Here is a 144,179-nt window from a genome sequence, read left to right as displayed (position 1 = left end):
GTTGGTCATAACAAAGAATGAGCTATGCTCCTACAACATGCAAATAAATATTGTTGTGCTTAGCAACACCTAAAAATAGCTATACTTCCTCATAGTTCAAAAATGCCTGAAAGCATGATGATGAACAACATGTTTTGATTTTACTTTGAGGCAAGACCAGCTAAATCATAAATGCTTAGAATAAACACAGATATTTATGTTTAGAATGCAGACAGAATATTTGTTTTGCAGTTTTGATTGAAAAGTGATTTTTAAGATGATCAAACCTGACATGTATTGCATATATTAAGGCTTTCTTTAAACATGCCACAGTTTGAATATCTTTCCTTTATGGAAGAAAAAAATAAATAAAAAAAAAATTAATAAAAAAAAGTTCTTCTTGTGAGGAATTTAAAATATGTTTCCAAAAAAAAAAAACATTTATATCAGATGACTATTCGCCTATTTGCATTACTGCATTGTAAGAAAAGGAAACTTCTCAATAAACGATGCAAATACAGTGGACACAAGTGTGTTTGGTCATGCAGGTGGACAGAATCCTTAAGCCAGTAACGTCTGCATAAAACGAGAGGTGGGCACCAGTGAGGGGTTGGTGTGCTGGTTCGTGTTACCAAAAATTGTCTAGCCTGTACCTCCTTATCGTCATATCGACGGACTACCTGAGGTGGAATGATGTAGTCAGCCACATCCCAAATCCGTTCGCCCAACTCTGTAGTGTTTGTTAGGGCAACGCCTTTCACTTTGGTCGTGACAGAGCTCAGTACGGTGTCAGTGTCCTGGTAGCCTTTCTTCAGAATACACACATATCTGTAATCGCATAAGAACGTTTTTTAAAATTAAATAATTTCATTTACACAAAGACTGACTTGTAAAACGTGCCCTTTATGGATTTATACGAACTTACCCAATGATATACGCTATCACTAAAGCTTGAGTGAACCGATTTAGCGTTCCTACTTTTCTACTCCTTATCACCAATATTTTTGACGTCGAGTAGTCAAAAAAGCACTGAGCCAGTGAAACGCAACAACTTTTATCGCTCATTATTGTCGCGTTTATGATCGCTCAATTTCGTTAAAGTTGTCCATACCGCCTTATTGTCTTTCCTGTTCACTCAGTCACAAGTTTAGTAGGTAATTAACTTTCCACGATGCTGCAGTGGCGTCCTAACCTTTATAAGCTTCCCGTTAAAGTGCCGTTTCACTTTCGTTAACAAACATTTTTTTCTTTTCTTTACAAGGTACATTATTAACAGAGAGCCACAGCCAAATTCCAGCTGCAGTTGAAAGGTCAGGAACAGTATTTAAGCCATAAACTGCATGTAAACTAAACTTACATACATTCTGAAACATTGGTAATGAATCCAACACCTTACCCTGGTAAAAGATATTGCAGAAAAAATACAAATCCAGTTTAAGTTTGTAGCTGTGTTTTGGAACATGATAACTGGTCCTTAGATGGCCAACCAGCTACCACGTAAAAAAAAACAAAAAAAAAAACAGCTAAAGGCCAGCTTGGACCCACTCATAACCAGTTTAGACCAGCTACCATGTTCCAAAAACCAGCTTAGACCAGCTCATGCCCAGTTTAGACCAGCTACTATGTTCCAAAAACCAGCTTGGACCCACTTATGACCAGCTACCATGTTCCAAAAACCAGTTTGGAGCAGTTCATGACCAATTTAGACCAGCTACCACGTTCCAAAAACCCAGCTACCAGATTAGGCTGGATTTTCCAGTAGTTTAGAGGCTACATTTCACTACTGAAATAATTAATTAGACTGGCTTTAGAGGTTTTTAGTAGTTTTATACTTGGCTGGTCTTAGCTGGTAGCTGGTTTTACAGGGGTTCTGGGCACTTAAATCTGGTCAGGCTAGCAAACCAGCTCAGCCAGGCATGGGTGACCAGTTTTAGCTGTTTTCTCAACAGTGTTATTTAACCCTCATCTTTTTCTTCAAGGAAAAAAAAAATCTATATCATGCCGAATAGGCAACAGGAAACACATATCTGATTACATTCCATAAACACAGGAGGAGGAAACATTCCTGAGTACAGCTGGAGGCATGATATTTTACAGTTTTCACTACATGTATGAGGTAAAGTACACATAAAAAGATGGATAATTATTGCATTGTCCATGAAAAATTAAATGAGATATGTGTCATGAAAAATTCAAATGAATGAATGTATTTTATTCTTACACAAAATGCTTACATGGAATGTAATGAATGAGAACATTATTAGATGTATTACAATTATAGGTTAAATATTTTTATATCTGCTGGTTTTAACAAACAACGTGTATTTCCAGCTTGTTGATTAGAGGAAATATTTCAAAATTTTGGGTTTAAATAACTCCATCTTGCCAGGTTCCATGGTTTCTACCATCTCCTGAGCAGAGAGGATGCTCTGGTGGGCCTCATCAAACAGCTCAGCCCCAATTGCTTCTCTGACCCTGTCCTTCCATGCCCTGAGCTTAGGTCTGTCCTCAAACACATCCAGACTAGCACCTACAGGCTAAAACAGATCATCGTCCAATCAGAATTCTTTTTCCTTAATCAGCAGGATATCATTATTTTGTCATGTCTACATATGCTGATGAATAACTTAAAGGGATAGTTCCCAAAGGTGAAAATTTTGTCATCATTTACTAACCCTTAAGTTGTTCCAAACCCATTTGACTTTCTTTCATGGAACCCAAAAGGAGATGCTAGGCAGAATGTTAGGGACTGACAGCCTTAATCATTTTCATTGCATCTTTTTTGCATCTGAATGGTGAATGAGGCTAACATTCTACCTAACATCCTCTTTTGTGTTCCATGGAAGAAAGAAAGTAATACAGATTTGGAACAACATGAGGGTGAGTAAATGACAACAGAATTTGTATTTTTAGGAATTAAGGAAATCCAGATATTCAAAATTACAGGAATTCAGTCAATAGTTTGAGCATACCTGCATGATTTCCACTATAGCAACCAGATCAGCCAATGAGATTTGATCACCACAAATGAATGGTTTGTCTTGAAGAAAGTTCTGCTCAACAAGATTCAGTGATGCATTAAGATCCTCTAGTGCAAGGTCCATCTTTTCTTTAGGAATCTCTATTCCCATAGCTGGAATCAGGAGCTACAGCAATAAAGCAATCTTGTAACATTTAAGTCAGTTTAAAAATACCATAAAAACACTAAAATATTACTTTTTTGTCCATGGTTGTTTTCATGGGGGGCTGTGTAGTCTAGCAGCTGAAGTGAAGTAACAATTCTAAATATTAGGTTTCAGTCACATTGTTTCCAAGCAATGGGAGTGAAGCAGCAAAAAACCAGAGTTGCTGAAATCAAAGTCCTGCTCAGTTCACCAGAGTGCCATAATAATAAATACTTAACCCTGAAACAGTCCTTGCTGTAGATTTAACCCCCCCAAATGCTATAGGTTTATTGCAAATAGCTTCTTTAATGTGACTCACTGTAAAGAATGAAAATGTAAACAGTGCGCTCAGTAATATTCGTGTATTGTGTTTTTGTTGCGCTTAAATGCAGTTTACCAATTACTTTATATATTCAAATTTAATTAAACCTACCTTTGACATTCTGATCATACTAAACTGTCTCCAAGTGTTTGCTGCTCTTCACTCACCCTGAACCAGAGCATCTTGGATCCATGTATACGCATGGCAGAGTGTTGCCATGACAGATATTCATTTACTTTGGCACGCTTCTTCAAGTCGACTGGGTACCAGTGGTCCGGAGTGTGGAACTTCTCTGCCAGGTACATCAGAATTGCAATACTACAGGATAATTATGCATTCATTTACTCAAAACAGTTTTACAATAGACAATTAAAGACAACTTTTAAATCCTTAAAGAATAGTTCACCCAAAAATGAAAATTCTCCCATCCTTTACTCACCCTCATTCCATCCCAGACTACTTTCTTGTAGGACTTTCTTTCTTCTGCAGAACACAAATGAAGATTTTTAGAAGAATATGTCAGCTTTGTAGGTCCATACAATGCAAGCAAATGGTGACCAAAACGTTGCAGCTCCAAAACAGATATAAAGGCAGCATAAAGGTAATCCATAAGACTCCAGTGGTTTAATCCATGTTTCTAAAGTGATCTAATTGATTTTGGGTGAGAACAAACCAAAATATAACTAATTTGTCACTGTACATCCTGCCATTGCAGTCTCTAGACACAATCAGGATTTCAAGCTTGATTACACTTCCTAGTGCTTGTTGCATGCACAGAGCGCTAGATGGTGCTAGGAAGTGTAATCGAGCTTGAAATCAAAATCATCAAGGAGACTGCTGATGTAAATTTTTATAGTGAAAAATTTGTTACATTGTTTTTTTTGTTTTGTTTTTTTACCCAAAATCGATTAGATCACTTTAGAAGACACAGATTAAACCATCGGAGTTTTATGGATTACCTTTAAGTGCTTTTTGGAACTTCAACATTTTGGTCACCATTCACTTGCATTATGTGGACCTACAGAGCTCAGATGAAAATCTTCATTTGTGTTCTGCAGAAATTTTGGGGTGAACTATCCCTTTAAGAAAGAATAGGTAAAATAGATTAAGCAGGATTCCATAGACCACAGACCTCTCAGCCAAGCAAAAGTCTCCATCTCTGATTGCTGGTACTTTTCTTAGCATGCTGACTTTACCAAACTCTTCAGTATATTGCTGACCTGACGGACAGAAATATGCAATATTTACATTTTGAACAAATAGGCCTACTATAGTAACAATATCAGAGCGACCTTTCAATGAACTTTTAAACACAATTAGACATAATGGAAGTTTTTGCTGGCACAATACCTGTCTGCCAGAGTATGACTCACCACCAACAATTTTTTGCAATACCTGTACTAACAAAGAGGTCCTAACTGTGGACTGTAACGCGATGACGTAGTGGATTTCATCTACTACGTCACGGACATACATTACGTAGCGTACTGAACATTTACTCCCAAAAACAATATCAAGATTGTGCTATATCAAGACTAATATTCTGAGTGTTTTACAGTTGGGTTTATGTCTCTAAGTCAAACGGTCATTGAGTTTAATGGAATTAGAATATTACAAACTATTACTATATTTATTTGAAAACATATAGAATGTAAATTCCACAAACAGAGCCTTGTGACATGAAAGGGATATTTTTAAGAACATTTCATATTTGTTGTAATGTCATAATATCAAATGGTTAAATTGTTTAATTGATTTATAGGGCTAATAAAATTTATATGAAAAAAAAATCTCCTTTTTTACAATTCAGCTTTGTGCTAGGCAAAGAAAACCTATTCATGCATTTCCAAGTTGGTTTGGCTTGAAAATGTTATTGGCACAGAGTTTAATGGGTATTGTCGCGAATGTCAAATACAAAACTAACTCTACCGCACTATGCATCCTGCAATGGTAGATTACAATACGGCACAAGTAGTTCGTGGAGATAAAATACAATCAATGCATATATTCAGCATTTCAAATAAACACCAAATTTTGAAGCTACCAGAGAGAAAATAACATTTGTTATATGGATTAATTTAAAAATTAAAGCTTATACATGTCTACCGGCAGTATACTACCAACTTTCAGTAGCCACTAGGCTAATTTAACCTGTCAAACAAAACTGCGTATAGGCCAGATGTCACGCTGACAACACTAAATAATAAAATATTGTTAAGAGAATATAATACGTAGCTGTGCGCATACACATTAAATACATCCACTACGTCATCGCGCTACAGTCCATAGTCTCGTACAAACGCCAACATTGCAAAACATAGATAGTACGACCAACATGACACTCGGAAAAACATGGTTTCATTTCATTATAAAGCAAAGAACATTACATGGCAAGACAACAAACATTTGAATGTTGCCAGATCAAAGTAAACTTGCATCCGCTAGCTAGTGCGACAAAAGGTCAGATTACACTTTCGCAATGTCCCATACCCTCAAACAACGCAATCTTCTTGTAGTCGAACTGTATGTTGTTTTTCTTGGCAAAGATGTAAACAGAGCGACAAGGCTGCGAAAGAAGATCCAAATACATTTCCAAAGACATTTTAAATATTTGACCTCTATACTGGAAAACAAATCGAGAAAACAGCAAAAGAAGTTAATCTAGCCTAGATTGATCCAGACTGCTGCAGAAATATCGCCTACTATTATACCACACCCCAATAAACTCTGATACCATATAGCCAATCCAAAACTGAGAAAAATGGGACAGTCGAGCTCATTGTATCTACTGACCACGAGTTTATTGAATTTCGCTCCAAAAGACCTGTTTAAAATGGTCCAATACTGGGAAGCTGCAAATAAACTCGAAACTAAAGTGAAACGAAAATTTAAATGTTTATTTATTTCAGATGATGTTTTTTCCCCTGAAACACACAAGAGGTCATGAAGTATATTGTGGTTATTAGATGGTTATTTTTTCTGAAATCCGTATTCAATTGTTTAAAAAATCTTTTTTATTATTATTGTTTTTTTATTAAAATTGTGTCTATTCAAATGAATTCATTAAAACTTTAATCAAATGAAAATAGAATTACTTTAGTTTAATTTTTTAATATAGCATTGCGTAATTTTACATATAAACAGTAGTGTATAAACACTACTGTCTACTGTCTATATGTAAAATTACACAATGCTATGTTAAAAGATATATATTTATATATATTTATATATATACAGCTAAAGTCATAAGTTTACATACACCTTAGCCAAATATATTTCAACTCTATTCCTCATATATAACTCATATTTTTTCACAATTCCTGACATTTAATCGCAGAAAACATTCCCTGTCAATTAGGATCACTACTTTATTTTAAGAATGTGAAATGTCAGAATAATAGTAGAGAGAATTATTTATTTCAGCTTTTATTTATTTTATAACATGCCCAGTGGGTCAGAAGTTTACATACACTTTGTTAGTATTTGGTAGCATTGCCTTTAAATTGTTTAACTTTGGTCAAATGTTTTGGGTAGCCTTCCACAAGCTTCTCACAACAAGTTGCTGGAATTTTGGCCCATTCCTCCAGACAGAACTGGTGTAACTGAGTCAGGTTTGTAGGCCTCCTTGCTCGCACATGCTCCTTCAGTTCTGCCCACAAATTTTCTATCGGATTGAGGTCAGGGCTTTGTGATGGCCACTCCAATACCTTGACTTTGTTGTCCTTAAGCCATTTTGCCACAACTTTGTAGGTATGTTTGGGGTCATTGTCCATTTGGAAGACCCTTGAGATTTTGCTTCAATATATCCACATAAATTTCCTTCCTCATGATGCCATCTATTTTGTGAAGTGCACCAGTCCCTCCTGCAGCAAAGCACCCCCACAACATGATGCTGTCTCCCCTATGCTTCACTGTTGGGATGGTGTTCTTCAGCTTGCAAGTCTCTCCCTTTTTCATCCAAACATAACGATGGTCATTATGGCCAAACAGTTCAATTTTTGTTTCATCAGACCAGAGGACATTTCTCCATGTGCACTGCAAACTGTAGTCTGGCTTTTTTATGGTGGTTTTGGAGCAGTGGCTTCTTCCTTGCGGAGCAGCCTTTCAGGTTATGTCGACATAGGACTCATTTTACAGTGGATATAGATATTGTCTACCTGTTTCCTCCAGCATCCTCGCAAGGTCCTTTACTGTTGTTCTGGAATTGATTTGCACTTTTCACACCAAAATTAACCAGTGCACTTGCTGCATTTTAATTTGTTTTGAATACTACTATTATGATGCTAGTGAAACTTTGTAATATGGCACTTTTCATACCACTGTCTCCTTAAAATGATTAGCTTATGTTTTCCTCTTTTGTAAGTTGCTTTGGATAAAAGTATCTGCCAAATGAATAAATGTAAAATACGTTCATCTCTAGGAGACAGAATGTGTCATCTTCTTGAGCAGTATGATGGCTGTGTGGTCCCATGGTGTTTATATTTGTGTACTATTGTTTGTACAGATGAACGTGGTACCTTCAGGCGTTTGGAAATTACTCTCAAGGATGAACCAGACTTGTGGAGGCCAACAGATGTATTTTTTTTTTTCTGAGGTCTTGGCTGATTTCTTTTGATTTTCTCATGATGTAAAGTAAAAAGGCACGGAGTTTGAAGGTAGGCCTTAAAATACATCCACAGGTACACCTCCAATTGACTCCAATTAGCCTATCAGAAGCTAATTGGCTAATTGCCTAAAGGCTTGACATAATTTTCTGGAATTTTCCAAGCTGCTTTTAGTGTATGTAAACTTCTGACCCACTGGAATTGTGATATAGTCTATTAAAAGTGAAACAATCTATCTGTAAACAGCTGTTGGAAAAATCAGATGTCCTAAACGACTTGCCAAAACTATAGTTTGCTAATATGAAATCTGTGGAGTGGTTAAAAAAATGAGTTTTAATGACTTCAAACTAAGTGTATGTAAAATTCTGACTTCAATCAGACCTATATATATATATATATATATATATATATATATACAGGTGCATCTCAATAAATTAGAATGTCATGGAAAAGTTCATTTATTTCAGTAATTCAACTCAAATTGTGAAACTCATGTATTATATAAATTCAATGCACACAGACTGAAGTAGTTTAAGTTTTTGGTTCTTTTTATTGTGATGATTTTGGCTCACATTTAACAAAAACCCACCAATTCACTATCTCAAAAAATTAGAATATCGTGACATGCCAATCAGCTAATCAACTCAAAACACCTGCAAAGATTTCCTGAGCCTTCAAAATGGTCTCTCAGTTTGGTTCACTAGGCTACACAGTCATGGGGAAGACTGCTGATCTGACAGTTGTCCAGAAGACAATCATTGACACCCTTCACAAGGAGGGTAAGCCACAAACATTCATTGCCAAAGAAGCTGGCTGTTCACAGAGTGCTGTATCCAAGCATGTTAACAGAAAGTTGAGTGGAAGGAAAAAGTGTTGAAGAAAAAGATGCACAACCAACTGAGAGAACTGCAGCCTTATGAGGATTGTCAAGCAAAATCGATCCAAGAATTTGGGTGAACTTCACAAGGAATGGACTGAGGCTGGGGTCAAGGCATCAAGAGCCACCACACACAGACGTGTCAAGGAATTTGGCTACAGTTGTCGTATTCCTCTTGTTAAGCCACTCCTGAACCACAGACAATGTCAGAGGCGTCTTACCTGGGCTAAGGAGAAGAAGAACTGGACTGTTGCCCAGTGGTCCAAAGTCCTCTTTTCAGATGAGAGCAAGTTTTGTATTTCATTTGGAAACCAAGGTCCTAGAGTCTGGAGGAAGGGTGGAGAAGCTCATAGCCCAAGTTGCTTGAAGTCCAGTGTTAAGTTTCCACAGTCTGTGATGATTTGGGGTGCAATGTCATCGCTGGTGTTGGTCCATTGTGTTTTTTGAAAACCAAAGTCACTGCACCCATTTACCAAGAAGTTTTGGAGCACTTCATGCTTCCTTCTGCTGACCAGCTTTTTAAAGATTCTGATTTCATTTTCTAGCAGAATTTGGCACCTGCCCACACTGCCAAAAGCACCAAAAGTTGGTTAAATGACCATGGTGTTGGTGTGCTTGACTGGCCAGCAAACTCACCAGACCTGAACCCCATAGAGAATCTATGGGGTATTGTCAAGAGGAAAATGAGAAACAAGAGACCAAAAAATGCAGATGAGCTGAAGGCCACTGTCAAAGAAACCTGGGCTTCCATACCACCTCAGCAGTGCCACAAACTGATCACCTCCATGCCACGCCGAATTGAGGCAGTAATTGAAGCAAAAGGAGCCCCTACCAAGTATTGAGTACATATACAGTAAATGAACATACTTTCCAGAAGGCCAACAATTCACTAAAAATGTTTTTTTTTATTGGTCTTATGATGTATTCTAATTTTTTGAGATAGTGAATTGGTGGGTTTTTGTTAAATGTGAGCCAAAATTATCACAATTAAAAGAACCAAAGACTTAAACTACTTCAGTCTGTGTGCACTGAATTTATTTAATACACGAGTTTCACAATTTGAGTTGAATTACTGAAATAAATGAACTTTTCCACGACATTCTAATTTATTGAGATGCACCTGTGTGTGTATATATTAGGCTACATGGCCCAGGGTGCATCTCAATCAGCTCCTTAGCTCCCTATGCAGGTTTGGGAGGGTTACTTTTGAAATGTATTCCACTACTGATTACAGAATACATGCTGTAAAATGTCATTTGTAAAGTATTCCTTTAGATTACTCAAGGTCAGTAAAATAATATAAATGCTGTGGATTGCTTCTTCAGCACTGGCAGATTTTTTCACTTGTTTTGACCATAAAAAAAATCTGCCATTACAGTAAGACAAAATCCACGTTAAAAAATATTCTCTGAAAAAAACCTAAATATCTTATGCAGCGTTTCTTTTAAAACAAGATAAAGCAAATGGACCTTGTTTTATGGAATTTTAGATATTTTTACAGAAAAATAAAACAATACTCATCAAGATTAAGATTTTTAAAAGTCTTACTGGATAACTTTTTTTTTTTTTTTTTATCTAACGTGGATTTTCTTGATAAAACAAATATGATCGTGCCTGGTAACAGGTGCAAAAAGATGTAAAATGACTAGAAATAGCATTTTAGTTTAGCATAAAGCTAAATGCTGACATGACAAATTTATTTCTATTTCTGCTGCTCCAAACTTCTCTGTATGCTCGTATGAATGTAACACATCATAAGAAAGTGTTTCACCGCTGTTCAAATGTTCTTTGGATTGCATCATTTATAAGGATAAATGTTTTCCAACTGAATACACTACATATTAAATTAATCAAATGACAATAAAATGCAAAATAATCTCTTCAGTAATTAAAATACTACTTTTAACAACTCTTTACAATTGTGCTCGTCTTTTAACGACTTGAGAGACTTTAGAAGACATGACAATGTTTCTGGGAAGGGAACGTAGTGAGCAACGATTCTCCCAAAATCTTTCTAGCAAGTCAGTCCACTGTCAGCCATCTTTGGAACACTCTCGGGAGGCTATTTCCGGTTATGCCAGTGCAGCTCCTATCTACTTGAATGGAGAAAGACCAAAATCTCAAAAATGGTTGGTCAAGGTTACAATCAAAGAACATATTTCAAATCAGCAATAAAATCTGACATTACTGGTATCATAAATTGTGATTCTTTACCTCATATTATACTAATAACACAATTTTCCCAGCTTGTATAGCTAATGCACATGCACGTTCTAGAGCTGATTGACAGGTCATGTCTGTATCTAAAAGGTGACTGGCTCTTTTAACTGTAAGGCAGACTTCCTTTCTACATCCATTGACCATTGGGCACTCAGAGCTCCTGGGTTGAGCATTCCAATTCCTCCCATTCATTTTAATAGAAGTGGCCCATCTCTACTAAATAATCTCTGATGCTCCCTGGTTTTTACGGTGCATTCTGGGATTTTCTAGGGAGCGAACGTTTCAGTGCACTGGAACGATTTTGCAATTGAGACACCCCTAAAAATGTCCGACTCCCTGATCAGCGCCCTGACTACTGAACAAGGGAGCTGATTGAGGCTTATTTAGTCTGTATGTGCTGCTCACTTTAGAGCGCTCTGCTCTCTATCAATCTACAAAACAATGAGCAGGTGAAGATCTTGATAAAGTGTTTTCAGATGCAAAGCGGACGGATCACATTCTTTTTGAAGCATGCAGCACCTGCAGATTATTTATGTTATATAATCACAGCCTTTTGTGGTTTAATAATCACACTAGGAAATATTGTGATTTTAATTTAATTAATTGTGCATTTAAACATTCATTCTTAATTCTGTGACATTCCACGTTTTGTAGCTAATGCCATTTTAATGACTGGATTCCGTGATTCCCATCCACGTTTTCCACATCGCGGAAATCATTCAGTCCTACATGTGGTAACTGTGGTATTAGTGAACTCCGACTGTTGTATTATTAAAAATGAATTCACATCCTGAGGGGTAAAGGCCTCATCACCACACTATCACTGCAAGTTTTGAATTAAATAAAAAAAATAAAATGATCTGTGGTCCAACTATTGCCATTGTCTTAAGTTAACAACTTGAATGTTTTTGTAGTTAAGACTACAGCAATGTTGGAACAAACAAATCTATTGCATTATATCAATACTTAAACTATTTCCTCAGAGCAAAGCAGAGATGGCAGCAGATGAGCAGAGAATGTACGTGACAGGGCTTCGTTCATGACAGTCAATTGCTGATGTTGTTTCACATTAACATTAAAAAACATTCTAGGAAAAATTATTATTTTCCAGAACATTTAGGTATTTTTAAAAATAATTTTTCCGTGACTGGAAAACGTTTCGGTTACCTATGTAACCTCGGTTCTCTGAGATGAAGGGAACGAGACATTGCATCAAGCTGACGCACATGGGAAATTCCTTTTACGACAACCTAGTTGAAACCCTTTTACAATAACACCAATTCTAAGATTGACCATGGTGTTTAAGCCCCGCCTTTTGGGTGTGAAACTCTCCGTTATATAAGTGGGCAGGAAAACACCATTTCTCAGAATTTTCTGACTGAGAGACAAAGAGTGCATCGCTCGCACCTCAAAAAACTCGGAGTCTGAAGGCCATCTTACGCAATGTCTAGTGTAATTTATCTCAGGGAACCGAGGTTACATACATAACCGAGACGTTCTTTTACACTTACAGTTCACTCGACATTGTGTCAAGCTGAAGCATATGGGGAACAGAGTCCCATCACGCCGCACTACACGACATAACCCTACCAGAGAGAGATACCAAAGCATAATACTCAAAAGAACATGACGCCGCAATCATGCAGGACCACGACTGACATGAGTATGCCGCAAGTGAATAACCCTCATGGTGAGCCAGGAGGGGAGCACTTAGAATGGATATATGAACTATAGTCATATAGTATGTATTAAGCCCTCCACGAACCCAGTTGGGAAGGAAGTTTTATTTACAATAAAAGTTTATGTTTATGAGAAATTACAATGGTCTGAACGCAGGTGGTTGTGTAAAATCACGGAGGAGCGCATATTTAAAAAGGGGGCATACGTTTATATTTGGCTAACAAAACAGCAAGCACTCGAGACAGAGAGGACTTGCGAAGAGAGAGAAGTTACGCCTAGGTTGTAAAACCTTGCGAATGTGTTTTGAGAAGACCTGCTGCAAAACATGTCGCGTAAGGACACACCGTTCATCCATGCCCATGAAGAGGCCATGCCTCTAGTTGAGTGCGCTTTAACACCAATTGGGCAATTCTCACCCTGCGACTTGTTAGCCAGGGCAATCGCATCAACGATCCAGTGGGAAAGTCTTTGCTTGGAGATGGACATTCCTTTTGTGCGTCCTCCAAAGCACACAAAGAGCTGGTCAGACATTCTGAACTGGCGGGTGTGCTCAACATATGTGTATAGATCTCGCACAGGGCATAACAAATGCAAGGACTGTTCCTCATCCAAATTAAATCGGGGAGGGAAAAAGGCCCAAAGGTGAACCACCTGAACTCTTAAAGGCATGGATAAAACCTTAGGCACATAGCCTTTTCTGGGTTTGATGGTGGCTTTTGAAAGACCTGGACCAAACTCCAGACATGAATTGTCGACTAACAGTGCTTGCAAATCACTGACCCATTTTACTGAGGCCAGAGCCAGCAGTAATGCGATCTTAAGAGAAAGCACACGCAATTCAACAGAGTCCAGAGGCTCGAAGAGGGCCCTGCGAGTGCTTTTAGGACCAAAGTTAGGTCCCAACTCTGGACTGTAGCCGAGCGAGTTGGATTTAGCCAAACTTTATGATTAAATCATATTTGCCTATAGAGGTGCCGGCTTCAGGTGCGTGATACACAGAGATAGTCGCTACATAATCTTTGAGCGTTGATGGAGTTTGAAATCATCCAATCGTTCTTGAAGAAATGTAAGAATTTCAGGTACGGGGCAGTTCACTGGATCTTTGCCACGTGAAAAGCAACAATTAGTGAACACATTCCATTTCACTGCGTAAAAGTGTCTCGCAGACGGCGCTCTAGCCTGTAAAATGGTATTTGTAACTGACTGAGTCAGTTCTAGCACATTTAGCATGCTCTGTTCAGGGGCATGCAGGTTCCACAGCTTGGGCTGGGGAAGCCAGATTGTGCCCTGTGCTTGAGAGAGGAGATCCCTCCTCAGCAGTATTTCCTATGGATGGCCGTCCAGAATTTCTATCATTTCTGGAAACCAGGGCTGATTGGGCCACTTCGGCATGACCAATAGAATCTTTCCTTGTCCTCTTGGACTTTGCATATGACAGAGTGAATGAAGCAAACCGGGGGAAATGCGTATTTGCGTTTCGCAGGCCATTTGTGCGCCACTGCGTCCATTCCTAGCGGAGCTTGGGACTTGGAGTACCAGAGAGGACAGTGGGCATTTTCCGTGGATGCAAATAGATTGATCTCCTCTTTACTGAATATTTCCCAAATCCTCAGGACAGTCTGAGGATGAATTCTCCATTCGTCCGGCATCGCTATTTGGCGTGACAACAGGTCCCAGATGGCCTGGGACATATGTTGCCCGCAGGGAGAGGAGATGGCACTCGCTCCACAGGAGGCGGCGATGCGTCAGTCTCTTCATTGGCAGGGAACGAATTCTGCTTTGGCGGTTGTAACAGACAAAGGACAAGCAAGGAGGAGGCGGGAACAGACAAAGTTTAATAAGAAACTCAACATAAAACAAACATAACCAAACACAGACACACATGCAACGTGGCCGTCTGCCTGGGGACAGAGGGGGCACTGCCAGCCGCCAAGAGCCGGAGGAACCACTGCTGTCTGCCAAAGAAGGGGAGGAGCGGTTCCATCCTCCAGGGGCTGGAGGACTCGCTGCCGTCCGCCGGGGGAGGAGTGAGCTGGCATCTCCCCTGGCGGATGGTAGCGGCGAGGACTCGGCGACAGCGCATCCCTCCTCCCTTACGGGTTTCGGCACCACTGTAACAGATAAAGGACTGGTGAGGAGGAGGCGGGAACCGGCTGAACAGTAAACAAAGTTTAATAAGAAACGGGACTATCTATTTGTTTTATCAATGGCAGATGAGGGGCGTATTCAGAAAGCTGTTTTGGAAACACTATTTTTGCAATTTCATTCGGTGGCACTAGTGTCGCAAAAATTACATACTTCAGCTTTAAGTCTAATTCACATCTATGACACTATGATATTCTTTATAAAAAATAAAGGAGTAATGCTTGTTTTATGGTTGTTTTTAATTTATTAGTAAAATTATTATTTTCAAATCATAACAAATGAGGGAAAATATGAAGCTTTTAATTAAAAATATTCTCAATACCTTAAGAACAAACTTTCAGCTTACACATGGACATCATTTCTGATCTTGAGCCCACCAAGCAACAAAGCAGGTCCAGCACGTTTAATCTCACATTGCAACCATACAACAACAATTCATTCTCAAAGATAGAACGTAGAGTCTTATAAGAAGCTCATCACCGTTCCTCTCTTCCCAACCTGCCATGGCTCCAGAGGGTAGAACCTGATAACAATACTAAAACAGAACAGAAAAGAGTTGGAGACAATCAGGATGTTAAATAGTGCAAACCCTACAGCACAACATAGATGTCCCAAAGTCTGAGAACACTAGTGAACATGCTTCTGTTTTACATATTTCAGAATTTTAGAATCTCCCTGGGGAACTATGATTTACATTTTTCTAATTAAATGCAACATTTTAATTACAAATTGTATTATCAGCATAACAATGAGTAAATTAAATTTGTTGAATTTAAAAAATATCTATGAATTTCAGAATTTCTTAGTATTTAGTATCTCCTCCTTTTGCTTTAGTGACAGAATTTAAGAAGCATGTAGTGCACTTTAGTGAAAGCAAGTGAATCTGACTTTTTGTTCAAAAGACTTAAAGGGATAGTTTGCCCAAAAATGAAAATGTTCTCATCATTTACTCACCCTCATGCCATCCCAGATGTGTATGACTTTCTTTCTTCTGCAGAACACGAACAAAGATTTTTAGAAGAATATCTCAGCTCTGTAGGTCTATATAAATGCAAGTGAATGGTGACCAAAATTCTGAAACTCCAAAGAGCACATAAAGACAACATTAAAGTAATCCATAAGACTCCAATGGTTTAATCCATATCTTCTGAAGCCATACCATAAAGAGACAAATGCGGTAATGTGAAATTGGCCTATGAACATTGACAACACACAGTGGGGAGAGAGGGAGGGTTGTGCCCGCACACTACAGCTCTGACAAACGCAGAATATTTAAATGCTGGACCAATGGGTAAATATTTGATGGTGATGGTAATTCATGGGGCATTGGTGTCCCTGCAAAGATTTTGAGTCCCTGCAACAATTGAGTTCCGTTCTAAAAAACCAAAGGCTACTCGAAGATAGGTAAATCTGTGACGGGTCCCCCCCATAGGGGCGGGGCCCCCTTGCACCGCGGGGGCTTCCCATACGCCACTGGTTCTCACCCAAAATCGATTAAATCACTACAGAACACATGGATATAACCACTGGAGTCTTATCTATTACCATTATGCTGCGTTTATGTGCTTTTTGGAGCTCCAAAATTTTGGTCACCATTTAATTGCATTGCATGAACCTACAGAGCTGAGAAATTCTTCTAAAAATCTTCGTTTGTGTTCTGCATAAGAAGGAAAGTCATATGCATCTGGGATGGCATGAGGGTGAGTAAATGATGAGAGAATTTTCATTTTTTGGGTGAACTATTCCTTTAAAAGTGTCACAAATTTGCATTACACTGCTTTGAGGAAAGACCTAGGAATAGTGCAGATTTGAAAAAAAAAAAAAAAATCTTCTTCATTTTACGTCAAAACATTAAATCTTTCTTTGATTTAATTTTTTTTTTTACCTCCTTTAACTTTTCTGTTAAACTCTCAGGTTTAAAATAACAACAACAAAATCACACATGTTCAATATGGTCTCAGGCATTAGGGCCACTTTTCACATTCACTTAGCTCCATTATATTACACTGCTCTTGCAACTTTCATATTACCGGTCATCGGTTAGCCCAAGCTCTCCTTCCAGGAACTGGAATATTTTGGCACTGTGTTCCTTATTCTTCTCAGCAGTATCAGTCACTCCGATGGCAGACACAGACAGCATCACACACGGGGAGCAGGACCCCGCGATTAGCATCGGCAGGTCGGCCTTTACCACCAGGTTCATCCTCTGGAGAAATTAACGAATGTTTACAATATGATAATGGATTACTATGCTACATGCTACACGTGTATTTGCGAACTGCATTGTCATATAATCAAGGTCAAGAGATTGACGTGGAGAGAAAAATGTATCCATATCTACAGAGGGCAAAATAGTATAAACCATAGCTTTTTAATTGCATTGTTAATGCTACAACACTCACGTCTTCTGGTTTTCCCAAAGCTGCAGCCGTTGTAGTACATAGTCTTTTCAGAAAGTTTTCTGAAAACTTGCTTGCAGGCAAATTTGTCTCCAAATCAATGAACGGCATTGTTTCAGTTTTAGCTGACAACTAATGTGAACCGCTACAACCCCTCTTCCTGATGATACACTACTCACTCTGATTGGTTGAAAGAAGGAGACGCCTATTCACTGTGCTCTGTGATTGGACTGTAGGCTTTATTTCTCCCACGCCTCCAAAGTTTAGCAATGGTTTGTCAGCGATAAACTGTAGATTCCAAAATTCATTGTAATGAAATCGCCATGTTATATAATAATTTCCATGCTGCATGCCTTATCCAATCTTCTGCTCTTTTCTGTTTGTGTAAAAATGAAGTATTTTTTCCCTCATTCTAACAAACACTAGATTGGATAAAAGCATCTGCCAAAATGCATAAATGTAGATTGTGTAATCAAGTGTGCTCATTTAGTTAGTAAAGCGTGTCATATCAATAAGGCTTGTTTTGTAACTCAAATTCTAAAGTTCATTAGATCAGTGTAAATAATAAACAAGATTGTGACAGAAACACTTTTCCAAATCAGCACAGTCCACACTATATATAAAAGATACAGAGCAGCATGAGAACTAATTATGGTATGTATGCAATGTGACATCTGTGGCCAAATAACAACCAAAGAAGAGTAGAGAGAAAAAATAAATAGCAACTCTTTAATTGTACAACCTCATTTACATGATCACATATTAAACAGAGTATATTTCACAACTATGAACACAAGTAATACTCATTAACTGCTGGTGATATTGAGATTCTGGATCAATAGTTTATTTGTCTACATTTAGAGTTTTCATTTGACGATCATTCCAGGTTCTTCTTTATACCAGAGATGACACACCTAAAAGGGCAACATATCAAAAAGTCATTCAAAGGCAAACAGTAGACAGTTATATGACAAATTACAATTAGTACAATAAGTATAAAGACTGAGTACTTCTTACAAAACTGTTTCAAACAATCTTAGGCTACATCCACATTAATCTGTATGAATTTGAAAATGCCGTTGTCGTTTTCGAAACACTCCGCCCAAACTGCCATTTTCAAACGTTTCCTAAAAGTTACTCCTCCAGACTGAAACGTTTTAAAAATCTTAAATCCCCTTACTGTACATGCTTAAATGTAAGCGTGGCCCTTCGTTATTTCCATGTATGGTCTGAAACACAATTATCGTCGTGTTCCGCCGCCGGACAGCAATTCCGAATAAACTTCCCGTTGTGTTAAGGTTGTACATTTATCTTTAACAACGCTGTGTGGATAGCAGGCACAACAACGCCGCTACAACATGGGCTGCCATCTTGATTGTTGATATTACTGCGTAACATGATAACAAATGCATCATTGTTTTTGAATATCTCTGTTTTGCCTGTCCACACTACAACGTGAAGACAGGAGCTGTTTCCCAAACAACACATAATACACTATGCACTTACAAAATGTACTATGCACTCAGCCATGCAGTGTATGAATTTTCAAAGTGTAGTATCGTTCCAAATGGAACACTTAACGTTTTTTACTACACGGAAGCGTTTGCCGTTTAACAGCTGATGGGAGAGAAGTTTCAAACCCAAGCATTGTGTTGCCGGTAGCTTTAGCGCATTAGCCAACCTCAGTTCAACACTTCTATCTCAATAAAATACATACTGTGTTCACACAGCATGGTATGATGGTAAAGCGTTTAACTCACTTTTGTAAGGTGCTGTCTTCACAGAAGTTTCGCTAGTTGTCCTATTCTCCATTTTTTTACAATTGTTTTGCCAATCACCATCACTGCCGGTAACTCCGCCCCTTCCGTTATGTACAGCAAGCCACGTGCGCTAAGTGCATAAAGTGTAAAACATTCCACACTCCGTTCTGATTGTTGAAAAAGAGCATCATACGGGTACTCGTAGTACACTTATTTTAGTTGCATTTTCAGTGTAAACATACTATTCGCACAACTAACACTTCAAAATGACGTAAAATAATGCAGAAGTGTGCGGTTTGGGACGCTCCTACGGTTTTTTAAATTTATCCACTTGGTTTTCACTGTACAAAAAGCCCAAACTGTAGCAAAATTAATGAGTTTTCAAACGAAAGCATATTAGAGTGGATGTGGCTTAAAACAAATGGAATATCTTTACACTGTTTGTGAAATGCACATCACAGGCCACATGTTATCAGAACTGTCCAACATGAGGACCTAGTCTTATGTCGGTGTACATGAGAGGTTTACCATGTGAGAGTTTGCACTGCTTAAGAGCTTCATTGAAACCTTCACACAAGCTGAGATCAGCTTGAGTCGTGGCACAGTCCAGGAACTGCCGCACCTCAAAGAGACACGGGCCTGGCTGAGATGCTGGGAGTCGTGAGGGCTCCTGAAATGCACAAATGCAACAGACAGAGACATAAATAGAAATTCAGAAAGACAAATACAAGATAAGAAATCTCAAGTCCCCTCTGTATGTTTCAGATAGATAAAACCATGTGGCAAAGACGAAACCTATGACAGGGCTCAACAATAAGGATGGCCTGGGGCCAGTCTGAGAGTGTCACTTGCCTAAAATGTTATCTATTTTGATTTAGTTTTGACTCATTTTTTTATCTATAACTATCTATTTTTGACTAAATAGCACTTATTGTTAAAAAAGGAATTGCAAGGCTCTGACAAGTCCTAAGCTCTTTTAGCACACCTGATATGTGGGTGCTGGTTTGGGTGCCTCTGAGCTGCTGCTGCCGCCACTGAAAGCACCTGTGATGGCACTGCCCATCACATGTCCTACGGCTGAGCCGACGGCCACTCCAGCAGCTGTGGTGGCCATCTGGGCCATGAGGCCTGGTTGCTTGGGCTGGGCTGCAGCAGGGGCCACTGCCATTGGAGGAGGTGGTGCTGGGGCTGGAGCATAAGATGGGGCAGGAGCACTGAGAAGAAACAAAGGTGAAATGTGTTAAATAGTGTGTGTGTGTGTGCGCAGAGCTTGCATCACGTGATGTCTATTAACTAGTTTAAACAAGGTCTTACATAATTAAATGCCAAATGTCCTCTAAACTACAAACCAATCTTATAAAGTGCAGCCCAAATGGAAATCCATATGCTTTGTGACTGAAACTGAATCAGTTAAGTCCCTCGCAGAGAAGTCTTTGAGCTGCTTCTGGCAACTTCATATGGAAAGAAGATAAATCTAAACCTGGCTTGCGTAATTAAATAACAGACATTACGCAGAAATAAATAAATAAATAAAACTACTCAACTTATTAGCATGCACAGTATTACGGTTTAGTTTGACCTTTTACCCTACTGCTCTGTATAAACTTAATTAAAGGAAAGGGCATGACTGGACTCACTCATTTTAAAGTACATTAATGAGAAATAGTCTAGGGATTTTCATTCACAGTCTAGAGTCTATTTTGCGTCGGTTATCAAAGATTGCATCTTTCACGGAGAATGTATGAATCCGGCGTTACAGGACATTACAAAACTATCAGCCAAACTGTGTCAGATACCTCGCTGGTGCCGGTGAAGTACGACTGCGACTTCCTCTTGCCATTGTCAAGGTAGATCCAAACTGTAATCAATGTTAATTTTGATAAATAACGTTGCAGACAAAGACGAAGGTGTTTAAATCCACTATGCTCACGCACAAAATACCAGAAGACAGCCGAGCAGACCCACGTGCGTATGACCTTGTGTGGTTAAAACCGTCACGGCGCATGCGCACGTCAGGCTTCTAGAAAAGTGTCACAATTAATTCTGTTTTTTTGACGTCAATGTATTATGTCATTCATTTACATCAGTGACCGAGACGGTTCATTTGACTTTTATAACAATTTCTAGAGGTTACCTTGTGCCTTCTTATGTTTTAATCTCACGAAAAATATCAAATGCCTCCTGTAATACGAAGAAAAATCTCGTTCTCATTCCTATAATGCAGTTAATTTAGGTGGAAATGTGCTTTATAATGAGGAAAATAATATCACAATTCAACAACAAATATAATGGTCCTAAAATAGGCTTCATGTTCTTTATGCAAAAGATAGGCTATTATTTTTTCTTTCTTTCTTTCTTTTTTATTTATTTGTATTACTATTATTATTATTATTATTATTATTATTATTGATTTTGGGATGAAATATGATCAAGACATTTCTTCGTGAGATCTCATTTAAATGGCATGTTTTATATATATATATATATAATTTTCCCTATATACAATTTTCGACGTTCAAAAATAATTTCACTCACATTTTCTGTTTAGTCTTCTAAAGTATCTACTCAGAGAACTTTGGAATTTTTTAAAACAAAAACTGAATCCAAAACAATATCATGACGTTCGTCAGTCTTATAACATGTAATGACAACATATTAGTCCTACCACAAGATGGCACTGAGATGTCGGTGTGTGGTGTGATTATTGGCGTCATCGCAGTAACATGCCAGCACAGAACAAGTGTCAAAATGGAGTAATTTCGGCTTGGCATAAAAGAGAGCAAGAAAAGCAGAGATAGAGGCTGTTTTAAACACAACTTAGTTACTTATGTTTACCTGTAGCATGTGCTCATTAGATTGCTCAAGCCAAGATTCCTGTAGGTTGAGACCGGGGTTGGAACCCTTTTCATACTTTGTTGAATATCTCTGGTGGATCAAACGTTAAGATACCCCAAGTAGGTGCAAATGAAAACTTAAGTTCTTATGTAAAATCATTCAAGACATTCAGTATCACCAAATATTTAATGACTTTTAGTCAAAGTTATATTGTGCATTTGTGCCAACCAACGCCTAGTTGTGGGGTCGGTTGGCACAGTGTTAAAACACTATAGTTTTAAGAGAGAGGCAACACACAGAAAAACAAACAACATTTTATTTTAAACCAGGACAACAGAACAACACATGTTTGTCTTCTATAAATAATACGAGTAATTATTATGTAATTAATAAGATATTATTAATATTATTATGATTAATATATACAAATTTACCGTTTTTAATTAATATTAATATTTTTTACTTATATAAATTTGTATAAATATATACATATTTACTTAAATAAACTTGTTTTATATAAAGATAAAACATTTTTAATAACAAATGAAAGGAATTATTGTCTCTGGCTTGAACTGTGTGTATGTGTAATAGACCTATTATTATTATTATTATCATACATTATTGTGTGTATTTAGAGCTATTAAGTTGGTAAATAGTGTGTATGAAGGTTAATTAATTATTATTATCTATTCTTTCTTTTATATACCCAGTGTGATAACTGACCCCAAAATCAATGTGCCAACCAACCCCACTCACATTCTTCTGATAAATGATGTTAGCCAGCTAGCATAGCTTATCACATGCTTACAAATCTTATATCAAAATAAAGCTGATACCCATTATTATTAACGAAAATTAATCTATTTCAAAAAAATTTCTTGGTATAATTTCTATAACATTTTTGCAGACTTTAGGATTCAAATGTCCTGACAAAATTTATCAGTGTAGGTAAAAAAAAAAAACTTTTAGATGTTACAATTTTGTGAAAATAATTTCAAAATAACCAGAAATTAACTCTGTGCCAACCAACCCCTGTAGCCAACCAACCCCGGTCTACCCTAAAATTTCAACAGAAATCTGGGGCAATTTAATTTCTTGTTGGGGTGAATATCAGGCACAAGAAATATAGTCTTCTTGGAAATGAAAGGGGTGTGAACTGATATAATGTTTAAATAAAGGATAAATTCAATATTTTATGTGTGATTATAATGACATGTGTGTATATATATATATAATTTATTTATTTATTTATTTATTTTTTCAATTTGGAATGACCAATTCCCAATGTGCTTTTAAGTCCTTGTGGTCACGTAGTGATTCGTCTCAGTCCGGGTGGCAGAGGACGAATCCCAGTTGCCTCTGCGTCTGAGATCGTCAACCCGCACATCTTATCATGTGGCTTGTTGAGCGCGTTGCCACGGAGAAATAGCGCGTGTGCAGGCTTCACGCCACCCACTGCGGCATCCACGCTCAACTCACCAGGCGCCCCACCGAGAACGAACCACATTATGCCGATCACAAGGAGGTTACCCCATGTGACTCTACCCTCCCTAGAAACCGGGCCAATTTGGTTGCTTAGTAGACCTGGTTGGAGTCACTCAGCACACCCTGAGATTCGAACTAGCGAACTCCAGAGGTGGTAGCCAGTGTCTTTGCTACTGAGCTACCCAGGCCCCCCTTATAATGAAATATTTTAAAAATATTCAATTTCCAAAAAACCATAAGCATCTCCAGGGGTATTTGTGGTGTCATCACTTCCAAATCAAAGTTTAGATCATGACTTGAATTACAACACCACCACATCACACTATCATTTTATATCACCTATATGTTTAGTCTTATCTTTATGTGTGAAAAAAGGGTCATGTGGTGAAATGGAAAAGTGTAGTATAGTATGTTGCAGACTAAAATACTTTGATGGGACATAAACATGTAGATAAAAACAGCACAATTAGAGTCTAAGATTGCATTGTGGTAACAGCTGCCCTGATAATTTCTGCTTAGTGTGTGGCATGGGGGAGCTCAAATGTACTTAAACTTGTGTGATTCACACCCCAGTTTCAGATGGCAGGCAGTGATTCAGCATGCATTATGCTTTGTAAATGGTTCTGCTTTATTTCATCAGTATAGGTGGTCTATTATGTGTCTATATTAGTGATGTTTTGCATGAGAGTGAACATAAAGAACCATCAGGGCTCTACAGGAATATAGTGCCCATATAGACTGTGATGATGCTGGGTGCATCTGATCTCCACAGGTGTCCATGGTGAATTCCAGAATGATTCACAAAACCTAAAAAGCTGTTAAAAACGAAAGAGTTCAGGACTTCAGAGTTTAGAAATCAGGGACATATAGGGATTATTTGGCTATAGCAATTTTGTTGTGCCACCAACACCTTGTTTATTATGTAATTTGCATTTCAATAAAATGTGGGGCAACTTCAAGGGATAGTTCACCCAAAAATGAAAATTCTCTCATCATTTACTCACCCTCATGCCATCCCAGATCAAGTGTATGGCTTTTTTAATTCTGCTGAACACAAACGAAGATTTTTAGAAAAATATCTCAGCCCTGTACAATGCAAGTGAATGGTGACCAGAACTCCAAAAGCTCCAAAAATAGAGATAAAGTCAGCATAAAAGTAATCCATAAGACTCCAGTGGTTCAATCAATGTCTTCTGAAGCAACCCAATAAGTTTTGGGTGAGAAAAGACCAAAATGTAACTCCTTTTTCACTTTACATCTTGTCATTGCAGTCTCTAGGCACAATCATGATTTCAAGCTCGATTACACTTCCTAGCGCTTGGTGCATGTGCACAGCACTAGACGGCGCAAAAGGAAATGTAACCGAACTTGAAATCATGATAGCTAAGGAGAATGCTGTCAAGATGTACAGTGAAAAAAAGAGTTATATTTTGGTCTGTTCTCAACCAAAACCAACTGGATCGCTTCAGAAGACATTGATTAAACCACTGGAGTCATATGGATTACTTTTATGATGCCTTTATCTCCTTTTTGGAGCTCTTGGAGTTCTGGTCTCCATTCACTTGCATTAGATGGACCTACAGAGCTGAGATATACTTCTACAAATCTTTGGTTGTGTTCTGTAGAAGAAAGAAAGTCATACACATCTGGGATAGCATAATGGTGAGTAAATGATGAGAGAAATTTTATTTTTGGGTGAACTAACCCTTTCAGTTTGGTTAAACTGTACAACATCAAGAACTATAATGTAACAAGAAGATACACTCTGATAGCAGCTTCATAACAGGCATTTTATACTTTGTTATACATAATTGTCAGGAAGTTTATTTGTACCCTGACATTCCGAGGAAGGCTCTTCTGCTGAAATGTGTTTCGGGTGCAATTGCTTATTTAAAAAAAAATTTTTTTTAAATGTCCATGTGTTCCAAGCCAAATGAAATAGAGGCTTTTTAACTTTGAAATCAGTAAAGGTGCTTTGGAGTCCAAAGACTTATTCAGTGGTCTTTGAAAAGCAGAACCTAAGGCTTATTATTATTATTATTATTATTATTATTTAAAGGGGCATTAAATTAATCAAAATTAAAAAATGGGTGTATTTGTAATATTATACATCAAATACTAACAAAAGAATACTAAAATATTCTACTTAACTGTGCCAGCATTTGCAGCTTGTAGCACAGTTCTCAACAACAAGCTTCACTAAAGCCAGCTTGTGTTTTATAACCTCCCCTCACTTAACTGTCGTGCTCTTTCTTGTGGTCACTGGCACATGGGATGGAGGGCTCAGGCTGAGGAGGGGTAGAGGGTATGATTCATTTCCAAGACTTTCTTTCAAGTTTCCACTGAGTGACGTTTAACAGACCCTCAGGGGTCTAGTTGAAGCTGCTTCCATGGTGGAGTGCATGAGGAGTCTGGCTTGCATTTTATCAGACTGAGGGGCTCCCTACACCCCACGAAAGAGGCTGACAACAGCATAAAAGAGGCTTAAGTGCTGCTATTGTTTTGAACCTCCTTGTCGCCAGTAATTAAAACCATAGCTTTAATGCTCTTAATCAACACAGCACAGATTTTCACAAATAAACACGTAATTAACAGCTTCATGGTGATATAAACCCTGGTGCAGGTGTGAAGATGCATACATCTCTAGGTACATGTGTTATAAGCATAAAGACTGCTAGATTTATGCTTGTTAACATGCACAACATGCCATGACATGCTGGCAAACAAAGTAAAGACATACTGTGCACCAATACACACACAAAACCCTATGCATACACTCGTATCCTTTTGTTGCTTTTTTCATTAGAGGCATCTGAATGCCATTCTTACCCTAAAGGTTCATGATCCTGGTGGGATGTGAGGCTTGCAGCATTGTAATTTCTTCACAGGGCTCCTTATTATTGAAAAGTCCCATTGGACAGAGGAAGAAAAGGTAAGCTTCAGGTAGTTTTGGCTGCATATTTTTCCACTGTAAAGTCTCTCTCCTCCTAAGCAGCGTCATTAGTGATACCCACCTGTTACAAGCCACTTTGCAATCTCTTTCTCTGATGAAATTTTAAAATGCTTTAAACATTTGGCACTGAAACAAAGAAGTTTATTCGCAAAACAGCAGACATTAGTTTTTTCTTAAATAAAATGCATCATTTAGCGGTGAAAATTAGTTCAAAGCTTTCATGGCACATTGAGTTACTAAGTCAGACTACTGTGAAGCTTGTCTGAGGTATAATTACTTATGCTCACACTCTCTAAGGGAAAGATTTCACGTGAGGAGATCTAATCTTAGTGCACGTAGACTTATCAAGCAGACAGCCTGTATACACTTTATCTCAAACATATACATAATTTCACCATGAAAAATAGACATCAGCTCTGTTTTTCTCAGGGCTTAAACAGAGCAAGCTATGTTACTGTAGCTTCACTGGTAGAGTGTGGAGCTTACGATGCCATGGTCATTGTTTCTATTTGAACACACTTGTTAATAACGGGGATTTTAAAAAAAGAAAGGAAAAAAAAGAACTTTCACTATTATCAGTTTTACTGAATCATCTCTTGTTCATTTTAATCACAAAAATCATGTAACCATGTGAACTTTAATTAACTAAGTTGTTTCATTGCTTTCAAGTTTTACTTAATCTATTTAACCTAATCTATTTGTGTTGTGACAACATTAATATTTCTGTTTGGTTAACTTACACTGGGCTGGGGATTTTAATTCCCAGTATGCTTTGCATGGCCCTCGATACGAAGAGTAAATGTTAAAATTAAGTTATATAATACGTCTTTGTGCAAGATGAATGTAAAGGGGAGACTTGCTAGTGGGTGATGTTTGTTGTGTTTGGATTTGGAAGAGTTTCTCTTATGTTGGAGTTTTGGGGGTAACCATTATAGGTGAATAGTAGAGCTTGAGTTTAGGTTGAGAACAGGTAGAATTTAAGAATGCTCTTTATTGGTTACCCATTGAGCAATTACTATGCTAATCAAAGCATAGTGTTTCCCTCTGGCATGCTAATATTTACTTTAGAATTAACTGAATTTTATTTAACGTGTATAATTCAATTAGGTTCCCTTTACTTTAAGTATTTAGATTGAGATTACACTGTAATTTTAATTTATGAAAAAATATTTTAAACATGTGGAACAACTGTCCAAGATCGAATCAAGTTCAGTCTAAGGGTTACATTTAACGTTACGTACCATCAAAATGTATGAGTTAGCTTACTCAGTATTCCAAGTTAAGAGCAATTAACATAAATGTGTAGAACAAAATCAAAATCTGGAAGGTCTGCTAACTTAAACATTGAGTTTATTAACATAATAAAAAAATGTATTTAAATATTTGCTTTAGTATCATCACAGCTCCTCTTCAAATACATGATCACGATGATATTGTTGAAAGAGAAGCAACTGGAAAGGATGGATTCAAATCATGAATATAGTGTGCTGGATGTTACATTAATCATTTAATGCACACAGTGGAGCCCTTGTCAGTGCTCTTTGAAGCTGTATTCTACAGTGAAAACTTGTATTTTCACTCCTGGCAAGACCCCAGAGCTGTATTTTACAATTCATACTGTACATTTTGACTCATTCAATTATGAATGAAAAAAGGACCAAAATTCATGAAAAGGCAAAAATTTGGTTCACCAGTTTATGACAAAAAAGACACATTTGTATTGTATTTACTTTTAAACATTAAAGGCTTGGCTAACTTTATGAGCAGTGGTGAATATCGGAAGTGCCCTTGATACGAACAACTTGAATGTATTGTCTTCCAACATATGGCTTTGGGGAAAGCTGAGCCTCTGTGTTGGACCAATGGCATGATCTATGTCATTAGACAATCACTCTCTTAAATGGATCAATGTGGCTTGTGTCAGCTATTATGTGATTCAGCCACAGCTTGATGCAATGATGAGAAACCCACAGATCTCCTCCCTATATGACCCCTTGCAGATGCTGACTTTGATTTTTGCAGGTGTGCTCTTTTTGTGTGCAAAGAGTGAAAAAAAGGAATACCCATTATTATGGCCAAAACATCATGTAATGGTGTAAAAAGAAAAAAAAGAAAAATAACTAATTTAAAAAGCATCTACAGAGTTTATTATGTTTGCTTACTTTGATACACCCCTGCTTTAAATGCCCTTTGAATGTTCAGTGGAAGAGAATTTACAGTGAGTAGGCTGTTAAATGTACAGCTCTAAGTAACAAAAGAGTATCACAGTTATGCTCACAGTAATGCCATTACAGCAAAGTGTGAGTCTGAGGTAAATATAATGGTACTCTTAAGGTGGAAATGCCTTTAGCCAGTAGATTTGGTTGGATCCTTTGTTGTAGTGTTTTTTTATGCTCACTTTTAGCTGACAATGTAAACAGAAGTGAAGTCACTATCTTTTCTTTTTATGATCTTTCCATCATTGCACACCTGGGTGCCTGACAGAAAATTTCCTATGTAGGTTTACAAGTGACCCTGTTATTTGAGATGCGTTAGCCTCATTGTGGTTCTCTCTATTAAAGTGAGGGGGAGATAGTTGATGGGTTTTAAAGGAAGTCTGCGAGTGTTTAAGCCGGACAGTCTTCCTTTGTTTTCCTGAAGACATAATTGATTATAAGTGTGTCCTTAGGGTAAAGCCACTACTTTGGCTGGCTGGTCTCATTGGCTTTCATGTGGCCGGTCCTTCTGGTACTGTCAAAGGGTTAAGTTTGAGTTTAGGTTGTGGAGAAGTGACCTGGTTGGAATGAGGGTAAAATTCACACTGATGTTTAAACTGGCATCAACACCCTAACAAACAGGAACTGAATGGTTTTGAACACTTTAACTAGAGACATGCTCAAATAAAAAGCAAGGAGTTAGGTTTAAGATCTGGACAAATTGAGACTGTGGAAACACACTTTCGGGATGGTGCTACTATGTTTTAGAAGGATTGGATAGTTCATAATTTATGTATTTGACATACTGCCTACTGCTGTATGCTTTTTAATGTCTTGAAAAAATGATAAATTCTTCACAACAATTCATAGACTGCTGAGAAAAAAATTATTGCTGAAAACATTATTTGAGAATAAATGTAACATCTCAGCTTATCTCTGGAAAGTACAACTCAACAGACACATGTAAATAAAAAAAAAAAAAAAAAAATATATATATATATATATATATATTTTAAGTTTGAAAGTGAAAACTGGGCTTTTAAGCAGTAATAATTGTCTCTACCATTATCAAAAGGGGCATGCAAGTCCTTCCAAGAGTAACTTTTACAAATCATCATCAGCCCACTCTTATAAAACTGTTCTGTATAGCAATATTTTTTTGTTTTGTTTTGATCCAAACGTGTGGAGCAAAATTAAACAAAGCCCTTTGTTACAGTTACAGAGACAGAGCACGGCCATTTGGCAGGAGTTCTAAAACGGGAAATAGATACAGATTCAGCATTTCCCCCACCTACAGAACTGTGATATAGTGAAAAAGGAAATGCCAAAAGATAGAAAGAGAAACAAAATCATGCTGCACTCATCCTTTTCAGTGGCCCTACTTATTGATATTAATCAGTTGATAGAAAACAAACAAGTCACAAGGGAAAGGAAGAATGCTGTTTACTGCAAAATGAGTCAGTCAAGTGCTGTTTAGACACTAAAGTTGCAATAAATCATAACAAAGCTGTAACAAATGTGTTAAAAACAACCATATTATTAGCTATTGTGAATGTGACTGATATAAAACATGATATTACTAAGTTGAGCATGAAATCAATGGCATACCATGAGTTGATGTACTGTAGATCTTGGACATAAGGAAATACAACTTCTTGATGACACCCTGGACTGATGCTGTTCAAAAGAGATTGTCAACAGCCCTTTAATTTACAGATGCTTTCCGAGCAGACAATTTCCTTAACAATGGACCGAACGCTAATGATACCGTTCATGCACTTTAACCAGAGGCATCTGAGAAATGTGTCTTCAGCTGCTTTCAGGTCAGGCGGATAAATCAAGCATGCCACTTTCAGAGTTGTGCCAAATCCAGAACACAGCCTTTGTCTCAACCTCAAAAGTTTTACCTATTGAAGAGTTTTTCCTAAGGCCTCCTGTTTGGATTTAGGTATGCATTTAACCCTCAGAGGCCTAGAGACACTATGATGTATGTGTCAAAATAGTATAAGTGATTTTTTAAATGGATGCCTTATTTTTCTTTTACATTCTTTTAGTTTGTTCCTCTGACCTATAGTTGAAACCCAGCAGACAGATATTATTGATACCATAATCCTCTGTAGGCATAGCCTACACTTTTCAAAGATATGACTGTTATAGTATCCAAAAGCATTTTTGTTTGGGGTTAATTTGACCCCAGCAAAAACACATTGTAGAAAAATAAAGCAAATATAAATACATTGACAGTTGGCAGGAGTTGTGTTCACCACTACACCCCAAACAGATTATCATGCATTATCAACATGATACTTAAATGTTTTCAATGTATGTTTTTTTTAAATATTAAAGCAGTCAATTTTTTTATAACTCTTATGGAACAGTCTAAGGGAAATAGTCAATTGCTATGGAAGCATATTAATAAACTTGCAAAAAAGAATATAATGTTTTAAATAAATATGAACTTATGATAAATAACACAGTGACACTGGATGAAAAACTAATTGCGACGCCTTTGAGCCATTAAAAAAAAAAAAAACAATTCAGTTAGGGACCTTGCCATCAATTCTGGTAAAAGAGAAAGACTGATTACACTTCCGGATTATACCTGCATGTCCTGTTTGAGATCTAGTTGAAGTCACTGAACAAGATGTTATGAAAAGTCTTGCATCACTTAATTACTCAAAGGCTCAAGATATATATGGGATTGATTCTAATTTAATTAAGAGGAATACTACATCACTTTGTGCTCCAATTACATGTATGATAAATAGATATATCAAAGACATCATTTTTCCTGATAGTCTGAAAACAGCTGTTATTTATCCTATTTATAAATTTGGCGATGCTTGTGAACTAATTACGGACCCATTAGTATAATTCCAATATTATCTAAAATATTGGAGAATTTAAGTACAGTTGGTTTTCGTGAAAAAAATTCCACAGAATAAGCTAACTGTTATTTTGTGGAAGAAATGAAAACCATGCTTGAAAAGGGTGGAGTGGTTGGCACTGTATTTATAGATTTAAATAAAGCATTTGATACAGTTAATCATGATCAACTGCTGTCTAAATTATCAACACATAATATATCCCCAAACACAATACAATGGATGTCCTCTTATTTAGATAATAGACAACATTGCACTAGATTCAATGGATATTTTTCTTCTTTTTTAGATTGTTCAATAGGAGTTCCACAAGGGTCCATTTTAGGCCCCTTACTGATTAGTATATATATATTAATGATTTACCATCAGTTGCTCCAGGGGTTAAAATGCAGATGCACGCAGATGATACAATCATCTACGTACATGCAAAGTAGAAACATCAAGATACAGTTTTACTCAGCAGTCATTGAGTCTGCCCTCTGCACTTCAATAGTCTGGTTTGGTTCAGCTACGAAATCAGATATCAGAAGACTACAAAGGACAGTTTGGATTATTAGTTGCCCCCCTGCCCTTCTGTACAACTGAAGTGTACAGTTCTGTAGAACTATACACTTCCAGAGTGAGGAAAAAGGCTGGAAAAATCAGTCTGGACCCCACTCACCCTGCCCACTACCTTTTTGAGCTGTTGCATTCTGGCCGACGCTTCAGAGCTCTGAACACCAGAACCGTCAGACACAGGAACAGTTTTTCCCCCAGGCCATCCATCTCATGAACAGTTAAATTGCCCCATTGAGCAATAATTAATGTGCAATTCACAGTTTAGTCTTTTTATATTTATCCAACACATCCTACCTCTTCTGCCATTACATTCCCTTGCACTGTGTATAAAAGATTTGTATTTGCACTACGTATGTGTGTGTGTGTGTATGCATATATATGTGTATTTGGGTGTGTGTGTATATATATATATATATATATATATATATATATATATATATATATATATATATATATATATATATATTGTCTTATTGTGTATTCTATATATACTTTATTTTCTATTACATTTTTATTTTATTCTATTTCTATTTATTTTTTAATTATATTTTATTATTATCTCTGTCTTGTTGCTGAATTTTATTGTTGTGCACTGGAAGCACCTGTCACCAAGACAAATTCCATGTATATGTAAGCATAGGCTACCTAGCAATAAAGATGATTCTGAATCTGATTCTGATCAAGCTGCATCTTTACTTAAAGTAGCAACTGGAAAAATAGTTGACTGGATGAATTATTCTTGTCTGACACGGAATGTCTCTAAAACAGTTTGCATGTATTTTCTATTAAGAAGAATTATATTACTCCACCTGAGATCATAGTGACAGGTCAGTGAGTGGAAATGGTACAACATTTTAAATATTTAGGTGTGATTCTTGATAGTAACTTAACTTTTAAAAAACATATTAAGAAAATCATAGAGATTGTAAAATATAATCTTAATCAATTAAAATTGATCAGGAATCAAATAAGCACTGATGCAGTTAAATGATACATGCATTCAATGGTTCTGTCGCATTTGTCTTATTGTGTTACAACTTGGTCTCAGGCTAGCTGTACCACTATGAAACCTCTGTATAGATTGGATAAACAGACACTTAATATTTTGGACAAGAAAATGAATTATCAGCACTGTAACATTATTAGAAAATATAATCTCCTGACTTTTGACAATTATTTGTTTATGTCTAATGTAATGTTGCTATATAAGATTTTACATGATTTTGCCCCACCACCTCTCAAACAATTTGTAACGCATCACACTACTGCTACAATGTTGACTCTGTCCTCTTCAAGAGGTGAATGTTATACTACATATAGATCAACAAAATTTGGTAGATCAAAATATTAGAAAGTTTAGTACTTTAAAAATGTTTAAATAAGGTGTTAAAAATTGGCTGAATGAAAAACAGTCATGTGATCACTAGATCAAGCTGGTATGATTTGTGTATATTTATGATTGTGGATTGCATTATGTTGTACATGTTGTCTGTATATGTGGTATTTTTTAGAATGTTAAACTTTGTGTAGGGTAATTATTGTTATTGTTATTGTTAATGATCAGTTGTGATTACATACGGCTTTCCAGAGCAGTACTGCAACTGCCGCTGAAGGACTGCCGTTACATTGTCCCTAAACAAATAAACAATCAAGGGTCAAACAGATCATGAGGGTTAAATACAACAGGTGCATTCAATTAGGGTGAATATAGATTAAGTGGGATACTTTGATAATTTGTCATTGCCATTGTTTTTAAAATATGATCCATATGGCTAAATCAATGTCATCCCATACTAGTTTAGGAAGAATAATGCTGATTTTTAGTAAAAGAAGATTATAAACATAATCATAGATTATTAAACTTGAAGGAATAGTTCACCCAAAAATGAAAATCCTCCCATCATTTACTCACCCTCATGCCATCCCAGAAGTGTGACTTTTTTTCTTTTGCAGAACAAAAACAAAGATTTGTAGAAGAATATTTCAGCTCTGTAGGTCCATACAATGCAAGTGAATGGTGACCAGAACTTTAAAGGTCCAAAAAGGCAGAATGAAAGTAATCCATAAAACTACAGTCGTAATCCATGTCTTCTGAAGTGATATTATAGGTGTAGGTGAGAAACAGATCAATATTTAAGTCCTTTTTTATATAATAGTGGACTATAAATCTCCACTTTCACTTTCTTCTGCTTTTGTTTTTCGCAATTCGCATTCTTTGTGCATATCGCCACATACTGGTAAAAAAGGACATTAATATTGATCTGTTTCTCACCCACACCTATCTATGGATTATTTATTATGCTGCTTTTGTATGTTTTTTGGAGCTTCAGAGTTTTGGCTACCATTCACTGAATGGACCAACAGAGCTAAAAACAATTATCTTTTAAAAATCTTTGTTTGTGTTCAACAGATGAAATAATATCAAACACATCTGGGATGGCATGAGGGTGAGTAAATTATGAGACAATTTTCATTTATGGGTGAACTATCCCTTTAAGTGTCCCACTTCACATTTCCAACACCTGCATATTCACTCTATGCCTGTATAACACAGAACACCCTAATAAATATAACAGGCTAGGCACGGACATTCAATAAAACAATGACTGTATGTGGTTGGCAAGATATCAATACATCGTAACAGTACTTCATTGCCACATTCAACTGTTTTAGAGGAAAAACAGATTCTCCAAACTTCCCCCTGCTAACCCATATCTATGAAAACAATCCCACCGTTACCCCTCTCGCGACGGAGGGCGACAGAGGAATGGAGGGCTGAATCACGTGATTGCCGGTGAATTTACCACTCCAGCCCCTGAAAGAAAAGTGTAATTTGAAGAAAAGAGAACAAAGAAATCAGAGAGTATAAAATCACCAGCGCTTGTAAGCTCTTCAGTCTAACAGACAGGCGCGCGCGCTCTCTCTGCCTTCCCTCGCGCTCGTGTAGTTTAAAGTGCCCCACGCGCAGGTGGTGCGTGCGGCTCAGGTTCAGAGTCAGACCTCAGGATGATGCGATGTGCTCAGCTCCTCGCAGCAGTTTTATTCTGCTTAGTGTGCATTCATTCTTTACCGGTGCCAGAAGGAAAGAACAGCCACATGGACAAAGCTGCTGCGGTGAGTGAATTAAAAAAAAATAACTATATCCAAAACATAATGGCATATAACCAAAGTTAAGCAACTAGCTACAACCTGAGATGCTGCAAGAACGACAGTTCGCATGTTTTAGATTTCTGTTGTAGAGCAGATGCATATGCAAAAGATATAAAATAAATGTAACGTTATATTCAAGCTTTATATTGCTAACTAGCAGTCTACTCAAATGTCGCCATAGAAGCATGTTTTTCTGTTTGTTAGAAAAATATAATAGAAAACAATTATCCATGAGCGTTAACAGCTGTGCTGAAAATCAAATTAGCTTGCAACTTGCATGTTTATTGTGACTAATTATTTGTCATTCACCTGCAGAAGTCGTCTGTATACTACAGCAAACACAACATGTGCATGTGTGGACAATAGCCAATAAATAACTCTAATTTGCAGAAATTTGTTTTAATATACATGCTATTGAACAATATAAGACAATGAAAGGACACTTATCATCATGGCAGCACTAAAATGCATGTAAATTATCTCTGTGACAGTACTGTGATTATAGCAATACTGTTGCTGAGTGCAGTTCTGCACATTTGCATTTAAACATGGAAACATGGAATGTTTTTTTTTTTTTTTTCTTCTCCAGGTAGCCTGTTTAAAAATGCAAGACAGGTCATAGAGATGTCAACCATGTTTTGTTTTTCCCTTTTCCTACTTTATGGGCAAAATTAATTTAGTGCTGTTTAATTTAGCAGTATCTTGGCTTTAAATCCAAATGTAGCCTACTACATGTTATTCTGTGTCATTCACCTCATTCATTTTTAGTTGGTTACAGAAATTCCAAAATACCGTGTGTGATGTAGTTTTATGGTTAAAAACTTCCTGCTTATCCTCAAAGAACTACAATCTGGATATAAGAAATTTGTTCTGCACAAAGAAAGAGTGCTTAGAGGAAGCTGACAAATAGTAGCACAGATGGCTGTTTTAACCCACTTGGCAAAGATCCAAAAGAAGATTTTTTTCCTGGGAAAATATAAGTGGAGGCTAAAAAACATGTAGTAAAAGAGCATAAAGGAGTAGTTATGACAGGAGCTGAACACTTCTATTCAGAAGCGCTGATTAACTACAGACACTCAGACACATACAGCATTGCCACAAAATCCCTAAAAAAAATGACAAGGAAATATTGCATGCCGTCAAAATATCTGAATATAAAGAGCATCTTAATTTTATTGTGTGTTTGTCTTGACCCACATTGCCTATCAAATAGGAATGGCATCTGCAATCAAACCAGCTCCAGACCTCGTTAAAGAAGAATTGGGCTTATGTTTGAATGTTGAGAGGCAGCTCTGATGGAGAGCATGTGCAGTCAATTTGTTCTTGAATGTTGACAAAGCTTGAGCAGGAGATTATGCAGGCAGGGGCAAGTAATCTGGCACCCTGAGCAGGATAACAAACTCTGTGTTTGCTGACAGAGGGAAAATGGAAGGATCCAGATAGCTACCACTGCTTTTGCTGACCCCCCTGAGAAAAGAAAGGCTGATGTCCTTCTTAAGGGCATTGTGCATGCATTACCAGCTCCACGAAGTTTGCCAAAATATTATGCAACTCCTAAAACACACTAAACATGATTTGTGTGTAATCCAGGATGTGTGTCCCACGAAGTCCAATTTGCGAAATTTGGAGTAAGGTTTCAGTAGACAGTCAGATTTGTAGATGTGGAAATGTGCAACATCGTCTTGAAAAAGTCCAAGCACAAACATAATCTGTTTATGCTGAAGTTTATGTTCTTCTGCATTTTTTCTAGTAGCTGGGTGTTCAGAGTAGCTTCCGTAATGACTCAGTAGCCATGTTTGAATTTAGGAGGTGAAAAGGACAACTAAGAGACCATTCAGACCGAACATGTCCTTGTGCTAAAAAGATAGATGCAACACAAGGAATATAACAGAATGCAGATGTATTTAGACACAAATGTCAAAGTTGAATGTCTTTTTAAATTGACATTGCATCTATAAAATAGAAGCTTAAAAAACAAAGAAACACAGCACTGTCAAAGATGTATGTCTAGTGCATGATAACATAGAAAAACTATTGAAAAACTGTACAGGCAAAACTGCCCCTAACTCATCTTAAAGGGATAGTTCACTCTAAAATGAAAATACTTTCATCATTTATTCACCCTCATGCCATCCCAGACGTGTATGACTTTCTATCTTCTGCAGAACACAAGCGAAGATTTTTAGAAGAATATTTCAGCTCTGTAGGTCAATACTTTGCAAAGTGTATGGTGACCAGATTTTTGAAGCTGCAAAAATCACATAAAGGCAGCACATAAGTCATCCATAAGACTCCAATGGTTTAATATATGTCTTCCGAAGCAATGCAATCACTTTGGGTGAGAAACAGATACATATTTCAATGCTTTTTTTTTTTAAATCTCCACTTTCACTTGGACATTTTCTCCATGTAAAAGTGGAGATTTATATTAAAAATAGATTTAAATATTGATTTTATTTCTCACCCACACCTACCATATCACTTCTGAAGACATGGATTTAACCACTGGAGTTGTGTGGATTACTTTTATACTGCGTTTATGTTATTTTTACTGCTTCAAATGTCTGGTTACCATTCACTTGCATTGTATGGACCTACAGAGCTGAATTATTCTACTAGAAATCTTTGTTTGTGTTTTGCAGAAGAAAGAAATTCATACACATCTGTGATGGCATGAAGGTGAGTCAATGATGTGAGAATTTTCATTTTTGGGTGAACTATCCTTTTAACCTTCTAGGATCTTCTAACCTATTCTAAAGCCCCTTGTCCATCAACACCAATAATTCAATATGGGTTGTCCTATTGACCCAGTCTCTAGACATATGAGAAACGTTTCCAAGCTGAACCTCTACCTAGGTTCTACAGGCATATAGACACAATGTAGAAGGTAGAGCATAAGGTCAGGGTCAGCTGCAATGCACCTCCTGTGGAGCAGTTAGGTTTAGATTTCTTGCTCACAGGCACAAATAAGAGCATGACTGACACCAGCAACCCTGGCGTACCTGATTCTTATTCAAATCACCAACTTTCCACTCACCTGACCTTTACACATTGATATAAAACCACTCCACAGCTGTTTCCTATCTCTACAAACATGGCGAGACAAAATTATTTTAAGACCTTTATTTCAAGTTTATGGCTGTTCCTGGCAATGAATCAAGAATTGCTGAATGTTGCAGTGTAACTTTCATAATGACATTGTGATCCCAGCTTAGCTGGGATATGCAAAAAAATTAATAAATAATAATTTCACTGTATATGTTCAAATTGTATAACTTGTGACAAAAAATAAAATAAAGGAAAGGATCACTCTGGAGGCAAAAGAGGTGACAAATCAACTGGAAACCATTAAAACATGTAGGCATAGCTGCAGGCCGGAGATCTCCAAATGGGGGTGTAATCTCCAAAAGAAGGCGGGATTACTCCAGAAGATGGCAGGGTAACTCCAAAAGTGGGTTATGCCAACTCCAAAAGGGGGCGTCACTTCCACACATGGTTAGGATTAGGGAAAGGGTTAGGTTAGGGGCTCCCTATATCTTTGCTGGCGATTTGGAGCTCCTGCCCCTTTTTGGAGCTCTGCCTACAGCTATATCCTTCTCCTTCGAGGGGGAGGCCTGGCTTGAATTAGGTAAGATTAGTGACCAATAGTGAGCAATATTGAAAGAACAGTAAGGGGCCATGCACAAATAAAATTTTCTTGCATCCTTTCCATTATTGTAAAAATGCATTAAATGGACATCTTTGATCGTTGTGATGCTGCGTCACACTGTTTCACCATCCATCGTGAGTGACAGCTTGTCACATTAAAAGCTTTTCAGCTTTTAAAACCACATGTTGTGACATATGTGTTTTGTTCCATTCCGTTATGCTCCATCTAGGTTTTTTAAGCAGCATTATCTCATGAAAATTATGTGAAAATTATGTGACTTTTTTGCATGTCCATTGAGTGGTGCTAAAAATGAGTAATATTTTCTCCCATTTAATACTATACAGTATTAAATCAATAAAACTTTCATCCCTATCCTAAACCTTACACCCACATTTACCTGATGTGTCTACTTGTGTGTTCTTCAGGACCCTTTCCTTTGCGTCGCAGGTGCACCTCTCTATCAGTTGAGCTGCTGCGCAGTTCGATTACACACAAATAACCTTGGAAATGTAGTTGGAAATGTTATACAAATGTTCATATTAGGGATGTTAATTGATTAAAATGTTTTATCGATTTAATTACATGGTGTGCCGATTAATTAATTGAATTAATTGCAATTAATCACATAAATAAATATTTGCAGAGAAAGCCCCTCAAATAAAAATAATGTAATATATAATGATGAAATAAATATAAATAGTTATATTTAAATAATTTCAAAAATAATATATATATATATATATATATATATATATATATATATATATATATATATATATATATATATATATATATATATATATATATATACATATATATATATATATATATATATATATATATTATAAAAAATAATAATTAAAATAATTAAAATGCGTGACATTATTGTGGCAGATGAGTAAAGCATTGATAAGAACAGTCCGAGACTTATTTTTAAGGGATTTTCTAAGGACGTCAGTGCACACCTTTGTCAGATGGACCTTTTTGGAGCGTCTCACTTTGGTTGTGTCGCGTCATAAACATACCGCTTTTAGGTCGCTGTGTCAAGTTACACAGTTTTAAACTTAGAAAACACGTCTTGAGATGCCTGCATTCGGATTTGCGCTCCATCAACTGTTTGAATGCAAGAACGTGTTCTCATCTAGTTCTGTCTGCTGTCGGTGAGTGTGGTTTGTTCTCTGTATAAGCCGCGCGTTACCTATACAGCTGAAGTTTCGCTAACTGCCCCCCTGGAAAAAACAGGTGGCACATCAAACTTGAATTGTTCCGATGGTAGGAATATTCCTTATTACGGTCTGGGGACATTATCAATTGCATAAATTTTTTTAATGCGTTATTTTTTATATACTGTTTATGAACTGATAATCTTCCCGTTTTGCTCGTGATTTGTGAGAAAGGGCATACAAGTCAGTGTTTTAGTACCCTAGTGTTCATTTCACCAGGAAACTGCGCAAAATATGCAATGAGCCACGTTAAAATCATTTTGCAAAATTTAGGTATAAAAATGTAATTCTATGAGACCAGGTTGTTTTTTAATGCAAGAACACGTCCTGTGTAAATGAATGTTAAGAGTGTTAAGAATCCTTGGCTTTTGGATGAACCCACTATACTCAGTCCTCTATTTGTATTTCTAAGGCAATAACCTGTTTGCTATTTCTGCATGAATTCATTTACAAAAAGTGTGTGTAGATTTACAGATTGAATGAATATATCTATCATCTTCCATCAATATAGTCCCTATCCCATTCCTACAAAACATTGTTCCCCTGTGGTGTAATCACTTCACTTGTGTATACAATCTCAAGACATACAGATCTCTGGAGGTTTTTGTGGGTAAATATTTACGCTAGCCTGATTTCCTCTTGCACGTTCATTCTTTATCTCAGGCGTGGCCTACTTTGTGCCAAAAGATGTTCATCTTTTATGCTCATTTTTCTCTGCTCGCTCTCTTGACAATGGCATAGAGAGGAAAAGAGAGAGACAATGATATGATAGGATGTTTGAATCAGAGCTGCACTAGAAAGCCAAGCCGGAAAGTTAGGATGATAGGATGTGCTGTTGAGTGTATTTTTAGGGCTTGCTAAATCAGTAGTAAAATAGTGAATTACACTTATGTAATCTAAAACCATTACAGTACATTTAAATACACAGTTTATTAGTACACGTGTCCCCTGGGACTCAAACCAAATACCTTGGTGTTGCCAGCACTATGCTTTACCAGTTTGAATGTGTTTTGCAAATGTAAACTGCTTCTCTGCCAATCCTGATGCCACACACACACACACACACACACATGTTGGTGCAGCTATCATTATGAAGACTTTCCATAGACATAATTATTTGTATATTGTACGAACTATAGATTCTATCCCCTAACCCTAACCCTACCCCTAAACCTAACCCTCACAAAAACGTTTTGCATTTTTACATTTTCAATAAAACATTTTAAGTGATTTGAATTATGGGGACACTAGAAATGTCCTCATAAACCACATTTTTAGCATAATACCCTTGTAATTACCAGTTTGTAACCTAAAAAAAAGTCCTCGTAAACCACTTAAACCTGCCCACACACACACACACACACACACACACACACACACACACACACACACATGTACATGTTGGTGCGGCTATCCTTATGAGGACTCTCCATAGACATAATGATTTTTATACTGTATGAACTATAGATTCTATCCCCTAAACCTAAACCTCACAGAAAGCTTTCTGCATTTTTACATGTTCAAAAAAACATTGTTTAATATGTTTTTTAAGAGATTTGAATTATGGGGACACTAGAAATGTCCTCATAAACCACATTTATAGCACAATACCCTTGTAATTACCAGATTATAACCTAAAAATACCCCCCCCCCCCCCCACACATATTTATGTTGTAGTTCAGAAATCTCTCCAGACCGTCTTCTTGCTCTGATATGTTAACTCTTTAAATCGGGATTTCCCCAAAGGCACCCCACTGAAACACCGGCTCAGGATCTCTGTGTTTGGTACAGCGTTACAGTGTACGTATCATGTTAGAATTCTGACCCACATGACCTATTGACCTACAGATGCGTGTGTTCTGAAAATAGTTTCAAGTTTATTCCTGTTTGTACTGGTACACATACGCAGTATATTACATTTAGCGGTCGATCTATATGGGTTTTTTAATGGCTGATTAACACATTTTGGATATCTGGTGGTATTATACTTGGATATCTTATATTTAGTGTGTACAATAGGTTCAATAAAATATAATGTCTTCTGAATTGTCTGGAACCACATGGCAGATCTTCCTGCAGGCACAAATGCCTGTTCTTTGGATGTGTCCATTTGTGAATACTACTTAAGGTAAAATAATTCCCAGTTGTGTTTGTTTCTCAGCTGATGAGAGGCATATATCTGTCAGGGAGCTATCATAAAAACATTAACAGAGATAAAAAATAAATAAATAAATAATAATTGCCCAACACTTCCACATGATTAAGTTTGGAAAGAGAGACCTTTGTTTGGTTTTTGTAACATGTAACACATTTAGCTGCAATGGTAATTCCGAAAAATTCCAGTGGGTCTCTGGACAGACATTCCCATCTTTACATTTTTGACTGCATGCAGGTGGATGCTGTAAAATATGCCCAGACTTGAGGAATGTCTGGTTGAAAAGAGGTTCTTTGATTTTGGCATTCGTTAAAATGAGACTGTGTGTGTTAGGTTGTATATAGTCTCGTGGAACTAGACTTTTTACCATCAGCATACAGTCTTGTAGAGATTGTTGCTTATTCTGTCTAAGAACTGCCCACTTCGACAGAAAGAGACTGTCTGACCAAAATGTGAAGCGACCAAGATGTTTTGTTTTTCCATGTCATTTTGAGTTAATTAAAAAAAAAGTTCAAATAATGGAAAATACTGAGAAAAAAAGTGTAAAATATTATATATTTTTTGACTCTTCCCCTGGGAAAATATAATATACTAAGCAAACATATTGGTTACAGTAAGACACTTACAATGGAAGTAAATGGGGCCAGTCCATAAATGTTAACATACACAGTGTTTTAAAAGTATAGCCACAAGATGTAAATATACATGTAAAAAATGATTTTAATGTGATCAAATCAGGGATTTACCAACGTTACAGCGATTACAGGATTTACAGCCATACGTCATCATGACAACAAAGTGGAATTATTGCATATAACTTTATACAGATAAGGTTAGTAAGCGATTTGATCACACTAAAGTCATGTCAACATGCATAATTTTGCATGCTTGTTGCTATAATTTTAATATATAAATATGTATATATATATATATATATATATATATATATATATATATATATATATATATATATATATATATATATTATACACTACCGGTCAAAGGTTTTGAAACACTTACTCATTCTTTATTATAATTTTCTTCACATTTTAGGATAATAGTAAAGTCATCAAAACTATGGAATAACATAAATGGAACTATGGGAATTATGTTGTGACTAAAAATCCAAAATAAATCAAAACTGTGTTATATTTTAGCATCTTCAAAGTAGTCACCCTTTGCCTAGAATTTGCAGACATGTACTCTTGACATTTTCTCAACCAACTTCTTGAAGTATCACCCTGGGATGCTTTTTAAACAGTATTGAAGGAGTTCCCATCTATGCTGGGCACTTATTGGCTGCTTTTCTTTATTATTTGGTCCAAGTCATCAATTTCAAAAACTTTTTTTAATAAAATTTTAGTTTTAAAATGAAATAAATTAATATGGTGGCACAATTATATTTGTGTCTTCAAAACTAATTTCAAACATTTAAGCCTTCAGATCAAAAGATTTTTAAGATCATGAGAAAAATTTCAGTCAAGTGTTTCAAAACGTTTGACCGGTAGTGTATACCGATCAGCCACAACATTAAAACCACCTGCCTAATATTGTGTCCCCCTCGTGCCGCCAAAACAGCGCAATCTGCATCTCAGAATAGCATTCTGCAATGATATTCTTCTCAACACATTTGTACTGAGAGGTTATTTGAGTTACCGTTACTGTTGTGTGTGAAAATCCCAGGAGATCAGCAGTTAACGAAATATTCAAACCAACCCGTCTGGCACCAACAATGGGCTGGTTTGAGTATTTCTTTAACTGCTGATCTCCTGGGATCAGTCTCTAGAATTTACTCAGAATGGAGTCAAAACAAAAAACATCCAGTGAGGGGCAGTTCTGTGGTTGGAAATGCCTTGTTGATGAGAGAGGTCAACAGAGAATGGCCAGACTGGTTCAAGCTGACAAAGTCTATGGTAACTAAGATAACCTCTGTTGCGAGCAGGGTGGGCTGCTCGCCACAAACGCTCTGTACAATTGTGGTGAGAAGAATATAATCTCAGAATGCTATTCTGAGATGCGGGTTTGCGCTACTTTGGCGGCACGAGGAGGACCTACACAATATTAGGCAGGTGGTTTTAATGTTGTGGCTGATCGGTATATACAGTGTATATATCAACAATAAGCCAAAAATGCTGTCGATTGAGCTTAATTTATATAGAACCGGAAGATTCCTTTAATACAAAGAGCAACTGCTCTCTAGAATCACCACAGTTATATGGAGCAGTATTATTAAGGTTAATGATAGATTGATTGTTGGGTTGTTTGTTGAGAAAATAATGATGCTTTGCTTGCATGCTGATTCTCTCTTTTGAGTCCCGGCTTTGGCTCCATGCTTAGCAATTTTGGGTGCTAATATGTACCTATCTGCTATTACATCAGCAAACCTGAACCATCTTGTTTGCACTTACCACCTCCACCTTTTATAAAATACCAGTAGCCTATTATGAAATGTGGGATAAAAATGGGTTGAATGGGTTCTTAGCAAGTTTTTTATGATTTTTAAAATATTTTTGTACTTGGAATTGTACATAGGTAATACAGAATGTATATATTTTAGGCAGATACATTTATATTATTTGAGAGCACAAACAAAAAATCAGTAAATGTATTTTTGTCTTCTGCATCTGAGTTTTGGTTTGAAATGAGAGTCTGTGTGTTTACCTTGGCCCAAGGGGTCTGTTTTGTTGATTTAGACTTTAACCTTTAACCCTTGACTCCTGTTGAACCTGAGACGCCCGGGTGTTTCTTTTTCACCTCCACTCGCTAAATAGACTTGAGGCCAGCTTGTCATTGCTGAGAGGTTACTACTCTACAATAAACAATCTTGACTGTTCTACAAAAACTTGCTCTCCTCAGGTTATTTGGGACAATGCTTAAATTACATGCTTTCAACATGTATGACCATGTATTGATGGCTCAGCCCATGGAAAGTCCATACTCACTCAGCAGATTTGAGAGAAACAAACTAAGAGTGGATAAAGTGCAGTGAATTCTTCACTCTTATATGTGAAATTTGTACAGTCCCTTATTGCCGGGGGTGTGGGGGTTGGGGGGGTCATGGTTTAGCAACGCTATCAAGTTCACCTGTCCGTAAATTTTTACCAAGGTACTATCTGTCTCGACCTGCCCACAAATATTTGGTTGTTTTTATTTGTTAGAATTTATATAGGAATTAGTTTGAAGGTCATGTGTTGCTGTTTTTCTGTCAGACTTGAACCTTGAAGGGATAGTCCACCCAAAAATTTTAATTCTGTCATCATTTACTTTGTTGATCTAAGCCTGTTTGACTTTCTCTCTTCTGTGGACTACAAAAGGAGATATTAGGCACCTTTCATTTTCATTATATCAAAAAAGATGCAACGAGAGTGAATGGTGACTGAGACCAACATACTGAAACTAACATCTCCTTTTGGATGAACTATCATTAAAAAAAAACAACAAAAAAAAAAACATGACGATTCAACACAAATCATACCAACTTATGTATTTTTTAGAGTTGTCGAAATTAACATTTCCAGGCTGTTGTTGTAAATAAGAATTCTGTTCTTAAGTGACTTGCCTGGTTAAATAAAAGTTAAATAAAAAATAGTTTAAAAAATGTGTTAATGCATGTGTTTAATTGAAAATGTTTAACGATTAATGCATTTACCAATTTTCACATTAGATTCTGACATTCAGCTCTGTGTGACTTCTAAACACTGCCTGGGGTCATTACACTGACACACACACCACAAACACACACACAACAGCAATTCTGTGTTAATGATCAAGTTATGGGGAAATTAACTGTAATTTGTTATACAAAACAAATTAAGATGGGACTTGTGATAAGCCGCATTCACACAATTCCCTGGAATGAAGCATCAGCATTTTCCCATTTTCCCACTCCGGACAACTTGGATGAAGGATCATTATGTGGACAGTGCCAGCGCTAAAAGCAAAACAAGACTTTTTACAGTATGTGGAGTTCAAAGCGGCAAATCATGTAAATGCAGCTTTATGATTGCTGTAGCAAGGTGGATAGCCACAAAAAAAAAAAAAAAAAAAAATGTGGAGGATGAGGGTTTAAGAGAGTCAGTGCCAATTCCAATGAACACGCAAACTATGGGGACTAGATATTTAAATTAGTCAATTTCCCACTTAAACTTTGGTAAACGTTTAATGTTACTTGAAATTGGTGCTATTTTTGTGCATTTCTGTCTTTATACTGTAGAAGGCTTTGTTTTGAAAGTGTTAAAAAACATTATTGTTACAAACTGTTTTCTTTTCCTTTCCTTTTTAAGAAGGAAATAAATGTATTTTGAAATGAAAAGAAGAACATATCATATTCTAGCACCTTCAAAATCAGCGATTACTTGCAATTCACTTTGAAAAACCATGCAATCAATCATGATTAAATATTTTAATCGACTAACAACACTAGTATTTTTTTATTTTTCATTTTTTTGGAAATAAGCTATTTTTTATTTTTAAAACATCCAAGGGGACAGAAAATTCACCTAATTGAAGAATCACCCACCCCTGCATTGCATTAATCTTCTTCTTCATGTGGTAGTTGGTCCTTCTTGCTCTCTATGTTAAAGAAACTCTTAAACAAGTGGGTGTGTTTTTTTTTTTGTTTTGTTTTTTCTCAGACTTCCTGCTTTATATTTCTAAATGATTTATGGTTGTCCAAATATAGCTTGTCCTCAAATTACAGCTTTTAAAAGACTCCCTATGGCTATGAGAGGCGGAAGGATTTTTAAAAGCATTTAAAAGAAAATCGTTCTCCCCATACCACCCTTGGCCTCATAACTAAATCCAAATTAGAGAGAAAGAAGGATAGAGAGAGAAAGAAAGAGAGAGATGGAGAGAAGACAGAGAAAGAAATCTCTAAACCAGCAGAGAATATCAACAAGGAAATACGGGGAAAATGGGGGTTGGGAAAGGAGAGAAATTGGGGCAATCTGGCTTTTCCCTCCAGGCAGTTCACCTCCCAGTCATTTAACAGAACCATTTGCTTAAAATTTGGTCGAGGAAATTGACTGTGAGAATGCTTTCTGAAATTATCAGTGACGTTAAACCAACTGTTATATAACTATTCCGTTGGGCTGCAATTTGACCACTCCTGATTTAGACTGTAGGGGGCTGTTCCATCTGCATAGTTTTTTAATGGTGTTGTAAACATTCACTAGATGGACATCTTTGACTGTTGCGATGAAAAGTAGAAAAGTAATAGCACACCTCTCCTAAACAGCCTCTCAATTTGTGGTATCCTTTGTGCTTGTAGCACAAATGGTGTGGGTCAAGTTATGCTCCGAAGTTAACTCTTAGGAATAGGGGTTTGTTCATATCCCTAACCGCAAGTATGAGAAATAGTATTAATGATTCTTGCCTTTGGACTTTGATCATTTTCATAGGCTTACACTGAATAAGGGCCCAAGCCATGTCTAGGGACCAGAATATCATAGAGACCTGGGGTTGGGCTCTTTTGGGCCAGTATGCAACCATCCTAGTAACCACACACCCATTTTAATGTGTTATCAGGTGTAACCTCAAATGTGCATTTGATTGACAGCTTATGTGTGTATTAACAGGACTGGTCTCAAAAGACACATCACCATGGCCTGAAGAAAAGGGGCAAACTTCATCAGGTTCAGGACACTCTGAGTGAAGTCTTTGGCAGTAAGAGAGTGCAGCCACACTTGGCTCATCCGAAGAATGGCACTGAATTCTGGAACAGACCTCGCTGTGGAGTACCAGACTACCCATCACAGAAGGGGGGGAGCGCCTTTCATTACTCAACCCTCAAAGGAGGCTTGCTTGGGGGTCGTCATCGGCAAAAACGCTTTGTTTTGTTTGGAGGACGCTGGGACAAGACAGATCTCACCTACAAGTAAGGCTTGCTGTATTTGTAGTGTTAAAAAGAAAATGACATTTCAAGCAATTTTACCAGTATCCACCGGTGTGACATGAATTATTCCATATTCCATCTAAAGCTATTTCAAAAAGTTTCGAAAATACGTAATTATACATTTAGTTTTAAGACTACGACTTTTAAAAATTCAGTCACAGTGCAGAACCTTTTAAAATAAAATAGTGAAGGCAAAAAAAAAAAAAAGAAAATAAATAGTGGCCAGTTACAGTACTTTTTGTAGAAAGGGATAGTTCACCCAGTGTGTGTGTGTATGTGTGTGTAAATTTTAACCTAAAATATTGATGTTGAATAAAAACAATAGTTTATATACATGTTATATGTCAAGCACCTCAAGTCATTTTCGCAGGGTTACTCTCTCAACACACTGAGATGACAAACAAATGTTAAAGATGAAAGCATAAATAATAGCTAGATGAAACAACTTTGATGTATTGCCTAGGTACCATTTTGAGCATCTCTCATACCCTAGCAACCACTCCCAACACACATTTGTCTCAATCTATACATTAAGGCTTTTTCTTATAAAAGGCTCAGTTTTTTAATTTCAACATTTGCAGTTCTTCCCCTTCTTTTAAGGCAGAATTAATTTTCCACCCTCTTAGGAAAGACCTGTTTTAAACAGTTAATGTTTCTTTCTTTGTCTTCTCACATTTCTTATAGTTGTTATCAGTTCTAAAGAAGACCGCAAACACTTTCCAGCTTTACACCCATTTGCTTTGGCTCCAGAATCCAGCTAGAAATATGTACTGTATCTGCTCCCCTCAGCCCCACTTTAATTTCAAACAGTAAATTTTCTTAAAACACACAATCATTTTCTTAAAAAGAAAAACACACACACACACACACACACACACACACACACACACAGACACAATCTAAACTGTAATAGTTTTGTCTTGTTTACCAGTAAATATACATGCTTAAAACAAGATAAATTCACTTGAGAAATATATTTGTGTAGTAATATGTTATAAGTAGTGTTGGGTGTAATTTTATTAAAAAGTAATTAGTTACTGTATTCTAATTACATTTAGGCATAAAAGTAGTGTAACACATTACATTTTAAATTCTTGTAATCAGATTACAGTTACTGACTTTTAATGAAAGTAACATTATTTGGGTTACAAATATTTCTAAAAAATATACTATTTATGTGTAATACAATTAATAAAATAAAAAATGTGAATTCATACGTTCATAGGTATGTCTGTTTGCATTTCTGTGACAGCTGGAGGGTGTGCGACAATGAACAAAGAGAAAATAGACATTATTTTGAATTTGTTAAGTGGGGAAAAAAAGTGTTTTAGAAAGAATTTTAAAAATAAAGTAATTAGTAATGTGATTACTTTATCAGTGAAGTAATAAGTAAAGTAATCTGATTATCATTTTTTAAAGTAGTTAGTAATTTGTAGTGGATTACTTTTTTTAAAGTAACTTACAACGATAAAACAGATGTGTTTCCTTTTTTAAAATTTTCTGTGAAAGTTAAAACAAACACAAATTGATTCATTTTTTAAAAGGTAGAATTGTACCCTTTTTCTCTTTTTTGTTTCCCAATCTCACTTTTCAAAACTAAAATTGAAGATAAGAAAAATGAAAACAAAAAACAAAAAACATAACTCTTAAAACTTTTAATTTACATAACTCGTCTTTTCTTCACTTACGTCTCCAGCAGGGGGAGTAATGATAAGAGACAAAATATTTTTTACGTGGGGTAAGAGTATGTGACTATTCAGATGATAAATAACAGGCTAATAGGACATGCACACAGCCTGCCAAGGTCCCAAATATGCATGCAGAAATGCTTGTCCATGAGTGGTCATCAGTACAAACACAACAGGAGCAGTACATGGATCATAACACGTTGAGTGAACACTCTGAGAAGTTCCTTATCACAATCTGTGTAATTTAGCAGACTATGCAATAAAGTATTTGTTAGTATTTCTTTTTGGGTATAATTTTGGAATCTTCTGTGTTTTTGGTAGACATACACAATATTTTTACACTATATTTTTTTAATTTTTTTTTATTGTGCTGCAGTAGACAGGATTATAACCAGGGGTTATTTTTATCAGACATTTTATCATTTTACTGCCGTGGGAACGTGCATTCCATAAGAAGTCTGGAAACAAGACCTATTTGCACTGGATTAAAAACATGGAGAAACTCTGGTAATAATTGCATTACCCCACGACCCTATATAAAACTATGATCCAGCATATAAGAACCTCAGAGGACCGGTATAACATAAAGTAGGTTAAAAGTGTCAATCCTCGTTAGCCTGTAGTTTTACGCAAACTTTCGAGGACATAGGGCCTAACTGTAAAATCAAAGTTGCAAAATTAGTATTGAGGTTTTTTTTTTTAAATATAACATTCTGATTGCATAATGCTTTTTTTTTTTCATTTTTTTTATTTATTTTTTTTAACGGTAAATAACTGCTAAATAAAAAGACACGTTGTTTTTTCGTTATCCTTTTTTTTTTAAACGGACATGGAATGAACGGAAGATTTATTAACCTAAAACAATTTTGTTAGATTTATGCTTAAAATTAGAAAAAAGGCCAATGGGGTCAGAAAAATCTACCTAATTTGATACATATTCTCTGAAAACAAGATTAAATGTTTTATGCACTTTTGCTTCTGAAGTAGCCTTCAGAAGCAACACAATAAATGTATTTTGTTTTAAGGATGTTTCGATTGCTGGTAATGGAAAACAAGGCAAAAATACTGATTATGATGCAGTGCGCTTCAAGTTGACTTGAATTTCAGTGGTTTTTAAGAACCCATTTTTGATTGATATGATGACCTCGCTGGTGTGGTTATCTGGTCACCACTTCATGTTTTGAAGGATTTCACTCCTACATCTTTGTCAGAGAAGGCCTCCACCAGACATAGTGCGTGAATCTACTCTGTAATCTCAAGTCAGTGGGGTCGTGACATGACTAGAAGTAGAAGTAACAATTCTGAGCACTCATGTGATTTATAGCAGTGGAGCCCAAATGGTTTTCCCTTCGCCACTCGGCAGGGGGTGAGATTAGGGCCCAGACAAAGATTTAAGTCTTTAGAAAAGCAGCCTGTCCTGTGCAATGACTGCACTGATTAAAACTGCCCCCGATTTATGGCCCTTCGCATAAAATATCACAGGCCATAAATCTCCAATGGTTCACCATCCAAATCAAGCCACATTGCTGTAGGGTAGACTGTCTTTTTGTCTGCATACTGTAAAGACAGAAGTGAAATAGATAAATAGTAGAACCTGGTTGTAAATTATGGGGGATTTGGCTTGAACCCCCTCCAAATGATGTTAAAACAAAGGGATGGGAGGGCGGAGGTCTTAAAAGTATATGTTCTTTATTACATATAAGAATACACATTTCAGCAGGGTTCAGCAGGGTAAATATGGTAACCATAGCAACATTTAAGGCTGCTCAATTCCTGCCATTAAGTTCAGTATCAGACGTGACACTGACAAAATATGACAAGTGTGCTAATATTTAGTATAACAGCAGTAGGACACTTCACTATTTGCATCACTCTGCTTGTATTTATCACTTTATTATACTTTTACATATAAATATATTAAAAAAAAAAAGTGTTTTGTTTACGAAGTATTATTTGACATTTTGCAAAATTAAAAAAGTCAACCCCCTTGATAGTTGTTATATAATTTGCACACTGTGTGCTGCGTCATCAGAATCTGATGTTGAGAAAGCAACACATGCACATATTTTATCCTCAAGTCAGCACCATTCTAATGCTCTGCCTCTATAAGCTGCCATGACTCACGTCTCTGAAGGTTGTTTATGGGTTATAGCACCTTGCTGTCCTCTGTAATTTCGCCCCTGGCTCAATGACGGACTGTACTTGTGGACAATGAACTCAAAGACACCAAACCCACCCTCCCACTCTTCAGCTGTCAATTCAGGTCTCTTTCTTTAATGAGTCTAACAAGCCTTTAGTAGGTCTACCCAGGGTATATCTGTGTCACTTACATGACTAATTTAGAGAAGTGGTTCTCAGCTGGTTTTGCTTCAGAACCCAGATTTCAAATTTGAACATTTTACATTACATTGAATTTCTCATACTCTCAGCAGTCAAAACCTCATCTCATAAAACACATTGTGGTGGGCACAAACCAAGTTATTCTCATTGCAATTGAACCTGAATTGAAAGGAATATTCTGGGTTCAATACAAGTTAAGCTCAATTAACAGCATTTGTGGCATAATATTGATTACCACAACAATTAAGTTTGACTTACCCCTACTTTTCTTAAAAAAAAAGCAAAAATCTGGGTCCCAGTGAGGCACTTGCAATGGAAGTGAATGGGGTCAATCTGTAAGTGTTAAAATACGAATTATTTCAAAAGTATAGCCACAAGACATAAACAATATGCGTGTTAACATGATTTTAGTGTGATAAAATCGCTTACTAACCTTTTCTGTGTAAATTTATTTCCAATTTTACAACCTTGTTGCCATGACGATATAATGTCAACAAAACCCTAAAACCCTAAAATGACTGTAAAAATGAAGATTTGAACAACTTTACAGCTCAAATAATACATGAATTTTAACAGAGGAATTAATATAAGTGCTTTTATGAAGTTATAAGCTTCAAATTTAAATCCTCAAAAAACTGGCTCCATTTGCACTTCCATTGTAAGTGTAAAATGTAACTTTTTTTTTGATTTTTGCTTTTTTTTAAAAGAAAAGGAGGGACGAGTTAAATTTTTGTCATAATCAACATTATGTCACAAATGCTGTCGATTGAGCTTAACTTGTGCTGAACCCGGAATATTCCTAGTATTGTCTTGCAGTAATTTTGAAGATGAGTTCCTGCCCTTCTTGTGTAGCTGATTGTAATGATTAGAAGTGTCTGTTACTAATTGCTGTTGTAGCTGATCAAATAAATGCAGTATTACCATATCCATTTAACACATAGTACTAAATTCAACGTCTTGATAATTGTGTGAAATACTTGTGCTGAATATTGTAGCTTACCAGTAATTGCATAATTGAACCAAAGGAATGTTAGCATAGCAGGCTAATCAGTTAGCATGCTTAGTGGCAACACAAACAGAAATGTTTTATTTGACCATTTGTTGCTTTGATTATATCATGTGATATGTCATATATACTGTATCTTACAAGACATTATGCATTTCATGATTAAGACAACATAAATCTTCAAGCGATATTGTAGGATTTATTATAAGGTAATAAATAGAATACCCAAAACTACTTTCAGCCAATTAAATTACCTCAGAGTCCAGAGGGGACTCAATCTTCAAGATAACGGAAAAAAATAGCAGCAAAATAATGTAGAGTTTGATTGGATGGCCTTTGATGTCTGATATTTTCTCATCCCTTTTAAAATTTGATCAGCCTAATTACTGTATTTTACCATCCTAACTATGCAGGAGTATATAGTTGCATTTTATTTGCATTTAACATTGTTTTTTTCCCCCTTCAGTCTGCAACCCTATCAGAACAAACCCACCAGTGGAGAACCACTGTTCTAAGTTCAAATCTTTTCTTTTATGGCAGTAGACAGTTGGAGTCAAGATTTACGAACTTAACCTTGGTCAAAGATGAGCAGATAGGGAGGAATTCTCTAATTGGATCCGCAAAATAGCAGAGAAAATGTTTAAAGCCACAGACTACCACACTGGGCTCTATCCCGCTGTCACAGCTCCTGTCTGGGCTTGCAGACTGCAAAGGGCCCCTGATCTGAGACAGTTTGAGGCTCCAATCTGTAGCCCTAGAGTGATCCCTATCCCACAGAGCTAATAATGACCATGGAGGTGTCCAAGCATGAAAACAGCACAGAGATACCAGTCATTATAGCTGCAGGTTTGGATCTCCACAATACTTCAGATGTGGTGGTTTAAGATATTTAATTATTTAAAGAAATGTACCAGAGGGAAGCTTTGTGGAACATGATACAGACTTGCGGTCCACTAGTTTAAATGTGCTCAGTGGGGATTCTGCTTGTGAAAATAAGCATACGTGCCTTCATCACTCACCAAGTTTTATAATACACCTCTTTCATCTGTGAGTAGTAAACCTTACAAACTGTAATCTTCTAATAAACAACATTGCTAAAACCTGGCATTATATCAAAAAATAATCAGTAGCTTTCCACAAGTAGCATCATAAAAAAAATAAATAAAAAGCCTTATGAGCACCAGATCACAATTTAACATTCTATAAGATTTTTTATTTTTTATTTTTTTTATCTATGTCCTCATAGGATAGAAAAATCTCAAACGAGATCTCTTTAATATATCCATTGTCTCTCTTATGATATTAAGGCCCGATATACTTCCGGAGAATTTAATCTACATACTTCGTTCAGGGGTAAAAAGAAGTTCTAAACAGCCGAGCAATGGTATACTGTTTGCGAACATTCAGACACATGCAACATAGTGGGAGGCGTTTAGAATTACATTTAAATATGAGGATGTTCAGTAAAACCTTAACTAATGTGACATTAAAATGTGTAATCAATGACTTTATGCCTCATTCTATGAGAAGAATTCACACTAGTTCAGTTAACGATGCTTTTTTAACCACTCGATGATGATTTAAAGTAATATATATGCAGTAGAAAATGTGCAATTTGTCTTGTTTACATTCTGAATTCATGATGCCAATACATTAACACATTATATGTGGCCATAATATGCGCCGACTACACTCTGTTATTGTAATTTATGATGACACTGATGTTACTGCAAAGATTGGTGTATAAAAGAGTGTTAATGGGAAAAATACAGACAAAAGAATCATGATAGGCAAATGTGTGAATGGATTTTACTGCAGAAGGCACATAAGTGAAGTAGTGAAGAGTGCATGGGCACTTAAGAGCATTTGAGTAGATTTGATTCCTTCTGTAGGCTAATTAAACAAAAACAAAAAAATTTGCATTACAGGAAAAGGTCTCTCCGCAAATGATCGTACAGATGTAGGTAAATTTGCACCAGGTCGCTCATAGCTCTACACGCCAGTGTGTTCATTTTGACTGATTTCGATTGACTGAACAACATAAACATAATTAGCTGTCGGCCTCAAGGTAGGTGGAGCTTCAGGTCACACCTACCAATGACGTGGACCAATGGCAGTAAGGTTTAACAGCTGATTAGAAGTTTTCCTAAAAGATCGCCAATGCGAGCTGTTACGAACCACTGAAACAAATGCAAATACACCTTCTTTTTGGTCAGATTTTGTTCGATTTAATATGATGTATATCTGGGATTTTATATGGAGAGCTAATGGAATCTCCTGCTTCTCAGATATTTCTCCATAAAAAAAGTAATAATCTTTTCTAAAGTTTCTGAAATGGTCTCAACAGTGCCACAAACTGTGATCAGATTTACCAAAATACCAAAGTCTACTATAATAAGTCAGAGAGTTCAATATGAATTCAAACATTTCCCATCAAATTCTTCCAAGATCAAATTTTCAAGATCAAATGAAATTAACATAAATCTTACAGCTCTTATACTCTTACTATATGGCATGTTTCTATTTGTATGTCTCCTAGTGTTTTAGAAGCAACATCTTATACAAATATGATTAAGTCTCCTGAGCTTTAAGAGCAAATCTGAGCAATAAAATACTCCTCTGGGTCTGTTTTTTTTTTTTTTTTGCTCTCAAGGTGTAAACAAAGGTGGAGTGATGGTACAGTAGACATGTGGTAGACTGGTAACAGAAACCGCAATGAACTGATTCCAGATTAAGGCAACCTAAGAAGTGGAGAGTTGTTGATGTCTCTAAAAAATTCACTTTATTACATATTGTATATTCTTCTGGATTAAAAGTGTCCGTTGACAAAGTAACAAAGAGTCTTGAAATTTGATATTAGTTCTGTAAGGCTTATGTACTTAAATTAACCCGCATAGGGGCGCCATCACTGTCACAATATCATGTATCAGATTTATTTTATGAATGTGGTCAGAGAGTGTAATAATAATGAGCACCATGTCTAATCCTTAACTGGGCAAACATTCAGACTGTGTTTGTTTTTTCACAACAGCCAGATTCAGTTCCAGATCCAGTCCCAAAGACATAGGTTCCTCAGTTCATAAGGGAACCACCATAGAAAGTAGTAAACACTTTCAAATAAAGGGGATTATTAGGGTATTGCACCAGAGAGCAAATGAAAGTCACATGGGTGGTCCTTAATGAGCGTTTATGAGTGCTTGTGCTTGTGTAACAGGATCATGCGCACCCCTTGGCAGATGAGTTTAGAGAAAGTCAGACATGTGATGCAAGAGGCGCTGCGGGTCTGGAGTGACGTCACCTCTCTCACCTTTACTGAGATCACCAGTGGCCGGGCGGATATCATAATCGACTTCAACTGGTAAAAAGACACTCTCTTTGTCACTCAGCAGGTGTCAGGAATCCATTATGACCTCACCATTTATAATCGTGTTCATGTTTTTAAAGGCACCATATAATTGTTTTTTTTCCTTCTAGATACCTTGCATAAAGTTTCATGACCATCGGCCATTTGCAATTGAAGTTATTAGATGCTGACATTTGATTGACTGCTGTTGGCCATTTTTGTTGATTTGTCGAATCGATATTTTTAGGATATGTTAGCACTTGAACCAAAGAAGATGCATGCCAAGTTCCAATTTCCTTGATAAAACAGTTGTAGAGATAAAATGGTGTTGTAGTTATAGCATCCCCACTGGGCAGAATTGGAAGAATTTGGTGTGCATCCTCAATATTTCTTCATGTCAAAGTTTACCAAATTTTATTAAGTTTTGAATTTGCGTTTAGAAGATATAGATTGATAAATGAATGTGGGCCATGCCTAAACTTTTTATTGGTGTATAACTAATAGAAGTTCTTTGTCTAATCAAAATTATTTTATCCAATTTTGTGCAAATTGGATAAACATTGTAGGTAGAATTAAAAAAATAGTTTTTTTTCAGAAAATTCCAAATAAAAATATTTAAAACAATAAACATGGAAATGAAATCTGAGGTCCACTTTAGTTTTACATGACCATTTTCCTCCATCTTTCTGACTTTTAGAAATAAACAAGCCATTTTTAACTGTAACCTTAAGACTTTTGTGTTCAAACATCCTTTGTTTTGATTGGCTAACCTCTTCGCATGTTGGGTCCAGTATAGTTTTCTCTGCTTCATTCTTCAACAACAGCCTCTTTGCAAAACCTGCATTATTACACAGGATCAGAAAGCAATCCTTGTTGAAATGTGTCGAACATACAAAGGTAGAACCTGAATGATTAGTTGTCTTTGTGGACTGGGGTGGGATTTTTGAGTGCTGAAAGTTAACAAATATTTTCATAGTACATTAATATATTCTATTTCTATTTCAAAAACTCAAGAACAATTAAACAAAATTATGGTATGACCACTTTCAAGTTTGCAAATTATATCCCAAGACAACATTGCAGCTGAAAAATAAACACCTACCACTTTTTTAGCTACTTTTCCCATTTAGTTTTTAATTTAGTTCTGGTCTTTAATCTTTAGTATATTATTGATGAAATATTGTTTCTGTGGCCTCTCATCTCACAGAACTTGTGACACTACATTAACTGCGTTCCCATCCAACTATTTTTTGCACATTTTGAAAATGCCATTAAGAAATCCTGAATGCTTGATATGCGAATAAACTCTCAAAATTCACATAAAATTGAATGCGCTAGGAGGAGGTGAATTTTCTAGAGTTTCGAATTTGTTAAAATGTGCATTAAAGTGATGGAAATGGCTTATTCGCATGAACGATGATGTCTCATGACCATTTGTAAAGCGCGATGGCAATGCGCTCGTCAAATGGTTTAGGTGTGCGAGAGCTTGACGTGACTGGCTCAACGAAAGGCCTGACCATGGCACACAATTCTTCAAATGTAGACCTGGTTAGTCGAAAGTGCTTCATCCACAGATCGTAGTTAAAGTGGGTCCTCACAATCCACCAGAACTTTTTTAGCGTGGGCGCTCTCAGGTATATGGAGTCTGTCAGCGAATGGGAATAGTCATTTGAGCCCTCATTATTTGAGCTATTGCACTAATTCTGTGATGTCTCCTGGCAGCATTTAATAGCAAAATGTACAATTGCTTTATTACAACTAATACAAGTCTCCCCAAAGCAAAGAGGTCGTTCAGCTGCTCCATGACAAAAAAGGCGGGTTCCCTCAAGATAATAAACATTTACAGTTCATGGAAACATCCAATGTTTCGCATTCTCTTTAGTTGAATTTTCAGAAATGTGCATTAAAATTGCGAAACATTTTGATGGAAACCCAGCTATTGTTAGCTGAGGGACATGTTCACAAAGAGGAAAAGTTTCCACTTCACTAGACAAACACAGATGCTTTTCATCTGTTCTACAAGCCGGAGATCAGAGTGGGTGTCGGTTTAGGATTATAGATCGAAAATATACACTGTACATCCATTCATGCATATACGTTGCTTTATACATTGCCATGGTAAGAGGATAGAGAGAATGAGAGAGAGAAGTGCCATTACTCAGCACACCTGTGGGGTTAAGTTCACAGGTTTCTGTTATGTTTAGCATGTGGACATGCAACACTGCTGCTCTAAATCCTGCAGTTAGAATGAAAAAAAAAAAAGAATTTAGCAAAGCATTTGTGTTCCAAAATGAACTTTTTGCAACACCTGGCAATTGAATTGAATTTACCAGCCATAAATATTTCCTACTGGCCATTAAACTGTATTTTGCATTATTTTATTAAAAATGTATTATATTAAATATATTAACAACCATCTACTTAAAGGGATAGTTCACCCAAACAATGAATAATTTACTCACCATCATGTAAGCCATACAACTTTCTTTTTTCCACTGAACACAAAATGAGATAGTAGGCAGTCACCACTCAGTCACCACTCACTTTCGTTGCATCTTTTGTCCATATTGTATGAATGGTGACTGAGGTTGTCATTCTACCTAATATCTTTTTTGTGTTCCATGAAAGAAAGAAAGTTGTTATAAGGGTTTGGAACAATACGAGGGTGAGTAAATGATGAAAGAATTTTCATTTTTGGGTCAACTACTCCTTTAAGTATGTGGTTTTTAAGCCTTTGATTCGCTCAGGGTCAGACTATCGTTCTTAAAATTAGATATAAACCTCGTAATGTTGCAGTTCCTAATTAAGTTAGCAGCCAACTGGTGAGTAACTTACTCTTTAATTTACTCTTCAAAGCCAACTTCTGCTTGCATTTGGTGCTTGCCGAGTGTTAATTTTGGACCTTAAAAGCATGACTTTTGTTACAGCAGATTATTACCACAAAGTGCCTTAGAGGTATGTTTTTATTTCCTCTGTTGAACATATGCACCCATTTGGCATGCAGTCAAGACTCTTAAAAGCCTTTATGATAAAAGTGTTTGTTATACTGTATGCAGCACATACACACCAAACCTATATAAATGTTACATCTCTTTTGAGAGGATATTCTGTTTTCTTCTGTAGAGACCTTGCTCAAGCCAGTGGCTCTTTCCCTACAGAGCTGTAGTTTATTATATATATATATATATATATATATATATATATAATTATTTTTTTAATTAGTGCCTAGATTCCTTCTATAAAAATTTGCCACTTATTAAAACACTAATGCATTTGTACAAAGTTATTGTGTTTCTCATATACACATGCTTGAAGCTCCATTAAGGGTTAGCGATTTTCTTCAAAGCAGAAGGAAATATCTATGTCCATCAAGCATAAAGTGAAATGTGGAGGTCAGACCATGCCATGAAGCCTGCCTGTTTCATTAGTCTCAGATTAAATCAGTGGGATAGCAGTGGACCAAGCATCCATCAAAGCTTTACCTTTCTTGTAAATGTTGTAAACTCTGTTTGTAGGTCAGTTTTTGTCAGAATAGTGACTTTTCTTACTTACAGATCTACTTAAGACTTACAGTACAGATATATCACCCAGCAAGGCTCTGTAGTCAATTTTCCCTCTCTATTTTTTTTACTATGGAAAATATGGGTTTTGGTTTATTCAATTCCATTCAGCCAGAGTGGAATTTACATTACCTTCCAAAAGCAAAAAATCTGAATTTGGATTCCTAGAATCAAGAAAGATGCTGAGATGTGACTGTTAAACTATAATACTAAAGAGCAGCATGTCTGCATATTAGTCATGGTACTGGCTCTAGCCAGGTCATATTCTCACCCTCATTTATAGTAATCATGCCACGTAATGAAGTGTGCACTTTATTGAAATTAGAATAAGGGAAACAGAATGTCCTTTGCCTAAGATACTGAGTTTGACTGTTCAGGTACTGGCATGGAGACAATCTTCCTTTTGATGGCCCAGGAGGAATTCTTGCCCATGCCTTCTTTCCACGAACGTATAAGGAGGGCGATATTCACTTTGACTATGATGAGTCTTGGACAGTGGGCAACAGTATGGGTGAGTGAGAGAGTTTAAGGGAACTGTAATAGCTGGGCACCGTCTTTTATTTAAGGGATAGTTCACCCAAACATGACATCTGTCATCATTTACTCGCCATCGTGATGTTCTAAACCCATATGAATTTCTTTCTTCCATGGAACACAGGGAAGATTTTAGGCAGAATGACAGCCTCAGTCGCTATTCACTTTTATTGTATGGAAAGAAAGAACATTCTGCCTAACGTATTCTTTGGTTTTCCACAGAAGAAAGAAAGTCATAGTGGTTTGCAACAACAATTAGGATGAGAAAATGATGACAGAGTATTCATTTTGGGATGAACTATCCCTTTACATATTCTGGACTACATACTGATAAAGGTTACAGTGTATGTAGCTCAGAATGAAAAAAAAAAGTTTACCCTTATTTTTTACATTTTCTGTAGGTACGGACCTCCTACAGGTAGCTGTTCATGAGTTTGGTCATGTTTTAGGATTGCAGCACTCCATGGAACCAGGCGCAGTGATGTCTCCTTTTTACACATTTTCTTACCCGCTCCAGCTGAGTGAGGATGACAAGCGGGGCATACAGTCCCTATATGGGTCAAAACACTCAGATGAGAAAAGGAAGAAGGAGAGGCCACCTAAATTCACAGAAACCAATGAGATTGAAAGCATAGTGGTGTGTGATATTACTGAAGCTTTCCGATTAGTACTTGTAAAAAGTACTGTAACATTTATTTCTGTGGAGTAAAAAAAAAAAAAATGTAAAAAAAAAAAAAAAAAATCTTGGGAATTGATATTTTGTTCCTCTCTCTCATTTTCGTGTTCCTAGCCTGATGCTTGCCAAACAGACTTCGATGCTGTATCTATGATCCGAGGGGAGCTGTTTTTTTTCAAGTCAGGTTACGTATGGCGGATCCGTAATGGTAAACTCCAGGCTGGATATCCTGCACTGGCAACCAGGCACTGGAGAGGAATACCAGACAACATTGATGCTGCTTTTGAGGACAGGTCTGGAAATATCTGGTTCTTTCAAGGTAAATTATCTCAAAATACACTGCTAGTCAAAGGTTAATTGGTAACACTTGGATTTTGTTAGGTTGTATTTGTTAACATTAGGGAACTAAATTAGTTCACAGAAACTAACAATTAACAATACCTTTTCAGCACTCATTAATGTTGGTTAATGTTAATTTAAACATTTTCTAATACATTTTAAAAAGTTGAAGTTGTTGATGTTAACACTAGTTAATGCATTATGAACTAACATGAACTACAATTGTATCTTTATAAATGAACATTAACCATAAATGCTGTAAAAATATTAGTTACGCATTTACTAATGTTAACTAATAGAACCTTATTTTAAAGTGTTACCAGTTTATTTGTTCCTTATGATCTTAAAAACCTTTAAGCTCAGATGGGCCCGGGCCCTCGAGAAAAAATAAAAATATTACTAACTACAATCTTGACCAACACAAAATATGTATTGTTTGAAAGCTTAGAAGCTCTACTTTACAATGCATGTAGGCATTATGACCAAAACTGAAAAGTGCTTTGAAATTTGCAGACAAATCAGAAGTTTTCCATTTTTATAAATTATATTTGAAAAAAATTGCACCGCACATACTATTGTAATCAGTAAAAACACCAAATTGATCAAATAGCCATGTGGCTGTAATGCTGGGTCATGGAGAGGAAGAGGAAGAGACACAGGAGTAGATACTTTCAATCTTTTAATTATAAACACTGGTGTGGAACAAAAATGCTGGAGTGGAACAAACGATAAAGCTAAACATCACAAAATAACAAAACAACGAAACACTTCATCAACACAACGTAATACTTCATCAACACAACGTAACACTTCAAGGACTGACAAATGAATGAACAAAACTAGAGGGTATTTAAACACAAGGAACTAAATGAGAGAATGGAATACAGGTGCGGATGACGAAGAACAGATGGAAGTGATGAGGGAATTGAAATATGGGAGATGTAGTCCAGGGGAAAACTTCAAAATAAGAGTCCTTGGAAAACATGAGGGAGACAGACTGTGACAGTGGCATATGTTTTTGGAAAGCTCTTAATGAGTGTAATACAACCAGCCTATTTTTTTTTTACCCACAGACAAATATATAGTGAGTAATAGCTAAGAATATGTCTTTTACATACATGTTACATGTAAACGGGAGTTGCTTATTTGCCGCGTTTTCGCTTATAACTTCACTAAAATTAAACAGAACATAAAATATCACATACCATTTGATTATCTTTCAAAGTCCACACACAATGTAATCGGATGCATTAGATAATCCACATGAAGCATGATGTGCACACAGCACATAATGTGCTATCTGGCTAAAAACACTTTAGCTTTCCTGGATCAGATGACTTTATCAGAAATGATGTAGTACGTTGTCCAGCGTCATGGAATGCTAAACCAATCGTATTAGGATTCAGATTGCAGCATCAAGAGGTGGAAGTCATCCAAATATGGGCAGAGAGGACCATTAACTGTAATTACATATTTCCACCACTAGATGGTGCCAAGTACATGACACAGACTAAATGATGGCTCAGATGACACAGAATGTAACTGAATGAGATCTCATTACTCATGCCTGCATGCTTTGGAGAGAGAGTATACCTTTAGTCATTGTTGTATTTGCATGTGTCATTAGTTCTTATACACAATTATTATGTTTTATTTGTTAGACGACATTTTTGGACACTAGGATAAATAATTTTTGTAATGCTATTACTTTTGATTGTTTTGTTGTATCAACACAAAATTAATATTCACGTACAGGTGACATGATTGGGAACAAAACAAAAGCAGTTATTCAGAGCTACCTTATTTACACCCTGAGATATATAATGTCAAATCAGAAAAATAAGGGAAAAAAAGTAAATTTTTGGCTCAAGTTTGTTTTGTTTTTTCAGCAGTTTCTTAGGCTGACAGTCTCAGAATTGATCATAGTCTATATCATTAAAAAAATGTGAAACATTTAATTTACAATGATATCAAACACTTGACCAACATTGTTTTAATTTTGGGTATGCCACTGAAACAGGAAATCTTTAAAAACACCTTCAGAGCTTAAATGCTTGAAACTAGTTTTTTTTTAGACAAATTTAAATTTCACCCACATATGAAATTTACAAAACTGCCATTTTAATTATACTGTATAATATATACACTGGCGGCCAAAAGTTTGGAAAGTAATTGTATGGAAAGAAATGGATACTTTTATTCACCAAAGTGGCATTCAACTGATCACAATGTATGGTCAGGCCATCAATTACATGAAAAATTACTATTACAATTTGAAAAAAATAAACTACTTCAAAGAGTTCTCATTAAAAAATCCTCCACGTGCAGCAATGACAACTTTACAGATCCTTGGCATTCTAGCTGTCAGTTTGTCCAGATACTCAGGTGACATTTCACCCCACTGTAGCACTTGCCATAGATGTGGCTGTCTTGTCACACACCTTACAGTCTAGCTGATCCCACAAAAGCTCAATGGGGTAAAGATTCATAACACTCTTTTCCAATTATCTGTTGTCCAATGTCTGTGTTTATTTGCCCACTCTAAACTTTCTTTTTGTTTTCTGTTTCAAAAGTGGCTTTTTCTTTGCAATTCTTCCCATAAGTCCTGCACCCCTGAGTCTTCTCTTTACTGTTGTACATGAAACTGGTGTTGAGTGGGTAGAATTAATTGAAGCTGTCACCTGAGGACATGGGAGGTGTCAATTTCTCAAACTAGAGACTCTGATGTACTTATCCTCTTGTTTAGTTGTACATCTGGCCTTCCACGTCTCTCTCTGTCCTTGTTAGAGCCAGTTGTCCTTTATCTTTGAAGACTGTAGTGTACACCTTTGTATGAAATCTTCAGTTTTTTTTTTGTGCCAGTTTCAAGCATTGTATAGCCATCATTCCTCAAAACAATGACTGACTGACGAATTTCTAGAGAAAGCTGTTTATTTTTTGCCATTTTTGACCTAATATTGACCGTAAGACATGCCAGTCTATTGCATACTGTGGCAACTCAAAAACAAACACAAATACATTGTTAAACTTCATTTAGCAAACCAAATAGTTTTCAGCTGTGTTTGATATAATGGCAAGTGATTTTTTAGTACCAACTGAGCAATTTAGCATTATTACTCAAGGATAAGGTGTTGGAGTGATGGCTGCTGGAAATGGGGCCTGTCTAGATTTGATCAAAAATTATTTTTTTCAAATAGCAGTGGTGCTGTTTTTCACATCAGTAATGTCCTGACTATACTTTCTGATAAGTTGAATGCCACTTTGGTGAATTAAAGTACCACTGTCCTTCCGAAACAGCAAAATCTGTACATTATTCCAAACTTTTGGCCGCCAGTGTGTGTGTGTGTGTGTGTATATATATATATATATATATATATATATATATATATATATATATATATATATATATATATTTGCATATATGTTTGGATGTTGAATCATGAGATATATGTTAGGTTTACAGGCAAGGCGTAATATATAGTATAATATATTAATATTATATATGAATATATATGCATTTCACTTTCCCATAACCAACAGCCAAGTATTTTATCATCAAATTATTGTGCCGTTGACAAATGGACATTGTTCCATATTTTATAATGAATATATTTCCTCCACCCATGATGAACAGACATTGGGCCTCATTTGTGAAACATGAGTAGAATGAATTTCTGTGTAAATTGTTTGTGAAACCATTTTTATATTCATTTTTACATTCAATTCAATGCAACAATTTACGTAAGAGTGGATGTATGATCAGTCTACACAAAATTTGTTCTGCTTGTCTTTCATGAATGAAGCCCATTTACTTTTGCGCTTTACACATGAGTGGTATCTGTTTACCAAACTGACAAGCTCAATCCAATGTTATGTCTTTCACAATTTATGATCTATTTCAAAACCAAGCGCATCTGGTCTGTATGCATGTTCTTAGTGTCTCTCATCCGCTAATCCCTCTGTAGGCCAGATTTACTGGGTGTTTGACGCAGAGCGGCAGATCACTGGCCCAGATTCAGTACAGCGGCTGGGTCTAACAGTGACTGACATCCAGGCGGCCCTCATGTGGGGAGAAGACAAGGCCCAGAAGATCTACTTCTTCAAGTCGGGAAGCTACTGGCGTTTCAACCTGTTGGATAACAGCTTAGACACAACACACGCTCGCAGCATGACGGACTGGAGAGGCATACCGAATGACATAGACGCTGCTTTCCAGGACCGTTACGGTATGACTGTCACTTAAAGCTAAAAGCTGAAACTGTCACTAAAAAAGAACCACTGTTTTTAAACAGATTCCAGAAAATTCCTCCTGTCTATCATTGGTTGTACGAACAGATACACTAAAAAAAAAATTGGAGTGGGGTTTACTTTTACTCCATACAGAAATTGCTAGTACATTTAACACCGTATTTTCAAGTAAAGGCTACAAACAATTCTTGGTGGCTTTAATTAGACATTCTCAAGTAAAGTTTACTTACAATACTTTGTTTCAAGTAAATTTTTTACAAACTCTTTGTACATTTTACTCAAGCAATGTAGCACTGAATTCATGTTTTTATAGGTGTACTAGCATGTCAGTGCTTTTTAAACGTATTTCGTCATGGAGAGTACTAATTTAATGTCTATAATTGGCATACCGTGATGTGACTGTTAAGATCATAAGGCCCAATATAACTATATTCCCCATATTAAAAACATACTGAAATAAATAAACAGATAAACATTGTATATAATCATAAGATTGAAGTGGGCCCTGACAACCTTATTATTGGTATACAACCTCCATTACTAAGAAATAAAATAAAGCCAGACACTTACAGAATAATTAGAATAACAGTCTTAAAACAAATCACAAAGACAAATCAGTCTCCCTACGAATGCAAGGATGGAGTGGAGAGAAATAATATCAAGGAGGAAAACAAGGATGTGGAAGGAAATATATGGAGGGATCAATAACATATTAGATTAAGATCCTAAAATTGGACCTATTTAGAACTGCTTAAAGAAGTATTAATGTAATATTAAATGATGATGATTCTTTCTGTATGATTTTTCTGGTTAATATGATTTTATTGTGTTTTGCCTTTATAGGGCAATTATACTGCCCTACAAAGGCAAAAAGCAAAATTGAGTTATGACTGATACAGGTCTCTTATGATCTGTCCGGTGACAGATGAGTTTGTCTCATATGCTGAAATTCAGAGAAACCACTGTGAGAAAATGCAGCAACTACAAAATCCACATTTTGGTATACACTTCGGATGACACTTTATACTTCCATTTGCCATCAACAAACATAAATTGTAAGTAGGCCTAATTCTTAACAGATTAGTAGCTATTTCATCAACAAACTTTCATAACTTTCATAACTACATTAATATATTTTCAGTTTTAACTGTATATTAAGCATTGTATAATGCAATAATACTTAATGGGTTATTCATGAAAGTTATACAATGTTAATATATTTTATGACATAAACCACCACAAAGAAGCAATTCTGCATTTGTATATGCTGTTTTTTTTTAATTGTTTTTCTATGAAAATATGTGCCAGACCAGTGGTTCCCAACCTTTTTACTCTGAAGCCCCCTCTACTTATATATAAGTCATATATAATATATCACCGCCATGGATGCACGCTCTCTCTCCTCACGCGATATGTGTTTGCTCGTGTGTGTGCGCGAGAGAGCACTATCATCGGTGACCGTGAGAAATGCAAAATGATTAATACAATGATTTTTGGAACATTAATTGCCACAGATTTTGCATAACCATGATAAACATGATACATTTCTAGCAGTTGACATTTCTACTGGTCTATTACACGTTGACGCAGAGCCAAGCAGCTGCTTGGTCTCTTTATAAAGCATCAACAAGGTATGCTGTTTTAAGAGGTTTTTACAGTCTTGCAGTGCGTGGTTATGATGTTATAGAATTTTCATAACAATTGAAGATCCAACAAAAAGAAACCCACAAGCACTTGTCCACGCGACAGCCAGCGCACATGCGTTAGAAGCAGAATACTGTAAATTTGGTACACGCCATCCTCACGTAGTTCTGCAAAGAGGCTGTTATTGGTAGTGACTTTCATGATTGTTTTTTATTACATTTTTATGTTTGAGATTGTTTGAGCTGTTTACTGTTATTGCGCATTTTATGGATTTGCACACTTTAATTTGACTCGCTATTTTTCTCAGAATCTTGCGTGTGAACACAAGATTAATCCGCTTAAACCATCTTCACATAGTATATCTCTCCCTCTGTCTCTGCGTGCGCATGAAAGAAAGAGAGGGTGGGAGAGGACAGCGCTTGCAGCCATATGATAGTGAAAAAAGGCGCTTTTAATGCAAAAATAACTAACACGCCTCTTTTAAAAGTATTTGGTATATGAGGAAAGATACTTTAGGCAGTTTTAATTCTGATGGTAGGCTGCAATAATAAGTTCATAACTTTGGCCGTTAGATCAGCTGTTACTCATGCCGTGTGCCCAAATAATTTTCCACATTCACAAGCAGTAATTTTCACTCGCAAATGAGAGTAATACGCTGGCACTGTAAAGCCCTGATTATTGTAAATAAATGACGAAATTGACTGTATCCTAACTGTAAATTAAATAGTATTTGTCATTATTTTCTTTACTAAAATACAAATATTTAGTAAAGTCTATTTTTGACTTCTTATTGTGGGGTCTACAGTATGTGGGCTTTTGTGGATGGGAGTGGGACAAAAATATATATTTTTTGCGGGAGCGGGTCTGAAAAATCCCGCACAGACCTCTACTTAATAAATCAGGTCTAGTATTTCATGAATACCTGCAGCGCGATTTTGGGGAGCTGATGTGGAGGGAGCCTGTTATACATTAACAGCAGCCACATGGTCACTGCTAGAGACACCACCAGGCTTCTTTATGGGCACTAAAAACACAGACGCGTGATGTCTCTGACACTCTGATTTGCAGCAGCCGCTTCTTGAGTGTCGTTGCAGTCGGCCACAAAAAACAGAAAAATATATTTCTGGTGCTGTTTTGTGATTGGTTTGGTGGTCCACAGCCCACCCTCAATGTTTGCAACACACAGCCCGCCCCCATATTGGTTTTTAACCAATGCACAAATCATAAATATATATAAACATTTTTTTAAACTGTGTTTCCCAAATATTTGATTGGGTGGGCAAGACTCACATTTACCCCTGCCCATGCCTACATCTGACTCTTGTAGTCTATTAGACAACATCACCTTGTTTTAATGTCGATAGAAACAAAATCCAGACTTGCATATTCGGACCTGAACACTTGGTGCACAAAACAAAATGACGGTAACAATCATCAGATAATTATTTTATTTTTTTATCATGAGCGGGTAATTTGGAGTAGAAAATGACCAAACATAAGCCGTGACCAAATATTTAAGTTACCAAACATTACATATATATATATATATATATATATATATATATATATATATATATATATATATATAACATTTTGTAAATCAACTTGCATTCAGTAAAACCATGCAAGCTCATTAATTATTCAAGCCCGGTACATGCTGGGAACACCAGCTTCGAAAATGTAAGTAAAATGTACTTATTTCATGTACTCAGATTAACAAATTAATGACAAGGTTTCTTACTTTAGGACTGATACATCATGATGCATTGTAAAGATAAGCAATCATAAAGAATATTTACTTATAATCTAGAACATTCATTTTTACATGTTTGAGATGAGTACTCTACAAATGAAGAATTGACTTAATTTCAAGTTCAAGCTTAAACTAAATTATTTAGTGTAGAAATGACACAATTGTTCTGCTATATTTACAGCACAAAATCATTTTTTTCAACCTAGCCCTGCCCCAAACTTACAGTCAATGTTGCTGTGTCGAGCTGGATGGGTCGCTCAAACCAACAGAAGAATGTGTTGGTAGACCCAAAGAGCCATATTGTTACACTTTTAAGTTAAATCAACATAAAAAATGGCTTACTTATAGCTGACTCTGCATAGTAAGCTATCCGTCAACATAAAAAAAAATTACATCAACTCACCTTGTCTCTTACATTCTTCAGACTGTTTTTAAAGGATATCATCTTGAATATAATTTCACATCATATCAACATAGAAAAGTTGTCAAATATTTAAAAAAGTAGTTAATTGTCTCTTTATTCCAAATATCTCAACAGGATTTGCACACTTCTTGAAAGGAAATCAGTACTGGAAGTTTGACCCAGTGGAAGTGCGGGTGCTCGAGGGATATCCGCGCTATATCGGCATGGATTTCTTCAGTTGCTCTGCATCCCTGTATCGATAAATTTTGTGCCCAGCTAGACATAATTCATCCCAAATTCATCACTGGGGTCTTTTTTCAAAACTAGTACCCTCCACACAGTTACAAATCTGATCAAGGTCGTACTAATCATTGAACTGCAGGATTTCTTTTTAGGTAGAGTGTCAGATATTGCAGTATTTTCATATTTAACCACTGGACAAAGCTGTTTTCTGTCATTTCAAGCAGGTACTGTGTAACTGCTTGATCTATAACTCAAGGTGCTATAGCATGTTTACTGTGCCACTTCTTTTTGAATGAAACCTGAAATTGTTGCTAAATATTCTCATCTGCAAAATAATGAAATCACAACAACTCTTTTCTCAGGAAAAGCAGGAATCTTTGGCCTTAAAATGCTTTTCTTACTTATTGTGTGATTAATTATTTATTATGAGTGTATTTTGTTGCCAGTGTTGATAGAATTTGGAAAATATAACGGCAATTCTTCTTGAGTAATACTGTAAATTGTGCCATCATATAAATTATAGTAGTTTTAAATCAATGCCCATATTTCAAATTTCACTGTCAACATTTCTTATATAAGAACATTGCTTGCATCAGCATTTTATTATGGAGGCACTTTTGGTACAAATATAGATGCTACAACATTATAGAAGATTAATACCTCAAATAATACAGTTTCGCTGCCAAATATTTCATAATTTGAGTCTTTCTAATGACTCACTGTGTTCACTTGGCTTTCCACTTTGGCCTGTTTTCCAGTAGCGTTTGCCCCCTCACAGTAGTGGTTATTTTTATGAAGATATTCTTAAATAGCACATATGTATATGTGCTAACATTTCATAAGTCTGTCTGTCATTAGTTCTCAGACCAGAGTAAATGTAACCATTTGTTTTATGGACTTTTATATTTTAGATGTACAATACTTGGCAACCAACAGTACAGTGACTTGGGACCTACCACAATAAAATTGCTCTCAGTCTGAACGCCCCTTTAGGCCTACCCTAATGGGATAGTTCACCAAAAATGAAAATTCTCTCATCATTTACTCGCCCTCATGCCATCCCAGATGATGATTTTTAGAAGAATATTTCAGCACTGTAGGTCCATACAATTCAAATGAATGGTGGCCAGAACTTTGAAGGTCCAAAAAGCATATAAAGGTAGTGTAAAAGTAATCCGCATGACTCCAGTTGTTAAATCGATATATTCACAAGCGATATGATAGGTGTGGGTGAGAAACAGATAAATATTTAAGTCCTTTTTTACTATTAATCTCCACTTTCACTTTCTTCTTCTCCTTCTTTTTTTTTTTTTTTTTTTTTGCAATTCGCATTCATTGTGCATATCGCCACCTACTGGGCAGGGAGGGGAATTTATAGAAAAAAAGGACTTCAATATTTATCTGTTTCTCACCCACACCTATCATGTTTCTTCTGAAGATATGGATTTAACCACTGGAGTCATATGGATTACTTTTACACTACCTTTATGTGACATTTAAGTCTGGAAGAAGACTTGTGAAGACCTGTTCTTAAATGGTGATAATGTATAGTATGTTCCATTGCAGGCCACTGATGCTGTTGTTTCAGTCTCTTTTCAGATCAAGTGTTAAATAATTACAAAAAACTTTCTGTATTGTGGAGCTATGAAATTCTCATAGTCTTTATATAGCACTGGCAATGATTGTTTTGAACAAAGGACATTGTACACCTTTCATCCTCTGTTATTATAATGCTCTGTATGTCATGTAATCAACTCTTTCTCTAATTGTTTTTAATGATCCATTTACTGTGTAAATACTTTGTAAAAAGAATTGTATTATACATATTTTCAGCTTTAATAAAAGCATTTCTTTGTTTGTGTTCTGTCTAATTATCTGTTGTCAGGGCTCCAGAAACAATTACTGTTTATAGGTTTTGTTCAGTATTCATAGGCTTTGTATAAAGCTTTTGTTCTTAAATTGCTTTCCCTTCACAGCTGGATTGTAATATTATCAGTTTAAGCTCTCATATGAGAGAAGTGAGCACTTTCTCCATGTGTCTGGTTATAATATGTTCTTCCAGGGGTCTCAGAGTGGAAATAGAACATTGCCCCCTCTGCTGAGTCGATTCCAGATACATATCGGCTCCCCACTCTATCACACAGGGCAAATTTGTAACACAATGACATTGTAACATAATGACATCATCGTTTCAGTTCTGTTTAATCTGTAGCATCTGTTGGCGCCATCCTTCACCAAGTTACTGCATTTTGAAGTATTTCACTTTAGTAACAACAGATGTCGAGTTGCTTTGGTAGAAACACAAAACCTGATCCTTGTTTTATCAAGAAGATTTGAAACAGAACACATTCACAATCATGCTTACTAAATGGGCTCACCAAAGCCACTTTGCTGACCAAATCTTATTAACTCTTTCATAGATGCTCTAAGTCAAAACATTAATAGCAATAGCATTTTTGTGTTCTGTGCAGTTCATTCAAGGGCTTCTGGTTCTATTTAGGTTTAGCTGACATGCATCCTGAATAAATCAAATGATTTGTAATGTTTTCAAGTTTTATAGAAACAGGATTAGGACATTTATTACAGGCCCTTAATTTTATTGTCCAAAGTGTATGTTAAAGGTATAGTTCACCAAAAATGAAAATTCTCATTATTTACTAACTTTCATGCCATCCCAGATGTGTACAACTTTCTTTCTTCTGCTGAACACAAAGATTTTTAGAAGAATATCTCAGCTCTGTAGGTTCATACAAAACAAATGATTGGTGGTCAGAACTTTGAAGGTCCAAAAAGCATATAAAGGCAGCATAAAAGTAACCCATTTGACTCCAGTGGTTAAATCCATGTCTTCAGAAGTGATATGATAGGTGTGTGTGAGAAAAAGATCAATATTTCAGTCCTTTTTTACTATAAATTCTCCTCTCTGACCAGTAGGTGCCAATATGCACAGAGAATGTGAATCGCCAAAAACAAAAGAAGAAAATGTGGGAGTGGAAGTGGAGATTTATAGTAAAATCCACTTAGAACAGCTTAGCAATGCCCTGGCAAAACCCAGAACACATTTTTAATTATTCAAAGTGTTCAGTATACCATGGCATTGTTTCCTTGTGATGATATTAGTAACTAAAGCTAGACATTGAACCAGACTACTTAAAAAAACCACTTAGTGTTCAGTCCATTGTAAACAGCTCTTTGATTAATGGTATTGTCCCGCCCTGTTTTAAACAAGCAGCGGTTCATCCTTTAATTATAAAAAATAAAAATAAAAATAAAAAAAGGTCTTGACCACAGTGCTGGAAAATTTTCATACAATCTCAAAATTACCAATTTAATCAAAAGTGTTACTGTTTATCTCAAATCACCCTTTTTTTTTTTTTTTTTTTTAAAAAATCAGAAAATGACATCTAGACATATTCCAGTCTGGATTTAGCGCTGGTTACAGCACAGAGGCAGAGACTGCCCTATTAAAAGTTACAAATGATTTATTAGTAGCCGTTGATTCTGGGATGGCTGTAGTGTTAATTATGTTGGACCTCAGTGCAGCATTCAACACTGTCGATCACTCGATTCTCTTGGACCACATGGAGTGTGATACTGGCATCCGAGGGACTGCACTGAAGTGGTTTGATTCATATCTTCATGATAGGTCATTTTCTGTGAACACTGGAAACTATTCATCCTCCTCTGTTACCCTGAAATATGGCCTCCCTCAAGGCTCTATCTTGGGCCCAATTCTGTTTTCATTATATACACGACCTAGATCTATCTGCCGCGGACATGCTATTTCTTATCATATTTAAGCAGATGACACACAGCTGTATCTACCTCTGAAAATTGGGAATGATCAGTCCCTTAAGTCCCTGATGGTCTGTCTGGAAGAGGTTAAAAGCTGGTTGTCTGATAATTTTCTCCAGCTAAATGAAAACAAGTCAGAGATTATTATATTTGGGCCTCCTAAATATACTGAGAGGATAGCCAGTATTCTTGCTCCCTTGGCGATCACTGTGAAAGATAAGGTGAGAAATCTCTGTGTCATAAATGATTCGGCACTTAGCTTTGAGAATCAGATAAATTCTGTTTTATAAAAACAGCTTTTACCAGCTCAGAATGATTTCTAGGCTAAAACCCTTTCTCAGTTTCAAAGATTTAGAGACAGTTGTTCATGCTTTTATTACCTTGAGACTAGACTATTGTAACTCTCTCTATCTCTTAAGCCACCACAAATCTTCTAGACTACTGAGATTTTCAAACCAGTGGTGATGTTTCCATCATTCTTAATCTCTTAACTGTTTCTAGATTCTTGATTGTGAAGCACTTTGGTCAACAAAGTTGTTTTTAAATGTGCTATATAAAAATTGATTGACTGATCGATTGATTGAAAATGCTGTTATGCACACACATGTACCTCTTCTAAGAGTATGTTGTAAAATGCATGTCTGGATATTGAACTTGGAGGACATTTGCCTTTAGGGTAAAGCATGTCTGCACTGGTCTAACCGCAAGCATGCATACACAGTTGACCCTGCCGACCTTGCAGTATTTCTCTCATTAAATTAAAAAGCATATTATTTGTATGTTCATATATGTCACATAAATCCCAGAGAACAGTACAATCGAAAAACATACGGCTTTTAAGAGGACATTTAAAATGAATGCACTAACAATTTTTTAAATAATAACCGGTCCTGAAAAAAAATGTCAACAAAGAGTCAAGTTTCCAGTTTTATTTATTATCCACTGAAAACATCCGCTATGGTAGATCATTTTCATAAGAGTGGAACGTTCAATTTGTTTTTCAAAGCGAGGACATTAGATACAAATGATGAAAGATCAGACACAAAGTAATTAAGGTCCTCTACAAAACTATTAGCATGTAAACCATATCTGTCAAATGTCATTTAAGTCCAGAGCCAAGATAAAAAGTACAAAAATGCCCTACAATGAGTTCTTTTCTACTAACAACACTGTGGTTGAAATGTTAACTGTGTTTTTTACGACCCGAAACCTTAGATACAATCGGCAACACTTTTGATTCCATAATGGATCACAGGTGTGTTCATAAGTTAGATTGCTTCCTTATTTTGCAATTTTGTCTTTTCTACACACACACACATAAAAAAAAAAAAAGAGGACTGCACTTTGACTAAGATAATCCCAACAAGGTGCAATGAACTTACAAGAAAATTGCTCTCATCATTTACTCACTACAGCAGAGTGGAAGATTTTCAGTGAATAACGATTTCGGTCTGTTCCTCACACAAAGTTATCATATGCTTTCAGAGGGCTTATTGGGCTTTTCCACTGCACGGTACAGCTCGACTCGACTCTGCTCGCTTTTTGGGGGTTTTCCACTGTGGATAGTACCTGGTACTTTTTTTTAGTACCACCTCGGTCGAGGCTCCAAGCGAGCCGAGCCGACACTAAATGTGACGTCAAAACCCTGCAGATCACTGATTGGTCTGAGAGAATCGTCACTACCAGCGTCACTGGATTTGCGACACGGGACATCAACCCGCTAGTTTTAAAGTTAGCAACAGCGATAGCAGTATCATTCGTTCATGCAACTTACGAATTGTATAAAGAAATGGCTGCGCGCAAAACCACGCCGTGGTCAATAAACGAGGTGCAGACGTTCCTCTCGTTAGCGACGCGAAACGAAAAAGTCCTTCAGGAAGTGTCTCAGCTGTTGGCCGCACACGGCTACCACCGGACATACCAACAGTGCAGGGAAAAGTTAAAAAAAAAACTTAAGTGACTACAGAACCATCAAGGACCACAACAGCCGGAGTGGTTCAAACAGAAGAAAGTGGAAGTGGTTTGACCAAATGGATGCCATCTCTGGCAATAGACCGGCGAGCAATGGGAGGGAGAGTGCCCTGGACTCGGCCATGGCGTTGTTGGAGTCCACGATGGAGGATGGTACGTTTTGTTACGTTAACTCTATATTCTGCTTGAAAGCTTCACTTTATTTAGTTGACCAGCTACTGGAAAGCTTGCTTCTAAAACAGCTAGGCCAATTTAACTGTTACACTTGTGTAAAATCACCATGCAACAACTGCTTTATGCAGCACAATGAGCTAGTAGCTAACAGCTAGCGGTCGTATTATTGTTTATGGTCAGTAATGTTTGTGTCGCGTTTAAGATGATGTCAGGGCAGTAGAGGCGGCACAACTATGATGATCAGCCTATAATCCCACCCACATTGAGGCGGCACTAAACTGCAGTGGAAAAGCAAGCTCAGAAAAGTAAAGCGAGCAGAGTCGAGTCGAATCGTAACGTGCAGTGGAAAAGTGCCATTAGAACATTGTGCACAAGTTGCATGGACATTTTATGGAAAAGAGCAGCATGAACATCCTGCCTGACATCTTTTGTGGTCTACGGAAAAAAAAATACAGGTTTGTAACGACAAGAGGGTGAGTAACAAACAATGGAATCTTTATTTTGGGGACAACTATCACTTTAAAAGATAACTTAAAGGGTTAGTTCACCCAAAAATTAAAATTCTCTCATGACTGACTCACCTTTAAGCCATCCCAGATGTGTTTGACTTTCTTTCTTCTGCAGAACTGAAGTGAAAATTTTTATAAGCACGTTTCAGCTCCTTTTGTCCATACAATGCAAGTGAACGGGTGCCATTAGACTGCTGGCTATTTGATGGTCCAACAGGCAAATTAAGGCAGTATAAAAGTAATCCATCCAGTTGATCAATTAATGTCTTCTGAAGCAAATTGATAGGTTTGTGTAAAAATGGCCCCTTTCCACCTGGTATTAAGATGCGTTGCCGGTAGAGGTTGACCGATAGTGGATTTTACCGATACTGATAACCAAGTTGGTTACCTGCCGATAACCGATTAATCAACCAATAGTTTTTAAAATTGACACTGATAACACAAAGTAAAATAGTGCTTAACTTTATTACAAAAATAAACAGTATTGACTGAACCATGAAAATGTATTGTACTTTTTTTTTTTATGAAATAAATATATAATTAATAACATATATGAACTAATATTCTTTTTCTAAACATTTTTTAATTGACGTTGTTTCCTTAGTCCACAAAAGGGTGCAAAAAATACATAAACCATTCAGTGCCATTATATTGCATAGAACATTCCTATCCTTGCTGTTAAAAAAAAGAGCATTTCATTTTCAACTAATGTGCATAAAATAAATACATAAAGTTTTAGTCAGTCCATATTCTCAAATGTTAAGTTAAAAGTAAAATGAGTAGGGAAAACACTTCAACAGACAGTTCACATGGTGTTACACTTGCACTGATTCCTACTACTCCAGACTCAAGCTTCATAATAACAGCGAAATACCACATTATTTTTTATTCAGTACAGCTGTAAGTAGAGTGCCAATATTCACAGATAGCAGTGGTATTCGGCTGAACTCAGTGGTGTAGCAGCACAGACTATGAGCCCAGGCCAGGGGCTGTTCAAACAGATGGAACACAACAGACTGGAACTGAACGGGAGGATCTCGAGACACACATTTCCAAGTTGAAATCATTTCCTGACAATGCGTTTAAAAAACTCATTGCATAATCTGAGAAATGCTTATAACAGAGCAAGACGCAATGGCCAAGCACCTCCACCAACTGTAAGGGGCTGTTCACACCAAACGCTTTTGCAACCATCCATTTGTTTTTCCTATGTAAATGCGTACTAGATAAATGTCTTTGTTTCCCTTTGTTTTTGTTTAGTCAGCGTCTCATGCAGGAGCGCTGTTTTTTAGGTGATGTGTCTAATTAAAAAGAACTTTAAAAGCATATTGAGACACCTTTCTATTAAACTGTATACAAGAATGTGATCGATCTGAAGTCATTGTATTTACAGTGAGGATAAAAGAAAAATGAATTGAAATCAGATGCGTTTCTGATTTGTTTATATATTTCTCTCAGCTGCATGAAGATATTAATTTGCTTTCTCACGTCACAAGCTTTAAATATGCAACTTAGCTTGCTAACGAATGCATAAACATGACCAGCTGGCTATAAACTACTGCAAATAGATGGTAATAGATGGTAACAATCATGACCTTTAAACACTTGGGTAGGACTTGCGTGTATTTTTGTCACATTGTTCTAACCGCTTGAGGTTAGCTTTAATGTTAGTGTCCTCTCAGCCTTGTCGGCAAACATACTGCTGTTCTCTACTAATGCAGCATCTACTCAACAAATTAATTACTTTATAATGATATGACAGAGTGTACTTTAGTGTACTGTATACATACCTTTTCCTTTAAATCCGCATCTGAAGTGTTCCGCTCCATGCAAAATGTAGTCTCACGTGTCAAAACAAACACCACAAGCATCAGTGAAGTGATAGTTTTTATTTTGCCTTGAGGCCACTCTCATACTGTATAATGACATCGGACCCTTCCCAGATGCTCCAGCACCGGATGTAATGGGGAAAAACTATCGGTGTGGATTTTTGCCAATAACTAATTGTTCCAGAAATCTGTTATCGGTGCAGATTAATCGGCAAAACCGATATATCGGTCGACCTCTAGTTTCGGGTATTCCGATCACATGTGGTCAACCCCTAAATACAGGTCTAAACTGGGTCTAAAATGGTTTGTGATCGGATCACAGAAACCACATACGGATGTGGTCAAAATCGCATGTGAGGTATAAATGCTAATCAGTCCTGTATGGATTCTGGCAGCAGTAAAACAAGAGTTTAAGAGTGGCTTCTAAAGGAAATAACCATCCGATTGGAAAATTATAAAAAAGCGGATACATACACAATAACGAGAGATTCACGGATCTTCTTCGGTGTGTTTGATATCAACACAGATGACAAGCATGAACACCTGAAGCTCCTTTAATACAGGTAATTGACAAAATAATGGATAATTCTGCTTGACATGTTGCATTTGTGCTTAGATTAAATTTCAACCACATCTGGGAGAAACAGTGTGCTGTTTTATTCACACTTTCTTTGTCTTTTCTGACTTTATTATCATGCAGTAGTAACACACTGACATAGTGATTGATGTATCTTGTAAAGAAACAGAGACCCTCCTCTCCAAATCTGAACACAAGTGGTCAGAGTTGTGACCAGTTGTAAACAGTGATGTATCTCACCGGACCACATGTGATCAGATCAGCTGAAACACATCTTAATACCAGGTGGAAATGGGGCCAATAAATTGATAATCAAAACTTTTTAATTTTAAAAAATTGTTTCCTGCCAGCAGTCGACGCATCAATGACGTAAGCGCAATGGCGTGTTCATGTGAGAAGACGGAAGAACGCTTTGTATACAAAAGAGGAACGAATGTCACGTGAGAGTTCAAACAAAGGTCATTTCAAACAGCAATACAGCGCTGGGCAGAAGCAACAAATTAAGGTTAAAAACTTTTTAATTATCGATTTGTTTCTTACACCAACCTATCGGTTTTCTTCAGAAGACATTAATTGATCAACTGGAGTCGTGTGGATTACTTTAATGCTGCCTAAATATGCCTTTTGGACCGTCAAATAGCCAGAAGTCTAATGGCTCCCATTCTCCTGCACAGTATGGACAAAAAGAGCTGAAATGTGCTTATAAAAATCTTCATTTCGGGTCTGCTGAAGAAGGAATGTCATACACATCTGGGATGGCTTAAAGGTGAGTCAATCATGAGAGAATTTTCATTTTAGGGTGAACTATTCCTTTAAAGGTCTGTGGCACTAAGTGTGACTGATAGACATCCAGTTGATGTAATCCTTTTCATTCTGGCTTCAAGTACTGGTGACTTGCGTATTATAATGATGACTTTCTTGTTATCCTGCAGACAGGGCTAAAACCAGTTTTGTCACAGGAGTTCCAGTGATTTTGCTTTAGTGGTTAAAGGGTTAGTGCACCCAAAAATTTTAACTCTCATCATTTACTCACCTCATGCCATCTAAGATGTGTATAACTTTCTTTCTTCTGCAGAACACAAACTAAGATTTTTAGAAGAATATCTCAGCTCTGTTGGTCCGTACAATGCAAGTGAATGGTAACCAGATCTTTGAAGCTCCAAAAAGCAGATAAAGTCATCATAAACATAATCCATCAGACTCTGGTAGTTTAATCAATGTCTTCTGAAGTGATCCAGTTGGTTTTGGGTGAGAACAGATCAAAGTGTAACTCCTTTTTCAATTTCTGGATCTTTTCACTGAAGAAAAAAAAAAGTATTCTAAAATAAGTGAAAACAATACGTTTTTCTAAGCTGTGGTAACTGAACTAATTGTAAGGATGTAGTTACACATTATCAGGTAAAATTGCAATCCTGGTCTCATTGACATCATAATGGCCATTTCCATGCATCTGTTCTGTAGATGATAAATATTACACATCCTATTCAGAGTTCAGTGAACACGAATAACATACTAAACGTCTAAATACACACTGCTTGTTAGTGCTTGCTTTAAGAGCTTTATAAATGTTTGGCATCCAGTTAAACATCCTTCCACAATGCCCCTCTATATTTGCATGTCCCCAAGTCTCATTTTAGCAAACAACAGAAAATGTGTGATTTACGTAAGATAAAGGAATCTTGATGGGCCTGGAACTACTCTGGAAATACAAATATTCTCTATAGTAAAACCAATTACATGTGCTGTGATAGACTGCCAAAGGATTATGTGAGTATATATGTAATCTATCACAGGCATCGGTTAATGAGGGCTTTCAGGGTTTTGACTGAACTGCTTCCAGTTTCAATAAACATTAAAGATACTTTGACTCACATTTCAAAAGGATGCTTTGGAAACTGAAGTGCATGGTTCTTTTCGCATGACGTATGTAGTTAGGAGGACAGAATTTAGGTGATGAGCTAATGCATAGAGAAAAATGATAAAAACTTGAAACAGTGCTCATCTTAAATTTTTTTAAATGTAATAAAATAAAATGACGTATGAAACTGACATTGAGGAACTTGAATACCTTTTTAAGTATGGAATATATGGTTTTCCAAAATTCTGAGACCAAATTGAAAACCTGGAATTCGAAGTTCTATTTTAAACCTGGAAATAAAATGTTAAGATTTTGAAAAAATTATACTAAAATTCAAGTGTTTTTTTTATTTTTATTCAACTTATTGTGCTTATTGTTATGCTGATAATATAATTTGTAATGGATTTTATTAAATTAAAAAAATGCAGAATAGAAGCCTTTTCACTAGTGCTTTTGCAAATCAAAGAAATGTTCATTTTTTTATTTTTTACTCAAGATAAAAAAAAAAAAACAGAAACATAGGCAAACAATTCTCTATTTCCTTTATTTTAAAAAAGCAAGTCAAGTTTATAGTTTGAATTAGCACCTTTAACGGAAAACACAATATTTATCAATCATTCTCAAAAATGTCCTTTTACAACCAGACTAAGTTATCAGTCTATACAGATGTCCCTGTATATTCAGACCAGGGAAACTGCAATGACAGGCATTCTGATTAGATCTGACTCATGATCAGTGAAGTCTGAGCTGCCCCTTTGGGCACTGTGAAGTCTGGCTGACACCAGATCAGAGTTGAAAGGCCTGGTGTCTCTAGAGAGTGTGTAATGCTGTTGTGGATTGAAGAGGTCAGAAGGCTGGAGGAATGTTACCTGGAGCGCTGTGTGTATCTATGCAAAGACCTCCAGCAACCCCAGGGCCTTTTTAGAGATTGTAAGCTTATTGAGTGGCAGCACCAATAATGACCTTTCTCTACCAGGCGGGGACGGTGTTTGCAAGTCGTCGCATACGTCTGTGAAAATGAGAAAGCTATATTAATAATGTCTAAACCAGACATACGCAACTTACATTCAAACAGCAAAAATATGCAAAAAGACAGTGGCAAGAATAAGCATGTGAACCCTTTGGAATTACCTGCATTTATGTATAAATTTGTCTTAAAATCTGGTTTGATCATCTAAGTTACAATAATGAAGAAATATAGCATAAGTGATTCATCCTTAAGAGGAAATAACATGAGAAATGCTGCAATGTAAAGGTTCCAAAATTCCACAGAAGTACTAGCTAGAACATCATAAAAATGTATATAATTATTAAATAAATGTATTTAATTTTATTTATAAAAAATATACATAATGCATAAAAACCCCTCACTAATTTTTAATTACAGAAATATTTACAGGAATTCCAGGACCAGGTGAACCCTGTATAATCATTAACTAGGCATGTCGCGGGCCACAAAATAAAAGGCTGGATAGGCAGGTCTGCTGAGAGCAACAAGAATGTTTTGAATCTGAAATATTGGCTACAGTCCCAATGTTTGTTGTTTAGTAGGTGAAATGGGACTATTCATTATGTTTCATAATTTTAGCATGTATCTTACCTTGTGTTTCTGTCTTGATCTCTGATCTTCTTCTCCATCTCTGCATCTGTCAGGGTCTCCAGTAGAGGGCACCACTGGTCAGCATCACCTGTGTTCCGAATGGCAATCTCCACGGTAGGTAAAGGGTTCTCACTGAAGGAAATAAGATCAGGACCAAATTGTCAGAAACGGACAGCAAAATCACTTCAAAATCATGGATGACCAATGATGCTTCACTGGTGACTCTTCTTAAGGCACAAAGGTGATGAATAACATATAGATATATCTTGAGGGACGTTTAAACTTTTGTTAATAAAATCCATTTATATTATCATGTAAAATAACCTCTGATTAATTAAAATCAGAAATCAATAAAGCCATGCTATGATAGCACATGCAAAGAGGGTAATCATTAAAAAAAGAAGTCAACTCAACAAAACTACAATTTGTCAGTTAAAATTATTTTGGTGTTACTAGATTATTTTGATGTATATTTGTACAGTTTTTACAATCAAAAGGAAACATGATAAGCTTTATATGCTTGTCATTTTAGGAGGAAAACTGCATTAGATATTATCAAAGGAAAATAATGTCCATATACAGGGACGAGCCCTGCAAAAGTAACAGATTTAAAAAATAAGAGATGAAAGTACTCAGCTTCCCAAGGTATGAAACGTGGGGTAAGAGGGAGAGAAGATCAAGAAATTTTGAAGTATATTGACCTGAAATCAGACCTATTGGAACAGACAGTGGGAGAAGCAAACAATTAGAAGGTTACAGCAAAGCAAAAAAGCAATGATGAAGTAATTTCACAAAGAAAACTAAATGAAAATTATCAGGGCCCAGTTGCAAGAAACCCCTTATGTTAAGAAAACCCGCAGTTATAATTGTATATTGTACTGTCACTAGGTGGGGTCTTTTGTAACCAGCAGCAGATGTTTATCCTCAGTGTAATAAAATGGACCACAAAGCAAAATATTCTGTAATTTTCACCTTTGATCTACAGGCAGTAAGAATGTAATGCTAACTGGTTAAGCCCCCTAAAGGGCGAAAGTAAGGTCGCAAGCCATGCAAGATCAGAGCGACAGAATAATGAAACATTATATAAGAATATCAACCGCATTAAGGGTGGTCTAAATTGAAAGGCATAAACGAGAGGGTTTGTGTGTATGTGACCACGTAATAAACAGGAATGAATATTCCATTTGATATGACCTTAAATTGAAGTAAATCATTCTTTTAAAATAAAATGGAATTCGGTCCTGACGTATCAAGAGACACAGGATATGGGTATGTGGTACAGGCAAACAATTCAAGTATAGGACAAACAAACTCAGAGATGAACATAAATATCACATGCAAGAACACCAACACATGACTGTGTAAGGCAGTGCCAAGTCATCAGGGCCCAGTGAGCATCACACACACACACACACACACACACACACACACACACGTTGGGGCGGCTATCCTTATGAGGACTCTCCATAGACATAATGATTTTTATACTGTACGAACTATAGCTTCTATCCCCTAACACTACCCCTAAACCTAACCCTCACAAAAAACATTCTGCATTTTAACATTTTCAAAAAAAACATCATTTAGTATGTTTTTTTAATTGATTTGAATTATGGGGACATTAGAAATGTCCTCATAAACTACATTTATAGCATAATACCCTTGTAATTACCAGTTTTTTTCCCTCGTAAACCACCCAAACACACACACACGCAAAAAATCAAAGAAAAACAGACTTGCATGTTCCAGAATGCCTAATTGCTGTAGTTTCATGCTGATTTGCAAACCTGCAAACCTGAAAAATAAGGGCTATGGAAATGTTCTCAAAGCAATGCAATAAAACAATGCAAAAACTTTTAATTTTGCACCAAAACAATTCTCACCAAGTGTGAAAAGCAAAAGACTGCATACTTAAATTGCATTGTTGATTGGCTGATTGTTGTAATAAATATGGTGTTAAAGGGATAGTTCACCCAAAAATGAAAATTCTCTCATCATTTACTCACCCTCTTGTCATCCCAGATGTGTATGACTTTCTTTCTTCTGCAGAACACAAATGAAGATTTTTAGAAGAATATCTCAGCTCTGTAGGTCCATACAATGCAAGTGAATGGGTGCCAAAATTGTGACGCTCCAAAAAGCACATGAAGGCAGCATAAAAGTAATCCATAAGACTCTAGTGGTTATATCTATATTTAGAAGTGATATGATAGGTGTGGGTAAGAAACAGATCAATATTTAAGTCCTTTTTGCTAGAAATTATTTTCCCTGCCCAATGGTGTATGCATGAAGAATGTGAAAGTGGAAGTTAAAGTGGAGGTTGACTGTGCAGGGAGGAGAATTTATAGTAAAAAAAAAAAAAGACTAAAATATTTATCTGTTTCTCACCTACATCTATCAAATCGCTTCTGAAGACATGGATTTAACCACTGGAGTCATATGGATTACTTTTATGTTGACCTATGTGATTTTTGGAGCTTTAAAATTTTGGCTCTCATTCACTTGCATTGTGTGGACCTACAGAGCTGAGATATTCTTCTAAAAATTTTCATTTGTGTTCTGCTGAAGAAAGAAAGTCATACACATCCAGGATGGCATGAAGGTGAGTAAATGATGAGAGAATTTTCATTTTTAGGTCAACTATTCCTTTAAGCCGCCTTTTCACTGCTTCTGACAAACGATAGACCGGAAGTCATTTATTTCCAACGGAGAGTTGCACAGGGGCTGTGTGGGCTTGCAACCATCTCAGGATAAGACATTTTCAGATCCGATTTGAACTTCGGTTGCGTTTAAATATTTAAACTTCAGCAACTAGACTGTATGCAAATGCCCAACTGGATGTGATGTATTCATTCAAAACTATTAGCACGAATTAAGAAATATTAATTGATTTTGACCTAAACTTTATTCTAAACGCCTGCTACTTCCGTATTTTGGACAATTATGAATGTACAAGTCAGTAATGATTGTGTTGCAAACAGATCACAAAAAGCTTTAGTAATTACAGTAAATGTGTGATTAAATGTGTACATGTGTAATTTATTTCTTCATATTATGTGCATCACATCTATGAATGTCTGCTTCCTATTTGCTAAATTATGGTTGTATATACACCTCTGGGATGGCATGAGGGTGAGTAAATGATGAGAGAATTAAAATTTTTCCTTTAACAGTTTATTTAAATGTTATTATTAAAATGGGGTCTAAATAAATAAATTAAAACTGTAATCAAATGAAAATAACATTTAATATAAAACATAATATTGTATTGTTTTTATCAAATGAAGAGCATTTATACAGAACCTTACAGCACAATCCAAAATACAGCATTGGACATATTTTTGTCAAATAAAGTGCTGCACAACAGAACATCACAGATGTGAGATATTGCTTAAATATAAGATAATAATTGTTGATTTATTATTATTAGTAGTAGCAGTAGTATCACAGTGAACATTACATAACTATATAGAGTAGTGATATATTTCTGTCAAACTTTTTTCATTTAAATTGAGCTTTTATTTTGGTGAAAGCTTTGGAGTGAAGCCCTTTGCATTTCTGTGCGTTTTTGACGGTAGCTCCTCAACTCCGGAAAAGCAGGTCGCTACGTGGCCCAGTGTAATTATTAAATCACAAAAGGCTGCTATTTCATTAAATAAATAGTCTTTAGCAGGCCTCCAGACTAACATTTGAGAGCAGTGGCACCGGTGCCACCAAGTTCTACAGTTGGGGGTACCAGCACCTCATTTGGTAGCACTGGTGGGGCTTTATATTACAAAAATAAGTCCATTCCCTCACTCCCCTAATGTAGCCTATTAAAAATGTAATAACAGTAATATGATAATAATTATTGTGAATATATTTCTGCCCAAAATACTATAGTTAATACAGTTAGTGTTACTATACTAAACACATGGTTAAATTCTTTAAGGGGCGCTGATGTGTGAAAAATCTTATTTATATCTGTGCTCCTGTTCATCTTGTCAATGCTGTTCAGAATGGCTGTTTAATGTGGTTTTACTCACCAAGGGTTTTAATAAAGGTTTGAACCAGAGAATTCTGTGCTGAATTCAAATGGTTTCCGCGACTCGCACCGTGCTTCTCGCTGCTTTTGCAGCGCTGTGCGTTTGAGAGCTCAAGACCGGATCCACGAGTAAACGCACATTTTCTGTGCTAGCGTTGTGGTTCTCACTGGTCCTCATGGCGCTGTAATGATTAACACGTCACGACCTGGTCTGTGCTCACGCTGCTCTGTCAGAGCCATTCGAAAATGGAGCCAACAAGGTTAGCATCAAAAAATATAACGCAGCGGTCCACTGACGAGGAGACGAGGACGTTTTTTTAAAAGGATGTCTATGGATGAGATGCATCCTCATGCTGAATAAACTGCTTTTGTGAAGAAACAGCTCATCACTTTTTACATTAAACAATCCTTTTGAGATGAACTATGTGTGGAGTTTACTACGATAAAATTGCTGTTTTATAAGAGACGTCAGAGTAGAGAATAATGCAACAGGTAGGACTCATTTACAGCATTAACACCAGCCTACAGAGATTCTTTTATTTACTGTCTCCAGCTCAAAAATTGCATCAATTAATTTAAATAAGTGTTTAGTATTAAAATGATACATTTTGTACAATACTGTATATTATCTAATAAAAACAAAAATACATTGATATATGTTTTTTGCCTTTGGCTTTTAGGATTCAACAATTAGACTTAAATTGCAATGATTAATATATTATATATGTAATTATATTAATGTAATGACTATTATGACTGCTTTGTGTGCCCAATAATGCTGACATAAAAATAATATATATATTTTTAAATAGATTAAGACTCTCGTGCCAAAATCTGCAGCAGCTAAAGCGTGCTCTTTTCCCTGCTTACTGAAACATATTCCACAAACATTACAATCCCAAAATACATGAACTAACATAGATATATCTCAAAATTTAACACAAGAAAAAGTGCAACAAAAACAGCAAAGAAAAACTCTTGTAAAACACTGAACGCGGTCAATTGATGTCAGCCGTTATATGATTGGCCAGAGAAAGACTCACGTGATCCAAGTTGACCGTTACGCTCTATTAAAATATATCCAATTTGACAGCAATTGCTATGTCACTTCTCTTTGCTCTGCTTGTTTGCTGTCTCTATAGATTTTTGATCATTTCTTGTGTCTCGAGACCAACGATATCAACAGCTCAATGTCCATTCGAATTCTGGCTCCAGACACTTGACATAAAAGTTTCTCTCTCATTTGTCAGTGTAAGTCAATTGAAGTTTTGCAGCGAGTGAAAAAAAAAAAAAAATCAATCAACCTACACTCTGAAAAAAAGTTGAATCATCACAAATATTCACACCTGATGTAAAGGGGTGTATAGCGATGCATTCATTTAAAAAGAAACTATTGTGTCTGTTCCTTCTAGTGTTGTGTTATTTGTCATTTTTGCTGCTGCCTGTTTTGATTTTCTCTTGACAGAATTGTGAAAAGGCTTTTTTAAGAGATATAATTAAATTCTAACTTATGTCACAGTGAGGTTTCTGGTGGTATGCAGATCTGTAAGTTTTAAAGAACAAATCATTTCTCAAAAATAGGCCACAGAAAGACAGAAAACCACAGAGGATCTTCCCTTACATCCATCTTATGGTTTATATATGCAATTTTGGAGATCATGTCAGCACATATAAATCATGGGTGCAGCCAATTTGAAAACAATAATTAAAAAATTGTCCTTAAAATTACTCTTGGGGAATGACCCAGTGGTGATCCAGTGGATTATCTGTCAATACTACAGTCTGCAATTTATGAACCTGAATAAACACAGCTTACACTGATGAATTTTGCAGATGAACTCAGTCTGTAAATAACTGTTGGGATTTACGTATGTGTGTGTCGCCCACCTGAAGGCGTACGTCCTCTGGTGCCAGCTGAGCTGTCCTCGGATGCTGTAGGCGATGGTAGTGACAAACTCTCCTCCGAGGCCCAGCTCAGAGCAGAGCTTCAAAGCAAACGTTTCTGGTGAGTTCTCCTTCTCTGACATGTCCCACTCGAACTGGTCCACCAGAGAGATGTTGCCTACGTGAATGTTTAGCTGAAAGCACAAAAATGGAATGGAAAGCAAAATCCAACGCAGGTCAGTAACAGTATTACCCATATTAGTTATGGTTAGCCACTTTTCAAAATAATGAGACAAACAAGCATTAATCAAGTTTTGGTCAATTAAGGACACAGGGAGTCAGCAAATTAGACAAAGTGCAGGACTTGACTGTTTGTCTGGCCTTAAAAACCAAGTGAAAATGCTTGACAAGTGTTGGTGTATTTTCTGTTGAATCAGAAAGTTGAGGCAGGACATATCGAAGAGCTCATCTTTTTTTTTTAAATGCCAATAGCCTTTATTTATGTCACAGCCACAAACAATAATGTGCTACGTGCCAGTCAGTGTCAGGTGGTATTAGGGGGAGGGACATTCTAGAGAGCATTTCAATTAACAAAAATGTGTAAAACCCCTCAGTGCATGAGCCATCAATATTTTTTTAATGTTCTGTTTTTTTTTTGTTTTTTATTAGAAGAGAAAGACATTTAAACAAGTATATCTGCTATAAGTTAATTTTCAAAACTTTTAGGAGTACATTAGCATACAGATGGCCTAAAAGCTAATAAACATGGACTAAAAGCCAAAAAATTCATTTTTATTTTGCAAAAATGCTACTTGTGTTGCAAGCCTAAAGTACAAGATTAAGGGGTCATGACATGAGGAATCAAAGGTTAGGATTTCCTTGATCTTGTGATATATAAGAGGTCATTGTACTATAAAAATATACTCTTAAGTTTCAAAAACTTAACTCAAAACTTCCTCCTCACTGCAAAAAGAGCATTTATTGAAACCAATCTGCCAAAATGACTCGTTCTCTACTTCCTCCACATTGTGATGTCACACTGTGGTAGACATTTGCATCTGACTGCCTCTACAACAACACATCAATGCCTTCTTTACCTTTAAATACATCCGTAGCCCACCCAGTAATGGTGAACAGTGAGATGGCAAGAGAGCAGGTCAGTCAAGAGCAGAGAGCCAAACATAACAATGGCCTTTCACTGTCATGTCTTAAAGAAGAAGAAGCACCAAAACCGAGCATTTCTGACAGAGGGTCAGAATGAGAGTGGAAAGTGATCATGTTTTACAAATATATATTTGTGAAACAAACTTTACTAATATTATAAGTGAACCTTAAGGAACATTTAAAAATAATAAAAAAGGCATTTCATGACCCCTTTAAGGACTATGATTTTTTATATTTTTAAAACCAACTTAAAATCTGTAGAAAATCTCTTATCACTTTTGGATTTCACTGTAACGCACACCTTGATGATGACCCTCTGATCTGTCTGCTCATCCAGAATACTGTCGGTGGGGTAGGACTCTATCTGCTGTCTAATTGCAGAGGCGATGGCAGGGACGAAGGTGAGAGGATTGAGATCTAGGTCATCACAAAGGATCTCAGCAAACATCTCTGGAGTCATAAGCTTCTCTGGAGAGGCAGAAAAAAGACAGAGTGACATGTTCTAATGTGCTTAGCATGGATTCTTTCAACATACAGCTTACAACATACATTTTTTAATTTATGCAACTTTTACTGATAGTGACAGTAGAGAGAGGCAGGACAGGAAATGAAAAGGAGAATCTCACAAAAATATGTACAGGTCACAACCAAAGTAGAAAATAAAATAATAATAAAAATTAGAGCTGGAAAATGTAACTCCTTAATTTCTGCGATTAATAGTTGACTGTTTAACGTGTAAATAAATAACGTAATTAATCCTTATGTTGTGTCTGGGTCAAAATGAATGGAGCAACTTTTTTTTGTTTGTTTTTTTTTAACTTAATTTCAATTGGATTAAAATTCCTTGACTATGTACACATATGGTTTTTGAAACCAATTTTTTTTGACCATTTTCTTGACATTTTATTGGTTTTGTGAAAAAATGACCCATATTTTGTTCAGATCAAGCAAGTGGTTATTAGTTTATTACATAATTATTATTATTATAATAATTTTTTCCGCAGGGAGTGCCCCTGACTGGCCCGGTTTAAGCTCAGTTCACTGAATCTTCTATCAAATATTTATTTTTATTCTGTTCAAAAAAGGAGTACAAAACCTCTCATAATTACTAAAAAAGAAATTGATAAAAAGATCGAATGCAATATCTTGCGGTAATATATGCAATATTAGAGATTTAGAAACAATCTTAGTGGACCGGTCAAACGAACACCACAAGTGTTGAAGCAGTATCCGTTTTTTTTTCCACTTCCTGAAACTTTACTAATGTTTTCCCCCCACTTCCTGTGGCTAAAATTGCCATATATATACACATTTCCAGGAGGCACACGCCCGATTCGACTGCACTTCCTAACACAGAAACTGATTGTGTGGAGCAGTGCACGTTTGTTCATTACGTGCGACGCATGTCTCGCGCATAATAAACATGAGTGGATTTCTTTATTTGTTTACTGATTATTTATTGAAACATTGCCCAGACATATTCTTGACAGGTTTTGTGAGATTGGCTTGCTAACCTCTAAGCAATGACCCTGACACTACTTACCCTTTTCAAATGAATTTATGTAAATTTCTAGAGTATTTTAGAAACACTTGAAGTAAAAAGGCAATTTTTAGATTCTTTTCCCTTACCATTCATGTTCCAGGTGAAGGCGTCTCTGAGTTTCTGCCCATCAATCTCCATATCTAGGCGGATGGGCACCAGGACCTCCGCTTGGGAAGCATTTTCATGGATGACTGCAGGGTCGTGGTCATCAAAACTATGCATTGAAGAAAAGCAGAATAATACATCATCCCACGCTATCATCATTGAGCACCGTTTGCACAGCATGTGCTGTTAAAATCAGAACTTTAATTCTAAAAAACAGCCCGCATGATTCACCCTTCATACCCCGCAAGAACTTATGTGCCCTTTTCTGACACAACAAACGCCTGCATGTTTAACAACATACATATGTGATTATGTGAGCGATTAAAAACACTTGTCTTGTAAGTAATGACAGAAGAATGAATCATTGGAAGTTGTTTTGGACACTCTGGAGCAGTGCTTGAAACCAACAGCTGGTTGGCAGCATTCTAGTCTGAACTCGGCCTCAATAAAAGCCAATCTTTGACATTTACCACAGCTTTGTGAAGGGATGTTGACAATATTGTAAGGACCAATACTTTAGGGTAAATATCCCAGAAGGACAGCCTCTTAGCATGAGAAGATATAGGGATGACTGAGAACCAAAAACCACATTTCTGTCTGGCTAATTTGTATTAAGTTTTTTTTTTTTTTAAACATTTGGAAATTGGAACTTTAGCACGTCCAAAGAAAAATGTGTCTTTTTGTAACATCATCAGAAAAGATTCTGTCAATGATAATCAAAATGACCCGAACGAACCTCAGAGCAAAAATAAGCCAGTGATCTGGACTGTTGATTCATCTGCTGACCTAAGACAACTCAGTCATGGGAACTATATAGTAGAAATGGGGTACGGTTCCTCTATTAACATCCTGTGGCTTGATGTTGCCCTGATAACAACATCTGTTATATTAAACCATTGCGCAAATGTTTACACTAAGTTTTACATTTCTTAACTGCATATACATTGAGTTCCATGCTGAAGTTCTAAATGACCTAAGAAATGTTTAAAGGTGGAGTGAACACTTTCTGTGCCACTAACATCACTGAACAAAATTGCAAATGTCACTGTTTTCAAATCATTTGCCATAACTTGCTGGTTTTATGGAATGAATGTTTAAAGTAGATCGCAGTTGCAGAAAATTGTGAACTTGGGGTCATATAATACAGGTGCATTACAGCCTAGGTTTTTTTTTGCTTTATGTGAGAAACCGGTTCTCAAGAAGGCTTTAAGTATCTTGAATTATTCCACCCTTGTATTTAACTGAGAATTTAAAGTTATTTATTCAGGTCGGCGATACAGAGCTTCAGAACTGTATGAGCTTCCAGATTTGTTTAGCAAATGCTGTGTATATCTGAGGCATGTGATGAGAAGTAAAATGAATAGCCTATGAATACTGTAATACAGTGTATTTTGCATTTTAAAAGCTGTGCTGGTATTATCTGTATTATATAAATGTTTCTTGTTTATTCTGTAGAAAGTGTTTGTCATCAGATGCTGCAACCAAAATTGCCCTTTCAAGGGACTACTTCTAATACTCTCACCATAATGGAAAAGTTCTCTTCTTATCACGACCCATTCGATTTCGGTTGATCGTGGTGGAGCAAGGCACTGCATCCAGATGATGGGAGCTGTTGGGCAGGGTGGGCACCCATTGACTGTTCTTCTTCGCCTTCTGCTCCCTAATTTTGAGATTTAAAAGGCATACGTCAACATAAACTCCACAAGCACCTTATCATTTAAGCTACATGATCAGCTAAAAACTCTTAAAAAAAATAAAAAATAATTATGCCCGACCCAAATTATTAGTAAACAGTTTTCTGAAATTTTTTAGGGCCAAACCAATGTGGTTTTAACCAATTTAACTTACACAATATTTATATACACACAATATTTACTCAAAATTCCATTTATTTTTTTTTTACTGACACAAGGAGAGTAACACTTAAACCTTAATCAGCCAAGCAGACACAGGCAATGATGACAATCTCAAAATGGTCAAATTACTGATTAATCAGTTTCGCCGATTTCAGTCCTTTACTAAACAGAGGTAGAGCGATATATCGGTTTTACCAATTAATCGGTGCCAATAGTTACTTTTGGGGAACAACTGGTTACCTGAAAAAAATCTATGCCGAAAGTTTTTTTTTTTATTATTATTTTCACGTGTTTCTCTGTGGCCGGCGCTGAAAGACTCTACAGTTAGAACATTTTGGTTCTACAGTATAAAAGCAGCCTTTAGATGGGGGATTTACTGAATCTAAATCTTTCATCACTGATGGTACTCATTTTCAATGCATTTAAGCAAGTGTATACAAAGAAAAATACGAGTATACAGAAATGTGCCCCGTCAGCACATATATTTTGTCTCCAACTTCATATCTTGTGAATAATAATTAACCATTTTCCTTATTTAACCTCATCTGATGAAATATATTATTTAATATATTTTTACAAATTAATTTAGTGAAAATATAGAATCTAAAAAGCCTAATTTGGTAAATACTTATACCTACATATACAGCACTGTGACAGAGCTAATGCCCCATTCACACTGAGGGCGGCATGTCACTAGACTTTGCGATCTGTGTCGTTGATGGGCGTTCCTACTGCTGCCGCCACTCTAACATTATTGGTGGACTGCACAACTGGCCATAGTAGCGTTTGAAATGATGTTTACAGATGATACTGCAGATAAAACTAAGATATCATTCTAATTTGACAAGGAATCAGTTCTTTTGCCTCTAAAAATGCACATTCTGCAGGGAGAGCGTTTTATATAACCTGCAGCAGTGCTTAATGCGTCATATCATTGAACAAGACAAACGTTATATCAATATATGAATCAAACTCACTCAGAATGCCGACACTGTTTTGCACGCATCATTTTATTAGGCCATAACTATGTATGCGGTTACAGACAATTGATATAGAACAGTGAAAATCGCTCACAGAAACTTTAACTTCTCCTCCGTCTTGCCTGCACTCTAGTCGACTCCAGTATCTCACATTCACCCTGCTTGGAGATGGATGACATAAGCTCATCTGTCTGCACTCTCAATGGTAGTCGCTCACGAATGTCGCTCATCATTTGCATAAAGTAGAAAGTTTCTCGTCTTGTCGCTCACTACGACAGCTCGTGTCGCCAGAAGTAGCTGTGCTCTCATTGATCACGTTGTCATGATACCAAAATTTCAGAAGTTGGTACTAGGGCTGCCCCCTGATAGTCGACCAAACATTAGTCGATGAGAAGAGTCTTGGTCGACCAATTTTTGATTGGCTGGTCGCAGAAAAAAAAAATACTCCGCACGAATTCGACGAAAACCGGTATTACCGCTGGTTTGATGTTAGGTAGTACTATGGGGTCATTTTCGTTAAGCAGGGTTAGGGTTAAGCATACACAATAAAGCAAGACACCTTGATTTCAAACTTTATTTTTTATTTATTTTAACTAAAAGTTCAAATGAAACTGGAAACAAAATGTGCATTTAAAATGTGTGTTGTTCAACTATTTGAAAGACGGCTTTACAACAATTGTCAACATCTCTGGCAAAGAACCTACTTCATCTGTGCACTCTCTACCTGTCGGGTATTTCGTTGTCTCGGAAAATACATCATGTGTGTCAATAAATTCGTTTTGTTCCCTCCTTCACGATTATATATATATATATATATATATTATATATATATATATATTGCAATATCCAATTACATCAGCAACTCCTGGGCTGAGGGATCAGTGAATATTCTTGCTTTAGTGATTTTGCATTGAAAATTAATTTATTTAAAAAATGAAAAACTTAAATCAAATACATTTCTAAATTCAAACTGCACTCCAAATGAAACGAAAAAGCAAATAAATAAATAATAAAGTGATAAAAGAATAATATATATATATATTATATATACACACACACATAAGTAACCACCTTTCCATTTACCATCAGGCAAGTATACGTCTAAACATGCAGGTGGAAAATTACTTACACAAATAAAGACATAAAAACAATTATAAATGTAAAAATAATAATTATAACGATGATAATAATCACGGTTCGGGGTGAACGTGTTTTTGTATTATTTTATGTTTTAATCAGATGTATAGGCTGCAGAGTTGGTCAAATGAACTGCTCTGTGGAAATAAAGCGAACTGAACTCAAAACACCTCCTGAGCTGAGATGTCTGAGGTCATTTGCAGCACTCATAGACGACACTGTTCTTGCAAAAGAAAATTCAGAAGACAGAAACAAAGAAAGAGTGAGAACCTTTTATATGTGCTGTGTTCCACGAGACTGCAGGCCTCCGTATCAGCGCGTCATACATGCGCATTGACGGCTTTTCTGTCATCTGTTCTTAAAAATATAATAGTGTATTTCTTCAAGCGCGTATCTGTGTGTCTACGGGCAAATTATTTGTAATATTAATTTGATAATAATAATAATAATAATTAAATACATTAATGGGAAAATGAGCCAAATATAATCTTGACAATCAGCTCAAAGGCATCAGCTATTGCTGATCACTCTGATCATCGTCGATCCCCGAGATCATCGTCTGTCGGCTCAACCCTAACTATGTACATTTCTCTCTATAAATTAACAAAATGTTCAGACAGTCTCCTTGCTGGTTTTCCCGACACATTCAGAATCATAACCGACTGCTTTTGCCGGTGTCGCTGCGGCTCGCTTCCTGCGTGCGCTTGTAAAATGTATATTTTAAAGGCTTATTATTATGGTTTAGTATTTCTCTGTAATGTAGAATAATGTTAGCAATGTTACTTATAACATTCTTTCTCAGCCCTGGAACTCAGACCATTTTCTGATGCCCCCCCAATATATATAAGTAATTAAATTAATATCATAAACGTACGACTAGTCGATTAACGGCTTAAATTAACTCCTACTAGTCGACTAGGAAAATCTTTGGTCGGGGGCAGATCCGTACCGATACCAGATCGGTACCGATACCAGTGAAATTTCACGATTCGCGATACCAATTTCAATACCACAGAAGAAATATGTAATATGCTATTGAAAACACACCTTTAGCCTATTAAAATGTAAAATTATAATGTAAATAATAAATTAAAACAATAGCATGTTTTCTTCAAGTGTTTCTCAATTAAGAAAACATTGTAAAGTTTTTCTGAATTCCATGTTTTAAAGTTTAATTCAATTTCATCATCAAAATTGCGTCTGATTAAATAAATCCAAACTTTAATCAAATGAAAACTGAACAATTACTTTTAACATACCATTGCATTTTTTTTCTCTCAAATGAAGTGCTTTAGTAAAGATTCTCACAAAATAATCTAAAACACAACATTGGTCTTATTTTTGTTTTTCCAGTTCTGTTTTTTTTTTAAGGTATTTCACACTTCTGGATAAGACGTTTTTTATATGACCCAATGTGATTACTGAAGCATGAAATGCTGCGATTTAATTATATAAATACAGGCTCTCCACACTTCACAGTGAATGTGCACTCTGTCATCTACTACAATAAACATAACTTAAAATGTGCTGTTTTGAGCATACAGTATGAGCAGCTTCACACATTTAACGATTTATGATGTGATTGATGCGTGCAGTACATTGCAGACTGTATATGTATTTAATTAAATCACATCAATTGCGGTTAAAAATAATAAATAAATCACACTAGGGGACATATCATAATTTTAATTTAATTAATGGTCCATTTCAGTGTAAACGAGTCAAAACACATGCTCAAAAGAGCATTTGTACGCAGCTTTCAGACAGCACACGGGGACCAAATTGAGCACTACCGGTGCCGTAAAAACACTGGTATCATTATATCCTTTTTATTTCAGAATCGACTTTGTACCGAAGTACCGATACTTTTGACATCACTATCATAGATTATCGCCGATTAATCGTTATCGGCTTTTCCTGCCACCTTAGGCATAATCCACTATCGGTCGACCTCTATTACTAAACTCTTTTAATTGCAGCGATGCTAGAAGTGTCTCTATGTCAATCAGATAAAACAGCTTGGTAAATAGGGAAAAATGGACAAATACATGTTGAAAAACTACTGTTTGTACTACTTTTATCAGTCTAAAGTGTGCCTTTTTATTATTTTAGGCAATCTTTGAAGTGTCCATATGTCAAATGTGACATGACATAATGTACATAAGGACCATTAGGTGGCTCCTTACCTGAGAAACGCCGGAGGCTCTGTGCTGATGGACACCGCCTTGTACTTCTCATCGTTCCCCTCGAAGATCTCCTCACACTCCGACGCCTTGAGCAGGGTCACACTGGTGGCTAAAGTTGCGTAACCATGATCTAACACAAAAAGAACACTGCACAAACTTCTGTCCAGAAGCTGGACGATAACACTATGTCTAATCTAGAAGTCAAACACATTCATCCATTCTGGAGTGGTTGCTACCTTACACTTAAAGCTGCTTTCTTAACCAAGGACTTTGGAGAGATCATTTAAAGGGAAAGAAATCACTTACCGTGAGATGATGCTACGATCTTCTTCCTCTCCTCCACGGATGCGAGGCGTCTCCATAGTGACGGGTACCGCTTATACAGAGAGCCTCTGAACATACGCAGGTAGTTGCCAACCTAAACAACAATCGTAAAGACTTACAGAAAATGCATGAATGCATTATGTAACAAAGTATCGTAGAAATTACTAGAGACTTGAAATCGTTTTTGGAGCTAAAGCTGTGGGCAAACTGATGTAACAATAACGTAAATTCCCAACTTGATTGGCCTGAGCATACAAACACACTTCAAATCTTACTTTTATAAATGGGATAGACTGGTGCTTGCAGCTTTACTATACAGAAGATCGATTTTGTCTATAAACTGTATTATTTATTCATTCATTCATTCATTCGTTCGTTCAGTGTTTATGCAGACATCAGCGTATTTAACAGGCAAGGATCAACAAAGAGAAGTCGAAGATGATGTTTAGGGTTCACGTGGCGGCTGCATTAAAGCCAGTTAGCTGTAAACATACGCGTTGTTCTTCGCGACAGAGAATACATACCTCGGAGCCTATCATATAAAAGTCCCCATCTTGCTCGAGTTGAAATTTTATTGGTTTTTGTCCAAATGTTTTACTCAACGCCATCTTTGCGAATACAATGAGCGGCACAGCGCATGCGCACTAAAGTAAGCGGAAAGGTGGGAAGAGCTCATGCACAGGGGCGTCAGACTGCAGGCTTGCAGAACAGTCCACGGCTGGAGGATGACTCGGTGATAGAAATGTCAAGTTACAGTTGCCATAAATGCGTTGTGTGGTGTTTTAACTAATCAGTTCTTCTACAAGAGTTATTTAGTAGGCAGTATATTTTATATTCATATTTTTTAATGCTATATATAGGTCTACTAATTATTTGACAGAGCAATGTATAAAATTGTATTAATAGGGCCAACTTGTGAGTATAAACATACTGTTGTTGTTAAGGTTTCCCGTAGGATTTCATACTAGAAATAAAAGGTTTGACTACTGTGTACTTAAAAGCCACCACAGAGCCGACTTCAATACAAGTTTCAATACAATTCCGGATTCAATACAAGTTAAGCTCAATGGACAGCATTTGTGGCATAATGTGGATTACCACAAAAATGTATTTAGACTCGTCCGTCCTTTTCTTTATAAAATTATAAGCTTCACATTCCTGCCTTTAAACCCTCCAAAAATTGGCCCCATTCACTTCCATTGTAAGTGCCTCACTGTAACCTAGATTTTTGCTTTTTTTTAAGAAAAGGAGGGACGAGTCAATTATTATTATTATTATTATTATTATTATTATTATTTGTAATCAATATTATGCCACAAATGCTTTCCACTGAGCTTAGCTTGTATTGAACATGGAATGTTCCTTTAAAAAACACAATAGTTTAAAACACAAGAAATGTTTGGCCTAGACACCAAATTGTAGTTCACGCAAGAGAGAAATTAACGGACAGAGAAGGAAGACTAAGAAGGAAGGTAATGAGTATTACTGCTATACATATTTTCTTTATTAAGAGGCACTTGATACAGCATTAGCCACCAGGGAAATTTTTTGTTTCATTAAAGGGCATCTTGCTTGAGATCTCGGTGTCACATAATATTAAACCGAATTATAGAAATTTACACTGCCCGGCCAAAGTAAAGTCACCGTTTGGATTTAAATAAGCAGATACTTAAGAGCCTATGATTGGATCATTATTGCAGTGATTCATATATTTCAGCTGGCAACAATTCTTTTAACCCTAACTGATGCAGTGTGTAGCTTCTCATTTCTTAAACAACCATGTCAGAAGACATATATCGTGGTCGTGGAAAAGATATTACTGTGTTTCAGAAGGGGCAAATTATTGGCCTGCATCAAGTAAAGAAAACAACTAAGGAGATTGCTTAAATCACTGGAATTGGGTTAAGAACTGTCCAGCCTGAAAGGATAGTGGTAAACCGTCCGCTTCACAGAAGAAATGTGGTCGGAATTTGTTTTTTGAATGATCATGATCGAAGATTATTAAAACGCATGGTGAAGTCACATCGTAAAAAATCGACAGTAGAACTCACGGCTATGTTTAATAGTGAAAGTAAGAGTATTTCGACAATGCGACAAGAATTTACAGGATTGGGACTAAACAGCTTTGTGGCCACAAGAAAGCCCCTTGTTAGTGAGGCTAATCAGATAAAATGACTTCAGTTTGCTACGGAGCATAAAGATTGGACTGTGGAGCAATGGAAAAAGGTCATGTGGTCTAATGAGTCCAGGGTAAGAAGGGAAGCGCATTAAGCGATGCACCCGTCATGCATAGTGCCCACTGCACAAGCCTCTGGAGGCAGTGTTATGATCTGGGTTGCTTCAGCTGGTCAGGTCTGCGCTCAGCAACGTTATGCGGCAATAAAATTAAGTCAGCTGACTACCTGAATGTACTGAATGACCAGGTTATCCAATCAATGGATTTTTTCTTCCCTGACGGCACGGGCATATTCCAGGATGACAATGCCAAAATTCATCAGGCTCAAATTGTGAAAGAGTGGTTCAGGGAGCATGAGGAATAATTTTCACACATGAATTGGCCACCACAGAGTCCTGATTTAACCCCACTGAAAGTCTTCGGTATGTGCTGGAGAAGACTTTACGGAGTGGTTCGACTCTCCCGTCATCAATACAAGATCTAGGCAACTCTGGACTCTTGTGATGTTGCATAAGGTTGCATGCCGTAATCAAAGCTAAAGACGGTCCAACGAAATATTAGAGAATGCGCCTTTTTTGTGCAATTATCTGACTATTCTGATTAGATTGGAAAGTTTGGTAGATAATGTGCTTTTGATAAAAGAGGACGAATATAAATGTTTTTAAACATACCTTTTTAAATAAATAATCACCTGCGACGTGCCCCTAGAAAGAAGAGATCAGCTAATTCTACATTCTTATGGTGCTATTTCCTAAATGGGTGGCAGTCAATATCAAAACTTGTACATCTGCAGCAATTTACATACACCTCATAAACAGAGTCTGACATACTCTGAGAAACCATTAGTACAGGTCACAGCCTGAACTCATTTCATTAACACAAACACAAATTTTCATTAAACATGCTACATTAAACTACACATCATCCATTTGCTTGGAACATTAATGATCGTCATTACCAGTAAGATTCACAATGAAAAACTCTCCCCAAAGCAGCTTAATAGCATCATTGGGTGGCCTTTGGGGGGGAAAGCAAATGTGCCACTGAGCTAATAGATACTGTCACATATGCTAAAAAGAGTTTTAAAAGAATTTACCTAAAATATGTCCCTATATTATATATAATTATATATAAGTATAATTATATAGGGATAATTAACTTTGAGTGCAATTAAGCAAGTTAAAAAGTGTGCACAACTAAGTGTTGTCTTAGTCAAGACAAGAATGTAAGAGTTTGAGTTCATACACTGAGTTTCAAGACTCAGAATAACCTTGACAATGATCTTGGTACAAATGGGACACCAAGCTGCTATAATTGAGAGTTTCAGCAATATGCAATGAATTAGGCCCCTAGTGTTTTGTGACCCCATTTCACAGTCAATCTGTAAAGTTAATTAATAAATGAAATAATTTTACAATAGTGCTCCTCCTCAATAGTTTGTCCTTAGAGATTCAAACATGGGGAAAGATAATAGAAAAGACCAAATTCAACCTCAAAGAAATAAGAAGCTTTAATCTCATATGCATTTCTTTACTCAGAATTGCAGGCAATTTGCACTTGCACTGGTCTGTAATCCTTATGATATGGGGGATAATCCCATAGATCTCAAGCATTTTTACAATTCATTACTTCCTGTTTGAATAGCACGTTCATCCGCAGTGGCTTAGTCACAGCTTATGAATAATACGTGTTTGCTTTTCTATATTTAGGTGGGTGAACAATAACCACCAAGGTGCAAATGTGATCCACAAACTTGACTAATAAGTTTCATTAGCATGTCTTATCTGTTGTATAGTACGCCATGCTGTCTGCTGTTTCTGATATCAACACAAGATGGCGATCTTGTATACATTTTGCTCAACCCTCAACTCAAGATGTCAAATTGTGAGACCAGCAATAAATAAAAAAGTTTCTTTATCTGGACTCTCGTTTATGTCAGCTCTCAGCCACTATTTAGATCGGTATGCAGTGTGCTTAGATAGTTTTTTATTTAGTGATCAGTTTGAATTATTTGCTTTGTGTGCACGATTCAGCTTGGAAATAAACAACAGGACCATAGCAAGGGATTCTTTGCAGTTTAGAATTTGTTGTGGGGACCCCTTGGACCTGTGGGCCCCTAGAATCATTACTACCTTTCACCCCACTAGCAAAGTCTTCAGGACCTGTGGAGAAAAAATGCTAAATAAGCAACTTGCAAAAGTTACATGTATCTCACATACAAGCATCCTATTGTCACTATTGTATGTCATTGTGTTCTTTGTGCCTGTATTTCTATGTATACCTATGTCCTGTATCTCCTAGTCTGAAAAATGTTATATGCTGTTATATTTTGTGAGGATGTGAGTGTGCATAAGTGCATTTTCATCTGAAAGAAAAATAACCTATTTTTTCAATAGGTCTGGCCATAATCCAGCACTCACACCAGCCATAAACTTTACAGCGCAAGCAGGACTTCCAATCCATTCAATATTGCGGGAATAAAAACCGGTCTTCTGGGAAATAATTATTATGATGGATTCCTGACATAATAATTTTGTGCACATATGGAAATACTTGGACTGGGCTTCATGAACACTGGCATGTTTGTTTCTGATCATACAGAGAGCTTTTATTCTTTATTAGAGAGAAGTATTAGAGTGCAGGGAAGCACTTTCATGTTAGAAATGATAGGGAGGACCAGGAACCTTCCTTTTCTAATCCAACAGGGAAGAACAGGGCTTTGTCAGGGCTATACAGTATCAGTATTAATAAGGTTTTCATACAAATGCTTGTTTTCTTGCAAAGTTTAAAATGTTCTACACACCTAGTTCAAAACTCTCTTATATTATAATGCATTTTGTGAATTCCATCCTTCAAACAAAAATTTTAATATCATCATATCATTAATAGCTGTTAAACAAGTGAACATAATACAACAACACTAGCGTACACTAAAGCAAGGGTCAACTATATATAATGTATAATGTAGGCAGATTTTAAATGAAAAGCTTAACTGTTTTCTCATGCCAAGGGAATGTTGTGACATTTTAATTAGGGCAGGTTGTCACATGTGTTTCATTTATTAAAAATGATAAATAAAAAAAACCTAATTTGATATATTTGTATGTTAACTTCTCCACATTGGCTGTTTCATGAATTGTGTTGTGTTTCATAATTTACAACCAGACTAGTTTGACTTTAAAGTGTTAGTTCACTTAAAAATGAAAATTCTCTCATCATTTACTCACTTTCATGCCATCACAGATGTGTATGACTTTCTTTCTTCTGCTGAACACAAACAAAGATTTTTGGAAGAATATCTCAGCTCTGTAGGTTCATACAATGCAAGTGAATGGTGACCAGAACTCTAAAAGCTCCAAAATGGAGATAATGGCAATGTAAAAGTAATCCATATGACTCCAGTGATTTAATCCATGTCTTATGAAGTGATCCAGTTGGTTTTGGTGAGAACAGACCAAAAACATAACTCCTTTTTCACTGTACATCTTGAGAGCTCTGTGCTTGGCGATCATGATTTCAAGCTCGATTACACATCCTATAGCGCCATCTAGGGCTCTGTGCATATGTCAAGCACTAGGAAGTGTAATCAAGCTTGCAATCATGACTGTGCCTAGAGACTGCAATGGCAAGATGTACAATGAAAAAGGAGTTATATTTTGGTCTGTTCTTACCCAAAACCAACTGGATCGCTTCAAAAGACATTAAATAAACCACACGGATTACTTTTATGCTGACTTTATCTCCTTTTTGAAGCTTCAAAGGCCTGATCACCATTCATTTTTATTGTATGGACCTACAGAGCTGAAATATTCTTCTAAAAATATTCATTTGTGTTCAACAGAAGGAAGAAAGTCATAGACATCTGGGATGGCATGAGGGTGAGTACATGAAACATCCCTTTAAGGTACATTTGTGAAATTTTATGAAACATAGAGCATTCATATACATTTGTGTTCCCTTATTAGACAGCATTCTGGTTATGAATGTCTCTGTCATCTTTCTTTGCCTCTCTCCATGTCTTTGTATTTATGCTCTGTGCCTCTGTGAATTTGGTTGGTGGAATTGCCTTCCCTGGATTTCATTGTTATACAATAATAATATAATCACTGCTTGCTGCTGTGACACTGTTCGAAAACACTTTAATCTTGTAACACATGCACTAATTACTGGTCAGTTCCATTCATCAATCCAGTTGTCGCTCACATGTTTGTTTTCACTAATTAAACACCCAGGATTCTATGTTCATGTAAAGTTCAATTATAGCAATGACAATGTTGTTGTTTTAGGTGCGCTGTAAAACAAATCCTGTTGTTTTTACAAAAAACAATAAAAAAATAAATAAAAAAACCGGCAGCTGTGGTTGCCAGAATAATTATGTAAAAAATAAAGTAAAAATGTAAACAACTTTAGAGAGAGAGAGAACAACCTGTACATTTTACAGTTTAAAACTGTTGTAATTTACATGACCAAGATGGCACTGTAAAAAAAATAAAATAAAAATCTGTGAAATTTACAGTAAATAAACATCATAAACTTAATATTAGCCTTCTGAAACTGTAAAAATCTGCTTTTTACTTTATAAGGTATTTGTTAATCACCGTAGTAACTACAGAAGAGCACATAATGACATGAAGTTCACCAATAGTGGCTCTTTCAAGAGCATTGACCAATCAACATGTGCAGACAGTGCTCAGTGTCACTTAAACAAACACTAAACACCATCAGGGTAACACATGTGATATTTAAATAATGCAGTAAACATTAACTAAACTACATCAAATATAAAACAGAACACCCCAATATACATAACTGATATAAAAAATATGAAGAAACATAACTATTCCCATAAAATATAATGAAATATGATGGGTCACGCAGGGAATTGTGGGAACGCCCGATTACTGTTTTTACTGTAATTTTAACAATAATTTACTGTAAAAAGTACATGTACTCTCTTGTTAAACATAATGTACATTTATTACCATTAATTATACAGGAATATCATACTTTTTCAATCTAAATTTTTTTTATTTTTACAACATTTTATTGTAAAAACTACTGTATTGTCTTTTAAAATATATAAAAAAATTTACTGTATATTTTACAGTTAATACTCATTAATCAATTAACGTTTTATTTCTGTAGCATTTTTACAAACTTTTACTGTTAAAATTACATACATTTTTTACAGTGTGTTTATTTGGATTATTAAAGCTAAAGAGCTGCATGCAATGTATTTGTTGCTGCCATCCACCCTGCCCCCTTTAAATCGGATTACAATTTAAGTGTATTTTTAGTCAAAGAAATGTAATAAACTTCCATGAAGACAGAAATCAATAAGACCTCTACCCCCTTCCCATGAGATCATCTGTGAATATGGTCCAAACCCTGATCTTGCTGATGTACTAAAGATGGCACTGGAAAACCGCCAGAGCTCTTTACTTCTCTTTCCTCAGTTTTGTCACTTTTCTGGCCTCCTATTTTGTTTACTGCTCTATTAAGCTCTTTAACATTTAAGACTGCTGTGCGCTGCTATCTGTTTTATGACTGATTCCCGGAAATCGAATTTCTACACTACAGGCCACATGCTTCTTTCCAGTGTAAGTAGATGTCCAAGAGCATTTAAAGCCTGCCACAAGAAGTGTTGAATACTTTTTTCTATCACAAATTAAAGGTCTCATATTTACTGGTAAATTAGTAAGGTAGATTTTTTGTTTTGGCTTTTATTATATTAGAAGGGAGCAAATTGATATAGAGGTAGAGAGCCACAAAAGAGGGGGGACAGGGCAAAGACATGACCCTGGCCAGATTCAAACCCATGTTCCCATGACCACAACAGCTCTGTGTTGAAGCAATGTTGTGCCATGGCCACTAGAAAACAGGTATTTTTATTGTAAATTAACACTGGAATGTCTGAGCCTGATTTGATTAAGGGAATCTGGATCCTGTTCCATAAGATGGTGATTATGTTTTTAATTACTGCTGCCAGTGATTGATGCATTGTTGTCATGAGTGCAGCTGAATATGCATAGCATGTGAATTTAAAGAGAGATGGAGAAAGAGAGAGAGAGAGAGAGAGAGAGAGAGAGAGAGAGAGAGAGTGAGCGAGAGAGAGATAATGAGAAGAATGATATAGGGAAGGGAGACTCTTTAATTAGTCATTTTGCATGGCTCACCTTCCAGTGTAAATGACTAACTCTTAAATGATAATAAGTAGGCTATTCCCTGCCCTAATGATGCCAATGTGGACCCTCACATAAATCCCAATGTACAGTGCATCCGGAAAGTATTCACAGCGCTTCACTTTTTCCACATTTTATTATGTTACAGCCTTATTCCAAAATGGATTAAATTCATTATTTTTCTCAAAATTCTACAAACAATACCCCATAATGACAATGTGAAAGAACTTTGTTTGAAATCTTTGCAAATTTATTAAAAATAAAAAACCACATGTACATAAGTATTCACAGCCTTTGCCATGACACTCAAAATTGAGCTCAGGTGCATCCTGTTTCCACTGATCATCCTTGAGATGTTTCTACAACTTGATTGGAGTCCACCTGTGGTAAATTCAGTTGATTGGACATGATTTGGAAAGGCACACACCTGTCTATGTAAGGTCCCACAGTTAACAGTGCATGTCAGAGCACAAACCAAGCCATGAAGTCCAAGGAATTGTCTGTAGACCTCCGAGACAGGATTGTATTGAGGCTCAGATCTGGGGAAGGGTACAGAAAAATTTCTGCAGCATTGAAGGTCCCAATGAGCACAGTGGCCTCCATCATCCGTAAATGGAAGAAGTTTGGAACCACCAGGACTCTTCCTAGAGCTGGCCGCCTGGCCAAACTGAGTGATCGGGGGAGAAGGGCCTTAGTCAGGGAGGTGACCAAGAACCCGATGGTCACTCTGACAGAGCTCCAGCGTTTCTCTGTGGAGAGAGGAGAACCTTCCAGAAGAACAACCATCTCTGCAGCACTCCACCAATCAGGCCTGTATGGTATAGAGTGGCCAGACGGAAGCCACTCCTCAGTAAAAGGCACATGACAGCCCGCCTGGAGTTTGCCAAAAGGCACCTAAAGGACTCTCAGACCATGAGAAACAAAATTCTCTGGTCTGATGAAACAAAGATTGAACTCTTTGGCCTGAATGGCAAGCGTCATGTCTGGAGGAAACCAGGCACCGCTCATCACCTGGCCAATACCATCCCTACAGTTAAGCATGGTGGTGGCAGCATCATGCTGTGGGGATGTTTTTCAGCGGCAGGAACTGGGAGACTAGTCAGGATCGAGGGAAAGATGAATGCAGAAATGTACAGAGACATCCTTGATGAAAACCTGCTCCAGAGTGCTCTGGACCTCAGACTGGGGTTCATCTTCCAACAGGACAACGACCCTAAGCACACAGCCAAGATAACAAAGGAGTGGCTACGGGACAACTCTGTGAATGTCCTTGAGTGGCCCAGCCAGAGCCCAGACTTGAACCCAATTGAACATCTCTGGAGAGATCTGAAAATGGCTGTGTACCGACGCTCCCCATCCAATCTGATGGAGCTTGAGAGGTCCTGCAAAGAGGAATGGGAGAAACTGCCCAAAAATATGTGTGCCAAGCTTGTAGCATCATACTCAAAAATACTGTGTGCGTGTGTGTGTGTGTGTGTGTGTGTGTGTGTGTGTGTGTGTGTGTGTTTTCATTTTTAATAAATTTGCAAAGATTTCAAGCAAACTTCTTTCACGTTGTCATTATGGGGTATTGTTTGTAGAATTGAGGAAAATTATGAATTTAATCCATTTTGGAATAAGGCTGTAACATAACAATATGTGGAAAAAGTGAAGCGCTGTGAATACTTTCCGGATGCACTGTATAAAGAGTAAAGATTTGTTAAACTCCTCTCGATGCAACACCAAGATCATGGGATTCCCAGAGAGCACACATACTGATAAAATATATTTGAAAAAATATAAATATAGCAAAAAGATTAAGTACTTTCTACATTGAATAAGTTAGTTTTAAGCGTGAACTTGAAAATATTGAGGAAATTCTACATTTGTACTCAATTCAAACATGTAAAAATTAAATATTATAATTGTTATCTTTACAATGTGTCATCATGTATCAGTCCTAAAGTAGAAAATCTTGTGATAAATTTCACTAGTACATTTTTTTTTTTTTTTAAATGTTGAAACTGCTTTTATAAGGTTACTGATATGACTACAGTCCTTATCTCACGTGAGAATTCATGATTTTATACATATGTTACAATTCATTCCTTTTGGAGTAAAACTTTTTTAATGAGGAAAAAACAAATTACTGAGTGCACCTTTAAGTAGATATTACTTCATTTTATACTATTACAATTTACTTAAAATAACAATTAAAATTAAGTAAATCTTACTAGTAATTTTTTTAGTGAACTTCGATATAATACATATGCATTAATGTAAATGGAAAACAGGGAAGTACAGAACCTGATACAGTTTGACAGGACAAATGCCCTTTTAAATTCATAACCTTAAATGCCTTTACAAGTAGAACAAATAATAAGCATGAAAGCATGTGTGCATTACAGTAAGTGTCTTCCATTCTATGCCTAAAACTATTTACCAATATGAAAGGCACCACAGAAGCAATAAACCAACTCAAGTAGGCTATATGCCATCGGCAACAGAAATTCAGTTAACACACTTACATAAACACACTCAACTATGCTAATGGTACCTTTTCACACGTCCGCATGCATGACATCAGAAGTCATCATAGTTGGTTAAACTTAAATGGCGGTGAATGGCGGACCACATGAAATAACATTTTTGCTTACCCGTTTGCTCCAACTACAAAAGAAAATCAACGATTATGCTTTCACAGCTTTGCAAAAGAAGATAAAATATAGAGCACTGGATAAAAGCAGCAAGAAGAAAGAAACAGGCCCTCAGCAACTGTGTTAGAAGCCTCACCGCAGCTGTGGTAACTGATTTTTAAAGACTTATTTCAGGGTATTATAGTACAAAGTACAATGTTATAAATGTACACTAAATATTTAAAAAAAATTGGAAATATAAAAAAAGTTTGCTATATTTACAGTATGTTGCTAAAGAAGGCGGAAACACGTCATAACATGTCTGTGAAAAGGGTCAATTATTATATTACAAACATTTTTGGAAATATATTCTTCATTGTTGTTGCATGTAAAATGATGCAAGACTATAATTAGCAAAAAACAGAATGTACAAAATATATAAGCACAATTGGTGGTCAGCCTCCAGATACTGTACATTACGTTGATTAAAACAAAACATTATTTTGACTTGTCCCTCATATATATATATATATATATATATATATATATATATATATATATATATATATATGCAGTAAGGTACTTACAATGGAAGTGAATTGGCTCAGTCCATAAACGTTAAAATACACACTGTTTCAAAAATATAGCTACATGTTAACTTGATTTTAGTGTGATAAATTCAGGGATTTACTGGCATTATGGCATTAACCTTATTACAGGGTTTGCATCGTTGTGACAACAAAGTTGTAATATTAGACAAAACTTTACACAGGTAAGGTTAGTAAGCAAATTTATCACACTAAAATCATGTTAACACATACACCTTTAAAGGGATAATTCACCCAAAAATGAAAATTCTCTCATCATTTCCTCACCCTCATGCCATACCAGAGGTGTATGACTTTCTTTATTCAGTTGAACACAAACACCATTTTTTAGAAGAATACAATGGTCCGTACAATGCAAATGAATAGGTACCAAAATTTTGACACTCCAAAAAGCAAATAAATGCAGCATTAAAGTAATCCATAAGACTCCAGTGGTTGAATCCATATATTCAGAAGTGATATGATAGGTGTGGGTGAGAAACAGATCAATATTTAAGTACATTTTTGCTAGAAATTCTTCTCTCTGCCCAGTAGGTGGCGATATGCACAAAGAATGCGAATTGCAAAAAAAAAGAAGGAAAAAAAAAAGAAGAACAATGTGAAAGGAAAAGTGAAGATTGTCTGAGCAAGGAGGAGAATTTATAGTAAAAATTGACTAAAATATTTATCTGTTTCTCACACACACCTACCAAATCGCTGCTGAACACATTGATTTACCTGGAGTCATATGGATTACTTTAATGCTGACCTATGTGATTTTTTGGCACCCATTCACTTGCATTGTATGGACCAAAAGAGCTGAGAAATTCTTCTCTTCATATGTGTCCTGCTGAAGAAAGAAAGTCACACACATCTGGGATGGCATACGTGTGAGTTATGAGAGAATTTTCATTTTTGCGTGAACTATTCCTTTAAGACAAGGAGTCATACTTTATTTGTGTATCATAAACATATGATACATCTTTATACTTTTAGTTGATTTTCATAAGCACACTCACCCAGTACGCTTGTGTATGTTTCAGCTGCCAAATCCACTTGCGCTGTTGTCATGTCCCTGACAATCTGCTCTTTCAACTGCATTACTGAGCACAATCCAGAGGATAAGAAAGGGATTTTCAACAAATGTTCCGCTAACTTGAATAGACAAGAGTGCGCTCTATGTCAAATCACACTTTAAAACACTTCAGTTCAGTAGCCGATCCTTGCATAGGCGATATAGGCAGGCGCCTAGGGTGACAACGCTCTCTGGGGTGGCACGAAAGGGTACGTGATCGTTCGCCCCTGCACAGAGCATGCAGGATTGCAATGGGAGAAAGGTGCCCCAAACTGTGCCACCCCGCCCCTGGCTCGCAATGGGTGAAAGGTGCCCCAAATCTTGCCACTCCGCCCCCACCCCGAGCTCGCAAGATCGCGATGGGATAGAGGTGCCCCGAATCATGCCACACCGCACAGAGCTCGCAAGATTGTGATGTTCCTGCCAGGCGACTAAATGGTTAGGATTATAGATTTTCATAATGCATTCTTACATTCTGAACAAACATAAGATAACATAATAAACAGTATAAGTACACTGTGACACAGGATCGACTCAGTGGTCTTGAGAAATTAAATATCAACCATGTGATTGCTGGGCAGATTTGACAAAGTCATTGATGATTTTGCATCAATGAAAACTAGGAGGGGAGGGTTAAATTTGAAATGAAAAATTATGTGTAATAGCACAAGCATCAATCTGTAAGTATTCTGCCATTTTCTTTATTTACTGACTCTATAATTTAATTGTGCAATTTAAGTTCTGTATATATAATGTACATGTAAGGAATAATTGATGAAGGACCATTGAATTGTTGAAAAATAATGCACATCCGAGGAGGTAATGCGGTCACGACGTGCAGCGGTGTGCATTATTTTACATGTACATTATATATGCAGAACATAAATTGCACAGTTAAAGGGATCGATAATCACTTTTTACTCTAAATCTCCACTTAAACTTTTAAATCTGAAAGTGAAACTAAACAGGCATCACATGTGACTTTAAAATGTGAAAGTGGAGATATAGAGTTAAAAAAAAACACGTATTTATCTGTTTCTCACCGACACCTATTATATCGCGTCTGAAGACATGGATTTAACCACTGGAGTTTTATGGATTATATTTATGCTGCCTTTATGTGATTTCTGTTGCTTCAAAATTCTAACCAATATTTACTTGCATTGTATGGATCTACAAAGCTGAGATATTCTTCTAAAAATGTTTTCATTTGTGTTCAGCAAAAGAAAGAATGTCATACACATCTGGGATGTCATGAGGGTGATTAAATGATGATAACATTTTCATTTTTGGGTGAACAAACCCTTTATATATTTTGTTAAAGCATAGTTCTGTAAAAAAAAGTTGTTAACATCATAAAATCCATAATTTTGTTGTGTTTATGGGGGGAGGGGGGCGCCACATTGGATCTCACCTAGGGCACCAAGTAGACCAGAACCACCACTGCCTCAATTCAATTTCAGATAGATGTCCCAGTGAGCGAAAACAGGGACATTACTTTTTTGCTATCCCGAGTCTAAATCATTACTCCTCCTCAAGGCGTGCAGCTAAGATTCAACACACTCAACAAAACAATTAGCTATGTGCAGTTGACATCCTAAAAGCCATTGGGCAAAATGTCTGCCCCATCATGTTTGCTCTCGTACTAAATGAAAAACTAGAGTGAAGATTACACACAGTTTTACTTAAGCCTAAACCAACACACTCTCACAGCAAAACCGTCAGGATTCGTATGACTTTTCAAAATTTGGCTAATACCTATGATATTGTGCGACTGCACTCGTTTGAACCCCTATGACTTTCACTACAGCCAGTGACATCGCTGGACATTGTTTCCATCTAATACGTGACAATTACTTGATTCTGTCACATGCAACAGCTTCCTATCATGTTTACACACTCTACTGACTGGTTAAGTTTAGATAAGGGGTTTGGGTAAGGGCATAATATTAATAAGCACGTCCTTAACACCTCGTACGCAGAACTCGCACTTACTTCCGCATTAGACATCCGGGAATTTGCACGTGATGAAGTCGTACGAGTTTATGCAAACAAAATCGTGCGACATCATACGAAATAGCCAACTCATTAATTATTTACGAATTTTTATGAGATTGGGTTGGCCTAAACCTGAGATGGCAAAGACAGGTTAAAAATTTGTTTATGTTTCTTACTTTACTGCAAGTAAAAATGTAGAATGCTGCACATGTTATGGTACTACTTTAAGACCCCATGAAATGAGTGCCGTTTACTTTCCTGTGTGACGTATTTCCTATTGAAACAGAAAGTTGGGACAGGACATATCAAAGGGCTTATCACCTTTTAAAAAAAAGCCATTAGCCTTAGTTTACTTTAGTGGTTTTCAGCCTTTTTGACTCTTATGCACCCCATGTAGGCCAAGATATTTTCTGTTGTACTTTTGCTGTAAAGCTGTTTGTTTGCTAACTTTAAGAAACTAGGAATGTAAATAGTTTAGAATAATTAATCACGATTAATTTTGTGATCTGATAAGTTGAATTAAAGGGGTCATAACATGCCTTTTTTATTATTTTAATATGTTCCTTGATGTTCACTTATAATATTGCTAAAGTTTTTTGCACAAAAAATGATAATTTCCAACACTCATTCTGACCCTCTGTCAGAAATGCTCGTTTTTGGTGCTGCTTCTCCTTTAAGACTTGACAGTAAACGCACACTGTTGACTGGCTCTCTGTTTTTGACTGATCTGCTCTCTCCTTGCCATCTCACTTCTCACCACTACGGGGCGGGCTAAGGAAGTGATATGGTAAAGTAGGCATTGATGTGTTGTTGTGGAGTCAGTCAGATGCAAATGTCTACCACAGTGTGACATCACAATGTGGAGGAAGTAGAGAGCGCGAGTCATTTTGGCAGCTTGGTATCCATAAATGCTCTTTTTGCAGTGAGGAGGAAGTTTTGAGTTCTGAAACTTACAATATGTTTTTATAGTACAATGACCATTTTAAGTGAGTTCATGGGGTCTGTAATGGCCCATCATCTTTTCATTTCATTGGAATCAGTTCTGTTCTCCTCCTAGGTTCTGAAATATTCAATTTTTACTGTTAATTAATACCCTAGTAGCCTTTCTGTGATTCACACCCTGGCGAGACAGAACTTCCTGAGGTTAAAACAACGACTTGCTCTGTTTACCCAACTTGATTGGCACCGTGGAAATGAAATGTTAATTAAGGCAGTTCTTATCAGCCTGTCGTGTCTAAAAGCATGAAGTCATGCCAGAGTTCACACCGACTCCACTGTGGACTTGGAAACCATTAGTGTGGTTACAATGGAAAAATCCTTCATTTCCCCAAAGCCTCACTGCCAAGTGGCATAAATTCTACAGCGCACTCAGTAATTATCGAAGGATACTAGAGGGCTCATGTGTGTTGTGGCGTAGGTGTATGGCTATTCATATGTCAACTGTGCTACAAAATTTTACCCCTTATTCAGAAGTGTTTTCTTGAATAAATAAACCATTTACTTGATTCTTTTCCAAATCTGCTTGATTTTCCAAGGCATCTTCAGACAGGGTCACCATGTACCTATATTCTTTTTTTTTTTCTATCTGTCTGTGTTCTGGGTGCTCCAGGCAAGACATGACCCCAGGGGAAAAACAAAAAACAAAAAACAAAAAACTTATTTTTTATTAACTTAATGGTTTTCACGTTAGATGTGCTAGTCTAGTGGTGTTTAGCATGCAGAGGTCCCAGGTTCAAATCCCACATTAATGAATTGCATTTATGCTTTGGTAGATGCTTTTATCTACCAGTACAGTGCATTCAAATTAATTATACTCACTGAGCACTTTATTAGGAACACTATGGTCCTAATAAAATGCCCGACATAGTCTTCTACTGTCATAACCCATCCACCTCAAGGTTCGACATCTTTTGGATTCTGAGATGCTATTCTGCTCAATACAATTGTACAGAGCAGTTATTTTAGTTATCGAAGCCTTTCTGTCAGCTCGAACCAGTCTGGCCATTCTCCGTTGACCACTCTCATCAACAAGGCGTTTCCATCCACAGAACTGCCACACACAGTTGTTTTTTTGTTTTTGTTTTTGGCACCATTCTGAGTAAACTCTAGAGACTGTTGTGCGTGAAAATCCCAGGAGATCAGCAGTTACAGAAATACTCAAACAAGCCCGTCTGGCACCAACATTTATGCCACGTATCGAAATTACTGAGATCAAATTTTTTCCCCATTCTGATAGTTAATGTGTACATTAACTGAAGCTCCTGACCAGTATCATGCACCTGCATGATTTTATGCATGCCACACAGCTGATTAGATAATCGCATGAATAAGTAGGTGTACAGATGTTCCTAATAAAGTGCTCAGTCATATTTTTATCAGTCCATGTGTTCCCTGGGATTTGGGTGTTGTAAATGCCATGCTCCAGCACAAACAAATCCCAACATAATATATATATATATATATATATATATATATATATATATATATATATATATATATATATATACAGGTGCATCTCAATAAATTAGAATGTTGTGGAAAAGTTCATTTATTTCAGTAATTCAACTCAAATTGTGAAACTCGTGTATTAAATAAATTCAATGCACACAGACTGAAGTAATTTAAGTCTTTGGTTCTTTTAATTGTGATGATTTTGGCTCACATTTAACAAAAACCCACCAATTCACTATCTCAAAAAATTAGAATACATCATAAGACCAATAAAAAAAACATTTTTAGTGAATTGTTGGCCTTCTGGAAAGTATGTTCATTTACTGTTTATGTACTCAATACTTGGTAGGGGCTCCTTTTGCTTTAATTACTGCCTCAATTCGGCATGGCATGGAGGTGATCAGTTTGTGGCACTGCTGAGGTGGTATGGAAGCCCATGTTTCTTTGACAGTGGCCTTCAGCTCATCTGCATTTTTTGGTCTCTTGTTTCTCATTTTCCTCTTGACAATACCCCATAGATTCTCTATGGGGTTCAGGTCTGGTGAGTTTGCTGGCCAGTCAAGCACACCAACACCATGGTCATTTAACCAACTTTTGGTGCTTTTGGCAGTGTGGGCAGGTGCCAAATCCTGCTGGAAAATGAAATCAGCATCTTTAAAAAGCTGGTCAGCAGAAGGAAGCATGAAGTGCTCCAAAATTTCTTGGTAAACGGGTGCAGTGACTTTGGTTTTCAAAAAACACAATGGACCAACACCAGCAGATGACATTGCACCCCAAATCATCACAGACTGTGGAAACTTAACACTGGACTTCAAGCAACTTGGGCTATGAGCTTCTCCACCCTTCCTCCAGACTCTAGGACCTTGGTTTCCAAATGAAATACAAAACTTGCTCTCATCTGAAAAGAGGACTTTGGACCACTGGGCAACAGGCCAGTTCTTCTTCTCCTTAGCCCAGGTAAGATGCCTCTGACGTTGTCTGTGGTTCAGGAGTGGCTTAACAAGAGGAATACGACAACTGTAGCCAAATTCCTTGACACGTCTGTGTGTGGTGGCTCTTGATGCCTTGACCCCAGCCTCAGTCCATTCCTTGTGAAGTTCACCCAAATTCTTGAATCGATTTTGCTTGACAATCCTCATAAGGCTGCGGTTCTCTCAGTTGGTTGTGCATCTTTTTCTTCCACACTTTTTCCTTCCACTCAACTTTCTGTTAACATGCTTGGATACAGCACTCTGTGAACAGCCAGCTTCTTTGGCAATGAATGTTTGTGGCTTACCCTCCTTGTGAAGGGTGTCAATGATTGTCTTCTGGACAACTGTCAGATCAGCAGTCTTCCCCATGATTGTGTAGCCTAGTGAACCAAACTGAGAGACCATTTTGAAGGCTCAGGAAACCTTTGCAGGTGTTTTGAGTTGATTAGCTGATTGGCATGTCACCATATTCTAATTTTTTGAGATAGTGAATTGGTGGGTTTTTGTTAAATATGAGCCAAAATCATCACAATTAAAAGAACCAAAGACTTAAACTACTTCAGTCTGTGTGCATTGAATTTATTTAATACACGAGTTTCACAATTTGAGTTGAATTACTGAAATAAATGAACTTTTCCATGACATTCTAATTTATTGAGATGCACCTGTATATATATATATATATATATATATATTTTTTTTAAATGTGATTGTATATTTTTTTAAAGCACAATTGCAACCGAACTTAACAGCCGGTGATCACCATGCACTCTGGAATAGGGCAGCTTAACATTTTATAATAACGCTTTAGAAAATAACTGTGCACCATACCTCTTCAGGATGGGTACAGTCTACTTTATGCAGTCTTACTTGTCCACCTGCACCACTCTGCTGTTACGCCAGAGTGCTAAGCTCCCCATTTCCAATGGAAATTTCATTTCTGAGTCATGGTGCAGATGTGACGCCTGCCCCAGTTTGAAAATGATTTGTGTATGTATGAAGAGGGACTCTTGCAGAAAATACCCCCATTTTCCCTTTACACCTGGGCTCTGGCAATTACGATGATCCTCTGAAGATTCAATAGGTAATTTATTGTTGTTAAAATGAGACTCTTGCTCTCAATGCTGGTTCATTTTGTAGCTTGGTGGAGGGCGCTTGCATATTCTGTATGAACTCTTTCTGGTAAGGTCAAGGTACTTTCAACAAAAGAGGCTAATGCTGATTGACTGGATAAAACAATTGCAATTGCATTAAATAAGGGTAGTGATTAGCTAATGAGCCTTCTGAGAGGTAAAGGAAGGCCATCATTTCTCCAAAGGGCTAATGGTAGACAGCACTAGATGATTTATATAGCACTTGGCTCATTAGGTGGGATTAAATTTAGACACAGCTGTGGTCAGGGAACCAATTTGCATCTTTTCTCACATAGAAAGGGGGCTTGGTTATTACTACATGTCCACACCTGCTCATTTAATTGACTTAAATGCCTCATGATATGGCTTGATAAGTGTAGTTTTCTGCCCTGTGTTGACATATTTCCTATTGAAACAGGAAGTTTGGGTGGGACATATCAAAGACTTTGTCTCTTTTGTTTAAATAGCCAATATGCTTTAGTTTTTTTCATAAACCTAGATTCGCAACTTGCTGTTCTGTTGCAGGGATGGAGCATCTCATTCTAGAGAGCATTTGATTGGACAAAAATCTGTGTAGTGCAACATGAGTCATCAATAATTTTGGTCTGTCTAAAGAAGAAAGAATGTATATTTTAAAGGGATAGTTCACCCAGAAATGAAAATTATCTCACCATTTACTCACCTTCATGCCCTCATGCTCACAGATCAATATTTAAGTCCTTCCTTTTTTAAAGAATATTGATCTGTTTCTCACTCACACCTATCATATCGCTTCTGAAGATACACTATATTGCCAAAAGTATTCGCTCATCTGCCTTTAGACGCATATGAACTTAAGTGACATCCCATTCTTAATCCATAGGGTTTAATGTGACGTCGGCCCACCCTTTGCAGCTATAACAGCTTCAACTCTTCTGGGAAGGCTTTCCACAAGGTTTAGGAATGTGTTTATGGGAATTTTTGACCATTCTTCCAGAAGCGCATTTGTGAGGTCAGACACTGATGTTGGACGAGAAGGCCTGGCTCGCAGTCTTCGCTCCAATTCATCCCAAAGGTGCTCTGTCGGGTTGAGGTCAGGACTCTGTGCAGGCCAGTCAAGTTCTTCCACACCAAACTCGCTCATCCATGTCTTTATGGACCTTGCTTTGTGCACTGGTGCACAGTCATGTTGGAACAGGAAGGGGCCATCCCCAAACTGTTCCCACAAAGTTGGGAGCATGGAATTGTCCAAACTCTCTTGGTATGCTGAAGCATTCAGAGTTCCTTTCACTGGAACTAAGGGGCAAAGCCCAGCTCCTGAAAAACAACCCCACACCATAATCAATCCCCCCTCCACCAAACTTCACAGTTGGCACAATGCAGTCAGACAAGTACCGTTCTCCTGGCAACCGCCAAACCCAGACTTGTCCATCAGATTGCCAGATGGAGAAGCGTGATTCGTCACTCCAGAGAACGCGTCTCCACTGCTCTAGAGTCCAGTGGCGGCGTGCTTTACACCACTGCATCCGACGCTTTGCATTGCACTTGGTGATGTATGGCTTGGATGCAGCTGCTCGGCCATGGAAACCCATTCCATGAAGCTCTCTACGCACTGTTCTTGAGCTAATCTGAAGGCCACATGAACTTTGGAGGTCTGTAGCGATTGACTCTGCAGAAAGTTGGCGACCTCTGCGCACTATGCGCCTCAGCATCCGCTGACCCCTCTCTGTCATTTTACGTGGCCTACCACTTCGTGGCTAAGTTGCTGTCATTCCCAATCGCTTCCACTTTGTTATAATACCATTGACAGTTGACTGTGGAATATTTAGTAGCGAGGAAATTTCACGACTGGACTTGTTGCACAGGTGGCATCCTATCACAGTACCATGCTGGAATTCACTGAGCTCCTGAGAGCGGCCCATTCTTTCACAAATGTTTGTAGAAGCAGTCTGCATGCCTAGGTGCTTCATTTTATACACCTGTGGCCATGAAAGTGATTGGAACACCTGAATTCAATTATTTGGATGGGTGAACGAATACTTTTGGCAATATAGTGTATATACATAATTTAACCACAAGAGTTTTAGGCTGCCTTTATATGCTTTTTGGACCTTCAAAGTTCTGGCCACCATTCACATGCACTGTATGGACCTACAGAGCTGATATTTTTTATAACAATTTTCATTTGTGTTTAAGTCAAGACATTTTTATTTGTATAGTGCCTTTCACAACACATTGTTTCAAAGCAGCTTTACAGAAAATCATGCATTAACAGAGAATGAAACCGTAGTATCTATAAAGTCTTATCATTGTGTAATTTTATTAAATACAATTATGAAGTATGCATAAAAATAAGTATTAAAATAAGTATTAAGTGCCAATGTTTAAACAAAGATTTTGTAAGAACTGTAAGATTAATGACTTATGTCTTTGAAGTTCATCCTGGATTAACTGCAGAAGTTCACACAGATGCATTGTCTTTTGTTAGTTGGATGATGAAGGCTTTTGTTGGCAATTTATTGATAGTCTATGTATTCCATTTTAAGAGTGTAGTCCATCATTACACCGAGGTGATGCAGGCTGAAATCAGTACTGTGCACTGTGATCAGTGAGGTGCTTCGCAGTTCAACCGGCCGGTAATTTTGGTGAGGTCTATCCTAAGTCCAAGGTTCAGGCAATAGCATATGAAGGATCCCATGTCTTATGGTTGGAGTTGGCATCAGTTCATCATCTGAGGTCCATCGTAATAGACTGAAGTGATGTCTGCCTGGCATCGGCTGCATTTTGTCATCATCACTCAGAGACATGTAGCAGTGGAGTCCAACACCAAGCAGAAATGGAGCTGGATCCAACCGGTTCTGGTGACCTCAGGATAGGAGTCCCGAGGTTGAGACATGTAAAACAAATAGAATAATATTAGCGTAGATGCCATTAAATGTTTTGCAGAGTTATAGATCATGATCAATGTTTCAGGTTCCGGCAGACCTAACTAAAGCAGCCTAATTGTGTGGTGAAGAATAAATTTAGTTGTGAATGAGTCTTTAGTCTAGACCTAAACTCAGTGAGTGTGTCTGTGTCCCGAACAGTGTTAGGGAGACTATTCCGTAGTTTAGGAGCCAAATACGAAAAGGATCTTCCTCCTTTTGTGGATTTTGATATTTTCTAGGATCTATTAACAGGCCAGAGTTTTGCAATCGTAATGAACATGATGGAATATAGCGTGGTAGAAGGTCACTTAAGGACTGTGGAGCTAGACCATTCAAAGCTTTGTATGTAGAATTTAAAAATTAATATGAAATTTAACAGGTAGCCAATGTAGCGATGATTAAATGGGGCTAATATGATCATATTTCTAGTCAGCACTCTGGCTGCTGCATTTTGAACCCATTGAACTTTAGTTATTGAACTTGCTGGACATCCTCCCAGTAATGCATTACAATAATCTAGTCTTAAGGTCATGAACGCATGAATTAGTTTTTTGGCATCAGCAACAGAGAGCATGTGTCGTAACTTTGCAATATTTCTTAGCTGGAAGAATGCTGTTCTACAAACACTGGAAATTTGATTGACCTAAGTTCTTCGCTGTTGAAGACGATGTAACTACATCCATCAAGAGTCAAATTATATATTAGCGGCTTATTTTTAGAGGTTTTTGGTCAAATAATTAGTACCTCTGTTTTGTTGGAATTGAGTAGAAGGAAATTTCTGGCCATCCAATCTTTGATTTCATTGATACATTCTGCTAATTTGGAGAATTGTGAAATTTTGAAGAAATATAAAGTTGGGTGTCATCGGCATAACAGTGGAAACTTATTCCGATTCCTGATAATATCTCCCAGGGGAAGCATATATAAGGAGAAAAGCAGAGGCCCTAAAATTGATCCCTGTGGCACTTCATACTTAACTTTTGTTTGATATGACAATTCCTCGTTTACAAAGACAAAGTGGTAGCGGTCTGCTAAATAGGACCTAAACCAAGCTAATGCAAGTCCACAAATGCCAACATAATTCTCTAGCCTATTCATGAGAATATTGTGATCTATTGTGTCGAAGGCAGCACTAAAATCTAAAAGCACTAGAAGAGAAGTGGAGCCGCGATCAGATGATAAGTCATTAGTAACTCTGATAAGTGAAGTCTCTGTACTGTGGTGTGGCCTAAATCCTGACTGAAATTGTTCATATAGACTATTTCTCTGTAGAATTAACATAATTGGGAGGACACAACCTTTTCTAGTATTTTCGACATAAACGGGAGATTTGAAATCAGTCTATACATAGCCAATTCTCCAGGATCAAGTTGTGGCTTCTTATTAAGCAGTTTGATAACTGCCATTTGAAAGTTTCTTGGGACATGTCCTAAGGATAGCCAGGGTTGGGGAGTAACGGAATACATGTAACGGGATTACGTATTTAAAATACAAAATATAAGTAACTGTATTCCACTACAGTTACAATTTAAATCATTGGTAATTAGAATACAGTTACATTCAAAAAGTATTTTGATTACTGAAGAAATTACTTTGCATTTTATTGTCATTTGTTTCATTTAATATTTAGTCCTTTCAGATGGAAAACATTTATACATATAAATGATGCGATCCAAAGTGCATTTGAACATCGGTGAAAAATTTTCTTATGATGTGTAACATTCATATGAGCAAACAGTGAAGTAAGTTTGAAGTAAGTTTGTAGCAGAAGAAATAGAAATAAACCTTTAAATTGTAAGCTTTATGCTAAGCTAAAATGCTATTTTTATCCATTTTACATGCACGGTCATATTTTTTTATCAAGAAAATTACCGTTGGATCATAATTTCTTTTTTTCTAGTAAGACTTTTGATATTAGGGCAAAAATCATATTCTTGATAATAATTATTTTATTGTTTTCCTGTAAAAATATCTAAAAAAATCCTTAAAACAAGATCAGTTTGATTTATCTTGCTTTAGAAACAGCACTGCATAAGATATTTATGATATTTTCAGAGAATGTATTTTTAACATGTGTATTTTTATAGTCAAAACAAGTGAAAAAATCTACCAGTGCTGAAGAAGTAATCCAAAGTATTTAGAATACGTTACTGACCTTGAGCAATCTAATGGAATACGTTACAAATTACATTTTACAGCATGTATTCTGTAATCTGTAGTGGAATACATTTAAAAAGTAACCCTCCCAACCCTTAAAATAGCTTCACTAATAATCTTCCAGATCTATCTCATACACTCAGTAATCCCCAAAGTCTAGAAGAACTTGATGAAATAACAAAAAATATAAATCCGCTCTTGTCTTCTCTAGCAGTCTTGATAGTGTCGGCCCCCTTCGATTAAAGAAAATTAAAGAAAAAAGCCCCGCACCATGGTACAATGATCATACTCATCCTCTCAAGATAGCAACTCGGAAAACAGAGCACAAGTGGAAGAGTACAAAAATAGAGATATTTCGCGGTGCATGGAAGGATAGTGACAGACAGGCACTAAAAGCTGCCAGGTCAGCATATTTTAGTATAAAAGCATAACTCATATAAAATAACCACAACAATCCTAGGTGTTTATTCAGTGCTGTGGCTAAATTGGTTAGGAATAAAGCCTCAACTGAACCAGATAATAGCAGCACAATAGTAATGACTTCATGAACTTCTTTACTGACAAAATTGAAATAATCAGAAATGAAATTGGAATTATGCAATCATCTGTCACAGTACGTCAGAAAACAGTGTCTCATAATTTGCACACGTGAAACTTCAATCTTTCGCTGTCATAGGTCATGAAGAGCTAACAAAACTTCAAACATCAAAAGCCACAACATGTATCCAATACCAACTAAGCTCTTAAAAGATGTATTCCCTGTAATCTCAGAACCTCTTCATAATATTATTAACTCCTTGCTATCCTTAGTGGTTGAAATAATTTTTCTACCTGAACGATAGCATGGTGTAGATTGAGTAACATTAGCAGATTGCAGCATACCAGAGATGAGGTAATGATCTGAGATGTCATTGTTCTACGGTAGAATTTCTATATTATCAACATCAACTCCGTATGACATAGTTAAATCTAGCGTATGATTATGGCAATGAGTTGGTCCTGTCACATTTTGTCTGACTCCAAGCGAGTTGAGAATATCGATAAATGCTAATCCCAATGTGTCATTTTCATTATCTATGTGAATGTTGAAGTCACCAACAATTAGAGCTCTATCTACAGTAACTACTAGATCAGATAGAAAATTTGCAAATTCACCAAGGAAATCAGAATAGGGCCTGGGTGATCTATATACCGTAGCAAGGGCAAAAGATGACAGAGATTTTTTATTTATATCTGACATTAAGCATTATTAGTTCAAAAGACTTAAACTTATATCCTGTTCTCTAAGTAACACCAAAAACGTCACTGTAAACGTCAGACGAGGCTCATTTTTATAACAATAACCTGGGGGAGTAGATTCATTTAAACTAATATATTCATCCGGTTTAAGCCAGGTTTCAGTCAAACAGAGCACATCCAAACTAATGGAGTTTGACCTTAATCAAATTCTTTTTTATAAATGATTTAGTGAGGGATTTGTGTTTTGTAGTTTGGGGAACAGACACAGTCTCTATATGATATCTATGTGATATAGTCTCTATGTGTTGTAGTTTATGTGACCTGTGTGACATCTCAAGGCAGCTAGCAGATGTTCGGATTAGCCAGTTTATAGCTGCAAGCCGATATAGCTGCAAGCCGAGCTCCAAAATGGGTGCAAGCTCCAAACCACCAGCAAAGATATGCAAAGCCTCTAACCTAAACCTTTTCCTAACCCTAACCTAATGTGGAAGTGTTGCCCCCTTTTGAAGTTGTCCCAACCCCCTTCTGTTGTAACTCCACCCCTTCTGGAGTTACCCCACCCTCTTTTACACCTTCTGCCATTGTTTGGAGATCTCCGGGCTGCAGCAGTACCTACTTGTTAAATGTGGACCACTGACTTCAGTGATTAAAATGGCCTTAAAGGCTAGTGATTTATGTCTTAGTTTCATTCATTTCAGCAAAGGACAAATGAACAGGAGAATTACAATTTAGAATATGTTTTCCTCTCACGGTTCTTTTGTACTATGCATTACATGACAATTGAATAGCTCTGAGGATGACATAAACAATCCACTCACTCCCACCGGGGCCTCCAAAGCTCTGGCTCAGGCATACAGTATATTGGAAGAGTTGTTTCTACATTTAAAGGGCAACACACTCTAACTTACTGTGAAATGTGACACTTTTCAGATGGCATGTGGAGTAGGCGGAGGATAGGAGATGAGATGCATTGGTAATGCATTGTAGAAAGGTTTTCGAAAGTCACACCCTGTGTAATAAGAAAAAAGTATAGGCTTGCTTTGTTCCATATTGTCACTTTGATCTAGAATGGCAGGCCCTTTTCAATGTGTCTTCAGGTGGTGGAAACTGATTGCAACTGACAAGACTATAAGGCATGTAATGTGAAACAAGAAAAGTGTGTGTGTGTTTGTACCAGAGCTTGTTATTATGATGATTAATTTGATGAAAAAACAACACTTGGTTTAACTCAGCCAGTCAAGTAGCAGAATGTGTCACTTTGGGAGACACTTATCAGAGATTACATTCAGGAACACAGTCACATCCTGAAGGATGAAAAACAATTTATTCAGTCCAAGACTGTTCATTTAGGTAGCCTTGGGTTTTTTTCAAGCTTATTAAGAATACAGATGCTTTAAGGGATCAACTAACACATACACCGATCAGCCACAACCAGGGGCGGACTGGCCATTGGGAGAACCGGGACATTTCTCGGTGGGCCGGCCGCGAAACGGGGCCGAATGGGCGGTGATAAGCTGAAATGGGCCACGACTGGCTGAAGAGGGCCACAAAATGGCGCTGTGATATGCCGAAGGGGGCCGCGATATGCAAAAAAGGACAGTGACCCCCCCTCCAACTCAACAACTTTTGGGCCAGCAAAAATCCCAGGACATCAGCAGTTCCAGAAATACTCAAACCATCCCCACTGGCACCAACAATCATCCAAGCACATATCTAATTATCTAATCATGTGGTAGCAGTAAAGCGCATAAAATCATCAGGAGCTTCAGTAAATGTTCTGTCAGTGTCTGTTCTAATGTTCAGTGATCTCAGTGATTTGGACCGTGGCATGATTGTTGTTTCCAGACAGGCTGGTTTGAGTATTTCTGTAACTGCTGATCTCCTGGGATTTTCACACACAACAATCTCTAGAATTTACTCCGAATGGTGTCAAAAACAAAAAAACATCCAGTGAGCAGCAGTTCTGTGGTTGGAAATGCCTTGTTGATGAGAGAGGTCAACAGAGAATGGCCAGACTGGTTAGAACTGACAAAGTCTATGGTAACTCAGAGAACCGCTCTGCACAACTGTGGTGAGAAGTATAGCATCTCAGAATGCTATTCTGAGATGCAGGTTGGTGCTGTTTTGGCAGCACTAGAGGGACATACACAATATTAGGCAGGTGGTATTAATGTTGTTGCTGATCGGTGTAGTCTAACAGTCAAGCTTGATGTGGATTAAACATTGCTTTATCATCTCCCTTAAACACATATGAACTCTGTGAGAAACCTGGACTGCAGCTTTTGTTACCTTCTCAAGCATCAAAATGGACCCTCTGGGGTCTCCTTTTAAATATCGTAAGAAAATTTAGCTGAAGCATCAGAAAATTATTTGTTGAATGTTTTACAAGTCTTTGGTACAATCCCAACCTAGTCTCTAAATATCACATTACTACACCTACATTTTTTAAAAATGATTTTCACGTGGCTCATTGTACATCCCGTGGCAGTTTCAAGGTGAAATAAATACTAGCGGAGCTACAACAATGACTTTTATTCACTTTCACAAAAATCCCAAGTAAAATGGCAGATTATAATTTCACAGTGGCGAATTCTCAAGGCCAGCAAAGCCTTCTCTGCTGGCCTAACATGCCAAATAAATAAATATTTTTCATCCTTTCATTCTCAATCACTATTTGTAATTGCTTTCCACTCTTAATTAATCTACAAACAAATAGAGAAAAACAAAAAGTTTATCCAGTCAGAATTTATTCTTTGATGCTTATAATAATAATAATAATAATAATTTTCTTTATTTATCACACATTATACATATACGGTGAAATTCTTCTTTTTCACATATCCCAGCTAGGCTGGGGTCAGAGTGCAGGGTCAGCCATGATACGGCGCCCCTGGAGCAGATAGGGTTAAGGGCCTTGCTCAAGGGCCCAACAGTGGCATCTTGGCGGTGCTGGGGCTTGAACCCCCGACCTTCTGATCAGTAACCCAGAGCCTTAACCGCTGAGCTACCACTGCCCTGTAGTTTGCTTACAAGCAAAGTGTGACAACTGTTTCACAAATCGCATGCCCGAAGCCGAAGCAGCGCGTGAATCTGAACTCCACCCCCTCAGACCTTCAGAATTTCTTCAGAATCCCTCAACAGTGCAAATGAATGGGCAACTAAAGTCAGATAGTCAGATTCATCAGCAAATCAGATTGATTTATTTGTTCTTGCTGGGTGGGATCTTTAGGATATGTAGCTGGCCTTCTAGCTGGCCTTGAGTGAGGCAATCACGCTTTAAGTGATGTACGTAATTTGAAAGAGAAGAGTGCGAGATCTTGCTAACAGTCAACTGTCATCACTGCCGTTATCGCCATTGAGAAAAGATCCTTATGGATTTAAAAACACGAGATGTTCTGCATGACCGTGTGATTGCTTAATTTATTAAACAGGAAAGGAGGACTGATTTTCATGTCAAGTAAATTGGTGCTTTTTGCATTGTTATAGCAACATCAGGAGTTTTCTAGTGTAAATTAGGCTGCTTAAGCAGTCAGTGTCGGATCAAGTTTTGAAAAGTAGTGCTGCATTCCATTCAACTCGGTAAGTCGGATTTTACAACTTCCTACTTGGAAAACTGCAATGGAATGCATCTTGAAGTCAGAATTACAACTTGCAGAAATTCTCAACTCTGATTTCGCTGAGATGCAGGTGCATGATGTCACACAAACATGTCCACACTCAGGGAGATATACAAAGTAAGTGATAAACATTCACTTTATTAAGTAATATTGATAAATGAGCATTACATGATATTAAAGCTTGTTTAACAAATATATTTTTATAATGTGAATATTTATTATAAGGTGAATAAAACATGGTAAATTATAATCTCTTTTGATAATCGGACACCTGAAGCACAAATGCTAGCGCTGCAGCATTGTTTATCAGTTGGGTTGCTAGGAGACTTCTCTAATGAGAGTCAAACCCCTGCTAAGCTAACGGGAGCATTGCAGTTCTGAATATCGGGGAATGGAATGCATTTAACTTGAATGGAACGCAGCATAACCGTGTACCCTGACGAAACTAAATTTATTGCAAGCAACATTTAAATCGTAAATATTATTAGATCGATTTTTCCAGGTATTATAGACCTCCTTGGTAGATTCATATGAAAAATTATGATTTTTGAATGTCTGTTCAGGAGAGGTTCATTTCACAAAACAGTCATGCTACAGTTAAAATTAGGCTTGCTTGAGCATTAAGTGTCGTTTCAAGTTCTGGCTTTCGTGCGTGGATGTGTTTTTCAAATGTCAATTGGTGTTACTAGTTAGGTGCGATATAATGTATGATGCCTAAAGGCATAGGGTGTCTTATTCATTGTGAAACTGTGTTTTCTTAATGGCATGAATCACACTGAAGGCCTAGACTTTAAATGCATGGCCTGCCACTGTAATTTCTTTGTAACACTTTTCGGCCTGATTTTATGACATCAAAAGACTTTTTACTATAGCCTATCACTTTTTACTATAGCGTTTTGACATTTTAACGTTTGCATTACATAACCAACTACAATTACAATCTTATTAGAGAGTGAACAAATTGTGCGATAGCTCAACTGAAAGAGTGTTGCGATGTAAAGGACGGGTGTAAGAGTCCTGGACGACACATGAGCCAAAAGTGTCATAGCAGCACCTCAAAATGAAATGGAGGCTTCAGCAATGCCTTTTTCATCTTATATTATTATGGCACTGTCGGTTAGGTAAAGGTTTAAGGTTTAGTATAGGAAGATTGGTTTAATTGCTTTAAAACGTGATAGAGAATTAACCTGTCCTTTTCTGCATATTGCTGCCCACTTCCGCATATCGCGGCGCCATTTTATGGCGCGTTCTGCATAACGTGGTGGCCCATGCGGCCCCATTTTGCGGCCAACCCACTGGGAAAAGTCCCGTTTCTCCCAATGGCCAGTCCGCCACTGACCCATGTTATATCATTTTGCAAAAATTTTGCCACAATCACTTAATATTCATGAGATAAGGCTGTACGAGCCATAGGAAAATGACTTTCTGACAATGCTGATTGGCTGATGGCACCACAAGAATTTGCACAGACCCAAACCCTCAGATAATACTGAGCTGTCATGTTAAAGACAGCAAAAATACAAGTCCATTTCACACTTTTAAAGGGGTCATGAAATGCTCTTTTTTTTATTGTTTTATTATCTTCCCTAGGTCCACTGAAATGTTATAAATTTAAAGTTACGTTTTTTTTTTTTTTTTTTTTGCATTAAAAAATGCATTATTTAGTAATACACTGGTGGCCAAAAGTTTAGAATAATGTACAGATTTTGCTGTTTCGACAGGAAATTGGTACTTTAATTCACCAAAGTGGCATTCAACTGATCACAAAGTATAGACAGGACATTACTGGTGTAAAAAACAGCACCATCACTATTTGAAAAAAAGTTATTTTTGATCAAATCTAGACAGGCCCCATTTCCAGCAGCCATCACTCCAAAACCTTATCCTTGAGTAATCATGCTAAATTGCTAATTTTGTACTAGAAAATCACTTGCCATTATATCAAACACAGTTGAAAACTATTTGGTTTGTTAAATGAAGCTTAACATTGTCTTTGTGTTTGTTTTTGAGCTGCAACAGTATGCAATAAACTGGCATGTTTTAAGGTCAATATTAGGTCAAAAATGGCAAAAAAGAAACAGCTTTCTCTAAAAACTCGTCAGTCTCATTGTTTTGAGGAATGAAGACTATACAATGCTTGAAACTGCAAAAGAAAATTAACATTTCATACAAAGGTGTACACTAAAGTCTTCAAAGACAACTGGCTCTAACATGGACATAAAGAGATGTGGAAGGCCAGATGTACAACTAAGACAAGAGGATAAGTATATCAGAATCTCTAGTTTGAGAAATAGACGCCTCACATGTCCTCAGCTGACAGCTTCATTGAATTCTACCCACTCAACACCAGTTTCATGTACAACAGTAAAGAGAAGACTCATGGGTGCAGGCCTTATGGGAAGAATTGCAAAGAAAAAGAAACTTTTGAAACAGAAAAACAAAAAGAAAAGGTTAGAGTGGGCAAAGAAACAGACATTGGACAACAGATAATTGGAAAAGAGTGTTATGGATCTTAACCCCATTGAGCTTTTGTGGGATCAGCTAGACTGTAAGGTGCGTGAAAAGTGCCTGACAAGACAGTCAAATCTATGGCAAGAGCTGCAGGAAGCATGGGGGGAAATGTCACCTGAATATCTGGACAAACTGACAGCTAGAATGCCAAGGTCTGCAAATCTGTCATTGCTGCACGTGGAAGATTTTTTCTCTCTGAAGTAGTTTTTTTTTCAAATTGTAATAGTATTTTTTCACGTTATTAATGTCCTGACTATACATTGTGATCAGTTGAATGCCACTTTGGTGAATAAAAGTAATAATTTCTTTTCATAAGAGCAAAATCTGTACATTATTCCAAACTTTTGGCCGCCAGTGTATATAATAATTTTCCACCCTGTCTCTGACCCTCTGTCTGAAACGCTTGGTTGTGGCCATAGCGCCTCCTTAAAACTTCAACGTAAACACCCACTGTTATGATTGGCTAATATCATGCAGCCCCTCAAACTCAGCCATATTTAAAAATTAATCTGAAGAGAATGAACAAGCTCCACAACATTTCAGGGGTTACACAATATATTAAACTGTTAATCTCAAGCACAACTGTTAACACACACACCCTGTCTACACCACACGCGAGTCACGTCACGTCAAAAGCAATAGAACCCATTATAATCAGTGATGCTGTCTACCATGGAAGCATCCATTGCGGTGCGTTGTGTTGCACAGGCAGTAAACAGATTTCCCGTTCCATTTTGCACTGCACGCGCTGGTGCTTCTTCAGAATCAGAATCAGAATGAGCTTTATTGCCAAGTATGCTTACACATACAAAGAATTTGTCTTGGTGACAGGAGCTTCCAGTACACAACAATACAAAAACAGCAACAAGACTTTTAAAAAATAATTAAAATTGAATAAAAATAGATAAATATTGAAAAGAAAAAAGTATATAGAATACACAATAGACAATATATATATATATATATATATATATATATACACACACACACTACCGGTCAAAAGTTTTGAAACACTTGACTGAAGTGTTTCTTATGATCTTAAAAATCTTTTGATCTGAAGGCATATGCTTAAATGTTTGAAATTAGTTTTGTAGACAAAAATCTAATTGTACCAACATATGAATTTATTTCATTATAAAACTAAAATTTAATTACAAAAAAAAAAAAGTTTTTGAAATTGATGACTTGGACCAAATAATAAAGAAAAGCAGCCAATAAGTGCCCAGCATAGATGGGAACTCCTTCAATACTGTTTAAAAAGCATCCCAGGGTGATACCTCAAGGAGCTGGTTGAGAAAATGTCAAGAGTACAAGTCTGCAAATTCTAGGCAAAGGGTGACTGCTTTGAAGATACTAAAATATAACACAGTTTGATTTATTTTAGATTTTGTTTAGTCACAACATAATTCCCATAGTTCTATTTATGTTATTCCATAGTTTTGATGACTTTACTATTATTCTAAAATGTGAAAAAAAAACAAAACAAAAAAAAAAAAAAAAAAAAAAACAATTATATTAAAGAATATGTGTTTCAAAACATTTGACCGGTAGTGTACATACATACACACACACATACACATACATAGTGCAAATCTAAATACAAATTGGTTATATACAGTGCAAGGGAATGTAATGGCAGAAGAGGTAGGATGTGTTGGATAATATAAAAAGACTAAGCTGTGTATTGCACATTAATTATTGCTCAAATAATGGGCAGTTTTAACTGTTCATGAGATGGATAGCCTGGGGGAAAAAACTGTTCCTGTGCCTGATGGTTCTGGTGCTCAGAGCTCTGAAGCGTCGGCCAGAAGGCAACAGTTCAAAATGGCAGTGGGCAGGGTGAGTGGGGTCCAGAGTGATTTTTCCAGCCTTTTTCCTCACTCTGGAAATGTAACCCACTCTTGAAGGGAGGGCAGGGGGCAACCAATAATCCTCTTAGCAGTCCGAACTGTCCTTTGTAGCCTTCTGATATCTGATTTCATAGCTGAACCAAACCAGATAGTTATAGAAGTGCAGAGGACAGACTAAATGACTGCTGAGTAGAACTGTATCAGTAGTGCCTGTGGCAGGTTGAACTTCCTCAACTGGCAAAGGAAGTACAACCTCTGCTGGGCCTTTTCCACAATGGAGTCAATGTGGGTCTCCCACTTCAGGTCCTGTGAGATGGTAGTGCCCAGGAACCTGAATGACTCCACTGCTGCCACAGTGCTGTTTAGAATGGTACAATGTTGGGGGGTTCCTCCTAAAGTCCACAATCATCTCCACCGTTTCGAGCGTTGTTTTAACTGCACCAGACAGCCAGCTGTTTAACCTCCCTTCTGTATGCAGACTCATCGTCATCAAGGATGAGGCCGATGACAGTGGTGTCATCTGCAAACTTCAGGAGCTTGACAGAGGGGTCTTTGGCGATGCAGTCATTGGTGTAGAGGGAGAAGAGTAGTGGGGAGAGCACACATCCCTGGGGGGCACCAGTGCTGATTGTACAGGTGCTGGAAGTGAATTTCCCCTGTCTCACAAGCTGCTGCCTGTCTGTCAGAAAGCTGGTAATCCACTGACAGATAGACATGGGAACAGAGAGTTGGTGTAATTTAGTCTGGAGAATAGCTGGGATGATGGTGTTGAAAGCTGAACTGAAGTCCACAAAAAGGATCCTTGCATATGTCCATGGTCTGTCCAAATGTTGCAGGATATGATGCAATCCCATGTTGACTGCATCATCCACAGACCTGTTTGCTCGATAAGCAAATTGAAGGGGATCTAGAAAGGGTCCAGGTATGTCCTTCAGCTGGGCCAACACCAGTCTCTCAAATGACTTCATGACCACAGACGTCAGGGCAACAGGTCTGTAGACTTGTAGTCAAGTCCTGTGATTTTTGGTTTCTTTGGGATGGGGATGATAGTGGAATGTTTGAAGCAGCATGGGACTTCACACTGATCCAATGATCTATTGAAGATCTGTGTGAAGATGGGGGCCAGCTGGTTAGCACAGGATCTAAGACATACAGGTGAAACACCATCTGGGCCCAGTGCTTTCCTTATCCTTTGTTTTAGAAAGCCACGGCACACATCATCTTCACAGATCTTAAGTGCAGGTTGAGTAGCAGGAGGGGGGGGGGGGGGTTTGCAGGAGGTGTTGGTGTTTGTGTGAAGTGAAGGTCAGAGTGGGTGTGGGGTGTGAGATTGGGCCTTTCAAATCTACAGTAGAACACATTCAGGTCATAGCCAGTTGTTGGTCCACCACAGGGTTGGGGGCAGGAGTCCTGTAATTCGTAAGCTGTTTCATGCCACTCCACACTGATGCAGGGTCATTAGCTGAAAACTTGTTTTTCAGCTTCTCAGAGTATCTTCTTTTAGCCACTCTGATTCACTTATTCAGTGTGTTCCTGGCCTGATTGTACAAGACTTTATCCCCAACTCTGTAAGCATCCACTTTGGCCTGACGAAGCTGCCTGAGTTCTGCTGTAAACGATGGTTTGTCATTGTTAAATGTTTAATAAGTCCTAGTAGGAATGCACATATCTTCACAGAAACTGATATATGATGTTACAGTATCTGTAAGCTCGTCTAGATTGGTGTCAGTAGCTTCAAAGTCACTCAAATCATTGCAGTCAAAGCAGGCTTGTAGTTCCAGCTCTGCTTCATTGGTCCATCTCTTTACAGTCCTTACTACAGGCTTAGCAGATTTTAATTTCTGTCTGTAGGTTGGAAGAAGATGAACCAGACAGTGATCAGATGCAGATCAGAAGCTGCTCTAGGAACAGAGCGATATGCATCCTTTATTGTTGTGTAGCAGTGATCCATTATATTTCTGTCTCTGGTTGGGCATGTAATGTGTTGTTTGTATTCGGGCAGTTCACGTGTGAAATTTGCTTTGTTAAAATCCCCAAGAATAATAATAACTGAGTCCGGGTATTGTTATTCCATGTCTGTGATTTGATCAGCCAGCTGTTGCAGCGTGGCATTCAAACACGCATTTGGCGCGATATACACACTCACCAGAATAAAGGAAAACTCCCGCGGCGAGTAGAAAGGCTTACAGTTAATAAAGAGCGCTTCCAAATTAGGACAGCACATCTTCTTTAACGTTGTTACATCTGTACACCAACTTTCATTGATGTAAAAGCATGTTCCACCGCCTCTTGTTTTCCCCATTAACTCCGCGATGCGATCCGCTCTGAACAGCTGAAAGCCCGGCAGATGTAACGCGCTGTCCAGAATGGCTTCACTCAGCCAGGTTTCTGTGAAGCACAAGGCAGCAGAGGTTGAAAAGTCCTTGTTTGTGCGGGTGAGTAGATGTAGTTTGTCCGTTTTGTTAGGGAGAGAGAGGAGATGCACAAGATGAATGCTCGGCAGCGCTGTTCAAAATCCGCGCCGACGCAGCCTGACCAGCGCACCTGCTCGTCTCCCTCGCCTGCGTCTCATAGCGTGTTTAAACAACACGGCCGCGCCTCCGACTAAAATGTCCAACAAAACGTCCGAATATTCTAAATTCGGGAAAAGACTGACTGGTATATGCTGTCGAATGTTCAGCAGTTCGTCTCTGGTAAAACTGACTGGAAAAAGATTACTAAACACAGGACAAACATACAAAAACAACAAAACAATAGGAGCACTCCACACCGAGGTGGCCATCCGCGGCGCCATCATGGTGTAACGTTAATTTTTCTACTGCCACCAACACAAATAAATGGTTTAGAAAGTTTGTGTTGATGTGCCCGGTGTAGAGAGCCTCAAATCATTGCGTTGCGCCAATGGATGCGCCCGATGTAAACAGGGTATCAGCACCATAAACTATCAAACAGTCATGAATTTGAAACATTCATGAATGGAACTATTTACTTAGTGTTTTGCATCGGGTCCAAGTGTTTTTAACTGTCCCATCCTTCAATAACAGTTCCTTTGCAAAGCTTGAATCATTTTATGACTGGTTCACAAGTAACCCATGCTGACAGCCGAAAAAACATGCAATCCACACTGAAATATGCTGAAGACACATCCACATGACGCACATACATAGTCCAAAGCACTGTGTAAACTAGATGCACACACATCCAGTTTCCAGTATCATCCTGCACTGAAATGCACATCACAGGAAACGCAACTAAACTGTCAAAGATGCCCATCCAGCACATGTTTTCATACACCAACAATTAAAAATAGCGCAGATGAGCGATAGAACGCGTCCATGACGTGTTTGTGCACAAAACAGCAAGAGGCAGCAGCTGAGTAACAGGGAATGGATTCTCCTCTTCAGAGTTGTAACTTGACACTGTGTCTTTTAAAAGTGGCCTGGAATACAGCATGAATCAAGCGGTCAAATACATCTGTCTGTGAATGTTTAAATACAAAAATTATTGAACATATCCAGATGGGTCCCCTTTGGTGTTCAGGAATAGTTAGGCAACAGTAGGCCTTGTTTGTCCTCCTCTTTCAGTTTACAAACTGAAGCACCTGTGGGCAGGGCCAAGGGTGCATTGATGTAAATGTAGGCATTGATGTTTTTGAGCTGTAGAGGTGGTCATGAATTAATAAGCTCCCAAATGACATAGGGAAGTCGCGGAAGTAGAGAACGAGGCGTTAAGTGGACGAAGTCAGTCCACTTAGCGGCCATCTTTGGAACGCTCCCAGGCAGCTATTTTCTATGGATATAATTTTCATGCAAGTACAGATCTTCTTGAATGGGGAAAGACCGAAATCTCTAAAACATTTTGTGAAGATTACGATCAAATAACAACTAGGCTATTTCAAATCATCAGTGAAATCTGACAACAATGGTATTCTTTAGCTCAGATAAAGACCAAATTTTTCAGGCTGGTCCAGCTTAGCATATGTGCATTCTTAAATTAACTGACAGGCAATGTCTATATCTAAACTGTGATTACCTCTTTAATCTGTAAAACAGGACTTACTTTTCTACATCCGCTATATTGGGCATTCCAGTTCCTCCCATTCATTTTAATACAAGTTGTCAGTCTTGGGTAGACCACTAAAAATAGCATTAGTCCTGGACTAAACAGTCTCTTATGGCAGTAAAAGGAGAAATGTGCTGGCCAAATCTTGACCCCTTGAGTTCCACCAAGATTTTTTGCAGATCACTGTTGCATACGTGAGCTAGAATAAATTATGTTAACACCACCTCCTCTTTCTCTGGTTTTAAACTAAAATCATTAGTGAAAACTTTAATATTTCCCATATATTTAACATTAAAGTTACTATACAGTGTGAATAACAAAGCTGGAAGCACACCCAAACTAAAACTCTTAACACCTGTTGTGTGGAGGCCCCTATGGGGATCCTAATCAGTATGAAAAACTCCCTGTCTAAGTAGCTCAGATAAATACAATTATCATTGGAAAAGGGCTGAGGCAAATTCTCCATGCTAGTAAGAAATCAAGTTACACTCTGTAATTTTCAAATAAATCCAGGTGGCTGACAATTCTAGCTGACTTTGGATGAAGCTGAATTAAATTTATCTACATTGTGCCAGTCCTCTGGGAGTCAACTATTCCTAGCATACAAATGTGTGAACCTTCTATAAGGTTAACGTCATGGTTACTTTTGTAACCTCCGTTCCCTGATGGAGGGAATGAGACATTGTGTCGATGTAGTGACACTAGGGGTCACTCTTGGGAGCCCCTCTGCTTTTTTGAAAAAAGGCCAATGAGAATTGGCGAGTGGAATTTGCATGCCACTCCTCCGGACATATGGGTATAAAGGGAGCTGGTATGCAACCACTCATTCAGGTTTCGTGCTGAGGAGCCGAGACCAGGTCCTGGCCATTTCAGCGGGTAGTTCAGTGTTGTGGCAAGAGGGACACAACGTCTCATTCCCTCCATCAGGCAATGGAGGTTACGAAAGTAACCATGACGTTCGCTATCTGTCACTCACTCGACGTTGTGTCGATGTAGTGACACTAGTGGTCCCTATAAAAAATGCCACAACTATCTGAACTGTGTTACATGAACTGGTGGTGTGTGATGGGCAGACCACTGTGTGCCCCGTAGCCAGCACACCAGGCCATCACGTAACCTCCCCCAATGCTGTTATGAGCGTCGAACGGTCGATCAGGAACAAGCCGACTGCCCAACTATAGGGACAGGCTAGCCCAGCCGAGGCCTCTTTCCCTCACTTTTCTCCCCAAAAAGAGTGGGATTTGTTAACTGACTGGGAGTCATAGGTTTCTGCATCGGGGTGTCCCTCCCAAGGGGAAGACACCGTAGAGACCACACCCCGCCCAAAAAGGGGGGGTGGGATTTTGATAGTAGATCCTACCCGAAGGGGAGGAGTTTCTACAGAGCATGGAAGATGCAGTTTGCCGACAGGGAAACGATTTTGTGTAAAATATCACATGGGGTCACCTTCGGGGAACCAGCACATGTGGAGTACCTACCTCAGTACAGGAGCTCATTAGCGCACGTACTGGGCAGGTCAGCGAGTTTCTCCGCAAACTCAACTGCCAGAGGGCTAAGGAGGAAAGTCATCTAGGGATCACAGTCTGTGAACACGACAGGGAGTCAAGAACGCACGTCTTTACCTCAAGGGAGGGGAAAGGCGCTATGCGCAAGCAGTATACCCAGCCAGCTGTCCCAGAACTTACCTGCTCGTGCCTGCCAATACACGGGATGAGACTGGCTCAACCCAGAGATTGTAGAACCTCACAAATGTGTTGTGTGTTACCCAGCCCGCTGCTCTGCAGATGTCTGCCAAAGAGGCGCCACTGGCCAGGGCCCAGGAGGCCGCCACGCTCCTGGTAGACTGGGCTCATAACCCTGCAGGGGGTGGCACGTCCTGAGCCTGATATGGCATTGTGATGGCATCAATGAGCCAGTGGGCGATCCTCTGTTTGGAGACAGCGCTTCCTTTCCGCTGTCTACCAATGCAGACAAAGAGCTGCTTGGAGCTTCTAAGGCTCTGCGTGCGATCCAAATAGATGCGTAAAGCTCACACCGGACACAGCAACGCCAAGGTTGGGTCTGCCTCCTCCTGGGGCAGCGCTTGCAGGTTCACCACCTGATCCCTAAAAGGGGTCATGGGAACCTTGGGCACATAGCCCGGTCAGGGTCTCAGGATCACATGAGAGTAACCCGGACCTAACTCCAGGCATGATTCACTGACAGAGAACGCCTGCAGTTCCCCTACCCTTTTGATGGAAGTGAGCGCAGTCAGGAGGGCGGTCTTCAAAGAGAGTACCTTAAGCTCAGCTGACTCCAAGGGCTCAAAGGGAGCTCCCTGTAGACCCCAAAGGACTGCAGAGAGGTCCCACAAGGGGACGAGGCACGGTCTGGAGGGATTCAACCTCCTAGCAACTCTCAGGAACCTGATGATCAAGTCATGCTTCCCCAAGTACTTACCATCTACTGCATCGTGATAAGCCAAAATAGCGGCTACATACACCTTCAAGGTGGAGGGGGCAGCCGCCCCTCCAGTCTCTCCTGACTCTCCTGCGCATCTCTGGGCGTCTTTGTGTCGGGAAGAACACCACTTAATGAACAGACACCACTTCAAGGCATACAGGCACCTCGTAGAGGGAGCCCTAGCCTGAGTGATCGTGTCTACCACCGCGGGTGGTAGGCCACTTAGGTCTTCCACGTCCCATCCAGGGGCCAGAGCCAGAAAGCGCGAGCCATGCGCCCAAACTCCGGGCGAGGGGGACCAAGGGAATGATCACATCGGACGTACCGGTGGGTGGGGCCTCGTGGCAGGGCGGAGCTATAGGTGCCATGTTGAGGGGACTCGAGCCCCGCAGCCGTGCTGAGTCAAGGGACATCGAAGCACTTACCTGGCTCCTGCTGCCCACCGCAGGATTGGCCGAGGAGGGGGGAGGAGGAATCTCGTCCCCGTAGTCCACTGGAACCAATCCCGTGTGGTCGTGTTTGTGCCACAGCTGGGCGCACAGGGGCGGGGGGTCCGCCACTGGAGCGCCATACCTGCCAAAATGGAACGGTGGACGGTGGTCGTGATGACAGCCGTGCGCACCGGATATGTGACCCAGGAGATGAGGGAACCATTCTTTTGTCAGGCTTTCGGGTGCCACAGCCTCCTGGGCATGCGACGTCAAAAGATTCTCCTCCCGGCCCTCCACTGGGGGATGGAGTGTTTTGTCGACCAAAAGTGGGTCTCCTCGCCCCTGGGTCACCCATCTCGGGGGCACTTTGAAGCCTTCCTCAGGTTCTTAGCGGCCGGCCACGAGATGGGTGGCATCTGCATCCTCCGGAGGGCTCCACGTCGGAGCCGGGCCACGGGGGCGGGCTGCGGCGGAGCCAGTGTTGTTGCTGCAGGAGGATGCCCTTGGCGATGAGCAGAGGGTGCGGGGTAGCGACGAGCAGACAGGGTGCAGGCCGCCCAGGAAAGCATGTCCATCATTTCCGCGTCGGTGTGAGACTGGGTGACCGTTCCCGAAGGAGGAAGCCCAGCCGAAGCCTCTGTGTCAGACTGGACGAGCCCGCTCTCCGATGCTGCGCTCGATAACTCATCGTCTTCCCAAGCTCTGAACGAGAAGTTGAACTCACACTGAGATGAGCTGGCGGTCTCGTGCGTGAGCCCAGTCGGGGCAAGTGAGCATGCTGGGGAATGGGAGGTCCTTGGGGGGGATACCCGGCGGAAGAGGTCCCATTGATATGCCCAAATAGCCTCCAGTGCTAACCGACGCAGCCTCAAACCCGTAGGTAGAAGGACCGGTGCGGGGAGCACCGGTCCGCAACCGCAACATTGCCATGGTCATGTTCTGGCAATGAGGACAGGACTCATCCACGAACGATGTCTCCGCGTGTGCAGTGCCCAGACACGTAAGACAGCGATCGTTGCCGTCAGAAGCGGAGAGATAACGACCGCAACCAAGAATAACACACAAACGGAAAGGCATCTTTAAAAAGACGTTCCGTGTGTGCCGCTCTTTTTGTGAATGAAAATATACTCTTTTAGAATATACTCTTTTATTTTCAATCTGCCGAAGCACCCAGGGGCGTTCTCTGCAGTCCACGGGTGCAGAAGGGGGAAATCCAGCAGTTTTGAGGTGCGTCTTTGGAGGGTATTGAATTCAGTGCACTGAATACAACCGCTTGGCTCCGAAGAGAAAATCTGAATGAGTGGTTGCATACCAGCTCCTTTTATACCCGTATGTCTGGGGGAGTGGCATGCAAATTCCACTCGCCAATTCTCATTGGCCTTTTTTCAAAAAAGCAGAGGTGTTTGGGGCTCCCTAGAGTGACCCCTAGTGTCACTACATCGACACAATGTCGAGTGAGTGACAGATAGGGAACAATAGAGCTATACTCTTTGTGACTGCAAATGTTTTTAAATATGAATTTCAGTACAAATGCAAATTGCATTTACCAATGTAGACAAAAGTGTATAGAAATGTGGTGTAGTCAACAATGATTATTAATGGCACAATCTGCATATTATTGTTAATAAAAAGTGCCATCGGAATATTTACGCACCAAACGCTGATGATCAGGGCTTTTTTATAGATCTTGAAGAGACGATGCAAGCCGCTGGTACCCCTCATGATATAATATTGGGAGGAGACTTTAATCTATTGATGGATTCAGTCCTTGATCACAGTGAAGCAAAAGTGTGTAAGCCCCCTAGAGCAACACTGATGCTTCACAGGATGTGTAAAAATCTTGGTCTTGCAGATATTTGGAGACTTTGGAACCCATCTGGTAAGGACTATACATTTTTTTCATTAGTCCATAAGATTTATTCCTGAATAGATTATATATATATATATAAAAGCGTAGTCCCTCATTTCATCTGTTGTTGATTGCTCAGTTGGAAACATCTTAGTCTCAGATCATGCCCTGGTGAGTTTAGAGGTGTTGCTACATATGGAGAAAAATAAATCATATAGTTGGCGCTTTAATGAATCCCTTTTGCAAAATCCTGATTTCCAACAAATGTTAAAGGCTGAAATCACTGTTTATATGGAGACCAACTTGTCCTCAGTATCCTCTGTGGTCATGGCTTGGTAGGCACTTAAGGTGGTTCCTAGGGGTTGGATAATACAGTATGCCTCATTCATCAAAAAATCCAAAGCACGAGAACTTCTGAAGTTGGAAGAGAATATTAAAAGTACAGAGACAGAACCGAAGTGCTGAATGTCATCTGATGGCCTCAGAAAATTGACCCAACTGAAATACAGATATAATACTATTTTGTCACAGAAGGTGGAGTTTTGGCAATTGTTGGGCCTCATGTATTCAGATAGAAGACAAAGGCAGGCCTAACACAGTCGTAAAAACTCAGGCCCCCACATACCAGGTCATAAATTATACTGATAAATTCAAAATTCAAACGCGCCAAAATCAAACAAAGGGAGTCCAAAACAGACTACAAATCCCATTAAGCCTTGCTCACTAAAGGATCGCACTCTCAACTCCTATTGAAAGAGGCACACAACAGAACGTCCCTCAAACCATGACAACATCAGGAGTAGAAATACCTCTGAAATGCTTCCGGGATTTGCTTCCAGCAATTGTTTGCAGTGTGTAGATGCAGCTCATCGCTGCTCTCATGTGCAACCTCGTGGCACAAGGAAGTAACATCCGACTTGAAACTGTGGCCATACAATCTCCATCTCGCTAGACGAGTTGAGATTACTCTGTGTCCAAAGGAGACCGCTGAGCAATCCGCCATTCGTTTGCCTGCAGAAGTGAAGAGATTAAAGATTTCTCTTCCATCTTCAATCAAGTCGACATTTCTGAAGTTCTCCGCCAGCCTGCCGAGAATCAACAGCTGTGCCCGCCAACAGAGCGAGGAAACGGCCTCCCGTTATCACATGAGCCTCAAGGAACCAGGTCGGAGTTAAAGGACGGAGGGACAAACATTCTACCTGTGTCCTCATGCGATTCAAGTGAGAGGTTTATGTCTGGGCAGAGATAGAATATTATAGTGTGTTATTCTTGTGTTTCAAGGTTTTATTTTGCTTGTACAATTTACGGAACGCCATGTCCGCTCATTATTAATACTCAGGGTATTAATTATCACAAGTTTGTTTTGCTGTATTGTGGTACAACCAAATTGGACTGTTGTGCATTTTCGCCATCACGTGTGAAACCGGCAAACTGGGTTATCCATTAAAGAGTCAAATAATGCGGGACTAAGAGCCGTCCACCGCATCGCTGAGTGATACTGGTTGTTTAGATCAGTGTTACTATCAGAGATAATTAATAGTTATTTCTGTAGTTATTAATTAATATTTAAATTAATTAATTGAATCTAACTCATTAAAACATAAAACTCATATGGGTCTCCAGTAAATGTAGTGTGCTAAGTTAAGGAGCAAGTTTGGTTATTAGCAATAATTAATAATTATCAAAGATAATTATTAATTATTAAAATCAATAGAACATTGATGAGAATCAATGTTAGCTTTTTTTAAATCCTTTAAATCAACAATTATCAAAGATAATCATTAATTGTTAACATCGATGAAACATTAATTAAAATTAACACTAGCTTATTGATCATTCAAATTCAATCATCAAAGATAATTATCAATTATCAAAAATCAATAGAATATTAATAAGGATTAACATTGACGGGGCACCACCCTGAAATCAGGGACTAATAACCAAATAGTAAAACAGTCTCAATATTAGATTGTTTTCTTAGGAAAATCGACATACGAAGAATATCGATTTTCCGGAAAAAACAATGAATGAAGGTTTGAATCTGAGCACTGACATCCCGTCAGCATGACACAAGCGTATGCAAAACAAACCAAAACACTTCTCTTTGTAATATGAACAAAGTTTATTTATGCAGTAATATCAATTAATAATATATAGAATGCAGTCAATAAACTTCCGACTTACAACTACAAACTAAACAGTGATATGATTAGATATGGAAATAAAATAATCCTATAACACATAAGGTGTGTGTGTGTGTGTGTGTGTGTGGGTGTGGTGTGTGGTTAGTACGAGAGAGAGAGAGATGACAGCCCTAAAGCCGATTTCGCGATAGTGGGAGAGAAAACAGCTGTCAGTTTATCACTCAGAGACGCGGTGGACGGCTCGTAAAAGTCCTGCGTTATTTGACTCTTTAATGGATGAACTCAGTTGCTGTCTCACCCGTGATGGTGAAATTGCACAACAATCCAATTTGGTTGGACCACAATACAGCAAAACAAATTTGTGATAATTAATACCCTGAGTATTAATAATGAGCGAACATGGCGGTCCGTAAACTGTAGAAGCAAAACCTTGAAACACAAGAATAACACACTATAATATTCTATCTCTGCCCAGACGTAAACCTCTTACTTGAATCGCATGAGGACACAGGTAGAATGTGTTTTCCTCCGTCCTTTAACTCTGACCCGGTTCCTTGAGGCTCGTGTGATGACGGGAGGCCGTTTCCTCGCTCTGTCGGCGGCACGGCTGTTGATTCTCGGCGGCTGGCGGAGAACTCAGAAATGTCGACTTGATTGAAGATGGAAGAGAAATCTCTTCACTTCTGTAGGCAAACGGATGAAGATGCGAATTGCTTGGCAATCTCCTTCGGATCCGTTAGAGTGTTCGGTTGAACACACAGTAATCTCAACTCGTCCAGCAAGATGGATATTGTATGGCCACAGTTTCAAGTTGGACATTACTTCCTTGTGCCACGAGGTTGCAGCTGAGAGCAGCAAAGAGCTGCGTCCACACGCTGCAAACGAAGTCGCTGGAAGCAATTCCCGGAAGCATTTCAGAGGTATTTCAACTCCTGACGATGTCAAGTTTGAGGGACGTTCTGTTGTGTGCCTCATCCAATAGGAGTTGAGAGTTCGATCCTTTAGTGAGCAAGACTTCATGGATTTGTAGCCTGTTTTGGACTCCCTTTTTTTGATTTTGGCACGATATTTATCAGTAAGATTTACGACTTGGAAGGTGACACTTGAGTTAGGTTTTTACGACTGTATTAGGCCTGCCTTTGTCTTCCATCTGAATACATGAGGCCCAACAATTACATTTATCTATGATTGGGAAGGTTAATGTTATTAAAATGAATTGCATTTCAAAATTCAACTACCTGATAAAATCTCTCCCTATAGATTTCCCCCTCTCTTATTTTAAGCAATTTGATAGCATAGCGAAGTCCTTTATTTGGAACGGTAAATGTCCCAGATTACATTTCAACAAGTTACATAGGCCGATTGACAAAGGTGGGCTAGGCCTACCCAATTTTTTTTTAAATTATTATTATGCATTCGGTCTCAGACATTTGGCTCATTGAACGCTTCCACCTGAGAGAGCCCCTCCCTGGTTTCGTATTGAACAGGAAGTCCTTGCCCCTTTTTTCGCCATTGCAAAACCTTTCTATCAAACTAACCGGAGAAGTTAAGTCACACCCCGTTATCTCACATTTGCATGTGGTTTGGACAAAAGTGTCCAGAGTGTTTAATTCAGACATTTATTTAAATGTTGCCTCAAGCATATGGTTGAACCCTAAACTACATATTAATAAGTCCCCTTTCTGTTGGTCAGAGTGGATTGTGAGGGGGGTTACTACACTCTGTGTCCTGTATGAGAGCGGAGTGTTGAGATCTTTTGAGAATTTGGTTCATCATTTTGGGATTCCCAAATCTCAGTTTTATAGGTATTTACAGCTGCGCCACCTGCTCTGTATTGTTTTTGGGTGTAGCACACACCCAACTAAAGCGGCAGATACTTTGGGAGAGATGATTACTGCTTTTGGAAAAGGTCATGAGGCATCAGTGTATTACTCCCTGTTAATTCAGAGTTTGGGGGATGGAGCTTTAACTTCTGTCAAGACATTATTGGAGAAAGATTTGAACTTGGTATTGGAGGAAGGAGTGTGGACTAGGATTCTAACAAATTTTTCATAAATTTTATTGGAACCCCTCTAGATTATATTGGCTTGGTCTTAAAGACACACCCATCTGCTGGTGATGCCAATCAGAAGTTGGAGACACAACCATGTCTTTTGGGGGTGTGTTAAGATCCAGGATTTTTGGTTGAAGGTTCAGAGTTATTTGTGTGAAGTTTTGGGCACTCAAATTTTACTTTGTCCCAGATTTTGCATTCTGGGCGATGGGGCAGTCATAAATTTGGGGGACAAATATATAAAAAATTGGGTTCTGACTAGCATTATGATTGGCAGACAAATTATTTTAAGGGGTTGGAAGTCGG

At 37.5% G+C, this 144,179-nt stretch overlaps 6 protein-coding genes and 1 long non-coding RNA gene across 10 annotated transcripts in view; 2 read left to right on the top strand and 5 right to left on the bottom strand.

Moving 5' to 3' along the window:
- p2rx4a (purinergic receptor P2X, ligand-gated ion channel, 4a) overlaps positions 1 to 2,027 on the bottom strand; it is a 5,814-nt gene extending 3,787 nt beyond the window's left edge. Inside the window, exons 1-3 of one of the 2 annotated variants that reach the window (XM_051677588.1) lie at positions 905 to 2,027; positions 633 to 807; positions 1 to 30 (exon numbers count right to left, since the gene is read on the bottom strand). The exon at positions 1 to 30 is cut by the window's left edge and continues 42 nt beyond it. In XM_051677588.1, the coding sequence (XP_051533548.1) occupies positions 1 to 30; positions 633 to 807; positions 905 to 1,044 (345 nt within the window). In that variant the 5' untranslated portion in view covers positions 1,045 to 2,027. The remainder of the gene's footprint in view (positions 31 to 632; positions 808 to 904) is intronic. The other variant, XM_051677589.1, reaches the window with a different exon arrangement.
- A 143-nt stretch (positions 2,028 to 2,170) lies between these two features.
- On the bottom strand, positions 2,171 to 6,206 carry LOC127428915 (glutathione S-transferase theta-1-like). The gene is made up of 5 exons (XM_051677590.1): positions 5,956 to 6,206; positions 4,598 to 4,685; positions 3,633 to 3,783; positions 2,952 to 3,125; positions 2,171 to 2,516 (listed from the first exon to the last, which is right to left on the bottom strand). The coding sequence occupies exons 1-5, from the start codon at positions 6,065 to 6,067 to the stop codon at positions 2,319 to 2,321; spliced, it is 723 nt and encodes a 240-aa protein (XP_051533550.1). The 5' UTR covers positions 6,068 to 6,206; the 3' UTR covers positions 2,171 to 2,318.
- An 8,456-nt stretch (positions 6,207 to 14,662) lies between these two features.
- ddt (D-dopachrome tautomerase) lies at positions 14,663 to 17,562 on the bottom strand. The gene is made up of 3 exons (XM_051677300.1): positions 17,394 to 17,562; positions 17,022 to 17,197; positions 14,663 to 15,526 (listed from the first exon to the last, which is right to left on the bottom strand). Exons 1-3 carry the CDS (start codon positions 17,499 to 17,501, stop codon positions 15,454 to 15,456), a joined length of 357 nt encoding a protein of 118 aa, XP_051533260.1. The 5' UTR covers positions 17,502 to 17,562; the 3' UTR covers positions 14,663 to 15,453.
- A 538-nt stretch (positions 17,563 to 18,100) lies between these two features.
- Positions 18,101 to 21,153, bottom strand: chchd10 (coiled-coil-helix-coiled-coil-helix domain containing 10). Of its 2 annotated transcripts, none has more exons than XM_051677299.1 (4): positions 20,947 to 21,152; positions 20,136 to 20,364; positions 19,679 to 19,820; positions 18,101 to 18,304 (listed from the first exon to the last, which is right to left on the bottom strand). In XM_051677299.1, the coding sequence occupies exons 1-4, from the start codon at positions 20,988 to 20,990 to the stop codon at positions 18,285 to 18,287; spliced, it is 435 nt and encodes a 144-aa protein (XP_051533259.1). In that variant the 5' UTR covers positions 20,991 to 21,152; the 3' UTR covers positions 18,101 to 18,284. The 2 variants fall into 2 exon arrangements, with proteins under 2 accessions (XP_051533259.1, XP_051533258.1); XM_051677298.1 differs by lacking the exon at positions 18,101 to 18,304 and adding an exon at positions 18,323 to 19,280 and having other exon boundaries at positions 20,947 to 21,153.
- Positions 21,154 to 34,887: 13,734 nt separating this feature from the next.
- On the top strand, positions 34,888 to 71,761 carry mmp11b (matrix metallopeptidase 11b). Its single transcript, XM_051677294.1, has 8 exons — positions 34,888 to 35,175; positions 47,815 to 48,113; positions 56,380 to 56,523; positions 60,446 to 60,579; positions 61,004 to 61,239; positions 61,393 to 61,597; positions 65,583 to 65,843; positions 69,801 to 71,761. The coding sequence occupies exons 1-8, from the start codon at positions 35,068 to 35,070 to the stop codon at positions 69,926 to 69,928; spliced, it is 1,515 nt and encodes a 504-aa protein (XP_051533254.1). The 5' UTR covers positions 34,888 to 35,067; the 3' UTR covers positions 69,929 to 71,761.
- Positions 71,762 to 81,146: 9,385 nt separating this feature from the next.
- smarcb1b (SWI/SNF related, matrix associated, actin dependent regulator of chromatin, subfamily b, member 1b) lies at positions 81,147 to 98,055 on the bottom strand. Of its 2 annotated transcripts, XM_051677295.1 has the most exons (9): positions 97,949 to 98,055; positions 97,407 to 97,518; positions 97,101 to 97,209; positions 92,464 to 92,601; positions 90,923 to 91,050; positions 89,595 to 89,761; positions 88,133 to 88,323; positions 82,222 to 82,353; positions 81,147 to 81,630 (listed from the first exon to the last, which is right to left on the bottom strand). In XM_051677295.1, exons 1-9 carry the CDS (start codon positions 98,030 to 98,032, stop codon positions 81,591 to 81,593), a joined length of 1,101 nt encoding a protein of 366 aa, XP_051533255.1. In that variant the 5' UTR covers positions 98,033 to 98,055; the 3' UTR covers positions 81,147 to 81,590. The 2 variants fall into 2 exon arrangements, with proteins under 2 accessions (XP_051533255.1, XP_051533257.1); XM_051677297.1 differs by lacking the exons at positions 81,147 to 81,630; positions 82,222 to 82,353 and adding an exon at positions 82,462 to 82,934.
- LOC127428731 (uncharacterized) lies at positions 82,324 to 91,074 on the top strand. The gene is made up of 4 exons (XR_007895185.1): positions 82,324 to 82,462; positions 88,139 to 88,250; positions 89,631 to 89,694; positions 90,937 to 91,074. It is a non-coding gene; the product is annotated as an uncharacterized LOC127428731 (long non-coding RNA).
- Positions 98,056 to 144,179: the final 46,124 nt, after the last annotated feature.

The sequence above is a fragment of the Myxocyprinus asiaticus genome, chromosome 38 (genome assembly GCF_019703515.2).
Source record: "Myxocyprinus asiaticus isolate MX2 ecotype Aquarium Trade chromosome 38, UBuf_Myxa_2, whole genome shotgun sequence".
Lineage (NCBI taxonomy): Eukaryota > Metazoa > Chordata > Actinopteri > Cypriniformes > Catostomidae > Myxocyprinus > Myxocyprinus asiaticus.
The sequence above is the reverse complement of the archived record's forward strand: the minus strand, read 5'-3'. Positions and strand labels throughout refer to the sequence as shown.

What these genes read in the sequence shown, in the direction of transcription:
- LOC127428915 (XM_051677590.1), bottom strand. Translation starts at nt 6,067, where the DNA reads ATGTCTTTGGAAATGTATTTGGATCTTCTTTCGCAGCCTTGTCGCTCT. An exon ending in CCAAGATGCTCTGGTTCAGG is followed by an intron (nt 3,126 to 3,632) that starts GTGAGTGAAGAG and finishes TTATTGCTGTAG; the next exon opens with CTCCTGATTCCAGCTATGGG. An exon ending in CTATAGTGGAAATCATGCAG is followed by an intron (nt 2,517 to 2,951) that starts GTATGCTCAAAC and finishes GATCTGTTTTAG; the next exon opens with CCTGTAGGTGCTAGTCTGGA.
- mmp11b (XM_051677294.1), top strand. Translation starts at nt 35,068, where the DNA reads ATGATGCGATGTGCTCAGCTCCTCGCAGCAGTTTTATTCTGCTTAGTG. An exon ending in ACATGGACAAAGCTGCTGCG is followed by an intron (nt 35,176 to 47,814) that starts GTGAGTGAATTA and finishes GTGTATTAACAG; the next exon opens with GACTGGTCTCAAAAGACACA. An exon ending in AAGACAGATCTCACCTACAA is followed by an intron (nt 48,114 to 56,379) that starts GTAAGGCTTGCT and finishes CTTGTGTAACAG; the next exon opens with GATCATGCGCACCCCTTGGC.
- smarcb1b (XM_051677295.1), bottom strand. Translation starts at nt 98,032, where the DNA reads ATGGCGTTGAGTAAAACATTTGGACAAAAACCAATAAAATTTCAACTC. An exon ending in ATCAGAGGGTCATCATCAAG is followed by an intron (nt 88,324 to 89,594) that starts GTGTGCGTTACA and finishes TTGTGCTTTCAG; the next exon opens with CTAAACATTCACGTAGGCAA. An exon ending in CAGAGGACGTACGCCTTCAG is followed by an intron (nt 82,354 to 88,132) that starts GTGGGCGACACA and finishes TATTTCCTTCAG; the next exon opens with TGAGAACCCTTTACCTACCG.
- ddt (XM_051677300.1), bottom strand. Translation starts at nt 17,501, where the DNA reads ATGCCGTTCATTGATTTGGAGACAAATTTGCCTGCAAGCAAGTTTTCA. An exon ending in CTTTGGGAAAACCAGAAGAC is followed by an intron (nt 17,198 to 17,393) that starts GTGAGTGTTGTA and finishes TAATTTCTCCAG; the next exon opens with AGGATGAACCTGGTGGTAAA. An exon ending in CTTGGGCTAACCGATGACCG is followed by an intron (nt 15,527 to 17,021) that starts GTAATATGAAAG and finishes GTTCTGTTTTAG; the next exon opens with TATTGTTATCAGGTTCTACC.
- chchd10 (XM_051677298.1), bottom strand. Translation starts at nt 20,990, where the DNA reads ATGGCAAGAGGAAGTCGCAGTCGTACTTCACCGGCACCAGCGAG. An exon ending in ACTTCACCGGCACCAGCGAG is followed by an intron (nt 20,365 to 20,946) that starts GTATCTGACACA and finishes GTTTCTTCTCAG; the next exon opens with TGCTCCTGCCCCATCTTATG. An exon ending in GCAGTGCAAACTCTCACATG is followed by an intron (nt 19,281 to 19,678) that starts GTAAACCTCTCA and finishes TTATGCACTTAG; the next exon opens with CGCACGTGGCTTGCTGTACA.